This window comes from Mustela lutreola, chromosome 16, assembly GCF_030435805.1.
Source record: "Mustela lutreola isolate mMusLut2 chromosome 16, mMusLut2.pri, whole genome shotgun sequence".
Lineage (NCBI taxonomy): Eukaryota > Metazoa > Chordata > Mammalia > Carnivora > Mustelidae > Mustela > Mustela lutreola.
In genome coordinates, this window is record NC_081305.1 from 53,711,997 (window position 1) to 53,856,175 (window position 144,179).

The 144,179-nt window shown below is 42.2% G+C and overlaps 4 protein-coding genes, 2 long non-coding RNA genes and 1 pseudogene across 8 annotated transcripts; 3 read left to right on the forward strand and 4 right to left on the reverse strand.

The window, feature by feature from the left end:
• Nucleotides 1-3,025: 3,025 nt before the first annotated feature.
• On the forward strand, nucleotides 3,026-4,396 carry LOC131817394 (V-type proton ATPase subunit D-like). The gene has a single exon (XM_059150681.1). The coding sequence runs from the start codon at nucleotides 3,125-3,127 to the stop codon at nucleotides 3,866-3,868; it is 744 nt and encodes a 247-aa protein (XP_059006664.1). The 5' UTR covers nucleotides 3,026-3,124; the 3' UTR covers nucleotides 3,869-4,396.
• A 9,915-nt stretch (nucleotides 4,397-14,311) lies between these two features.
• On the reverse strand, nucleotides 14,312-49,984 carry LOC131817711 (zinc finger protein 615-like). Its single transcript, XM_059151237.1, has 9 exons — nucleotides 49,829-49,984; nucleotides 45,362-45,565; nucleotides 43,114-43,240; nucleotides 42,762-42,854; nucleotides 37,053-39,002; nucleotides 28,931-29,010; nucleotides 23,501-23,660; nucleotides 22,209-22,304; nucleotides 14,312-16,299 (listed from the first exon to the last, which is right to left on the reverse strand). The coding sequence occupies exons 2-9, from the start codon at nucleotides 45,377-45,379 to the stop codon at nucleotides 14,939-14,941; spliced, it is 3,885 nt and encodes a 1,294-aa protein (XP_059007220.1). The 5' UTR covers nucleotides 45,380-45,565; nucleotides 49,829-49,984; the 3' UTR covers nucleotides 14,312-14,938.
• A 2,356-nt stretch (nucleotides 49,985-52,340) lies between these two features.
• Nucleotides 52,341-86,735, reverse strand: LOC131817403 (zinc finger protein 432-like). Its single transcript, XM_059150687.1, is given in 7 exon segments — nucleotides 52,341-54,133; nucleotides 54,135-54,948; nucleotides 72,632-74,287; nucleotides 78,693-78,788; nucleotides 79,951-80,077; nucleotides 85,020-85,203; nucleotides 86,574-86,735. Coding segments are annotated over 6 exon segments (2,865 nt in total). The 5' UTR covers nucleotides 85,035-85,203; nucleotides 86,574-86,735; the 3' UTR covers nucleotides 52,341-53,976.
• On the reverse strand, nucleotides 55,918-65,828 carry LOC131817406 (uncharacterized). The gene is made up of 3 exons (XR_009348498.1): nucleotides 65,465-65,828; nucleotides 57,324-57,544; nucleotides 55,918-56,007 (listed from the first exon to the last, which is right to left on the reverse strand). It is a non-coding gene; the product is annotated as an uncharacterized LOC131817406 (long non-coding RNA).
• A 14,662-nt stretch (nucleotides 86,736-101,397) lies between the features above and the next one.
• On the reverse strand, nucleotides 101,398-115,741 carry ZNF613 (zinc finger protein 613). 2 transcript variants are annotated; one of them, XM_059150664.1, is made up of 8 exons: nucleotides 115,598-115,741; nucleotides 113,620-113,775; nucleotides 111,656-111,726; nucleotides 111,186-111,299; nucleotides 109,342-109,546; nucleotides 107,325-107,451; nucleotides 106,966-107,058; nucleotides 101,398-103,136 (listed from the first exon to the last, which is right to left on the reverse strand). In XM_059150664.1, the coding sequence occupies exons 5-8, from the start codon at nucleotides 109,354-109,356 to the stop codon at nucleotides 101,404-101,406; spliced, it is 1,968 nt and encodes a 655-aa protein (XP_059006647.1). In that variant the 5' UTR covers nucleotides 109,357-109,546; nucleotides 111,186-111,299; nucleotides 111,656-111,726; nucleotides 113,620-113,775; nucleotides 115,598-115,741; the 3' UTR covers nucleotides 101,398-101,403. The 2 variants fall into 2 exon arrangements, with proteins under 2 accessions (XP_059006647.1, XP_059006648.1); XM_059150665.1 differs by lacking the exon at nucleotides 115,598-115,741 and adding an exon at nucleotides 115,203-115,548.
• Nucleotides 115,742-130,712: 14,971 nt separating this feature from the next.
• On the forward strand, nucleotides 130,713-137,338 carry LOC131817410 (uncharacterized). Of its 2 annotated transcripts, none has more exons than XR_009348502.1 (4): nucleotides 130,713-130,780; nucleotides 132,673-132,850; nucleotides 136,826-136,952; nucleotides 137,252-137,338. It is a non-coding gene; the product is annotated as an uncharacterized LOC131817410 (long non-coding RNA). The 2 variants fall into 2 exon arrangements; XR_009348503.1 differs by lacking the exon at nucleotides 130,713-130,780 and adding an exon at nucleotides 132,050-132,079.
• Nucleotides 137,339-137,686: 348 nt separating this feature from the next.
• The window catches only part of LOC131817712 (zinc finger protein 84-like), a 13,087-nt pseudogene continuing 6,594 nt past the window's right edge, over nucleotides 137,687-144,179 (forward strand).

Below are 144,179 nucleotides of genomic sequence, written 5' to 3' on the forward strand. Positions count from 1 at the left end.
GGAGAAGGGGTTGGGATTATGGACATTGGGGAGGGCATGTGATTTGGTGAGTGCTGTGAAGTGTGTAAACCTGGTGATTCACAGACCTGTACCCCTGGGGATAAAAATATATGTTTATAAAAAATTTAAAAAAAAAATTATAAAAAAAAAAATTAAAAAAAAATAAAAAATAAAAAAAATAAATAAAAAAATAAATAAATAAAATAAAATAAGGAAAAAAAAAGATACAGAACTCACAGGTATCAAATATGTCACAGTGCCTTTTAGTAATAACAATTTCTAGTAACATTGGAGGGAAATAATGTATTAGTTAATAAACAAGCAATATACAGTTTTTTAATTTCATCCTCAATTATTCCTATGTTAAAACAAAGGAAACTAGAATAGAGAGTAGAAAGACTACCTAAAAGCAAGCCATTTTGCTAAATAAAATAACATAAACTCAAGAATATTTCTGAAAAACTTCAAGGGAATTTCCAAGATTATAAACAAGGTGATCTTCTAAATCACTGCATACAACAAAAGCTAAAATGCATAACCTATGCAGCAGGAATTATAAGGTAAAATAAACTAAAAGGAAACAAATGATTTTTTAAAAAGCAAGATTTAAAATGGAGTGAGAGACAGTACTGGGTTGAGACAGCAAACGCAAATAGGAAAGATGACCATTAAAAGGCAAAGCTGAGGGGAGGAAAGACAGTGGAAGAGTAGGGGCTCCTGTTTCTGAGTTCAGCTGGATTCCCTATCAAACCATTTTGAACACCCAATGAAATCAGCTTGAGATGTAAGAATACACATCTGGATTTCTACAAGCAGAAAAGCAACAGCTTTTTGCAAGGTAGGACATGGGGAGTCATGAATCTTTGGGGAGATACTGGAAAATAAACAAGGGGAGCAAGTCTCCATAAGCTGGCTACTAGAAACTGATATAACACCAGAGCACAGAATCGGAACCCTTGGAAATCTGCTCTAGTGAGAGACTCCCTCTCTGAAAGGGGCTCTGGAAATGAAAAGGCATAATTCTAGTAGGGCATTGGGGTCTTGGGAGACGAGGAGCCACAGAGTGAAAAAGGGGGTGCCTGAACCAGTAGTCTCCAAGCAGTGGAGCCAGGAAGCAGGTTATGGTCAATGGGCTTAGGAAGGGACTCTTAGTTGCCATCGTGCTAAGCCTGGGGGTTGATGATCACACACTCCCTGAGCAGTCTAAAAAAGTCTGGAACCTGTGCCCGACCAGGCAAAAACTCGCAAGGCGGCAGCGGCCTGGAAAGGACATCAGAGCAACAGCTAGACGTGATCCAGAAGCTTTGGGTGCACACAGGAGCCTGCCACCACTTGTAGTTTTAGTCACAGGGTATAGTGGCACTTCTGGGCCCCTGGGACTATCTTTGGAAAAGCTTCGGTGGGCATGCACCATGGGAGTCTGCAGTTTCCAGTGGCACCTAGAGAAGAGGAGACTGTCCTGGAGGGTTTATTGAAGAGGGCAGACCGTGAATTTTCTGCTCTGGGCCAGAGGTTTGGGTGAGGCCATTTTTGCTGATCCTTTGAAGAGGCACAAAAAGCCTCCAGGAAACAAAAGTCATGCAGAACATGGGCTTCCACTGATCCCACCCTCCTTACAGTGGGTGGGGAAACTGCACCAGCCATGTTACCTAAGAAACAGCGGCAGATCTCTCCCTTTTCATTCATAATTTTATGTATTTGAGCTTTCTCTCTTTTCTTTTGGATTAGTGTCACCAATGGTTTATCGATCTTCTTGATTCTTTCAAAAAACCAGCTTCTAGTTTCATTGATACGTTCTACTGTATCTCTGGTTTCTACCTCATCGATCTCAGCTCTAATCTTGATGGTTTCCCTTCTTATGTGTGGAGTTGGTTTGATTTGTTGTTGATTCTCCAGTTCTTTAAGGTGTAGAGACAGCTGCTATGTTCTGGATTTTTCTATTTTTTTGAGGGAGGCTTGGATGGCTATGTATTTCCCCCTTAGGACAGCCTTTGCTGTATCCCATAGGTTTTGAACTGAAGTGTCTTCATTCTCATTGGTTTCCATGAATTGTTTCAGTTCTTCCTTGATCTCCTGGTTGATCCAAGCATTCTTTTTTTTTTTTTTTTTTAAGACTCCATTCACTTATTTGACAGGCAGAGATCACAAGCAGGCAGAGAGGCAAGCAGAGAGAGAGAGAGAGAGAGCTGGAAGCAGGCTCCCTGCTGAGCAGAGAGCCCTATGCAGGGCTCAATCCCAGGACCCCGGGATCATGACCTGAGCTGAAAGAAGAGGCTTTAACCCACTGAGCTACCCAGGTGCCCCTGATCCAAGCATTCTTAAGTAAGGTGGTCTTTAGCTTCCAGGTGTTTGAGTTCCTTCTGAACTTTTTCTTGTGATTGAGCTCCAGTTTCAAAGCATTGTGATCTGAGAATGTGGGGAATAATCTCAGTCTTTTGGTACCGGTTGAATCCTGATTTGAGACCCAGTATGTGGTCTATTCTGGAGAAAGTTCCATGTGCACTTGAGAAGAATGAGTATTCTGTTGTTTTAGGGTGGAATGTTCTGTATATATCTATGAGGTCCATCTTGTCCAATGTGTCATTCAATGCTCTTGTTTCTTTATTGATTTTCTGCTTCGATGATCCGTCTATTTCTGAGAGAGGCCTGTTAAGATCTCCAACGATTAGTGTATTCATATCAATATGACTCTTTATCTTGATTAACAGTTTTCTTATGTAATTGGCTGCTCCCATATTGGGGGTATAGATATTTACAATGATTAGATCATCTTGGTGGATAGTCCCTTTAAGAATGATGTAGTGTGGGGCGCCTGGGTGGCTCAGTGGGTTAAGCCGCTGCCTTCGGCTCAGGTCATGATCTCAGGGTCCTGGGATCGAGTCCCTCATCGGGCTTTCTGCTCAGCAGGGAGCCTGCTTCCCTCTCTCTCTCTCTGCCTGCCTCTCCATCTACTTGTGATTTCTCTCTGTCAAATAAAAAAAAAATCAAAAAAAAAATGAATGATGTAGTGGGAGGAGATCAGGTGACACAACCAGCTGACTCCCATAGAGGAAGACCCTGTGGCTAGGGCTCTTGCAGCCACGGTTGCCCGGCCAGGGATTCGAGCCTTACTATCATCGTCAGAATGTCGGGCAAAGACCGAATTGAAATCTTTCCCTCGCGCATGGCACAGACCATCATGAAGGCTCGATTAAAAGGAGCACAGACAGGTCGAAACCTCCTGAAGAAAAAATCTGATGCCTTAACCCTTCGATTTCAACAGATCCTAAAGAAGATAATAGAGACTAAAATGTTGATGGGTGAAGTGATGAGAAAAGCTGCCTTCTCACTTGCTGAGGCCAAGTTCACAGCAGGGGACTTCAGCACCACAGTTATCCAGAATGTTAATAAAGCCCAAGTGAAGATCCGAGCTAAGAAAGATAACGTAGCAGATGTTACTTTGCCAGTGTTTGAACATTACCATGAAGGAACTGATAGTTACGAGCTGACTGGTTTAGCCAGAGGTGGGGAACAGTTGGCTAAATTAAAGAGGAATTACGCCAAAGCAGTGGAATTACTGGTGGAACTAGCTTCACTGCAGACTTCCTTTGTTACTTTGGATGAAGCCATTAAGATCACCAACAGGCGGGTAAATGCTATTGAACATGTCATCATTCCCCGGATTGAACGTACCCTTGCTTATATCATCACAGAGCTGGATGAGAGGGAGAGAGAAGAGTTCTATAGGTTAAAGAAAATACAGGAGAAGAAAAAGATTCTCAAGGAAAAATCGGAGAAAGACTTGGAGCAACGGAGGGCAGCTGGCGAGGTGATGGAGCCTGCTAATCTTTTGGCTGGAGAGAAGGATAAGGATCTTCTGTTTGAATAATCTTTCCTGCTCTGGTTATTTCACAAGCCCTAACATGGCACCATCTTAAATCACGATGTGTAGGTTTGGTATGTGTGGCTGTTTATTTTTTGGCCTAAGAATTCACTGGTGGTTAAATTTTCCTGGATGTTGGTTTTGGGACTACCTTTGCAAAATCCTAATCAGCAACCATTTATCACTTGAGATTTGTAGAATCTCAAAGGAACCTGTAGAATTTATTCGGCAGAAGCAGTACCCTGTTCCATGTGCATCTGTTCAAGTGATCTGCTTACCAAGCATATTAGGAAATTCCCCTTAGGAAATAGCAGTGGCCTCGGGCCAGCTGTTGCTGTAGCAGCCTGCTTCCTTCCTGCTCCGACACTGGGGCACTGTTGTCTGAGAGTGCTGCCGCCGTCCTGTGTAACCCTGATGCTTCCTCTCAAGCTTTATGAAACCTTCACTATTTTTCCTTGCATGACAGGTCTCTGTCCTATCTGTCATGGGAGTTCTGCCAATTTTAATGTGATTATGGTATAAACAGTAAAATGATAAAAAAAAATGATGTAGTGTCCTTCTGTATCTCTGACTACAGTCTTTAGTTTAAAATATAATTTGTCTGATAGGAGAATCACTACCCTGGCCTTCTTTTGAGGCCCATTGGCATGAAAGATGCTTCTCCATCCCTTCACTTTCAGTCTGGGTGTATCTTTAGGTTCAAAATGGGTCTCTTGTAGACAACATATAGATGGGTCCTGTCTTTTTATCCAGTCTGCAACCCTGTGCTGTTTTATGGGCGCATTTAGGCCATTCACATTGAGGATGATTATTGATAGATACGTTTTTATTGACATCGTGTTACCATTGAAGTCTTTCTTTCTGTAGATTGTCTCTATATTTCTGTTCAATGTTATTCTTGGGCTTTTTCTTCCTTTAAAGAAACCCCCTTAATATTTCCTGCAATATTGGCTTGGTGGTTGCATAGTCTTTTAAGCCTTGCTGGTCTTGGAAACTCTTTATCTCTCCATCCATTTTGAATGTCAGTCTTGCTGGATAAAGTATTCTTGGCTGCATGTTCTTCCCATTCAGTGCCCTGAATATATCTTTCCAGCCCTTTCTGGCTTGCCAGGTCTCTGTGGAAAGGTCTGACGTTATTCTGATGGGCTTTCCTCTGTACGTAAGGATCTTCTTTGTCCTAGCTGCTTTCAAGAGGTTCTGCCTACAATTATAATTCTTCATTCTTACTATTAGGTGTCTCAAGGACTTCCGAGATTCTGTAATCTTGGGGGGAAACCTTTCGGCCTCTAGTACATGAACGCTGGCTCAATTCATGAGATTCAGAAAATTTTCATGAAGAGCTTGTTCCACTATATCTTCTAGATTTCTTTCTTTCTCCTCCCCTTCAGGGATTCCAATAATTCTGATGTTGGAATGTTTCGTGGCATCATTTATTTCCCTGATTCTGTTTTCGTGGCTTCTAAGCTGTTTGTTCCAGTCTTCCTCCTGATCCTTTCTCTCTATCTGTTTGTCCTCCAGATCACTAATTCTATCTTCTGTCTCAGTTATTCTAGCGTTGAGAGAATTTAGATTAGTTTGGAACTCATTGAGAGCATTGTGAAGCTCATCCCTGGTAGCTTTCAGCTCTTCCCTAATATTGAAAACATGATCTCTCGTCGTTTTCAGTTCGGCCCTAATCAATACCATTTGGTCACCCATGGCTTTCTCCAACCTAGCTATTTCTTGGATAATTGTTAGCCTGAATTCTCTTTCCGACATATTGTCTATGTTGATAGCCGTTAGCTCTGTTGCAGAAGGTCCATCCTCTGTATTTTTCTTCTGTTGGGCATTCCTCCTCCTAGTCATTTTGGTGAGAGATGGCTGAACAGATGTAGCTGGATGTATCGACTATGGTGCAATCAAGGTGCACCCTGAAACGCTTCTGAGCAATCAGGGTTCCCCACCCAAATGAGAGGAAAAATAAAAGGAAAAGAAAAAAAGAGAGAGGGAGAGAAACAGGAACGAAAGGTGAGATAAAAGAGAAGGTTCAGCCCAAATGGGCCCCAAGGTAAGATTTATGAAGTATACAAACAAACACAGACAAACAAAAAGACTGATAAAATTATATGATAAGATAATATATATATGTATGTATATATATATATATTTGCATATATATGCAAATAAAGGAAGAAACTCGTCAAAAAGAATCCCGAGTATAAGACTTATATACTATCAGGACAAACACAAAAACACAGAAATACTGGTGGAAGAAAAAGATGGGAGAGTGGTTGTAAATTCTCAGTGTGGGTGAGGAAGGTTGTTCTGATTCTTCCTGGAAGTATCTTGATATCTTTGTTAAAGGACTCAACTTTCCTAAGATAAAGGGGGATTAGGAATTGGTTTACCTATAGGGGTAGCATTGATTGGGGAAAGGGGATTACCTTGAAGTTTAACTCTATATCAAACTATATGAATATTTGAAAATAAAAATTTAAAAAAGGAATAAACTAGACTAAACAGGAAAAATATACATTGGAAAAAAGACAGTCTCTTCAATAAATGGTGCTGGGAAAACTGGGCAGCTGTAGGTAGAAGAATGAAACTCGACCATTCTCCTACACCATACACAAAGATAAACTCAAAATGGATAAAAGGCCTCAACGTGAGACAGGAATCCATCAGAATCCTAGAGGAGAACATAGGCAGTAATCTCCTTGATATCAGCCACAGCAATTTCTTTCAAGATATGTCTCCAAAGGCAAAGGAAACAAAAGCGAAGATAAACTTTTGGGACTTCATCAAGATCAAAAGCTTCTGCACAGCAAAGGACACAGTCAAGAAAACAAAGAGGCAACCCATGGAATGGGAGAAGATATTTGCAAATGACAGTACAGACAAAAGGTTGATATCCAGGATCTATAATGAACTCCTCAAACTCAACACATACAAAACAGGCAATCATATCAAAAAATGGGCAGAAGATATGGACAGACACTTCTCCAATGAAGACATACAAATGGCTATCAGACACATGAAAAATGTTCATCATCACTAGCCATCAGGGAGATTCAAATTAAAGCTACATTGAAATATCACCTTACACCAGTTAGAATGGCCAAAGTTAGCAAGACAAGAAACAACATGTGTTGGAGGGGATGTTGAAGGGGAACCCTCTTCCACTGTTGGTGGGAATGCAAGTTGGTGCAGCCTCTTTGGAGAACAGTGTGGAGATTCCTCAGGAAATTAAAAATAGAACTTCCCTATGACCCTGCCATTGCACTCCTGGGTATTTACCCCAAAGATACAGATGTCGTGAAAAGAAGGGCCATCTGCACCCCAATGTTTATAGCAGCAATGGCCACGGTCGCCAAACTGTGGAAAGAACCAAGATGCCCTTCAATGGACAAATGGATAAGGAAGATGTGGTCCATATACACTATGGAGTATTATGCCTCCATCAGAAAGGATGAATACCCAACTTTTGTAGCAACATGGACGGGACTGGAAGAGATTATGCTGCATGAAATAAGTCAAGCAGAGAGAGTCAATTATCTTATAGTTTCACTTATTTGTGAAGCATAACAAATAGCATGGAGGATATGGGGAGTTAGAGAGGAGAAAGGAGTCGGGGAAATTGGAAGGGGAGGTGAACCATGAGAGACTATGGACTCTGAAAAACAATCTGAGGGTTTTGAAGGGGTGGGGGGTGGGAGGTCGGGGTACCAGGTGGTGGATATTATAGAGGGCACGGATTGCATGGAGCACTGGGTGTGGTGCAAAAATAATGAATACTGTTATGCTGAAAAGAAAAAATAAATTAAAAAAGAAACAGCGGCAGAGGACAGTCTGGAAGAACAGGTGGACCACAGCCCTATGGATCCTGTAATACCGTAATATCCCAATGTCAGGGGAAAATAGTATATTGAGCTCTAGGTGCTGCCTCACAACTTGTTTATTTTTCAGATAAAATTCTCCTTTTCTTTTTTTATCTTTTTCTTATGCTTTTTCTTTTTAGATAATATGCTTCATTTTACTCCTTTTTTCACTCTACTCAATATGTTATATATGGTTCACTTTCCTTGTAATTTGGGGATGTAGTATCCTCTAACACACAGACCAAAATTCATGAAGAACAACTGGAACACCCTGCTTTGTCCATCCTGAGTGAGTATAGTCTCCCCATTTTTTTCTTTTCTTTTTTACTTTTCAAATTTTTTTTAAAGATTTTATGTATTTATTTGACAGAGATCACACAAGTAGGCAGAGAGGTAGGCAGAGAGAGAGAGGAAGGTAAGCAGGTTCCCTGCTGAGCAGAGGGCCTGATGTGGGACTTGATCCCAGGACCCTGGGACCATGACCTAAGCCAAAGGCAGAGGCTTAACCCACTGAGCTACCCAGGCGCCCTTCCTTTTTTTAAATTTTATTCTTGGGTTTCATTTTGGCTTTATTTTTCAATGGTGACTTCCAACCGACTACTCCAGATGTGCCTAGGATGCACCTTGCTTGGGTTGTGGTTGATATTTTGGACTCTGTTCATTCACTCAACCATCCCTTGACAGAATGACTAAGAACTCCCAACAAAGAAAAGAACCAGAGACGCTAACAGCTGAGCAGGGTGACCTACCTTGGGCTCACCCCCGGGGTCCTGAGACCATGACCTGAGCCAAGGCGGACACTTAACCGACTGAGCCACCAGACCCCCTTTAAGTCTGAAATCTTGGCCAGAAACGCCTTCGCTAACACCCTGCATCCCAAGTTTCTCCATGTCCGAGCCCCGCAGGGAAACAAGAACCTGATAACACACCTGATACACACCTGATACACATCTCTACCATTCCAGCTCTTCCTCACCACGCCCCGCAAGTAGAATCACTCATGCCGACACAGACGCAGACAGTCGGGCCTTCGGCCATTAATTTCTTTAAACGCTTAAAAACACGGACCCCACCCTGGGTGGCTCAGTGGGTTAAGCCTCTGCCTTCACTCAGGTCATGATCTCAGGGTCCTGGGATCAAGCCCTGCGTTGGGCTCTCTGCTCAGCAGGGAGCCTGCTTCCTCCTTCTCTCTATGCCTGTCTCTCTGCCTATCTAGGAGCCTCACTCCGGAGAAACCCACCTGACGCTGAACTTCGGTAGACTCCACCTGCCGCTACCAGAGATTGAACTCACTTCCCAAATAACCCAGTCCCGGCGCCCCCCGCTGTTGCTAGAAACGCATCAGGTGTGTCCTCAACCTCGTTGGGTTCAGGCAGCCGGGTTCTGGCCCGGGATGCGGTTCTGTGACCTACGTGGCCACGCCCCCCACTGCGGTCTGGGTCCAAAAGACGGTAGCGGGGGCTGCCGCTTAGGGCCCAAAGACGACGCTGAAGTCGATTTGGGGTATCTCCTTGCCTTTTCCGCCTTCTCGTTGGCTACAGCTCTGTGATGAGTAAGTTTGCAGAGGCAGACCCTACTCAAGGCCCGCATCACCCTGTGGTTTTTCTGGTTAGCCTTTTGGAAGGATGGCGGCGCCTGTGAGCCCTTACAGAGGAGCACCGTGGGGGCGGCCATCTTTGCGGGGAGTGCGGTTCCGCTGGGTGGGGAAGACCCGGACAGCTAAGGACTAGAGGACACGAGGACTCTTCGACCGCCTACGGGCGGTGTGGGAGCCAAGGCCTTAAAGGGGTAGCGGTCAGACCATGGAGGAAGTATGGGAGACTTCTAGTCCTGGTGAGATTTGAGAATGGGGTGGAGTGGAGGTGAGAACAATAGTGCAGTTCTGTGTTAGGTGGGTCGGAGACCCTAGATAGGGCTGAGCGAATGGTGGAGGGCGGGGCTGCGGAAATAGATGCCCTCGGAGACCTGTCTAGGGCGCCCCATCCAGTAGGGAAAGGAGATGGGTGAGGCTTCAGATATATGCAAGTGTTTCCCCAAAATACCCAGCACGAGAGAGTGATCAGGTGATCAGATATGCTATTGCCTTGTTTGGCATCATTTCCAAGTAAAATAAACATACTTAAGAAATACTAGCCATTATTGTATGCAGGCAAAAGAGGTAGGGGGGAGTGGAGAGGGTATAATCCGTGTAGGGGCTTGGTTGGCCAGAGGGAGTCATTTTGTGTTCATGTAGTGAACTTTGATTTACCCTGCCCCTCCCAGAGGAACTTACTTGCAAAGCCTAGATACAAGGGCGGGTCAGGCCAGGTGAAGACATCCAATAAGTGGGGCGCGCATATATCTACAAGGGTAAATTGAAATTCAATTGGCCACCCGTGTGTTACCTAGCAGTTGCTTTTTTTTTTTTTTTCTGTGTGTGGCAGACCTAGCATGACTGTGCAGTTTTCCTGTGTATTGCAATCTCATTGGCCACCTGTGTGTGGGCCGGGCTCAACCACCCCTATAAAGGTTAGTTTGCTGAGACTGAGGAGGAGGAGTAGGAGAGCTCTCAGAGCTGCCAGCAGCCTCGCCACTACCGAGCCCCGGCCTTGCCACCCAGAACTGCGGCCCTCCACAGCGGCGCCGCGGGGAATGGTCTCGCCACCCCCAGCCACAGCCTCGGGGCCAAGCAGCCTCGCCACCACTGAGCCACGGCCCCACCGCAAACAGCCTCGCCACCCCCAGCGGCCTTGCTGCCCTGAACCTCGAGCCACCCCGAGCCACAAGCGATCTTGTTGCCCCCAGCCGCAGCCCCCGCTGCGAGGGGCCTCGCCAGAGCTGTCATTTCGGGAGCGGCTTCCTCAACGTGAGGCCTCCCCGGTGAGCGGCCTACTCAGGAGCAGCATTGTTTGGGGGAGAGGCCTCGTCTAGAGCAGCCCCATCAGAGAACGGCCTCCTCCAGAGCGGCCTTCGCTGGGGAGTGGCCCTGTCGGTGTACGACCTTGTCATCGAGCGGCCCTGTCCAGAGCGGCCTCATTGGCAAGCGGCCTCGTCTGGAGTGGTGGCCTCTTCTGGGGACCAGCCTTGTCAGAGTGGCGTCATGGGGAGTAGAGTCTGTGTCATCGGGGTTGTCCTCCTTGTCATTGTCGCTGTTGTCGTTGCCTCTTCGTTGTCGGGAGCGGCCTCCTCCGGGGAGCGGCTTCGTCCAGAGTGGCCTTTTCTTGGGAGCGGCCTCTTCCGGAGTGGCCTCATCCGGAGTGGCTTCATCTGGAGTGGCCTTCTTGGGAGTGACCTTGTCAGGGTCATCGTCGTTGTCTCTCCGTAAGAGATATCCCCTACCAGTCAGTTTGATTTTTGATGTTTGGCGCAAAATAAAGCTTTGTTTGATTTTTCGTTTTGTGTCAGTCTCGTTCCTTTGATCACGGACCCTAACAACCCGTACATCTTTTTTTCATGGTATTTTAGAACTATCTGTACAGTTTTAATTTGTCATTCTCCCTGACCTAAAACTTCTAATGGTAAGAATCCTTTAAAATTCTCTTTATAAGGAGTACCTGGGTGGCTCAGTCGGTTGAGCACTGACTGGATTTTGGCTCAGGTCCTGAGCTCAGGGTTGTGAGACTGAGCCCAGACTCCGCACTCAGTGGGGAATCACTTGAGATTCTCTCTTTCCCTCTGCCCCTCGCACTCTCGGTCACTTGGGCTCTCTAAAATAAATCTTTTTTTAAAAAATTAGGAAACATAGAAATTTTGGTAATGTTTTAATTTTTTTTGAAGATCTCTATTGTTTGAAAGAGAGCCAGGGGAAGGGTAGAGAGAATTTCAAGCAGACTCACCAAGGAGTAGGAGCTAGAGGCAGGGATAATCCTAAGAGCCTGAGATACTGACCTGAGCAGAAATCTAGAGTCTGCCACTTAACCAACTGAGCCACCCAGGCAGCCCAAGTAATTTTTGCTTACGAAAGCAATTTTTAAAGAACAGAAGATTCCCAGAAACTGGCAGCGCGTGAGGGGTGGCTATTACCCACCAGAGGGAAATAGCAGCTGGAACAACCCAAATTGGGATTGGAGACTTGGAAAAAAGCCAGCAAGGCCAACAAAATCAAAGTCTGGGCAAAAGGCCAAAAAAGCAACCAAAATCAAGGCCAACAAACCTAGAGCCAATGAGAAAGGCAGCACCTGAATCCTTCCAGATATACTGTGAGGGCGGTGGTGGGCAGTAATTGTTTTTAGGGTAAAGAGTACGGAAAATTAGGTGTTTGTCAGGCCGTTGTCCTAGACTCCGCCTCAGAGATTCTGGTTTAGGATGCATGGGGTGTGATTTGGGAGTTTGCATTCTAAGTTTCTCAGAGGATGTGAGACAAGAGGCCTGTCATAATCATTAGAAATAATTGTAAACTGTTCTGTGGTTACAAATATTAGGATGGGTGATTCCCCTCACTACTTCTGTCTTGGCTCAAATTATATCCAAATAGCCCATGGGTGTGTGGGTGGCAGGCAGAGAAGAGCCTGTCCTGTTGCAACCTATACATTACTGTCAATTAGTATTACTAGGCTTTTTCCTCACAGTATTTATCACTTCCTAAGATTAGGTAATCCACTGTCTCCCCCTCACTAGACTGTAAGGTCCATAAAGGCTGTGCTGTTGCCTATTTTGTTCAGTAATGTTTCCTCAGCGAGCTTCAGAATGTATCTGAAGGAACGAATACCAATAACCGGGCATTTCTGATTGAATGCTGAGACAGGCACAAGACAGGAAGTTTCTTTTCCTTTGAGAGAACTGATTGTAACTCAGGTAGGTGGATAACTATGTGGTATTTATGAGATTGAGGGAAAATATTCAGTAGTGAGAGGCCAAGACCCCCACTCCCAGAAGAGGGAGAAGGAATCCTAAGGAGAAACCACATGTCTCAACTCAGCAGCGACCAGTCCAGCTGGAATCCTTGATTCGGTGGCAGCTCTCAAGGGTGATGGTTCTGGGGACAAATAGAAAGGTTCTTCTCCATATACCTTAAGGACCTCATCTCCCATTTCCTAGATTCTCCAGTCTTAGAAACAAAGACTCTTGTCTTCTTTTTTATTCTGAGGACCTCTTTTTTATGTTCTTGCCTGGTTTATACTCAGTTACTGAGTCTCTAATCACACACGATTTGGAAGGAGACGTCTGTATTCTTTAGAACTGCTTTCGAATGACTTACTGCTTCCTTCAGTGACAAAACATTCTGACCAGTCCATTGGCTAATTTATTTACTTTCCAGACCAACATATTTGCCTTAATTTTTCTGTGCTCGGTAACATAAAGCCACGCAAACCAATACGCTCCAAGATAAATTTCTGGAGATGATGACAGATTTCTCTCAGTCTATGCTTTTCAGCCATATAGTGAAGCTACAAAATTTGCCTCATTGTGCTCTCCAAAGGAGTAGCCACTAGTCACAGATGCTACTGAGCACTTGAAATTTGGTTTCATGCAACTGAGGAACTGATTTTTTATTTTATTTTTAAAACTTTAGAATTTAAATAGCAAAAACAAAATGTCAAGGAATGTTTAACCTACTTCAGAAGATAAGGACATTAAAAAATAAAAACTTACTTATATCCTAGGGTGCTTTAAAATCCATTGAGTCCTTGCCCTCCACTGAAGTAATATACCCTTTGAGTAAGAAAATATCATAATCCCTAGAACCAAACAGTGTCACCCCTTATCTGTGGCTTCACTTTCAGGGGTTACTTGAGGTCAAAGGCAGTCTGGAAGCAGATGATCCTCCTAACAGCAGCAGTGCCCTAACCCTAAGTCACAAATCCTCCTGACAGCAGCACTGACCTAACCCTGAGTCACAAGTCCTCCACATCACTTCGTATGGCATGGGCCTTTTATCATCTCTCATACTCCCAGAAGGGCGAGTAAAGGACAGTAAAATGTTTTGAGAAAGACCACATTCACATAACTTTTATTACAGGGTATTGTTATACTTGTTCTATTTTATTATTGGTTTTGGTGTTAATTCTTACTATGATTAATTTATAAATTCGACTTCACCAGGGGTGTGCCTGTGTAAGAAAAAACATACTGTATATAGGATAGGGTTCAGTGCTTGCCTAGCTTCAGGCATCCACTGGGGGGTCTTAGAACATATACCCCACACATAAGGGGACTTCCATACTCCATTATCTTCTCTGGACTGTGTGTCCCCTCCCCCAAATTCATGTATTGACTCCTAATCCCAGATATGATGGTACTAAGAAGTGGGGCCTTGAGAGGTGATTAGGTCATGATAGTAGAACATACGCAAATGGGATTAGTACCCTGGTAGGACATCCCAGAGAATGGCTCTCCCCTTCCCCTGTGTGAGGACACAGTGAGATGATTGCCTTCCCTGAGCCAGGAAGCAGACCTTCAGCAGACACCAAATCTCCCACCACTTTTATCTTTGACTTTGCAGCTTCCAAAACAGAAATAACTCTTTTCTTTCATTACTTATTCAAGACTTCTTGCGTGTAATTTAGAACATTCTGAACCTTTCATTCTGTAGGAACTCTGCACTTCTTTTTCTTTTAAATAAATTTCTCTTTTTATAAGCCATCCAGGCTACAGAATGCTCTTACAGCCACCAGAATGAACCAAGACGGTATCTATTTCACGTAGAATAGATATTTACATCCTCTTTCTACATTAGCTGGTGTAAATGTACCACTGAAAAATAATCCAGGACCTCAGTGCTCTCTCCCAGGAGACCATGGCCTTTTTCTGTTTTGGTCACCTCTGAATCCTCACCTCCTCAAACAGGACCCAGTACAAAGGGAGTACTTAACAAGTACTCGGTAAATGAATGAGCTGACTCATTCTAAGGCTGCTGTTCCGTAAGTGCCTCTGTATAAAATAACCTTCTAAGAGTTCACAGCAGACATCCCAGTTTCCAATTACTCCTTCCCATTGGCCTGCAGAAACTGAATTGATATACACATGCCCCACATCCTACCCACCCAAGGTTAGTCCTGATTGAACTTATTTCCTGCACTTATTGAACTCGATATTCCTTCATTCCTTTGACAGACACGCACAGCAACTGAGGCGTATGTATTTGGGTTGACATCAGATAATGCCTCTGTTTCAAGGCATATTTTTAATAGGATGAGCTCAAACTTTCCCACCCTCAGGATTCATAACCGTCCCTCGCAGTATATACTTTTCAGATATAATATGACCTAGAAATTTTTGCTCAACCCTTCTCTGCTTTCTCCTACTGGTTTTCTGCGACATAAAATAAGACATAATTGACCACGGAAGGCATGACCACATTCACTGCATTCATGAGATTTCTATCCTGTGCAAATCCTCTGTTGTCTCCTGAGGGCGCACATCTGGCTGCAGGCTGTCCCACTATGACTACATTCCTATTTGCTAAGAGCCCACTGATGTTTAGTGACGTCTGAGAAGCCACAGAAGGCACCTGCACAGTCACGGTATTGACAAGGTCTTTCCCCTGCGTGGCACCACCAGTCTGTGATAAGCCGTGATTCCCTGAGGCAGGATTTTCCACTTTGACTGAGTCTCCACATTTCTCTCTTGTGTGTATTCTCTTATGTTTAACAAGGCAAGGCATGTAGGCAAAAGCTTTCCCACACTCACTGCAGATATAGGGTCTCTCGCCCGTGTGAGTTCTTTGATGGACCATGAGCTTTTGCTTTGTGGTAAAGGCTTTCCCACATTCACTGCATTCAAAGGGTTTCTCTCCTGTGTGGATTCTTTGATGTCTAATGAGACCTGACTTCTGGGAACAGGATTTTCCACATTCACTGCACACAAAGGGAGTCTTTCCTGTGTGAAATCTTTGATGCGCTATCAGGCATGTCTTCTGGATGAAGCCTTTCCCACACTCGCTGCATATGTAAGGTTTCTCTCCAGTATGGATGCGCTGATGTACAATGAGATTTCCCTTCTGGATGAAGCCTTTCCCACATTCACTGCATATATAGGGTTTCTCTCCTGTGTGTGTTTTCTGATGTATACTGAGCCGTGATTTCTTGAGAAAGGCTTTGCCACATTCAGAGCATTCATAAGGTTTTTCTCCTGTATGTATTCTCTGGTGTTCAGTGAGCATGAACTTTCTGGAGAACGCCTTCCCACACAGACTACACCTGTGGGGTTTCTCTCCTGTATGAATGATCTGGTGATTAGTGAGCCGGCACTTCTTGATGAAGGCTTTCCCACATTCACTGCATACATGAGGCTTGTCTGTTTTTTGTGTTTTCTGATGCTTGATTAACTGGGACTTAGTATTGATGAGTTTCCTACTCTCAGGGAATTTAGTTCTAGGATGAAATTGTTCATTGTTAGCATGCAGAAGGGATTTCCCATCTCCAATAAGATCTGCAGGGTTCTTTATCTCACACCTTCTGCTCTGGTGAAGTAAAGTTAAGTTTGGTTTTATAATTTTTCCATGTAAGTCATACATATCATGATTTTGCCTTAACACAAAATGAGCTGTTCTCTGACGAACATTACTTTCAAATGTTCTCTGTTTGTGCCATCGCTCTACGCTGTTCTCCATGATTTCAGTTTGTAAGTGCTCTGGCAAATAGTCATCAAGTTTCCAGATTCCTAGAAAGGAAAAGAATAAGGAATTCATTTATCATCTTGTTTTGGACAAAAGACAACTAAAAGACTCCCTTGATGTCCTATGTCTATTTAGTGATGGCTCTATGAAATTAGTATTAATACATGTTTAATGTTCCTTGCACATCTGATAAAACAATAATATAAATAACCCAAAAGATAGTTAGTGTAAAAACAAGGTTGGATCCTTCACAATAAATAAATACAATTTGACTGATTTCTAAACGAGGCCTTGAAATACACACAATTTCCCATGAGCAGCAGACCACAGGTTGGAGGGCCACCTCATCCAAACTGGCCAGAGACAGACTCAGTTACGTCACAAATCTGTACTGAGGACTACTGTGTGCAGGACACAGTACTCATGCTGGGGACACACTCTGAGTCCTCATGTTCAGGGGGCCTACACTGCAGTTTGGTTAAAGGACACAGGAAGCTGCACACTGTGAAAACTGATGTGAAGGAGCAATGGAGATGGAGAGAGATGCAGGAAATCAGGCGACACTGTGGAGGAAGACAAGCCTCCCTGGAGGATTCGCTGTTACCATCTGCCTTGGGGAGCAACAATAATGATACATGCTGGGCTCCAAACAACATGTAACCTACAACATCCAAAAGGGAACTCCTGATCTCCTGTCCTGAATCTCCTCCTCCACAAAGCCCCTCCGGCACAGCGAATGACGCCTCTACTCTTCCCTCTAACCAGGACAGGACTCAGCCTATCATCTGTGTCTCACTCACACATAGTTTCTCCCTCCGTGATCAGTCCCGCCTGCCCTTTTCATAATCATAACCGGAACTGGACCAACACCAATGCCTCCCACCTTCGTGGAAGCCAATCACTTTCTTGTTCTACAGCAGCAGCCTCCTGCTTGGCTTTCCTGTTCCTGCCCAGCCAGCTCCTATCAGCTTTCTAGACAATAACCAAGGTGATCCTTCCAAACATAAATTATATCGAGTCAAGCCTCCACTGCTCAAAACTCCCTAATGTTTTCTCATCTCATGAGGAATAAAATCAAGGTCTTACCATGTCCCTGAAAGGCTCTTATGCAACCTGCTATCCCAACCCCCACCCATGACCCCGTTGACCTTCTCTCCAGTCTTGCTCTGTCTACTCTTCCTAATTTCTGCAGACCACACTCCTGCCTCAGGAGCTTTCCAGCTTTCCAGTTTTACTTTGAGCTTTTTTTTTTTTTTTAATTTATTTTCAGAAAATCAGTATTCATTATTTTTTCACCACACCCAGTGCTCCATGCAATCCGTGCCCTCTATAATACCCACCACCTGGTACCCCAACCTCCCTCCCCCCCGCCACATCAAACCCCTCAGATTGTTTCTCAGAGTCCATAGTCTCTCATGATTCACTTCCCCTCCCAATTTCACCCAACTCCCTTCTCCTCTCTAACACCCCTTGTCCTTCATGATATTTGTTATGCTCCACAAATAAGTGAAACCATATGATAATTGACTCTCTCTGCTTGACTTATTTCACTCAGCATAATCTCTTCCAGTCCCGTCCATGTTGCTACGAAAGTTGGGTATTCATCCTTTCTGATGGACGCATAATACTCCATAGTGTATATGGACCACATCTTCCTTATCCATTCATCCATTGAAGGGCATCCTGGTTCTTTCCACAGTTTGGCGACCGTGGCCATGGCTGCTATAAACATTGGGGGTACAGATGGCCCTTCTTTTCACTACATCTATATCTTTGGAGTAAATACCCAGCAGTGCAATGGCAGGGTCATAGGGAAGTTCTATTTTTAATTTCTTGAGGGATCTCCACACTGTTCTCCACAGAGGCTGCACCAACTTGCATTCCCACCAACAGTGGAAGAGGGTTCCCCTTTCTCCACATCCTCTCCAACACATGTTGTTTCCTGTTTTGTTAATTTTGGCCATTCTAACTGGTGTTAAGGTGATATCTCAATGTGGTTTTAATTTGAATCTCCCTGAGGGCTAGTGATGATGAACATTTTTTCATGTGTCTGATAGCCATTTGTATGTCTTCATTGGAGAAGTCTCTGTTCATATCTTCTGCCCATTTTTGGATATGTTTGCCTGTTTCGTGTGTGTTGAGTTTGAGGAGTTCATTATAGATCCTGGATATCAACCTTTTGTCTATACTGTCATTTGCAAATATCTTCTCCAATTCCATGGGTTGCCTCTTTGTTTTCTTGACTGTGCCCTTTGCTGTGCAAAAGCTTTTGATTTTGATGAAGTCCCAAAAGTTTATTTTCACTTTTGTTTCCTTTGAGCTTTCCAGTTTTACTGTGGAACGCTCCTTACCCAGAGAGCCTACTCACATCCCTCATCTACCTGCTCAAATGTACCTTCACAAGGATTTCCCATACCTCAAATCACGGGCAAGGCCAAGCACTCATTGTTCAGTCACGCTGTTTTAATGTCCCTAATACCTGTTATCATGCCCAGAGCCTTACCTTCCACCTCCATCCATTCCTTCCTCTCACAAAGGCCACATTAATGTCGAATCTCACGTGTCCTCTGTAATCACTACATCCAGAACGTAACCAACACCTCCCCTCCACCCATGCTGAAGCCAGTGATCTGCCATCACGTGGTGCATGGCTCCTCTGCCTGCCACTGTCTACTGCCTGTACAACAACCAGAGGGATTCTCTGGAAACAGAATTAGTTCATGTCATCCCAGTACTCAAGAACTGCTCATGTTTTCTCATCTTTTTAGAAACAAAAGCACGATTCCTTGAAATGGATTACTTGGATGATCTTACTCTCCCTCCCCCCTGCTGTTATGGCCTCTTTGACCTTATTTCCATCATGTTCCCGACAGCACACTCCACTCGGCCCACACAGGTCCTTAATGTTTCTCAAACACATTCCTGCTTTGGGCTTTTAAGTTTGCTTTGCTCTCTGCTTGGAACACTCCCAATCCAGCAGCCTGCTAATCTCCCTCACCTCCTGGCCCTAAGGCACCTTGTAAGTTCCATTCCTAAAGAGGAGACCAAGCCCCTACTGTTCTGTTCTAATGACTAAATTTTATCATAGTACTTTTAACCCTCTGGACATATTATTTATTTTGATTAATTTCTTAAACCTCTTAGAATGAAAGCTCTTGGTGTACTTGTATGCATGTCCACTGGATCCTCAAGCATACAGTGCTATAACAAATGATTTTTAAAGGAATGAAGGAAGGAAGCAATCATATGTACAGAACACAGTTTTGAGAGTGTAAGAGAGATGACAAAACGCTGTATTTATGTAAGAAAGAAAATACATTATGGAGAACACAATTTCATATCCTATGACAGGTAACATGGTTAACTGGGACTTAATGTCAGCAGAATATGATGGAAAAGAATAAAAGTTTCAGAGAAATGAATACAACAGTTCAACACCTACAAGGAACGAGAAGTTGAAAATTAGTAAATAGATAGAGGAATTAAAGGAGGCCTGAATTATGATCTGGCTTAGGTTAGAATGGAGACTGGAGAAGTGTCTGTCCATATCTTCTGCCCATTTTTTGATATGATTGACTTCTCCAATGAAGACATACAAATGGCTATCAGACACATGAAAAAATGTTCATCATCACTAGCCCTCAGGGAGATTCAAATTAAAACCACATTGAGATATCACCTTACACCAGTTAGAATGGCCAAAATTAGCAAGACAGGAAACAACATGTGTTGGAGGGGATGTGGAGAAAGGGGAACCCTCTTCCACTGTTGGTGGGAATGCAAGTTGGTGCAGCCTCTGTGGAGAACAGTGTGGAGATTCCTCAAGAAATTAAAAATAGAACTTCCCTATGACCCTGCCATTGCACTGCTGGGTATTTACTCCAAAGATATAGATGTAGTGAAAAGAAGGGCCATCTGTACCCCCAATGGCTGTTTATAGCAGCCATGGCCACGGTCGCCAAACTGTGGAAAGAAACAAGATGCCCTTCAACGGACGAATGGATAAGAAAGACGTGGTCCATATACACTATGGAGTATTATGCGTCCATCAGAAAGGATGAATACCCAACTTTTGTAGCAACATGGACGGGACTGGAAGAGATTATGCTGAGTGAAATAAGTCAAGCAGACAGAGTCAATTATCATATGGTTTCACTTATTTGCGGAGCATAACAAACAGCATGGAGGACATGGGGAGTTAGAGAGGAGAAGGGAGTTGGGGGAAATTGGAAGGGGAGGTGAATCATGAGAGACTATGGACTTTGAAAAACAATCTGAGGGTTTCGAAGGGGTGGGGGGTGGGAAGATGGGGTACCAGGTGGTGGGTATTATAGAGGGCACGGATTGCATGGAGCACTGGGTGTGGTGCAAAAAACAATGAATACTGTTATGCTGAAAATAAAATATAAATTTAAAAAAAAACACAAAATACAAAAAACAAAAACAAAAAAAAATGGAGACTGGAGAATGCTAAAGTATTTTTTAAGCTCAAATTCATGAACAAGAGACTCCTTTAAAGATGAGAGCTCTGGGCGCCTGGGTGGCTCAGTGGGTTAAGCCGCTGCCTTCGGCTCAGGTCATGATCTCAGGGTCCTGGGATCGAGTCCCGCATCGGGCTCTCTGCTCAACAGGGGGCCTGCTTCCCTTCCTCTCTCTCTCTGCCTGCCTCTCTGCCTACTTGTGATCTCTGTCTGTCAAACAAATAAATAAAATCTTAAAAAAAAAAAAAAAAAGGCTCTGCCTTCGGCTCAGGTCATGATCCCAGCATCCTGGGATCAAGCCCCGCATCAGGCTCTCTGCTCAGCAGGGAGTCTGCTTCCTCTGCTTCCTCCTCTCTCTCTCTCTCTCTGCCTGCCTCTCTGCCTACTTGTAATCTCTGTCAAATAAAATAAAATCTTTAGGAAAAAAAAAAAAAAGATGACAGCCCTGCATATAGGGAACATCTGAGGTAATGTCTGCATGGCCAGGATGTAAGATGCACAGGAGTATAGAGAACCTAAGCTTATAGGGGTTTTTTGGGAGGGAAGATGATGAGAGTTCCTTGCACTTATTGGGAACTTGGGAAAGTTGCCAAGGGGTGAGTGAATGATACAGAACTGAGTCTGGCAAATCACTTTCACGACATGTCAGTTTGAGAGTCTCCTGCAGGGAACAGAAGAAGCTTAGCTTATTAAAATAAAGAAAGTTTGAGGTGCTTAGCTGGTTCAGTTAGAGAACTATGCGACTCCTGATCTCAGGCTCTGAGTGGGAGTCCCACAGAGATTGCTTAATTAAATAAAGCTTAATTAAATAAATTAAATAAAGCTTTGAAAAAGAGAGAGATTAAGAGAGAAAGAAAAACAAAGACAGAGAGGAAGGAAGAAAGGGAAAAAAAGAAAGAAAAGTTTGACAGTTAGGAGACCAGATGAGAAAATGGAAAACAGAAACTTTGGAGGACCTCAAAGTGAGGACAAGGGCCCAGTGAAGACCACTTTACTTTGGGGACACAGCATCCAGGATTTAGAGGAGGTCAGGAAGGAAAACCAACATTACCAGTGGGACAGAAAGGTACAGCAGTTAGAAGACAGTGAGGAATTCAAAGTTTTCTGTTGGGGAGGGGCCTCTGGGCAGTGGATGTTTTTGGCAAGGAAAGTAGAAGGGTATGAAGAAAGGAAAGATCAAAACAAATAAAAAGAAGAAGAAGAAGAGAAAGATCTGTGAATCCTAAGAAAAAGAGAACTATGAAAATAAGCAAAAAATTAAGATGTACAGAAAATAAAAATGGAAGAGATCCCCGAATAGGTAAAACATACATTTTTCTCTAAATTCCTATGAAGAAAAAGAGGTCACACATCAGGAGAGAGATGCATGAAGGCACTGGCTACCTCTCACAGCTGTGCCTCTTATCTGACCAATCAGAGTATGATTTCCACAGCCTGCCCCCTCCTGACCCCCTCCGGGTTCTCTGACTCACCTGAAAGGGTACGACAGGGGATGTCATCTTCTCCTGTCCATGTTGGGTCTCCTGGATCCAACTTGGAGAGCGCATCTGGTTTGCCAGAATGAAAACCTGTTCATGGGAATGACAAAAGATTAAAGACCAAGCTTCAGGCTTGGGGTCTGGGAAGACCACCGAATGTTACAGTTAAGAAAAAAACAATTTTCACATCATACAGGATAACCTTCCTGTACTATGCATCTCCTTTACTGCTGATACTCTTCTACAGTACTACTGACATCCGATACAGGAGGTTTTCGCACACTGAGGAATTCCATGACACCAAGGGACACTGACTGAGTGTCCAACAATTTAGCTCTGATGTTCTCCACCTCGTGATGCCTTCAGATCCACAGGGTAGGGGTTCACGCCCACAACACTGCACACCCACCCCCCACTTCCCTGAGACTTCCCCAGTCACAAGTCCAAATTATTTCCCGGGCTTCTGATAGAATATGTATGCATCAGAGGTTCCCATGACCCCTTTTCAGATTCAGTTAATTTTCTGGAGCAACTCACAGAACTCAGGAAGGTTCCTTATCACATTGCTGGTTTGCTATAAACTCAGGCACAGCCCAGTGTAAGAGGAACGCAGTACCAGGTATGTGGGAATGGGTAGGGGGCTTCCATGCCTTCTCTGAGCACCAATTCACCAATTCACCAATTCAAAAGGTCTCAAAAAACTGTCCTTTTGGGTTATTATGGAGACATTATTAAGTAGACATGATTAATGAAATCATTAGACTTTGGTGACTGACTCAAACTCCAACTCTTCTCTCCTCCCCAGAGGTGCAATGGAACTCAGAGTTCCAACCCTGTCATGGTGGTTGGTTCCCTTGGCAACCAGACTCTGGCCTTCGGTTAAACAGTTGCTTTCCAAAATCACCTCATTAACATAAACTCGAATGTGGTTGAAAGGGTCTTGTTATTTAAGTAACAAAAGACACCCATTTTATTATCCTCTTATAACTCAGGAAATCACAACTGTTATAGGAGCTCTGTGCCAAAATTTGGGATGAAGACCAAAAATACATTTGTTTCACAGACATGTATGTGCGATACATATATAGGTCATCGTAAATCACACATATGTACAAAGTAATGGCTTGCACTCAGGAGAAGGGAGAATAGACCCCTGTGTCTGGAGCTAGGGAGGGGACTAAGAATCTCACTTCAGAGCAATACAGATACCACAGAGCTTTAAGAAGCTGAGAAAGGAGAGGTCACTGATGGGGACCCTCCAAGTGACACTGGGGGGCTGTCCTCACCCACTGACACCAGGTTCCTATAGTTCTCCAACATCACGTCCCGGTACAGGTCCTTCTGGGCAGGGGCCAGGAGCTGCCACTCATCCCAGGTGAAGTCCACGGCCACATCATCAAATGTCAGGGATTCCTTAACAACAGTGTTCTCTAATGAAGTGATGTCCTTTTGATGATAGAGAAGAAATGTTAAAACTTGTCTGCTTATTTCCACTCCATAGACTATATCTAAATATCTAGTGGGGGTGGGTATTTTGAAACATTGCAGAAGAAGCAGATGCCTAATTAAATATTCTGTAATTGTGCACAGTCATCCATCCATTCATCCAATGAGAAGTTTCTATAACATATAAAAGTTCAATCTTCTTCTTAACCTAGAAACACCATCCATATGTATATGATAGGCAGAAGAAATATGTATGCTTTTCAGATCAATGCATCTGATTTTTTACAGGCCTCTACAATTCTATTAGGGAACAAAGGAAAGAATAAAACAAACCAAAAGTCACCTGGACCTGGATCATTTTTTCTGGCCTCTGAAACAGCTGGCAGTGGGAAAACTCAGCTTTGTGTCTCCTGAATCTACTTCTAGTTTCCTTCAGAAATCTCAGTCTCCGTCACATGCACCCCAATAAAAACTGACACCACATCTTGTAACTTCTTCCTCCTTCACATGATCCTTTTGCTCCTGGGGCATCAGGACCTGTGGGCTGAGGAGACAAGGGAGTCTGAGGGGCGCATTTCCTCTGGTCCAGACCCTTTCACAGCTCCTGAGCACACAGCACTGCTAAGGATCCCTTTATTTGCTGGCCCAGAAGATTCTTTTTTCTGACCATTAACGCCCGAGGTTTTAAATGCACGAAGTTTTCCTTTGTTCTGTGACATGTAAATTGGGAGAGTGTGACACTGAAGAGGAAAATGAGATCTACCCCAGCACCATGCCTCAGGAGAAAGGGAATCTCACGCAAATCACTTTTGTAAAACAGAGCACACAGGAGACAATCGAGGCACTGTTTTCTTTTAAACCATGTGTGTTCAGGTACCTCTCTACAGCTTTTGTACAGTCGGTGAGTACAAGCACTTCTTTCAAGCACACTGGTTTGAAAACCAGTGTACTGGGCAAACCAGAGGCACTGTCTTGCAAGTTAAGTATTATTACTTCATAATATCTCAGGAAGTTTTAAATAGATAAAGATATAAGTACAGAATACTGTAAATAAACTGGAGAGTAGTAAATAAAGTTGAAGTTTTCTCAGATCCTGTCTCACTGGAGAAGAGTGTAAAAGTACTAATTAATAAAAAGAATTTGAAAAAGGAAGGCTCCATGCTGTATATTATCTCTAGTGTCCTGATGAAAACTAACAATTGTCTTAATGTATGTAATTTTCGTGCTAACAGAAGGGGGAATATAATGACAAATTCATCCAAAACAAGGCAAAAAAAGGGGGGGGGACTAAGAACAAGTGGGGTACTACAGCACACTTAGATGACTGTTCTTAAACAAAACATACTAAGAATTATATGAAGTATAAATAAAACAAGGATTTCAGTAAATTAAACACATGTCTCAAAATAGTCTGGATTAAAATATAAAATTTAACAGTATGCTATTATAGGTTACATGTCTGAAACAATGGCTTGGAAAATTCAAGAGCAAAGGATTAGAAAAAGATACACCATGGGAAGAATAACCATACATCATCTGGTGTAACTATATTCTCAGACAAAATGGACCAAAAAGCCCAAATATCACTACAGAGAAAGAGAACACTCACTGGTTAAGAGATTCAATTCACCACATTATAAAAATTTGCAACTTCTATCCACTTAACAACACTTGAAATATATACAGCAAAAGTGGACCAAAAAACAAGAACAAACGAATCATTCTAATAGAAGACTTCATCACACCTCTCCCAGTAACCGACGGAACAAACAGCCCATCAACAAACAAAACAAAATCCATCAACAGCACTCTGTTGAAGAATACCAAAAATATCTGATAAGTAGAGAGAAGTACTGAAATTTTAAGACTTAAATAAAGAGTAAGACATTGACTATGACAGTGACCCAGAAAACCAAGCATTTTAAAGATGCCATGTCTCTGGGGCACCTGGGTGACTCAGTCAGTTAAGCCTCTGCCTTCAGCTCAGGTCATGATCTTGGGGTCCTGAGCCGAAGTCAGACACTTAACCGACTGAGCCACACAGGCACCCCTAAGGTTGTCTTTTTAAAAAATGATGCAGGGACAATGAGATATCTGTTCTGGAGTTGAGGGGACAAGGAGATGGCTGAACCCCACCCCACATCATACACAAAAATCACAGTAGAGGACAGCTATCAATGTTAATGAAAGATGCAAATTTTTAAAAAAGATTTTATTTATTTGACAGAAAGAGACACAGCAAGAGAGGGAAACAAGCAGGGGCAGAGGGAGAGGGAGAAGCAGGCTTCCCACCAAGCAGGGAGCCCAGGACCCTGGGATCATGACCTGAGCCAAAGGTAGATGCTTAACGACTGAGCCACCCAGGCGCCCCTCTAACCAATATATTTTTAAGAATATAAGAAAATCTCTCACCAATATTAGGGTATGGAAAGATATTTAAAGAGGCTACATAAACTATAGTATAAATCAAATGATATTCTACTGGAAGAACTATAAATGGTACAACCGCTCTGTAAAATATTCTGGCATCGCCTGTTTCAGATGAAGTTAAACACACCCTGAGACACAGCAATTTCACTCTGAGATACACATCTAAGCTACACCACCCTTCACACTGAAATAAGGGCACACGTGAACCAGCAAACAGACAAGAATTTTCACAGCAGCATTCTTCCTAACAATCCAAACTGCAGAGAATACGTTTAATTAATAGTAGGAAAACCTGCCATATACTCAAAATATGTAATGCTGTGTAGAAACTACAACTACTACACAATTTGAAGCTAAGAATGATTGTTCCTACATCATTTCCATGTTTTTAAAGACTATACTACAAAAACAAAGAAGTGTATGAGACAAACTTCTTATGGTAGCAACTCCTAAAATATTTATTGTGTATTCACAGAATATGCCTGGTTCTTGTTGCAGAGCAAACACAGATACATCTATTTGCAAAAACATGAATCATTCTTAAAAATACTGAGCAAAAGCAGCCTCACATTTAAAGATGCATGAAGTATAATTACACTGACACAGAAACAGACACAACTAAATAAAATATGATTAGGAATGACTTGATAATATGATAAAACTTTACGGGGCACCTAGGTGACTCAGTGGGTTAAGCCTCTGCCTTCTGCTCAGGTCATGCATGACCTCAGGGTCCTGGGATCGAGCCCCACATTGGGCTCTCTGCTTGGCATGGAGCCTGCTTCCTCCTCTCTCTCTCTCTCTGCCTACTTGTGATCTCTCTCTGTCAAATAAAAAAATAAAATCTAAAAAAAAAAAAAAAAAAACTATATAAAGAAAAACCTTAAAGGGCTTGATACTGACAGCAGGATGGTAATTACCTTTAGGTGTGAGAATGCAATATAGTTAGGAGGAGACTCAGAGCGCACCACTGGATGCTGGCAACATTCTGTTTCTTGACATGGGCAGTGATGGCCTTATATAAATATACATTACTTTTATACAGATCAACTGGTAGATTTTTTACACAAATAAATAGAAGTACTCAACAACACCAAAAGCCTGTTCTTTAAAAAAAAAAAAACAAAAAAAACAAACAATAAGGGGCGGCTGGGTGGCTCAGTGGATTAAGCCGCTGCCTTTAGCTCAGATCATGATCCCAGGGTCCTGGGATCGAGCCCCGCATCAGGCTCTCTGCTCTGCGGGGAGCCTGCTTCCTCCTCTCTCTCTACCTGCCTCTTGCCGACTTGTGATCTCTGTCAAATAAATAAATAAAATAAATCTTTTTAAAAAAACACAATAAAACATGCCCATTTGTAGTGAAACGGATAACTCAGGTAAAATAGACTGTTTTTTTTTTTGTCTTGAAAAAAATACTAGGAACATTTTTCGGTCCTAAGTTTGAAATCCTGGATAAATTCATAAATTTTATTGTCTAACCCTCCTGGAAACATGTTAACTCCAGACAATATAGCAGATGAATTTTATGGGTAAGCAACTGGACACATAGGTATGTCCACTACCACCTGATTGCTGAGTAGACCCGATACACTGAGATAAGAATAAATTATAAACACTGTTAACTGGAATGAATATTAAGGTTATACTCAGACAATATCATCGTGGACATGGAAAAAGAGATTCAAGGAATTGCTTATATAAAAGAGAAAAGGCTCCCCCAGAAACCACTAAGCAGATTTTCACATACTTGGCTAGAACTGCACTATAAAATATACCAAGCTTGTTTCACAGAAATCCAGTCATTAGCAATCGGAACTGGAAGCACCATGCCTGAATAAGACCAAACAGTACTTACTAATAAACCGAGATGTGGGTCACCTTGCAAGAAGGACGGATACTAAACAAAATGGACAGTCTTCCAGCAAAGAGTGAAGTGTGAATGTACGTCGGGAAAGGAAGCAACAGTGCTCGCCGCTGTTAGTTATTAAGAGGTGAGTGCAGGCATTGACAAACCTTTTCTGCAAAGGGATGGAAATTACACATTTTCAACTTTAAAATCCCTGGCACAAGGACTCAATTCTTCCTTTACCGCGGGAAAGCAGCCATTGACGGCTCCTAACAGACAGAAGAGAAGGGTGGTGGGTGAATCCCTCCGTCTGAAGTCAGTCAACCTCTGAACAAAAGACTTTTAAAAACAAATAAACAAAAAAACAGAGGGTTTCCAACTACTCTTCTGAGCTCTGCAACCTTCTGTTTCAGCAGTCGAGGTTGGAACCTCAATCGAAACTCCAGCCCCGGGTCCTTGGTGTCCAAAGCTACGGCCCTCACATGCATCTCTCTGTACCAGACACTCATTACACACCCCCTTACTAATCCAAAACCCAGGCCAGACACCCCGATGTTACGAGCATCCACCTGGGCCCCAAAATTACTGAGCCCCAAATTAAACCCCCAACTGGAACGAGACACTGCGATCATCGTCAATGATCCGCATCGCCTGCACCACCGACAAGCGGACGGATCTGCAGAACCCCAAGCTCTGGACAGCCCGGAACAGCCCGGACACAGAGGTTGAGCTCTACAGACCCTGAGCCGACTTACTGACCCCAAAAGTACCCTAACCACGGACAGGTGAGTCACAGACTCCCAGCTCGTTCCTCTCAAATGCCTCCACTTTCGTGCTCGGCCCAATCGATCCCCGCCAATAATTCCACGGGCTCACCCTACTCCACTTCTACCCTGGGGACGTCACGTCATTCTGTGAGAAACTAACCTCCTAATGGAACAAAAATAGAAAACAAAGACCAGAGAATCTTCAAGGAATAAAAACACACACTGACCTGATTTTCTCCAGACCAAAAAGGAAGTCTAAACGTAACACTTCCGCGAACTGCTTTTACTCCTGGGAACGTCGCCCAAACTGCTCGTCAGCCTATGGCGGCCGAGGAGGACCTGAAGCCGTTGAAGAACGGCGAACAACTGCTTGGCGTTAGTTCCAGGGAGCCAATATGTCCGCGCCCGCTCGTTGTGGCTGTGGGGGCGGCCATGTTTGGACGCCTGACAAACACGAATCAAAGGGACGGGTTTGCTGCCACTAGCCGGGCTTGGCGAGGTCCTGAAAAGCCATTCATACCTCGTCGTAAACTTTGGCTGGTGCGGGAAACGGGTAGATTCCTAGAGACTCAAGCTCTTGGAAGCAAAAATGGTGTGGGCTAAATCGTGTTCGTGGACTGGACAGGAAGTAACAAGGTCAGGGTGTATATTATCCACTTTGTATTTTTAAAAAAGGAAGTTAAAAAAAAAAAAAAAAAAAAAGGAAGTTTCAAAACAGTCAGTGGAACTTCAGGTGTGGATACCGCAGCAGAGAAGGACCTTCTGGAGAGAAAAAGTAATACACCCGGGGGCGCCTGGGTGGCTCAGTGGGTTGAAGCCTCAGGCTTCAGCTGGGGTCATGGTCCCTGGGTCCTGGGATCAAGCCCCGCATCAGGCTCTCTGCTCAGCATGGATCCTGCTTCCTCCTCTCTCTGCCTCCCTCTCTGCCTACTTGTGATCTCTGTCAAATAAATAAATAAAATCTTTAAAAAAAAAAAAAGGTAATACATCCGGTAAGCAGACATCCATGGAAAGCTTTTGGTGAAAAATTGCTTGCAGGAAGCGGTTTTTAAGAACAGAAAGATTTGGGGCAACTAGAACAGTGTCGTTGCGGGACTGTTGATCACAGCAGTCAGGAAAGAATTCTTGAGAGGTACTGTGGTGCAACTTAGTAAGTTTATTTAAGTAGCTCGATGACTGGACCCCTCCGCAGAAAGAACTGCATTTTTGCTGTATGAGATTGCTGGTTATATGCTTAGTGCTCAAGGATGAGGGTACATGCCAGGAGTGTTAGATCACTAAGGTTTTCTTCGAATTTCTACTTCTAAAACTACATTTGCAAGATTTCGCTGGTTTGTCTTTCAATTTGATATTAACTATGGGTGAGATTTACAGGCAGTCATGAGGCCCTGTAAGAATGTAGCAGCCAGCATATACTTGATTCTTTTTTTTTTTTTTAAGATTTTATTTATTTATTTGACAGACAGAGATCCCAAGTAGGCTGAGAGGCTGGCAGAGAGAGAGGGGGAAGCAGGCTTCCCGTGAAGCAGAGAGCCTGATGTGGGACTCTATTCCAGGATCCTGGGACCCTGGGACCCTGGGACCACAACCCCAGCCGAAGGCAGAGGCTTTAACCCACTGAGCCACCCAGGAGGCCCCATACTTGATTCTTACTGAAATGGTGGAGGTCACCTTCTGGGCTACAGGTGAATTGCCACTTCCAGTCGGCGAACGGGAAAAGAATTAGGCACAAACAAGTCAGCTGCAAGAGATTGGGAGCAGGGGACAGAAGTCGAAAAGACCGATGCCCCAGCAACTCCACAGTCTCGCTTTTATTAGATAGAAACAGTAACCAACAGAAGAGTCGATGAAAGTCAAACATTAGTCATATGCCTTGTAGATAAACAAGATGGAGGGCAAAATATGTCTGGACAAACAGTATAAAGTATATAGTTGAACAAGCACATTCAAAGGACTTATCTAAGTAGCCACAGGTGCTCTCCGGTGGGGGAAGGGGAGATAACAGAAAAATGAAGCAGGTGGCATTCCGCCCTGAGCGAGGCAGGCATCCCCAGCTGCTCGGCTTCAAGGCCATATATTGTCCTCTCCAGCAGATGCCTGTTGCAGTATCTGTTTTTCTTAAGGCTGTATCTAAATGTGCTTGGTAACTAGTAAAATTTCCCAGGGGTTATATTTTAAGTAATACATTGTTCTCAGGGGCAGTTGCAGTGAATGATTTTGTGCTTCTTTCCCTCGTGGGTATGAGACTGGCCATCACCAACTAAAGGAAAGAGCACCTGAGAGGAAACTGCATTGGGGCTGGGATTGGGGCCTCAGGGAAAGGCCACTAAAGGGAGGCGAACAAGGGTCTGGATCCAATGAGAAAGAGAGAACCACAACTGACAGTCCAAAACTATTAGGGTCAATAGCTTTTCTCCCAAAGTACCAAGATGATTCCAAATGATTAGTTTTTTCAACAAACAATGCTGGGATAATTGTATTTCTATTTACAGAAAAATAAATTAGGACTTTTACCTCTAACCATATACAAAAATTAACTAAAGATATTTCCCAGACCTAAATGTAAGGGTTAACAGTATGAAATTTAGAAAGGCAAACTGAAGATAATGTACATAAATCAACTAAGTTAGCCATAAGTTCTGAGACAAGACAGTAATGGATGAGCCATAAAAGAAAAAGTATTAAGTTGGACATAGTTAAAATAATAAATATATATATATACATATAATACAAAATAAATACAAATAAAATGCAAAAAAACCTTGTATTTCGGATCTCTGGCTGGCTCAGTCTGTAGAGCATGTGACTCTCTTGATCTTGCAGTCATGAGTTCAGGCCCTACACTGGGCACGGAGCCTACTTAAAAAGTAATAATGGGGGGGAACCAGGTGGTGGGTATTAGAGAGGGCACGGACTGCATGGAGTACTGGGTGTGGTGCAAAAACAATGAATACTGTTATGCTGAAAAGAAATAATAAGCCACTGGGTGGCTTAGTGGGTTAAGGCCTCTGCCTTCGGCTCAGGTCATGGTTTCAGGGTCCTGGGATTGAGCCCCGCATCAGGCTCTCTACTCAGTGGGGAGCGTGCTTCCTCCTCTCTCTCTTTGCCTGCCTCTCTGACTACCTGTGGTCTGTCAAATAAATAAATAAAAATCTTTTTTAAAAAATAATAAATAAAAATTATAAATAAATAAAAATTAAAATTAAAACATCTGTACTTTTTCTTTTAAACATTTGCACTTTCTAAGCACAGTATTTAAGAAGTGAAAAGTAGAGCAAGAGATTAGGAGAAATATTTCCACATTATACATCTCATAAAGGACTTGTATTCAGAATATATAAAGAAGTGTCAGGATGTCAGGTTAAGCCTCTGCCTTCAGCTTAGGCTGTGATCTTAGGGTCCTGGGATTGAGTCTGGCATCAGGTTCCTTGCTCAGTGAGGAGCCTGCTTCTCGCTCTACCTGCTATTACCCCTGCTTGTGCACTCTTTGTATGACAAATAAAATATTTTTTAAAAATTGACAAAATTTTTGGCAAATAACAATAATGACAATAACAAAACAACCATCCAGTTACTTTTGGTAATCATGAAAATTTCTAAAAATTGGATTGTGGTGATGGTGGCACAAGTCTCTAAACTTAGTAAATGTCATCGAGTTGTACACTCACTAATGGTAAATGTTATATGTACATTTTGACAATAAACCTGTTGAAATGAATTGCTGTACCATACTACAAAATGTATAGGGTATGATTTTTTTTTAAAGACACCACATAGAATTGCAATATATAAACTACCTAGGAGTAAAAGTAAATGGAGATATCCGGAACATATAAGAAAAAAGTTACAACAAATCTTGCAGTAAGAATGTGAGAATCTGAGGGGCGCCTGGGTGGCTCAGTGGGTTGGGCCTCTGCCTTTGGCTCAGGTCATGATCCCAGGGTCCTGGGATTGAACCCCGCATCAGGCTCTCTGGGAGCCTGCTTCCCTCTCTCTCTGCCTGCCTCTCTGTCTACTTGTGATCTTTCTCTCTCTCAAATAAATAAATAAAATTTTTTAAAAAGAATGTGAGAATTTGAATAAAGAGGATCAAAATAGAAACTGAACATAAACCTTACTTTAATGCATACATTTTATGTGACTCTAGTTACCGCCCTACAAATTCATCTATATTACTACAGCTGTTTGATAATAATATCATATATAGATATGCATAAACATTTTATAATATGGAACTATGTTTTCAATGAGATATTGTGATAAAATTAGGTTACACCTATTTTTCCCAGTTGTACTAAGATATAATTGACACAGGTTATATCTATTTTTAATAAATGTTTTGTTTTCAGAAAAGCTTAGATTTACATAAAAGTCACAAAATACTACAAAGAGTTCACATATGCTTTATTCAGCTTCCTCTCGTGTGACTACTCTATATAATTATGGTACATTTGTCAAATTAAGAAAACAACATTGTATAAATGGAATATTATGGAGCCATCAAAAATGAAATCTTGCCATTGCAATGATGTGGATGGAACTAGAGGGTATTATGCTATGTGAAATAAGTCGGTAAGAGAAAGACAATTATCATGTGATCTCACTGATATGAGGGATTTGAGAAACAAGACAAAGGCTCATAGGGGAAGGGAGGGAAAAATGAAACAAGACAAAACCAGAGTGGGACAAACCATAAGAGACTCTTAATCTCAGGAAACAAACTGAGGGTTGCTGGAGTGGAGGGGGGTGGGAGGGATGGGGTGGCTGGGTGATGGACACTGGGCAGAGTATGTGCTATGGTGAGTGCTGTGAATTGTGTAAGACTGATGAATCACAGACCTATACCCCTGAAACAAATAATACATTATATGTTAATTTTTAAAATTGTGTAATACTCAACTATATTACAGATTTTATTCATATTTCATAAGTTTTTCCACTACTATCTTTTTTCTGTCCAGGAATATAATAATGCATTCAGAAATCATGTATCCTTGATTTTCTCATATAAAATGTATAATAAAACTCTGTTAAAAATGGGCAAAGACCTTGAACAGGTGCTTATCAAAGACAAACGGATGGCAAACAAGCATATGAAAAGATGATCAACATCATTCAGTATTAGGAAATCACAAATTAAAACCGCTGTGTGATACAAGGACTCAGATATTGGAGTCGCCAAAATCCAAAAAATTTTGAGTAGAAAATGCTGCTGATAAGGGGGAGCAACAGGAATTTTTGATATTTTCTAGAGACCGTACAAAAGCATACAGGAGTGTTAGAAGCTAGGCAGAGTCTTGAATGTAGATGACCCCAATTTTTTGAAACGTGATCTAAAAAATCTCTTTTAACAAAATAGCTCTCACTGAGGAGGAGCATTTAGGACAATGGTTGCTTTTACTTGTGTCAAACCTGAGAGGAAATATCAGAGTAAATTTGGTCTTAAGTTAAAAATCCCCTCTTTAGTCATGGACACACCACTTGATCATGGTGAACTACTCCCATTTCTGTGGGGACAGTGGGAAGAGTGGGTGTAGGAGACAAATTTTTCTTCCCATTTTTCTAGGAAACTTGAGAAGCGACTCAAAAGACTAAAAGGAAATGTTTCCATCTGAAGGTTGAGCCTCAAAACACCCACTAGCCCAGGGCTATGGGTCTCTAAACTCCCAAACTCCAATGCTCCCAAACACAGACAAACCCTGCACTCCCCAAACACACTGACCTCAAATTCAATCTCAAGTTCACCCCAGGAGCTCTGGTCCATGGAAACTCCCGCCCCCTACCGCAGCAGGCTGCTCCCTGTCAGGACCCCTGGGTGACATCCCTAAGGTAGCCTAAGGGCAGTGATCACGGGTCCGCACCTGCCACCTAGTTTTCAGTCACTGAGCCTGAGTTAACACACAGGCCCTGGGCCCTGACCATCGTCCTTTCATCATCAGTCCCTGAAGACTACGCCTTAACTCATGCTCACATTCCTTGGTGACTGGCCCCAAATAAAACCCCAAATATGGCACATGTCCCGACACACGTTCTTGCTTCACCGGCTAGGCCCCTCACGCGGAACCCACACCCAGTCAGGCGCACCAGACCCCCAGCCTGCGAGGGCTCCCCGGAGGGTGACCACGACGGAGTGCGGTGCTCTCCGTGCTCTCCCCACACTCTCCACCAGCGCTGGGGACGTGGAGGGCTGTGTTCACCCACCTAGAAATTCACCTGCCATTGGTGTTTTATGGAGGCATCCTCAGGTAGAATTGATCAGTTATTAATTCAATTTCCAGCTCTCTTTTCTGAAGGATTGGGGGTAGGGAGGGAAGGGGAGAGGAGACAAGGCTGAAGTCCTAAGCTTCTGACTATGGCTTTGTCTCTCTCTGGGGACCTGTCCCAATCCAGAAGCCATAAAGGAGCCCACCCAGTGCTGCCTCATTAGAATAAAAAATGCCCCTTCGGACTCTCTGCTCAGCAGGGAGCCTGCTTTCCTCTCTCTCTCTCTCTCTTTCCCTCTCTGCCCGCCTCTCTGCCTACTTTTTTTTTTTTTTAAAGATTTTATTTATTAATTTGACAGAGAGAAATCACAAGTAGATGGAGAGGCAGCCAGAGAGAGAGAGAGAGGGAAGCAGGCTCTTTGCCGAGCAGAGAGCCCGATGCGGGACTCGATCCCAGGACTCTGAGATCATGACCTGAGCCGAAGGCAGCGGCCCAACCCACTGAGCCACCCAGGCGCCCACTCTCTGCCTACTTTTGATCTCTGTCAAATCACTAAATAAAATCTTAAAAAAAGAATTCCCCTAGTGCACTCCTCACTTAGTAATTTACAAGGATTTTAGGAATGTGTGCCAGGAAACAAGGGATACAGACCAATGTATATATTTTCTATTATCTCATAAGGCCAAAGAGTAAGTGCTAAATGATCCTACTTTCCTCATAGTCTATAAATGACAAACTTACAGAATCTCTGATGTCAGGGGTCAGGGTCACAGAAAATTTGACTATGAAAGAGTAGCATGAAGAGGTTTGTGTTGACAAAACATTCTGTGGTGTTGGTTACACAAACCTACGCATGTGATAAAGTTTCTTAAAACTATATAAAAAAGGAAAGAAAGAAAGAAAGATGAGTACATGTTACAACTGGTGAGATCAGGGCACCTGGGGGGCTCAGTCGATTAAGTGTCTGTTCAGCTCAGGTCATGATCCCAGGGATCAAGTCCCGCATGAGGCTCCCTGCTCAGTGGGCAGTCTGCTTCTCCCTCTACCTTCCCTCCTGCTCATGCTGTCTCTCTCAAATAAATAAACAAAATCTTAAAAAAAAAAAAAAAAAAAAACTGGTGAGACCCAAGTAAATCCTGTGTTTAAAAGCATTATAATTTCACTTTCCTCTATTTGATAATTAACTCTGGTTATATAAAATGTTACCTTTGGAAATAGCTGGCTGAAGGACATTTAGGAAATTTCTGAAATATTCCAGTGTTTGTGATTCTAAACTTATTTCAAATTTAAAACTGATGGTACTTATAACTTGGTTAAACATATCCAAATATATTTTTATACTATGAAATTAACATATTGCTTCATTTTGAAATACTTCAAGTATTCTATAATAACAAACTTGGAACTAAAGAAATTCTAAAGTTAATTATATAATGACACAGGCATAGAACACTTCTGCACTGTACATATTAAAATTTGATTCATGGTGAGAGTAACGGCCACTATTTAAAATTTATAAAATCAATTACAAGGCAATCAAATATAGCTTAAGTATCCTGTTCTGGATGCTTGTGCAGCGTGCTATCCGTTATGTTTAGATGTGACAGAATGCTCTCATTCATCATTTCCCCAAGGCTTCAAGGCTTCTTTCCTCTAAGTTGCCTGATATTTTGCTGAAGTCCACCACATCGAATGTGTTCCTAAGTTATTTCTGTATAGATTTCCTAGCAAATATATTACTTTAAGCACTACTATATTAATTGCCATAGGAAGTACTTGTCTAGTGTGAACTGACATCTATTGAGGTCTTACTTCCGGGCAAAGTTTTCCCCACAGTTACATTTCTGCCAACTGGAAATACTCATTATCTGTGATGATCACATCATAGGGTCTACTTCCCACTTAAGGCTTTCCTCATCTTTCACATTCATAGAATCTACTTCAATCTACACTTTTTAGATGTATGATGTCCTAAAACATTTTCATCAAGGACAATTGTGAGTTGTTTTGTAAATTTTTTCCTCAGCATAAAATATGACACAATTGATTACTCAAGATGATACCATTCTTTGCACTGTTATTTTCATTACATACTATTATCTTGAGGGCCTACAACTGGCAACAGGTTATCCCAAAGTGACTAACTATGAATTCTCTTATGTTTAACAAGGATTGACAAGTGGGCAAAAGCTTTCCCACAATCACTGCATCCATAGGGCCTCTCTCCTGTATGTTTCCTTTGATGAACATTGAGCCCTGACTTTGTAGTGAAGGCTTTCCCACACTCGCTGCATTCATACGGTTTCTCTCCTGTGTGAATTCTCTGATGGGTAATGAGGTCATTTTTACGCAAAGAATATTTTCCACATTCAGGACACGCAAAGGAAGTTTTTCCTGTGTGAAATCTCTGATGTTGTACGAGGCAGGTTTTCTTCCTGAAAGCTTTATCACATTCATTGCATTTGTATGGTTTCTCCCCAGTGTGAGTTTGCTGATGTATACCCAGAGTACTCTTCATGGTGAAGCCCTTTCCACATTCATTACATATATACGGTTTCTCCCCAGTATGAGTTCGCAAATGGGCAATGAGCATGCTTTTCCCAGTTAAGCCTTTGCCACATTCGTTACATATATAGGGTTTCTCTCCTGTATGAGTGCGCCTATGTACATTGAGATGACTCTTCTCTGTGAAGCCTTTTCCACATTCATTGCATATATAGGGCTTCTCTCCTGTATGAGTTCGTTGATGTCCAATCAGCCGTATCTTTGCTGGAAAGCCTTTCCCACATTCACTGCATATATAAGGTTTCTCTCCTGTGTGAGTGCGTTGATGTACAATCAGACGGTTCTTCACGGTGAAGCCTTTCCCACAATCATTGCATATATATGGCTTCTCTGCAGTATGAGTTCGCTGGTGTACAATGAGATCACTCTTCATGGTAAACCCTTTTCCACATACGCTGCACACATAGGGCTTTTCTCCTGTATGCGTTCGCTGATGTCTGATGAGAGGACTCTTCAAGGTGAAGCCTTTTCCACACTCACTGCATGTGTAGGGTTTCTCTCCTGTATGAGATCGCTGATGTACGATGAGACAGTGCTTCACTGAAAAGCCTTTTCCACATTCACTGCACATATACAATTTCTGTTCTGTATGAGTTTGCTGATGTGTGATAAGACTGTTCTTCAAGGTGAAACCTTTCCCACATTCATTGCATATAAAAGGTTTCTCACCAGTATGAGTTCGCTGATGTGCAACAAGACGCCTCTTCTCGATGAAGCCTTTTCCACAGTCACAGCATATATAAGGTTTCTCTCCTGTATGAGTTTTCTGATGTGTAGTGAGACTGAACTTTGTAGAGAAGGCTTTCTCACATAGACTGCATGCATGGGGCTTCTCTCCTGTATGAGTTCGCTGATGATAAATAAGCTGACACTTCTTGATGAACACTTTCCCACATTCGTTACATGTATAAGGCTTCTGTCCCGTATGAGTTCTCTGGTGTAAAATGAACTGTGATTTCTTGAAGAATGTTTTGTCACATTCAGTACATTCGTGTTTCAGTCCTGTATGAGTTCTCTGATGTTCAGTTAGCCTGGATTTTCTAGAGAATGCCTTCCCACACAGACTGCATCCATGAGGTTTCTCTTGAGTATGAACTCTCTGATGATCAATGAGCTGAGACACCTTGACAAAGGCTTTCCCACAGTCACCACATACATGGGCTTTCTGCATGTTGTGAATTCTCTGCTGTTTAATGACCTGGGAATTACTGTTGATGGGTTTTACACTTACAGGAAATTTTATTACACTATAAAATTGTTCATGGTTAGTATGAAGACAGGATTTCACATCTTCATTAAACTCAGAGTGCTTTGAATTATAGTTTATACTCCTGCTTTCAAAACTTAAATTTGATTTTGAAGGCTTTTCACATAAGTCAAATATATCATACTTTTGCTTTAACAGGAAATGACTTTCACTCTGATTAAGAATATTTGCAAATGTATTATGTTCACACCATTGTTCCACACTCTTCTGATTGCTTCGATTTTCCAAGTGACGTTGCAGAGAATCATCAACGTTCCTGATTTCTAAGAGAGAAAAGAACAATGAATCACTCTGTAATCTCTCATAATCTTAGCTTGGAATAAAACTGTTTTAAAAATGCCTTCACATTGGGCACCTGGGTGGCTCAGTGGGTTAAAGCCTCTGCCTTCCACTTGGGTGTGATCCCAGGGTCCTGGAATTGAGCCCTGCATTGGGCTCTCTGCTCAGTGGGGAGCCTGCTTCCCTCTGTCTCTGCCTGCCTCTCTGCCTCCTTGTGATCTCTGTTAAATAAATAAATAAAATCTTTTTTTAAAAAATTAAAGAATAAAAAATAAATAAAAATGCCTTCACCTGGGGGTGCCTGTGTGGGTCAGACCATTAAGTGTCTGCCTTCGGCTCAGGTCATGATCTCAGGGTCCTGGGATTGAGCCCCACTTTGGGCTCCACACTCAGTGGGAAGTCTGCTTATCTCTCTTCCTCTGCCCCTCTCCCATTCAAGCTCATTCTCTCAAATAAATAAAATCTTTTTTAAAAATAAATGTTAAAAATAGAAATACCCTAGGGCACCTGGGTGGCTCAGTCGGTTAAGTGGTTGCTTTCGGCTCAGGTCATGATCCCAGGATCCTGGGATCGAGCCCTGCATCAGGCTCCCTGCTTGATGGGCAGCCTGCGTCTCCCTCTCCACCACTAGTGCTCTCTCACCTGCTCTCTCAAATAAATAAAATCTTAAAAAAAAAAAAATAGAACTACCTTATGATACAACAATTGAACTACTAGGTATTTACCCAAAGGATACAAAAATACAGATTTGAAGGGGCACATGCACCCTGATGTTTATAGCAGCATTATTAACAACAGCTAACATATGGAAAGAGCCCACATGTCCACCAACTGATGAATGGATAGAGAAGACGTGATATGCAGACATACACACAATGGAGTACTACGCAGCCAACAAAAAGAATGAAATCTTGCCTTTTGCAATGAAATGGATGAAGCTACAGTGTATTACGCTAAGTGAAATAATTCAGTCAGAAAAACAAATATCATAAAATTTCACTCATATGTGGAATTTAAGAAACAAATGAACATACAGGAAGATACATGGAACATATAGGAAGGAAAAAAAAAGAGAAGCAAACCATAAGCCTCTTACCTACAGAGAACAAACTGAGGGTTTCTGGAGGGAGGGAGGTGGGGGATGGCCTAAATGGGATGGGTACTAAGGAGGACACTTGTGATGAGCACTGGGTGCTGTATGTAAGTGATGAATCACTAAATTCTACTCCTGAAACCAATATTAAACTATATGTTAACTAACTAGAATTTAAATAAAAATTTGGGGAAAAAAAGATGAAGAAGATATGGTATACGCATACAATGGTATATTGCTAAACCATAAAAAAGAAGGAAATCTTGCCATTTGCAACAAAATGAATGGATCTAGAGGATACAATACTAAGTTAAATATGTCAGCCAGAGAAAGACAAACACCTTGTGATTTTACCCATATGTGGAATTTAAGGAAAAAAACAAGTGAACAAAGCGGTAAGAGACAAACAAAAAAGCAGACTCTTAGAGAGAAGAAACTGATAATTGCCAGAAAGAAGGTGGATAGGAGGATGGGTTAAATAGATAAGGGAGTTAAGAGCAACTTATCTTGATGAGCAGAGAAATACATAGAATTGTTGAATCACTATATTGTGTACCCAAAATGAATATAACACTGTATGTTAATTACACTTCAATAGGAAAAAAAAAAGAATCAGAGTCAAGGTCTTAAAAAATTAGGGGATATTCCATTTTGCCATCACTTTAGAAACTGGAAAGTAATAATAAATGGCCACAGCCAGTGTCAGTGATTGACTGGATTACCCAAAAAAAAAAAAAAAATGAAAACAAAAGCTTTAGGAAAATAAACGCAGTGATAGTAACTAGTAACTAAAGAAAAATATGAATTAGCAAAACCATGAAGGAAATTACTTGAAGCAGACTTAAGTTATGACCTGGTTTGGGTTGGAAATCATGTAGCATGTTAAAAAAGACATTTTCTTGTTAATCAAATGACCTTTAAGAAGGGAGCTCAGGGGCACCTGGATGGCTCCGTCAGTTAACCATCCAACTCTTGATGTTTGCTCAGGTCATGATCTCAGGTTGTGATATTAAGCCTTGTGTCAGGCTGTGGAGCCTACTTAAAATTCTCTCTCTACCCCACTCCCCTTCAAAAACGAAGAAACCTCAGCAAGTAGAAAACATGCCAGGATAGGGAGAAATTTAAAATGTGTAGTTGTGTTGAGCTGAAAAAGAACCTAAATTTTTTAAAAAGATGGAGAGAAGATGATTCCTGTTCTCACACACAAAACGTGAAGTCATAGGCTGCTACCACGAAGAAGATAAAATACATCGAAAGAAAGCAGACTGTATTAAGAGAGAAGCCAATTAGGATGTATGAGAGAAAGGAAAGAGATTAATTCGGAATAGAGGAAGCTTTTCAGTTATGAGAACTGAGAAGAAAATGAAAACAGAAGTAGGGAGAGAGAACCTCCAGGGTTCTGGTGGGAAAGTGGGGGAGGGGAGCCACGGAACAACATAAGTGCACAGAAAAACCAGGTTATCATGGAGACAAAGCATCCAAGGTGGGGTTAGATATTATGGAAGGAAATTATTATTTCCTAGTAAGGCAGGTAAGGAAAGTAGTAAGAAGAAAGTAATGAACTTAAAGTTGTTTTCTTCCAGAGAGGCCTGGAAAGTGGAATTTCATTGCAGGAGGGGTGGTAACACAAGCAACAACACTGTGACAGTGGGTGAAGATGAGGAAGGTTAGAAAATCCTAGGAGGGAGAGCCTGGCTCAGTCACTGGAGCATGCGACTCTTGATCTCAGTGTTACAAGTTCAAGGCCCATGCTGGGTGTTTAAAATACCCATGCTGGATATTGAAAAACAAAAATCCTTAAAAAAAAACTCAAAAAGGGGAGCCTGGGTTGATCAGTAGGTTGAGCATCCGACTCTTGATTTTGGCTCAGGTCATGATCTTAGGTTGTGGGATCGAAACCTGCGTTAAGATCCTGTTTTCAGCAGGGAGTCTGCTTGACAATTCTCTCTGCCTCTGCCTCTTCCTGCTCATGCACACTTTCTCTCTAAAAATAAAGAAATAAATCTTTCTAAAAAATAATAAGAGGAACGCCTGGGTGGCTCAGTGGGTTAAGACTCTGCCTTTGGCTTGGGTCATGATCTCAGGGTCCTGGTATCAAGCCCTGCATTGGGCTCTCTGCTCGGCAGGGAGCCTGCTTCCCCCTCTCTCTCTTCCTGCCTCTCTGCCTACGCGTGATCTCTCTCTCTGTCAAATAAATAAACAAAATCTTTTAAAAAAATAAATAAATAAACAGGGATCCAAACTCAAAAGAAAAAAAAAGAGCATATTTTCCTCTAAACTTGAACAATGCTAAAGAATTCTCATATGAGAAGAGACATACAGTGACGGCTGCTGATGTTTCCTGACACAGTCACAGTCTTTTTTTTTTTTTTTTTTTTTTTTTAAGATTTTTTTTTTTATTTATTTATTTGACAGAGAGAGATCACAAGTAGATGGAGAGGCAGGTAGAGAGAGAGAGGGGAAAGCAGGCTCCCCGCCGAGCAGAGAGCCCGATGCGGGACTCGATCCCAGGACCCTGAGATCATGACCTGAGCCGAAGGCAGTGGCTTAACCCACTGAGCCACCCAGGCGCCCCCACAGTCACAGTCTTGATGCCTTCTCTGAATGACCTAACATTACTGAGCAGCCCACCTTGCCAGTTCTCACTCACCTGGGCAGATCTGACTGTGCATTTCATCTTCTCTTGTCCAAAATTCTCCTCGCTCCAACTTGGAGAGTGCATCTGGTTTGCTGGCGTGATACCCTGTTCGTGAGAAAAGACAGAAGACTCAGGGGACTGGGGTACATCAAGAAGGGATAATGTTATATTTTAGGAACTAAACAGGTTTCATATCTGTAACATCAAGGCCTTTCTCTCAGAAGATGGGACATTATACAGTCTTGTCTAAGGCAAGAGAAGGATCTGAGGATCTCCCATCTCAGAGTATTAAAGAGTTAAGTAGCTGAGAAAGAAAGAGCCACTGGCAGAGCGCCTGTGAGTCTCACAGGGGAGCTGTCCTCACCCACTGACACCAGGTTCCTATAATTTTCCAACATCATGTCCCGGTACAGGTCCTTCTGAGCAGGGGCCAGGAGCTGCCACTCCTCCCAGGTGAAGTCCACGGCCACATCATCAAAAGTCAGGAATTCCTGTTATAACACAGTTATGTTTAATGAAGTGATATTCTTGTGGTGATATGGAAAAAACAGATAAAGGAAGTTATTCCGCTCATTTCACTATATAGGAAATGGTGGTTTTTATTCTTTAATACATTGTGATAGAAAAAATCTTGTATATTATGTCATGTACAATCTTCTTTCATTCAATGAACTTGAAAATTTAAGGAAATTTCTATAGTATGTATCACAAAATCCTCTTGCTAGTATAGGAATCTATAATCTATATATATTTGAGAGCCTCTTTGCCAATACTGAACTACATAACACTTATAAGCAGACAAATAGTACAGATTTCTAAATGCACCATAAGCATTCGAGCTAACACCAAAACCAGCAATGAAGAGACTACAGATAAGACAATACATACTTATTTCAGTGGTTAATAAACAAAAGAAACTGTATAAAACATGTACAAAGCAAAAGGATTAACAGATGACTAAGCAAAATTTTTTTTGAAAAACTATAAAGAACATATTTATGGACACATATGTAAAAAGACAAACATGTATGTATGTGTGCATATCATTAGGCAGGGTTAATACCGGAACAGATACAATGAAGAAACAGCTGTAGGAAACACATTTTTACATTTATAAGTAGTAGGGGCAGTTAAGGACCTCACCGACAACAATACCTCTCTGAAAAACCATCAGAGACCCATGTCAACTTCAGACCTACCTGACATGAAATATTAACATCCCTCAAGGAACCAGTCTGTTTTCTCCTCACACTTGATGCCTGTGATATTGTGATATAAGAAGTTTGTATTTCGTATTCATCTCTGGTTCTTTGCACAAGGTCTCCTAAAGCCCTGGAATTTCCTAAGTGGTTGAGGTGGGAAGGGCATCTTGCATTACGTATAATAAGCTCCTTTCAACCATACCTGAATATATATTAATGAGGTAACACTAGTGGGACCCTAGATACCCTAAGGATATGGCTGGTTGCTAGGGAAACCAACCTACTGATTACAGGGCTGGAACATTCAGCCCCACCCCAGCTGTCCAGGGAGGGAGAGGGACTGGAGATTGAGATAATCATTAATGGCCAGTGATTTAATCAATTGCCCCTAAATGATGAAACCTCCATAAAAAAACCAACATTCCAAGGGACACTTGGGTGGCTCAGTGGGCTAGGCATCTGACTTTGGCTCAGATCATGATCTCAGGGTTCTGGTATGAGCCCCGCATCGGGTCCACTCAGTGGGGAGTCTGTTTTTCCCTCTCCCTCTGTACCCCCTACCTTGTGTACATATGCACATGCTCTCTCTCTCTCTCAAATAAATATTTAAAAACAACAACAACAACAACACTGACTCATACTACACTACAGGGCTCAGAGAAGTTCTAGGTTGGTGAGCATATAAAGGTGCTGGGAGGGTGGCTTATTTCAAGAAGGCATGAAAGGTCCTTGCTCCTTCTCCCATACTTTGCTCTGGGCTTCTCTTCCATTTGCCTGTTTCAACCTTCTATCCTTTATAATAAATTGGTAAATGTGAGGTAAAGTATTTTCCTGAATTATGTGAGTCACTGTAGTGAATTATCAAAACCAACAAAGGGATTGTGGGAACGGCCTATTTGTAGTCAAGTCAGAAGTACGAGTACTCTGGGCACCGAATTCTTGGCATCTGACATGAGGGCACACTTGTGGAGTAGGACAGGAAATCCATGCAGTTAGTGTCAAAATTGAATCAAACTGTAGACAGGTGGTATCTGGAGAGTTGGAGAACTGGTCATTTGTGCACAAAAACACATGTTTGGTGTCAGAAGTATTGGCAATAGACATATGACAGTAATGCCTACCATGTAACTTACCAAGATTCTCTTGTGATGATTGTCAGAGATATTTGCAGCAAACTGACAGCTCATGTGATCTATAGGGTCTTACACAGTCACATTTATTCATTCCAAATGAATCACAAAGTATGAATCCTATGAAAAATAGGTTCCTGATCCTACTTTGCCCAGTTTTCTCCAGATCCTGCTATTCTCAATTTAAACTTTTCTTTTTAATTGCACTGATCTTTTTTTTAGTCAATTTCTACAAATCCATTAGGAAATAAAGGAAAGAATAAAAGAGCTCAAAAGTCACCTGGGCCTGGATCATCATCTTTTGATTTGGGGAAATGGCTGCTAGCTCGGATCCTCTGTCTTTAGCTCTTCCAGATCAGCTCTAAATTTCTGTTCAAAAATCTCAGTCTCCAGTCAATGGTTTCCCCAGAAATTATGTCATCTAAGTCTTGGAGTCTTCTCCTCCCTTTTCCCTTGATTTGTCTAGTTCCTGGAGAGCCAGCACCTAGAGGTTGAAAAACAAATTACTCTGAGTGGCACATTCTCTTTAGACCCAGATGTTGTCACTGTTGCTGTGTATTCGCCTTATACCAAGGCCCCAAAAGATCTGTCTTTTTATTAAGCACTCTGGGCCAAGAAAACATAAAATTCAGAATGTTTGGGAAGCACCTTTCTTCTGTAGAGTGGAAGCACTACGACTATCAGAGGGAATGTGGGACAGAGACCCAAAAGAGTGTGATACCCAGTGGCAGAGAACTCCTTAGGTGGATTCATTTTAATACAGACAGTTAAGGTGTACACATTTTAATTTTTAAATTAATTTATTTATTTACTTATAGAAAAAGAGGGAGCAACTGTGAGCACAAGAGGGGCAGAGGGAGAGGGAGAGAGAGAATCCCAAGCAGGATCCATGCACAGAACCGAACCCAACAGAGGACTCAGTCTCATTACCCTGAGATCACAACCTGAGCCAAAACCAAGAGTTGGATGCTTAACCAACTGAGCCACCCAGGCGCCCCATTATCTTTTAAATCAGGCATGTCCATCCCCCTCTTCAAAAGTCTTCTTACATCCCAGGCTGCATACATTTTGATTTTGAGAACATCGTGCTAAGCAAATATTAAGCAGGGTCTTATTTAATTTCTCATTACCATCCACTTCTTGATACTTTGTAGAGAATTATAAGTATAAACCTATATAGGATGGTCAGCAAAAATATTCTTTAGAAATAGAACTGAAATAAAGACATTTTCAGGCAAAAGCAGAGAGAATTGTTCATCAGAAAACTTGTGTCACAGCAAACATGAATGTTCTTCAAGCAAAAGGAAAGGATCCACCAACATAAGCAGAGGAGCAAGCGGTCAAGAGAAACAAAACTGGTAAGAGTTTAAGTCTAACTTAGTACCACATGGGGATGCCTGGGTGGCTCAGTCGGTTAAGTGACTGCCTTTGGCTCAGGTCTCGATCCCGGGATCAAGTCCTGCAGTAGGGGGGGGCGGGGTTCCTTGTTCAGCGGGAAGCTTGCTTCTCCCTCTGCCTGCCACTGCCCCTGCTTTTGCTCTATCTATCTCGGTCTCTGACAAATAAATAAGTAAAATCTTTTTTTAAAAAAAGGCCAGGGACGCCTGGGTGGCTCAGTTGGCTGGACGACTGCCTTCGGCTCAGGTCATGATCCTGGAGTCCTGGGATCGAGTCCCACATCGGGCTCCCAGCTCCACGGAGAGTCTGCTTCTCTCTCTGACCTTCTCCTCGTTCATGCTCTCTCTCACTGTCTCTCTCTCAAGTAAATAAATAAAATCTTTTAAAAAAAATAAAAAAAATTTAAAAAGGCCAATTATAAATATTCACCTAATAGGTCTATATACCTCTTTAGTCAGATGACTGGTTACAACATTTAAATAGAAAAAGTATATATCATCATTTTTTAAAAATTTTTAAGGATTTTATTTATTTATTTGTCAGAGAGAGAGTGCCAGCACAAGCAGGGGGAGCAGCAGGCAGCAGTCAGAGGGAGAAGTAGGCTCTTCGCTGAGCAAGGAGCCTGATGCTGGACTTGATCACTGGGATCATGACTTGAGCTGAACGCAGACGCTTAACCAACTAAGCCACCCAGCTGTCCTTTTACCATCATAAACCACACAGAGGTCAAGGTCAGAGTTAAAGAACAGGACATTTCATGGGAATAATCTAACATTCAATTTAACATTCAAAGTATTGCTAGTAAACTAAAAATCTATTAAGAATTTCTGAAAAGGAAATACTGGCAATAGTGTAGTATTTGATAGGACATTTAGTTTCTTCATTATAGATTCCATAAGAGCACTTACGTTTTAAATCAGAAAATTATCAGCATTCTATAATTAAAATTGTGTTGCTAGATCATTAATGTAAGCTCATAGCTTTAAAAGTTTTCATATTTCCTGTACCCCTGAAGCAAATAACACATTATATGTTAATACAAAAAATAAAAAATAAATAAATAAAATAACGAGGAAAAAAAGTTTTCATACTTAAAAGAATAAAGACAGAGCAACAAGGGGGAGGCAGGGAGAGAGCAAATTAAATTTTACAAAGCACAAAACCATAAATATGGGGAAATCATCAGCCTTCTTATTCAAATATACTAGATTCCTGCCATCACAGATCACCATTTTAGGTATTTTACTTCACTGCATCTTCAAAACAACCCGAGGGAGATTTTGACTTCTTTTTGCTATCAGGGAAGCAGACATAGGTCACATCAATCACACAGTGGACTGAAAAATCAGATTCATTTCAGGAGTGCCTGGGTGGTTCAGTCAGTTAAGTGTCTGTCTTCGGTTCAGGTCATGATCCTGGAGTTCTGGAATTGAGCCTCTTGTCAGGCTCCCAGCTCAGTGGGGAGTCTGCTTCTCCCTCTCTTTTTGTCCCCACTCCCAGCTTGTGCTCTCTCTCACCGTCTCTCTCAAATAAATGAATAAAATCTTTAAAAAATTAATAAAAACAAGATTCATTCATTCCAAAATGCACTTTCATTCCACTTCATAGCAGGTCAAGACTATCTGTAAATAAGAAATCTGTCCATTAAGTAAACAAAGGAAACAAGTAAAAAGCTATTAGAACTCTATTAGTCATGTAATTCCAGAGGCATTTAGAGTAACCATACAGGACGGCAGCTGTCTTTAGAATGCACCGAAACCAACAGAAGGCTGACTCACGATGTGTCCCGGTGGCTCAGGCGGTTAGGCTTCTAACTCTTGATTTTAGCTCAGGTCATGATCTCAGGGTTGTGAGATGGAACCAGTCTCAGGCTCTGTGCTGGTCATAGAGCCTGCGTGGAATTCTCTCTCTCTCCCTCCACCTCTCCCTACCTATAACAAAAAAGACTGCTTCATGAACTGGAGTTCTGGAATTGAGGATGGACAGAGAGTTAGATAACTGGTAGAGCTAGTCTAGTAGGACATTAATGGTAGAATCTAGGTGGTAGGTGTATGGATGGATACTTTAACATTCTTCTGATATTTCTGTATGTTTGAAAATTTTCCATGCTAAAATATTAGGTGGAGAGAAAGATACTGCAATAAGAATTTAGTAGCATGGCTAAGTAGCAAGTAGATATTTAAAGTTAATTGATCTTTTATATTCTAGAAAATTATAAGGAAAAGGGAGTCAGATAGGAATAACACGCTTACAACTGCAATTAAAAAAAAAAAAAAGTCCACATTGGAGATGAAAGGCAGGGGAACAAATCCATGAGTAAATGCATAATCGTGAAATGTCCCCAAAATGATACCTAAACATTTCAAACATTGCACCTTTATACAAATATACGCAAACACTGACTACAAATCCTGCATTAAATTAATCCTGCATTAAAATCATTTGTAAATGTTTATTACATGAAATAAGGGAACAGAGAAAATCATTTTACCATTTACATAATTTATCTGGATTATCAATATTAAGCACATAACATGGAAGCCTCAAACTGGAATGTACTAAAATTTAGACAAGGGTTATCCCTTGGGAATACAACTTAATGACAAGAGATGTTATTTTGCTTGTGTCAGACGGAGTCTGAAAAGAAATATCCCAGAGGAATGTGCAGAAATCTTGCAGGACAAAGGAGAAAAGGCTGCATCTTAAACAGGAAACCGCTATGAGGTACGCGGCATCATTCATCTCGCCAGAAACTTTGAAGTTCGACAGTAAGGGATGATGTTGGGGGCCAAAACTAGAGCTTAAGACCTGGGGCTACGGGGCAGAAGGTGGAGGCAAAGGCATCTCGCGTCAGTGGCAGCAGCCAAGCCCCAGGCCTCCAGGCGCAGCCCATTCTCCAGCAGCGGCGCGGACGCTCGGGGCAGCATCCCCGAACCCCGTGAACCCCACAGATCCCTGCACGTGAACCCCTAAACAGGCTTCATCTTCGAGCCCCGAACCAAATGCGCACCACATGCAGCCGTCCCGGACAGTCACCACCCTCCGGCTAGCCATCTCCGAGCCCCAGAGAGTAAACGGCCCCCAGATGGGCCCTCGGCCCCAGGTCGCTTTTCCCCAGAGATCTTCAACCACGAGCCGCGAGAGCGACTCCGGACTGGGGCGAGGGGCGCCACAAGCGCACACGACACACAGCGGTACACCCACCCACGCCCTCCTCCAGCTGGAATCCCCGCTGCGTCATCCCAGGCGGACGCCGACCGCCACTCCTCAGCCATCGCCCACGAACAGCCCCAGACACTGACTTGATTTTCGCCACACACCACCACGACCGGCCGGGGCCTGAACTTACTTCGCCGAACTTCGCCCGCGTGGCTCGGCACTGCCGGACGGTGGCCAACACGGGTCTGAGGCATTTGTTAGAGAAAACGCAACTGGATCCCGGCTTTTCCGCTGCGGCAACATGGCCGCGCCCGGGCCGTCTCCCCCATGGGAGCGGCCATCTTAGATCACGGTCGTACGGGCCGCCGAGGGGCCCCTTCAGTGCCCGCGAGCAGAGACCGTTGGGAAAGTGGAAGGGCTGGTGGGTCCCGGCGGAAGCGCACTGGTGTCTCTAGGCTGAAGCTTAAACCGGGCAAAAACGGCGCGGCGGAAATCCCTTTCAGTGAGCCGACCGGAAAATTAAACTTAGCTGGCTCGTTGGCACTACCCCGTTAAAAGAAAGTGGAGGTATCTGTCCAGCACAGAACTCACTTGGGGAACCCATCTACGGAAGCCTCCACCGAGTTTCTAGCAAATATGGGTTTGAAGAGACTTTTGTACAAAGCAGAAGTTCTGGGCGCACAGGGATGGTGGCCACTGGGAAATAAAAGCGTCGGAACGAGCCAGTTAGGCTTGGGGGCAAGTAATGGGGGGAAAAGGCCACGGCAAGTCATAAAAGGTCAGTGCCCAGGGCGAAAGCTAACCCGAGGACGCAGGCGGATCTTTCCGTGGGTCCAGAGAGGAAGACAGGCTTTGAGGACCAAAGGCCAGAAATAGGGAAGATTGGAGGGAAAGGCCTATGCATGTGAAATTGCCAACTATATTCCAGTTAATGTATCAACCCATTCCACCATCCATGTATGAGAGCCACTCTCCACGTCCTATTATAAGAGGAATAGGAAAAAGACCAACTAATTTTTTAAATAGCTCAATAACAAGCCGCTTATTTTTAAAAATTGCAAATATCCGATTTTTTTAAAGTGCATCTAATATTCAAATAAGTGCAAAATGAACAGGAAGCAAAAATATGTTAAGCCTTAATATTCATAAAGACTGAACGATGAATAACATTCAGAGTGGGGAGGCCATGCAATAAAGACACTCTTGTGCTAAGTCTTATTTTTCTCATCTGCATTGGTAAATTGTCCACCACACATGGCTTTGAGTGAACTGAGATGTTACTATCTTGCTTATCATAGTTGGAAGTTTAAAATGCACATGTTTAATATTAGGTATTTGATGTGTTTAGTCAGGATTCAGACGAGCATATCAATCAATAAAATGTTTCTGGAGTACAATCCTGCAATTATCCAACTTAAAACTTTTCATTTCTTTGAGCCAGCAATTAATTTCAGGGATTCAGTAGAAATTTATTTTTTTGAGAAAATGTACAAGATTATGGCACCAATTTTAAGGAAATAACAAATACAAATTTGTTATGCAAATATACTTCTCTTCCATCTCTATATGCACTTTGGGATAGCATTCCTTCCTAGTGACTCTCACCAGTGTTTCCAATAGGACAAATAACAGGATAGAACTAGACTTGCTCTGTGAGGTATAGTCTGTCTATCTCCTGGAGCTCTTCTAACACATTAGAATAGAGCCCAGGCTAGCCTGTTGCAGCATGAGAGGCTGTGAAAGACCCCATCAATTCCATCGGAGGCTTAGAGGTATTTAAAAAAAAAAAAAAAAAAAAGCCATCTCATTCATACAGGCTCTGTCCAAACAGCCCTACGAGACAATCCAACCCTAGACCCACACAGAAGAATTAGTAAATGTTTGTCTTTAGACATTAACTTTTAGGAAAGTAATTTTGTAATGCAAAAGTAACTAATACCAATATGAATGTGCCTCAGTAGGTAATTCGTTAAATAAATCATAAATGAACATGCAGACATAGAAAGAATGAAGGACACGGTAAGTTTGGTGCAGCCACTATGGAAAACAGTATGGAGTTTCCTCAAAAAATTAAAAATAAAACCACCGTATGATTCAATAATTCTGCTTGAACGTACCCAAAGGAAATGAAATCACTATCTCAAAAAGACAGTTGTTCTCCCATGCTCATTGCAGCATTATTTACAATACCCATGGCATCAAAAAACTGTGTCCTATACAAATGAATGGGGCTTGATCCCATGACCCATGAGATCATGATCTGAGCCAAACCAAGAGTCAGATGCTTAACTGACAGCCATCTGGGTCCCCAGAAGAAGACTTTCTTTATAATATTTTCTTTTTCCTAACTTACTTTAAGAAGATAGTATATAACACATATACAAACTATGCGTTAATGGACTGTTCATGTTAGCGGTAAGGCTTCCAGTCAACAGCAGGCTATTAGTAGTTACCTTAAGTGCACTAAACAAGTATTTCACACACCACCTGTGAGAATATAAAACAGCACAGCCACACTGGAAGAGAGTAGTTTCTTTTAAAGCTATACACAACTTACCATACATCCCAACAATCATACACCTGAATTTATTGTAGCGAAACGAAAATTTATGCTCACACAAAACCGTGTATGCGGATTTCATACCATCTTTACAATAGCTGAAACCAGGAGATCTCTTCCAAGAATGAAGTGAAAAACAAACTGGTCATCTAGTATGTTTATTACTCACTAATAAAAATAAAACAACCATCCATTAACTCATGTAAGTCTTCAGAGCAATTTGCCAAATGACAAAAACATGAAAAGTTTACATATGTTCTACTAATAAAAAATTATAAATTTGTATATAGTCAATAATGTAATAACTTTTATGAAAAATATAAAATTATGTCAATAAATATAACATATAAAATATTTTAAATCCAGTTGTAAAAATGATTTTTGTAACATAAAATTATACAACTATCTTGATGGAGAACAGAAGTGGTTGTGAGAGGTAGGTATGGATAAAGGGTATAAGCATAAAAAGGCTCAATAAGGGAATCTGTATTGGTTATAGTTTTACATGATGGTTGTGGTAGTAGTACATGAATCTGTGTATGTAATAAAACTTCTTAGAATTAAAACATTAAAAAAAAAAACATGAAAATCTAATGAAATCCAAAAAAGGTTAAGGGCTTAGCTAACAGTATACTACCAAATCATTTTCCTGGATTCAATAACAAGACGTGGCTTACGTAAATGTTTTTACTGGGAGACGTGAGGTAAAGGATACTAGGGAACTCTCTGGACTATTTTGCAAATTCTTATAAGTTAAAATGATTTCAAATTAAACATTTTACAAAAATAACTCGGAAGGTGGTTTTATAAAATATTTGGTCATATTTATAAACTCAGTTAAGCAAGTACAAATACTTGTTATTTTATAAATGTAAAACATTATTTCCTTTTAAACTACTTCAATTTGCTATATTTACAATTAAGTTTAGAGCCCAAGAGAGGTAAAAACAAATCATATAATACAGGATAGTCCTAGAATACTCCCTAGGACACTCTGCATTATATATAACAATAAATATTCATCAGTAATGAGGAAAGCAGATGACTTTTTGAAACTATGAAATTAAGGCCACCAAAAAAGGGTTTCAAAGTATCATCTGAAAATGTACATCAGATGAATTATCTGATGTATAATTAGGTCAGACTTGACATTTAAAACATTTAAAAAGTCAGACTTAACATTTAAAACATTAAAAACATTTAAAAGCATTCCGACATCACTTTCACAGGACGTCATTCCTTCATGAGTTCTGGTATTTGACTAGAGGTGCTCCACATTTAGCATGCTCATGAAGTTTTCATTTCTATATGATCTCCTGACAAAATGAAGCCAACTGTGTCACTGATATCCTGCCATATATATACTGTCCTCCAGTGTGGACTCTGACCCTCAGTGAGGTCTTCTTTCTGGGTGAAAGCTTTCCCATGATTATCATACAATTTTTTAAAATTGTATTTCTATGAACAATAAGCTCACTGATGCTTTATGATGATCCCTGATAATAAAATCTACCTTCCCCCTGAAGGCCCTCCTATTCTCTGCCTACACATAATTTGCCTCAGTGTATACTTTTCAGAATATAATGAAGCTAAAAGTTTTGCCCAAGGTATCGTCACATTGAATGTATCGGAGTTTTCTCAACATGTTTTCACTGACAGAAAATATGAGGTAAGGATCACTGAAGGCACAACAAATTCACCGTAGCCACCAGATTTACCTCCTGGACAAGTTCTTTAATCTCCTCAGGGCACATATCTAAAAACTGGCAGTACCATGGTTACATTCCAATCTGCTGGAAACACTGATGTTTAATGAAGTCTTGGTTGCCAAAGAAGGCATTTTCATAGTCATCACATTCATAGGGCTTCAGGAGTTCACTCATAAGTAATGAGCTGTGATTCTGTGTTAAAAGGATTTCCAACTTGACTGAATCTACCCATTTCTCTTGTGTGCATTTTCTTATGTTTAACAAGGTTTGACAAGTGGGAGAAGGCTTTCTCACAATCGCTGCATCCATAGGGTCTCTCTCCTGTATGAGTTCTTTGATGGACGTTAAGTACTGACTTTGTGGTGAAGGCTTTTCCACATTCACGGCACTCATAGGGTTTCTCTCCTGTGTGAATTCTCTGATGGGTAATGAGACCGTATTTGTGAGAATAGGATTTTCCACACTCAGTACACACAAAGGGAGTCTTTCCAGTATGACACCGCTCATGTTGTATGAGGCATATCTTCTGGCTGAAGGCTTTCCCACACTCACTGCATTCGTAGGGTTTCTCTCCCGTGTGAGTCCGCTGATGTATAATGAGGGTGCGCTTTGTAGTGAAGCCTTTTCCACATTCATTACATAAGTAAGATTTCTCTCCTGTGTGAGTTCGCTGATGTATAATGAGGGTGCGCTTGGTGGTGAAGCCTTTTCCACATTCGCCACACATGTAAGATTTTTCCCCAGTATGAGATCGCTGATGTACGATGAGGTTACTCCTCACTGTGAAACCTTTTCCACATTCATTGCATATATAAGGTTTCTCTCCAGTATGAGTTCGCTGATGGACAACAAGATAGCGCTTCATGGTGAAGCCTTTTCCACATTCAGTACATATATAGGGTTTCTCCCCCGTATGAGTTCGCTGATGCACGATGAGATTGCTCTTCACCGTGAAGCCTTTTCCACATTCACTGCATACATAAGGTTTCTCTCCACTATGAGTTCGCTGATGTGCAATCAGATAGCGCTTCATGGTGAAGCCTTTTCTACACTCACTGCATGTGTAAGCTTTCTCTGCCGTTTGGGTTTGCTGAGGCAAAGTGAGACTGCTCTTCCCGTTAGAGCCTTTTCTGTATTCACTGATGATACAGACTTTGTCTTGTGTATGAGTTTTTGGATGTTTAGCAAACATGACATTTCTGAAGACGAGTTTTCCACGTGGATCACACCCATTGGGTTTCTCTCCTCTACGACCACTCTCATGGTAAATGAGGGGAGACGTCCTGTTGCAGGCTTTCCCACCTTCGATGCATGCGTGGGGTTTCTCTATTCTAGGAGTCCTCTGATGCTTAAAGTCTTGGAATTCAGTGCTGCTATGTTTTGTGCTTTCGGGGAATTCAATTCCAGAATACAAATGTTCATGATTAGCGGGCAGAAAAGGTTCCTCTTCTCCATTAAACTCAACAGCCTTCCTTATTTCACATCTTCTCTTCTCGTTCACTAAACTTAAACTCGAGTTCAAAGCTTTTCTACATAAGTCAAACATGTGATTTTGCTTTATGGCAAAATGTATTTTGCTCGGATGAACAGTATGTCTAAATGCACTCTGCTCCCCGTACTGTTGTGCGCTCTTCAGAAACCTCCAGTTTTGAGAGAGCTCTGGCAGGTGACTATCAAACTCCCCGAATCCTAGGAAAACAAGACAGTAACAAATTCTCATGAGGACAGTATGGAACAAAAGTGTTTTAAAGATGCTGTGGTGGGGGTGGCTCTTTATTGTTGACGATTTTAAAAGAAAATTATAAAGATTAAGACGAAATAAATATCAGATCCAAGAAGAGATAAGGAGCATATTCGGAGCTAAATGCCCACAAAAGATAAAGAGTTCTCATCTGGGGAAAGGAATATGTGGGGGAGCTGATTAGGTATCCTCAGACACCTGTGACACCTTGTGTTAAAGACTAGAAGATCACTTCACCACTCCCCTTCACGGTACTCACTCACCTAGATGGGTTCTATCCCGGATTTCATCCTCTGTTATCGATGGTTCACCTCTGGTTTCCAGCTTGGACAATGCATGTGGTTTGGTAGCCTGACCCCCTGTTCGTGAGAAATGACAAAAGACTTAGATGCAGTGACTTGGGGTAAAGTAGGTTGAGACGAGAAAACATTACAAACAAAGTAAAGTAAAAGTAAAAGCTCTCTTTCAGGATAGAAAAGATTATACTCCTCTGTTTAGGGTCAAGAGAAGGGACTCTTCTGAAGACCGTAATGACTGCAAAGCTACTTTTTTTTTTTTTTTAAAGATTTTATTTATTTATTTGACAGAGAGAGATCACAAGTAGGCAGAGAGGCAGGCAGAGAGAGGAGGAAGCAGGCTTCCCTGCTGAGCAGAGAGCCCGATGCGGGACTCAATCCCAGAACCCTGAGATCATGACCTGAGCCGAAGGCAGCGGCTTAACCCACTGAGCCACCCAGGCGCCCATGACTGCAAAGCTATCTTTGAGGGATAGAGGAAAAGCCAGTGACTGAGCACATCTAAATGACACAGAAAGCTGTCCTCACCCACTGACAACAGGTTGCTGTAATTCTCCAACATCACGTCCCGATACAGGTCCTTCTGAGCGGGGCCCAGGAGCTGCCACTCCTCCCAGGTGAAGTCCACGGCCACATCCTCCAGTGTCAGTGATTCCTGTAATAACACGCTCCTGTTTAATATGATGTGAATTACTTTTGTTAATATGGAAGAAGTATGAGGAAGGCTATTCTAATCACCATATAGCCTCAACTATATATGTTTTTTTCTTTTTAGGGCACCTGGGTGGCTCAGTGGGTTAAGCCGCTGCCTTCGGCTCAGGTCATGATCTCAGGGTCCTGGGATCAAGTCCCGCATCGGGGCTCTCTGCTCAGCAGAGAGCCTGCTTCCCCCTCTCTCTCTGCCTATCTCTCGGCCGACTTGTGATCTCTCTCTGTCAAATAAATAAATAAAATCTTTAAAAAAAAAAAAAAAAAGAAAAGAAAAAGAAAGAAAAGAAATTTCAGGAGACCCAAGTGGCATAAAATCTTGAATCCCCCAAGAAACTGGCCTGCCTTCCCCACAGAGTCAGTGCACATCATGCAGCTTTTCATGTCTCTCTGGTTATGATGTCTCTTAGAGATATCAGACTCAAAGTGACTGCTACCGTAACCCACAGGATGCACCAGTCACACCCGTGTTCTAACAGTAGTCCTTCAGAATGACCCCTGTGAGTAAAACATTCCTGATTTCACTTTGCCCTGCCTTTGAATTTAGAGTCTAAGTTAATTTCTCCCCAGAATCCAATAATCCCAATTTATACTAAAAGGCTGAACTGATTTTTCTCAGGTCACCAGAAACCTGTGAAAAACATACGAAAAACGTAACAAACGAAAATCACCTGGGCCTTCGTCATTTTCTTCTGTGCTCACTAAACAGTAACATGGATTCTTCTGTCTTTCATCTCTCCTGCATCTGCCACGAAGTTCTTAAGAGTCAGAAAGCTCGGTGTCTGCTTGAAGTTGTCTCTAGGAGCAATGATATCCAAGTCTAAGCACCTCTTCTTTCTTCCTTCATTCCTTCACTTGATCACTCTTGCTCTTGGGGACCTGAGACCTGTGGCTGAAGAACAAACTGACTTTGAGTGTCCATTTCCTCTGGGCCAACGTGTGATCACTGCTGCTACACACTTACCTTAAAGGACCTCGATATTTCCAACTCTGCCTCTATTTGGTGCCCCCGAGGCTTTCACACTCTAGGGCAGTAAAGAAGGGTCCTAAATGAGTGAGAGGTGTGCCTCTCCTTTGTGAAGTAGAAGCTGCATGGCTATTAAAGGCGAGGTGGGAAAGCAAAAGCAATAAAGCACGATGCCTCAGAGGCTGGTAGATTATGAATAACAACCACTTGGAACATATGGAAGGTTCCGAAGATCTGGACATTGTGTCTTTAAAAAGCATGCGTGCTCATGCCCTGCTCTGAAAGTCTTTATATGCCCCATGGGTACACACACTTCAGTGTGAAGACTGGTGTACCAAGCAAATCACAGCCTGTCTGTCTTATCCCACTTTGTGCGCTAAATGATTAACCTTGCCCAACAGAGGCTTGGCTTTTGCCCTTAGTTTCTAGGAGGAAACTTCTAAGTCCTTGGGATATCCTGCATGATAAGAGTGTCTCTGCTCGGGGCACCTGGGTGGCTCAGTGGGTTAAGGCCTCTGCCTGCAGCTCAGGTCATGATCTCAGGGTCCTGGGATCGAGCCCCGCATCGGGCTCTCTGCTCAGCAGGGAGCCTGCTTCCTCCTCTCTCTCTGCCTGCCTCTCTGCTTACTTGTGATCTGTCTATCAAATAAATAAATAAAATCTTTAAAAAAAAAAAAAAAAAAAAAAAAAAAAAAAAAAAAAGAGTGTCTCTGCTCACATGTGAGGCTTGGGCCATGCAGGGCAGTCTATTCTAATAAAATGATTTATGGGGAATGGCCATGGACCATGTGGTATTAGCCGGGCCTCTGGAGGGGCTGGAGGAGACTAAGGTCAGCCACACAAGCAGTCAGTCATAAGTGCTCATTAACTCCAATAAAAACTCTGATGCCAAGGCTTGTGTGAGTTTTCTCTGGTGGGCAATAATGATAGCAAAGGTAAATGAGGAACCTATAAATTATTAATCTATATACACCTAATGGCAGAATCACAAAATACAAATAAAAACTGACAAAATTAAAGAGAGAAATAGAAAATTCAATAATAATAGTTGAAAGCTTCAAAATTCCACTGTCAATAATTAAAACAAAACAAAACAAAAAACAACAGAAAACCAGGGGCGCCTGGGTGGCTTAGTGGATTGTGTCTGCCTTTGGCTCAGGTCAAGATCTCAGGGTCCTGGGATCGAGCCCCACCTCGGGCTTCCTACTCAGCAGAGAATCTGCTTCTCTCTCTCTCCTTCTGTGCTCTCTTTCTCTCACTCTCACTCTTGTCTTACACTCAATCTCAAATAAATATTTTAAAAAACCTAAAAAGAAAAAAAAAAAAACAGAAAACCAGCAGAGATATTTAAAACTTGAACACCATAATCAACTGACAATTATTTGATGCCATACTCAATAGCAACAAAATATATATTCTCTTCAAAGGTACAAAAAACATTCTCCAGGAAAGATCATAATTTAAGATACAAAACAAATGTCAATAAATTTACAATATATTTTCCAACCAGAACAGAACTGAATTAGATATCTGCTTCAGAATGAAATTCAGAAATACACAAACATTTGGAAATTAACTAGTATACTTCTGAGTAATCATGAATTAAAAATAAATATTAATTAGATGAAATGAACAAATGCCTGGAAAGAGACAAATAACAAAACGGACAGAAGAACAGTTCTAAAAAAAAAAGCCAAATAGACATAAAACAAGAAATTGAATTAGTAATTAAAAACTGTCTCCTGGGGCACCAGCATGGCTCAGTTGGTTAAGCAATCAACCCTTGATCTCCAATCAGGACTTGATCTCAGGGATCAAGCCGCACTTTGGGCTCCATGCTGGGCACAGAGCCTACTTAAAAACAACTACCTCACAAATTAATGCTTATGCCCAGATGTATTCCTTCTATGGTGTCACTATTATCAAAATACCAAAGCCAGACAAAGGCACCACAGGAGAGGAAAATTACAGACTAATCTCTTTCATGAAATACATGAAAAATCATTAACATATTACCAAAACAATAAGTGAAATAAGAGAAAGACAAATACAGTGTGATTTCTTTCATATGTGGAATCTAAGAAAACAAAATGGATGAACCCATGGTGGGGGGAAGAACAGAGGAAAACAAATCATGAGAGCCTCTTAACTACAGAGAAAAAACAAGTTGATGGAGGAAGGTGGGTGGGGGATGGGATAGACGGGTGATGGTATCAAGGAGGGCACTTGTTATTATAAGCACTGGTGTATATGTAAAGGATGAATCCTTGAACTCTACTCCCAAAACCGATATTGAACTGTTATGTCAATAAACAAGAATTTAAAGGAAAGAAACACATATTAGCAAAAAAAAAATCTAGGATACTATAAATAGGAATTACAGACAGTGACTAAGGGTAAAGGATTTAGCCCAAGAATGCCAGTTTGGTTGGCTGGCTGGCTCAGTGAGTTAAGTGTCCAACAATTAATTTCAGCTCAGGCTGTGATCTCAGAGTTGAGCGATCAAGTCCTGCATGGGGCTCCAGGCTGGGTGTGGAGCCCACTTAAGACTCTCTCTCCCTCTCCCTTTGTCCTCTTCCAACCCCTCGTATACTTATGTGCCCACTGTGTCTCAAAAAAAAGGTAGATGATAAATTTCAATGTAACAGCTAGAAATATAAACTATCTCAAGAGAATGAGAAGATAAGCTACAGACTAGATAAAACATTTGCAAAAGACATATCTGATAAAGGACTGTTACCGAAAATATACAAAGAACTCCTAAAACTCAACGATAAGAAAAGACAACCCAGTTTTAAAATGGGCAAAAGCCCCAAACGGACATCTTACCAAGGAAGATACAAGGATAGCAAATAAGCATATGAAAGGCTGCTCAACATCATAATTAAAGAATTACAAATTAAAACAACTCTGAGATACCATTACACACTTGTTAGAACAGCCAAAATTCAAAACACCAATTACACCAAATGCTGGCAAGGATATGGAGCAAAAGGAACTCTCATTTATTGCTATTGGGAATGCAAAATGATATAACCACTTTAGAAAATAGTTTAGCAGCTTTTTTTTAAAGATTTTATTTATTCAGCCCCACTACTCGAACTACCATCAACACCCAGTGGGTCACTTGGGACCTTGGCTATTGTCATGAAACTCATCATGCCCCATTTCTATCATTTCCAACATAAAGTCGGGTTCTGAATCCCCAATTTACCGTACATCCTGGTTGCTGACCTCAAGCCATGTGATGAACCCACATGGCAACTTTCTCTTAGAGAAGGCCAACCCTGCACCTCCTAGAAAATGTTTTGAATGGAGTACAAGTCCATTAGGACTACAGCGTGAATGGTGGTACACAGCCTGCATGGTAGTAGTCAGTAATTCTAACATGGGTTGACCATCCCCACCAGACTCACAAAACCTTATTCTGTCCCCATAGAACTTGTGGTCTGCCCTCAGAAAATACCCCAGGAAACTAACCTTTAATCTGAATGCTCCCTTCACCCTCTGGTCCAAATCTTGTCCAACCACAATGGTATGAAAGTAGAAATCAGTCACAAAAAGAAAGTGGGACAGTCAAAAATATGTGGAGATTTAACAACATGCTAGTAAACAACCAAGGGCCAAAGAAGAAATCAAAAGAAATTTTAAAAGTACCTTGCGACAAATGAAAAAGAGAACCTATGAAAAGTTATTGAATGCAGCAAAAATGTCTCTAAGGGAGAAGTTCATAGAAATTCAGGTCCTTGTCAATCCACTTGAAAGCTCTCTAATAAACAACCTAATTTTACATGGGAAAGAAGTGGGGGGGGGGGACAAGCAAAGCCCCAAATTAGTAAATGTAAGGAAATAACAAAATGGAATGTGGAAATAAATCCAATGGAAACTAAAAAGACAAAAGATCAATGAAAATACAAGCTGCCTTCTTGGAAAGATAAACAAAAAACGGACAAACTTTTAGCTAGACTGACGAAGAAAGAGAGAGGACTCAAATACAATCAGGAAAGAAAATAACTGGTCCCTGTCTCACATCAAAATCCTAAAGGGGAACACAGGCAACAACCTCTAACATTGGCCATAGCAACTTCTTACTAGACATATCTCTGGAGACAAGGGAAACAAAAGCAAAAATGAACTTGGGACTTCGTCAAGATAAAAAGCTTTTACCCAGCAAAGGAAACAACTAAAAAAACTAAAAAGCAACCTATGTAATGGGAGAAAATATTTGCAAATGACATATCTGATAAAGGATTAATGTCCAAAAATCTATAAAGAACTTACCAAACTCAACACCAAAACAAACAAACAAACAACAACAAAAAAAAAACCAACTAAATAATCCACTTAAGAAATGGGCAAAAGACACAAATAGCCATTTTTCCAAAGAAGACCTACAAATGACTAGCAGACACATGAAAAGATGCTCAACAGCACTCATCATCAGGGAAATACAAATCAAAAACACAATGACATATTACCTCACAACTTTTTAGAAGGACGAAAATTAACAACACAGGTAACCACATATGTTGGCAAGGAAGCAGAGAAAGGGGAACTCTCTTACACTGTTGGTGGGAATGAAAGCTGGTGTAGCCCCTCAGGAAAATAGTTTGGACATCCCTCAAAAAGTTAAAAATAGAACCACCCTACAATCTAGCAATTGTACTACTAGGTATTTACCCAAAGGATACAAAAATACTGATTTGAAGGGACACATGCACCCCAATGTTAACAGCAGTGGTATCAAAAATAGCCGAATAATGGGAAAAGCCCAAATGTCCATCAACTGATGAGTGGATAAAAATGTGGTGTATAATATATACACACACATACATACATATATACAATGGAGTATTACTCAGCCATCAAAAAGAAATGAAATCTTGCGTTTTGCAATGACATGGATGGAGCTAGAGTATATTACACTAAGTGAAACAAGTCAAAGAAAGACAAATGCCATAGGGTTTCACTCACGTGTAATTTAAGAAACAAAAAAAATGAACATAGGGGAAGGGGGGGAAAAAAGAGAGGAAGACAAACCATAAGAGACCCTTTTAACTATAGAGAACAAACTGAGGGTTGATGGGGGGAGGAGGAGATGGGCTCAATGAGTGACGGGCATTAAGGAGAGCACTTGTTGTAATGAGTGCTAGATATTAATATGTAAGTGATGAATCACTAAATTCTACTCCTGAAACCAATATTACACTATATGTTAATGACCCAGAATCTAAATAAAAACTTGAAACAAAAAAGATAAGCAAATAAAATGATGATTTTTTTTAAAAAGGTGAAAATGATTAAAAAAGGTGAAATACTCAGGGAAAAAAATTACCAAAAATTTAAAACACCTTTTGAAAACTGTATCAGAGGGGGCGCCTGGGTGCCTCAGTGGGTTAAAGCCTCTGCCTTCAGTTCAGGTCATGATCCCTGGGATCGAGCCCCGCATCAGGCTTTCTGCTCAGAAAGGAGCCTGCTTCCCCTTCTCTCTCTGCCTGCCTCTCTGACTACTTGTGATCTCTGTCTGTCAGATAAATAAATAAGATCTTTAAAAAAAAAAAAGAAGAAGAAAAGAAAACTGTATCAGAGAAATTGTGACAACTTAAATAAATGGAAAGATACACTTTGTCCATGTCAGAAAATGGTCCTTTTTTTTTAAATGAACTGAACAGACTATTCTCCAGAACTGGCCTAGAGTCACAAATCTCAACCATAATCCCAGGAGGCTTTTCTGTATAAACTGACAACCTGATTCTTAAATTCACATACAAATGCAAAAGGTCTAGAATAGCTAAAACAACTGTAAAAAAAGAACAGGATTGGGTGCATGGGTGTGGCTCAGTTGATTTACTAACTCTTGGTTCCAGCTCAGATTGTAAACTCCGAGTCCTAGGATCACGTCCGGTGTCGTGCTCCACACTCAGCTTGGAGTCTGCTTCAGATATGCATACTCCCTCTCCCTTTGCCCCTCCCCCTACTCTCTAAAATAAATAAGATTTTATTGGTGAGTCTGTACCACCTGACTACAAGAATTTTTATCAAAACTACAGTAATCTAGACAGGGTAATATCCGTGTCAGAACAGATGAATGAATAGAATAGAGTACAGAATAAGACCCACACATATATAGTCAACTGACATTTTACAAAGGTGCAAAGGCAGTACAGTAGAGAAAGGACAACCTTTCAACAAATGTTGATGGAACAAGTAGACATGCTATACAAAAAAAAAAAAAAAAGAACTTGGATCCATACATCGGATCATGTATCTTGCTCAAAATAAAAAAAAGTAAGTGAAAACCCTAAAAAAAAAAAAAAAAAAAAAAAAAAAACCAGAGCACCCTAAACCTTTGAGAAGAAAAAATTGGAGAAAATCCTCTGCTCTTGCAACAAAGCATATTTCTTAGGCACATCAAAAGAATAACTCATTAAGAAAAGTTCATGTGTTGGACTTCATAAAAACTAAATCCTTCTGCTCTCCAAAACACACTGTTAAGAGAATGTTGGAAGGCAAGTCAAAGACTAGGAGAAAATCTTTGCAAAGCATATAACTGGTAAAGGAAAAGTCTTGTATCCAGAATATAGAATGAATTCTCAAAAATTAACAAGAAAAGACAACACAGAAGTGTAAAAGACTTGAACAAGTACTTCACCAAGGAAGATATCTGAATGCCAAATAAGCATATGAGAAGATGTTTAACTAACATCATTAGTCATTACTAGGTAAATACAAATTAAGACCACAAGGTAAAAAATAATAATAAAAATAAATAAAACCACAAGATACTGCTCCATACCCATCAGAATACCTAAAATCAAAAAGAATGCCAAAGTGTCACCAAAATGTAAATACTTATGCCTGGTGAATTTTATGGTATGTAAATTAAACCTCAGTAAAACTACTAAAATTATAATTGAATACTTTTGAATATAGTTATTATATTAATGTTTCACTCAGACACCATGGCATTGGCTCACCAACCGTGTTGATACTCACTGCAGTGATTAAGAATGTATAAATATCATCTCCTACACAAATATGTTGAGGATGAGCAATTACATGATACAATTAATTTTTCTTTGTGTTTATACAGATGATCCTAAATGGGGGGGGGGGGGGGAACAAGGTTTTCACTATGAAACAGAAGATAGGGTAAAAGAGATGCTTTTACTTAGAATGACTCTAAAAGGAAATATCCAAAAGTGCAGTGAACTTGAAGGCAAGAAAAACAAAAGCTACATCTTTAATAGTCAATATATCACAGGCTCACTCCGAACCCATTTAATCTTGTGGGAATGTTAGAAGAGTGGTGATGTTGGGAGACGAACTTTTCACTGAAGCAGTGAACTGGGTTCGGATTAACTGGAGAAAATGCACCTTTCAGGTCTGTCTCCCGCATTCATGGTTTGATCCTGAACCTTCCAATTCTCTGGGGGCCCTGGACCTCCTCAAACACTGACAGCTCCACATGGCGTCTCCAGGAGGAAGTCCTGTATCAAAGGCCCTACTAACCCACAAGCAAGCCCAAGGAGCCAACAGGGACATCTCCAAACCAGGCTTCTCTGACGCGGAAGCCAGACGAGACAGGCGTTCACGGACATACTCCCTACCCCACTTCTCAACCACTGAGTCCCACAGACAGTGAGATCCACGTGGACCTCAAACCCTAACACAGTAGGCCGCTCGGCCGAGACTTCTTCAGACTCTTAAGCACCGACTTTCCAAAGGCCCCATCACTCCCCTCAGATTCCTCAGGGACTGAATCCCAATAAAATCCCAGCCGCGGTTCTTCACACACGCTCCCGTTTCACTGACCCCGAGAGCTAAGCCCAGAACCCGACTCACCTGAACCCGAACCGCTACAGACGCTGCTGGCAGCCACGAAAGGCCACCCACTTTCAAAGCCACCCCTCTCCGCGTGCGCTTCCTCGCGGTACCTAGGGACTCGGGTCCTCCTGGGCCGACGCCTCCCGCGAGGACCTGGGAGCGCTACGGGATTTCGGAGCGCCGAGTACTGGCCCGGCTCTGTGACATACGGCCACGCCCACCCCGGCCCGTCTGATGGGAGGGGGCATAGAGGCTGTGTGAGGAGATCGAAATTATGACGGGCCACATCAGTGTTTTTACCTCCTGCTGGGAGGGATGGTCAACAGAGTTATGCTAACCGGGTAAGACTCAGAGGTTGGTGTCTACCCAAAGCCACCAGGCATGTTTATCCGCCGAGAGAAGAAAGATGGCGGCGCCCTCTGTGCACTGCCGAGTGCAGTCGTTAGGCGGTAGCACCGTGGACGCGGCCATCTTAGAGGAAGGCAGGTGTCCGTACGGCTGGGATGGGCTCAGACCAAGGCCGACTTGGGGAAGAAAGTTTGAAGAAGCTGGGACGTCGCTGGAGAGGCCTCGGTCATAGAGTTGATAAAACCAGTGGTCGCTTAACCTCTTGGGTTTAGGGAGAGGGCGGTTGTGTATAGACTGGATAAGGCCCTAGTCGTTTAGAAGGAAGACCGCTTTTGACGGGCGAAGCTAAGAGGGTGGGCTTCCTAAAGAAATGCTAATCTCCCGGTGGGAGTGGATACACAGCTACTACCTGCAGTAAGGAAAGGGATGAAGTGAAGGTGCAAATGTTTGTTTGCCTTACAAAAATAAATGAAGATGACCCTGGGGTATTGAATATGAAATTACGAGATAAAGTAATTATTATACTTTGCATAGTGCCCAGATTTTTAAGAGCGCACACTTTAAAGTTTTTATTATTTAGGCATGGGAGGTTTAATCGTAGAGGATTTAGTTACTCCCTCTTTAGAAAGCAACCTGAGGGGCACCTGGGTGGCTCAGTGGATTAAACCTCTGCCTTCAGCTCAGGTCATGATATGGTCCCGGGATCGAGCCCCACATGGGGCTCTTTGCTTGGCAGGGAGCCTGCTTCTCTCTCTCTCTCTCTGCCTGTCTCTTTGCCTACTTGTGATCTCTGTCTGTCAAATAAATAAATAAAATTTTAGAAAGCAACCTGAATCAATTTACATTTTTCATTATCTTTGATGTAGAAATTCTAACTGCAACAGTTTACTTACTAAGAAAATTTTTTTTTAAGATTTTTTTTTAAAAGATTGTATTTATTTATTTGACAGAGAGATTACAAGTAGGCAGAGAGGCAGGCAGAGAGGGGTGGGGGGGGAAGCAGGCTCCCAGCTGACCAGAGAGCCCGATGCAGGGCTCAATCCCAAGTCCCTGAGATCATGACCTGAGCTGAAGGCAGTGGCTTAATCCACTGAGCCACCCAGGCGCCCCTAAAGATTCTTATTTATTTATTTGACAGAGCACAAGCAGGCAGAGCGGCAGGCAGAGAGAGAGGGGGAAGCAGGATCTCCACTGAGCAGGGAGCCCGGTGAGGGCCTGGATCCCAAGATGCTGGGATCATGACCAGGAGCGGCAGGCAGACACTTACCCAACTGAGCGATGCAGGTGCCCCCCAAATTTTCTTAACATTAACAACATTGGCTTTTGCAATTAAAAAGGAAAAAAATCTAAATGTACGATGATAGACAATTACTTTGGTAAATTATGAAACATCCACTAAGCCAAACAGTACATAGGAACTGAAAAGAATATACTAAAATTGTCAGGATAAATAAGGAAAGATAACTGTATTCTCAAGAAGAAAAAAATATATCTTCAGAATAATATAAATCTTATGACCCCCATTATGGGAACAAATTGTAAGCATTTGCCTGTTTACTTGTGGTTGGTTAAGTAAACATTTAGTTTGAATTACTTCTGGCTTTGTACTTAAGTGTATTTCAGAAGTTTTCACATTCCCAATTTTTGCAATTCTCCATTGTTTACATATCTTTGTGTCATAATTCCATATTACTTTATTATGAAAATGTCAATTTTAGAAGTTTTAGAGTATTTAATGATGTAGATGCTCATAACGTTATAAATATTAAAAAACTAGCCTCAATTTTTTTTCATGAAATATACTTACATATGTTTGAAAATTTGGGGACAATATATTATAAACAATGCTAGACTCAGGTACAATTATGAGTTATTTAAAATGTTTTCAATGGTTTATACATGTTTTCTAATTTTTTAAAAACCTTCTTTAAAATTTTAGGGGTGCCTGGATGGCTCAGTGGGTTAAAGCCTCTGCCTTTGACTCGGGTCATGATCCCAGGGTTCTGGGATGGAGCCCCCCATCAGACTCTCTGCTCAGCGGGGAGCCTGCTTCCCTTCTTCTCTCTGCCTGCCTCTCTGCCTACTTGTGATCTCCGTCTGTCAAATAAATAAATAAAATCTTTTAAAAACTTCTTTAAAATTTTAAGTATTGGGCGCCTGTGTGGCTCAGTCATTAAGTGCCTGCCTTCTGCTGAATGTCCTGGGATCCAGCCACATATCTGGCTCCCTGCTCAGCGGGGAGCCTGCTTCTTCCCACTCCAGCTCTCCCGTGCTTGCGTTCCCTCTCTTGCTATCTCTCTGTGTCATAAATAAAATCTTAAAAAAAATTTTTTTTAATAAAATAAATTATTTAAGTAGGCTCCATGCCCAACATGGGGCTTGAACTCATGACCCTGAGATCAAGAGTCACATGTTTTACCAATTGAGCGAGCCAAGCACCCCATGTTTTCTAATTTCCATACATTAAGAATTTATTGTCAGTATAATTTCTTAATTGTAAGAGTATTTTATTCTCTTCAGGAATTAAATGGGTCACCCCATTCACCTGGGATGTCAAGCTCTGAAAAGTGAGTTCAGCCTCTGGTCCAGAGAGCTCAGGGTAGCCTGGGCAGCCCATTCTGGGACACTGTCTGATCGATTTCAGGAATGAGCTGATCTGACCTTGCCATGGCAGGATGTGTAGCTCTACAAAAGGGTAAGAACTGGAAGGGATCAGAGGGCCTGGTTGGTAGAACACTCATATCTGATTCTTTACTGTAGAGAGTGTCTACCCGGAATTCATCCTGTTACAGTGTAGTGGTGGTAACAGGTGCACCGATCCAGGATTTAGGGCAAAGATGTTAAAATTTAAGTATAGATCACAAAGATTATTTTACAAATACAGGGTCTTGGGCCGAAGACTAGAGGTTCTGGTTTAGGAGGTCTGGGGTTTGACTTAAAAATTTGCATATTTTACAAACTTCTCAGAGAATATTGAGGCAGGAAGCCCAGAGAAAACACTTATAAACAGGTCTGGAGTGTTCCCGGCTTACAAGTATTATGCTTGCTGGTTACCCTCAGTATACTTAGGTCTTAGGACAAATTACATTGTTCAGAACAGCTGTCCTTGAAAACCCATACCACAGCGGTGCCTGGGTGGCTCAGTGAGTTAAGCATCTGCCTTTGGCTCAGGTGGTGATCCCAGGGTTCTGGGACTGAGGCCCTTGTCTGGCTTCTGCTCAGCCTGGAGCCTGCTTCTCCCTCTGCCTGCTGCTGCCCTGCTTGTGCTCTCTGTCAAATAAATAATTGAAAAACAAAATAGCTCCTCCATTATAAGCTATGTACTTGCCTTCTTATTTCTCCATAGCACTTAACTGACATTCTATTATGTACTTATTTTACTCAGTCACCTTCACTAAAGGCCATGACTTTGCCTGTTTTGTTTATTAACATGTCCCTAGTGACAATGGTGCTTGGCACAGTGCAAATGCTAAAAATAAAAATAAATTCCTTAAAGGAATGAGTTACTCAACACTGCCATAACACTGCCATAACACTTAAGTAGGCATGGAGCCTACTTAAAATTTTTTATTTTATTTTTTTAAATATGGCAAATTTGGGGGGGGGGTGCCACAAGTAGGATTTATAAGCTAGATTGCATATCTTTTTTAAAAAAAATTTATTTGAGAGAGAGAGAACGTATGCATACACACATGTGAGTGGAGGGAAGGGGGAGGGAGAGAATCTGGAGTAGACTCTGCACCGAGCACAGAGCCTGATGTGGGGCTTGATCCCACAACACTAAGATCATGACCGAGCCAAAACCAAGAGTCGGAGGCTTAAATGACTGAACCACCCAGGCATCCCACATGTTCTTATATCAAGGAAATAACTGGATAAAGAAGAACAAGGGAAAAAATAAATAAAAAATAAAAATAAATAAATTTTTTAAATGTAAAAAAACAACAACAACAACAAGGGAAAAAAGGGGAGAGCAAGAGGCTTTTTTCTAGGAAAACTAAGATTTTTTTTACCAGCAGACCTCCTCAAAAAGAATTGATAAAGGAAGCTCTAACAAAAAGGGAATGACAGAAGGAATGAAGAATGACACCAGGAATGAAGAAAATGAAATGAAAAAGGTAAATATATCATCAGATGTAATAAGCTTTTTTTTTTTTAAGATTTTATTTATTTATTTGACAGAGAGAGATCACAAGTAGGCAGAGAGGCAGGCAGAGAGAGAGGAGGAAGCAGGCTCCCCGCTGAGCAGAGAGCCCGATGTGGGACTCGATCCCAGCACCCTGAGATCATGACCTGAGCTGAAGGCAGCAGCTCAACCCACTGAGCCACCCAGGCGCCCCAAATGTAATAAGCTTTTAAAGTTATGTTTGACAACTGAAAGCAAAAATGACAACTTTACCTGCTCAGTGTATGAGCAGGTTTGGGAAAGATCAGTTAAGACCACTATTATAGGGGCACCTGGGTGGCTCAATGGGTTGGGCCTCTGCCTTCGGCTCAGGCCATTATCTCAGGGTCCTGAGATCAAGCCCTGCATGGGGCTCTCTGCTCAGCGGGGAGCCTGCTTTTCCCCTCTCCCTCTGCCTGCCTCTCTGCCTCCTTGTGATCTCTCTGTCAAATAAATAAAAATCGTAAAAAAAAAAAAAAAAAAAAAAGACCACCATTATATGCTACACACATCTGACAGGAAGTCTAGGATCAAATATGACTGTGCCAAGTGCAGGACAAGATCAAGATACAACTGGGGCACTGATACACTTAAGGTGGGAATATAAATTAGTATAGCTACTATGGAAAAGTTTGTCAGTTTCTTATAAAGTTAAAAACACAAACTTAACATGGGCATTTATCCCAAAGAAATGAAAACTTATGTTCATACCAAACTGGATTCATAGTATCTTTATTCATAATAATGAAACACTAGAAACAACCCAAAGTCCACTAATATTGAACAAATAAACTATGGTGTATTCATAGCAAAAGAATACTACTCAGTAAGAAAAAGTAAAACTATATGCCCAACAAATTGGATGAATCTTAAGGGAAATTTGCTGTGTGAAATAGAGCCTATCCTGAAGGTCACACTGTGTCATTCCATTTTAACAGCATCCTTGAAATGACAAGATCAGAGTGATGGAGTACTGGTCAGTGGTCGCCATGGATCAGGGTTGTGGGGAGAGTGTCACTATAAAGGGGCAGCACATGGATGTTTCTCTGTGGGCACAACAATTCTGCATCCTGACTGTGTGAGATTTACGGGAGTCTATATATGTGATCAGGTTTCTTGTAACGCTACACTAAAAGACAAAGCACATAAATTAATGCATGCAAACACTAGTGAAAACCAAATAAGGCCTATAGTTTACTTAGTGCACTGTACCCCTGTCATTTTATTGGTTTTGATTATGTGTTATAGTTATGTAAGATACTGTCACTGAAGAACCCAAGTACAAGTACTCAGGAACTTTGTACACTTTATAATTTTATGTGAGTCTAAAATTATTTCCAAAAACTTAGAAAGATCATATATAAGGTTATTTTCATAAACTACTTTCAAACTTGAATAAATACACCCGAATTTGTTAAATTACATTTATAAATATATTCCTTTTTCTTTTGCCTGAAAGAGATGACTTTAGAACCTAAGAAATCTAAGAGCTAATGATAACAATGATGCAAATAGGGCACAGAACACCCCTGCATTTTGTACATTAAAATTTAATCAGTATTGAGGATAGCCTACTTTAAAATGATGGCCTCACTGAGAATATGGTTCAAGGTTTCCTGCCCCAAAATGGACATCAGATGTAGATTAGACTTCTAATGGAAAACTCAGGTATGCATCGTTTTCGTGAGGCGGCTTTCCTTCAAAATTTCTCTGCTAGCTACTCCACATTTAGTGTGTTCATGAGTTTTATGTCTGTAATGAATTTATCAGAAATAAGGCAGAATGTAGCACTAAAATTCATACTTACTGCCATTTTCCTTCAACATGAATGTCACACAATTATTGAGCTTTCAATTCCAGGCAAAGGCTTTTGCACAATCATATCATTGCTACTGTGTGTAAGCTCGCTGGTAGGATCTATTATGATCACTGATGGGACAGGGTCTTTATTCCCATAGGAGGCTTTCCTATTCTCTCCATTCATAAGCTTTATCTTAATATATACTTTTCATATATGTAATTACCTAGAAATGTTTCCTCAGAACTTTTCTGCATTGAAGTATCAGGTTTTTTTCCTGTTGTGACGTATGATATGAGGTAATTGATCGCTGAAGGCACTAGCACATTCTCTGCATTCATTGAACTTCACTCCTGTGCAAATTCAGTATTTCCCAAGGGTGAAAATCTAGCAACAGGCTAATTGATCTATACTGACTATATTCAGGTATGCTAGGAGCACACTGATGTTTAATGAGGTCACTGAACTATCACAGTTTACCCCCTGCGAGAGTTCACTTGTAGGTAATGAGTTCAGATTCTCTGCAAAGGCTTATGTACCTTGACTTACACATTTCTTGTGTGTATTGACAAGGCTTAACAAATGAAAGGTGTGAAATCCATAGAGTCTTTCTATGAATTCTTTGATGTACGATGGCTGCTGACTTGGTATTGAAGACTTTCTTCCATTAACAGTCTACAGAGTTTGCTGCATAAATTCCCTGGGAATAGGATTACCACAGTCAGTACACATGAAGTTAATTATGCGTGAAATCTCTGATGTCATACAAGGCGTATTTTCCTCCTGAGGGTGTGACCGTATTCATTGTGTCACTGGGGTTTGTTTCCATTATGAGTTCTCTGATGTACAATAAGATTTCTCTTTGAGGAGAAGCCTTTTCCACAGTCACTACATATAAAGGGTTTCTCTCCTGTATGAGTTCGCTGATGAACGATTAGTCGGCTTTTCACAGTGAAGCCTTTACCACATTCATTGCATGCATAAGGTTTCTCTCCAGTATGAATTTGCTGATGTAAAATGAGCTCAGCTTCCATAGCAAAGCCTTTCCCACATTCACTGCATACGTAGGATTTCTCTCCTGTATGGATTTGTTGATGTACAATGAGATAGCGTTTCATGGTGAAGCCTTTTCCACATTCACTGCACGTGAAGGGTTTCTCTCCAGTATGAGTTCGCTGATGTACCACAAGATTGCTCTTAAAGGCAAAACCTTTTCCACATTTATTGCATATATAGGGTTTCTCTCCAGTGTGAGTTCGCTGATGTAACATCAGTCCACTATTCACAATGAAACCTTTCCCACATTCACTGCATCTGTAAGGTTTCTCGCCAGTATGTGTTCGCTGATGGACGACCAGCCGACTCTTCAGGGGGAAGCCTTTCCCACATTCATTGCAGATGTAGGGTTTCTCTCCAGTATGAGTTCGCTGGTGTATGATAAGCATGCTCTTCACGGTGAAACCTTTTCCACATTCGCTGCATACATAGGATTTCTCTACTGTATGATTTCGCTGATGTACAATGAGATTACTCTTCCTGGGAAAGCCTTTGCCACATTCGTCGCATACATAGGGTTTCTCACCTGTGTGGGTTCGCTGATGTTCAATTAGTCGACTCTTCATCGTGAAACCTTTCCCACATTCATTGCATATATAGGGTTTCTCTCCTGTGTGATTTCGTTGATGTACGATGACATAGTGCTTCGTGGTGAAGCCTTTCCCACATTCACTGCAGATGTAGGGCTTCTCTCCAGTATGAGTTCGCTGGTGTATGATAAGCATGCTCTTCCCAGTGAAGCCTTTTCCACATTCGCTGCATACATAGCATTTCTCTCCAGTATGATTTCGCTGATGCACAATGAGATTCCGCTTCCCTGGGAAACCTTTTCCACATTCGCTGCATACGTAGGGTTTCTCTCCAGTGTGAGTTCGCTGGTGTTCAATTAGACGACTTTTCATGGTGAAGACTTTTCCACAATCATTGCATAGAAAGGATTTCTCTCTTTTATGAATTCTCTGATGTTCATTGAGCCTGGACTTTCTGGAGAACACTTTTGCACAAATATTGCATCCATAAGGTTTCTCTCCTGTATGAACTCTGTGATGATCTGTGAGCTGAGACTTCTTAATGAAGGCTTTTCCACATTCACTGCATATATGGGGTTTTTCTATTTCATGAGTTCTCTGATGCGTAATGACTTGGGACTTACTGCTAATAGGTTTTGCACTTACAGGGAGTTTAACAGCTGAATGAAAATATTCATGCTTATCACACAGAAATAACTTCACATCTCCACTGAATTTAGTAGAGTTTTTAATTTCATAGCTTTTTCTCTGGTTGACTAAACTTAAATTTGATTTCAAAGTTTTTATATAGAACTCAAGCATATGATTTTGCCTGGAAGGAAAATGATTTTTGCTTTGAGGAACAGTATTTCCAAATGCATCATTTTTGTGATTTTGTTCCATCCCTTTCAGCATTCTTGGATTTTCCCAGTGACCTTGCAGGTGGTTATGAACTTTGCTAGGTTCTAGAAGAGAAGAGAACAATGAATCCTTTCATAATCTTGTTTTGAATATAACTTTAAAAAATTCTTTCATGTTTCTTAACAAATGGCACATTACTGACAACCCTATGATAACAGTATAAAATAAATGCCATAGGGTGCCTGGGTGGCGCAGTGGGTTGAAGCCTCTGCCTTCAGCTCGGGTCATGATCCCAGGGTCCTGGGATCGGGCCCCGCATCGGGTTCTCTGCTCAGCGGGGAGCCCTCTTCCCCTTCTCTCTCTGCCTGCCTCTCTGCCTACTTGTGATCTCTGTCAAATAAATAAATGAAATTTTTTTTAAATGCCATATATAAATTTTCCTTATCTCTTATACATTGGTAAATGTACATTTCCCCAAAAGGGAAAAGCAGTAAGTATAAATAAGGTTATGCATCTGACAATGTATGTAGATTTGCTGCTTTCTAACTAGGAACTCTCAAAACATGCAGAAATAGTAAAAACAGAAGCAAGTCATTGTTGGCAGCAAACGACAGGGTTAGAGGAACACCATTCCAGAGAACCTGGAAAAACACCAGATCATAAAGGGAGAAGAGACCACTATCCTGAACTATGAGGGTTGCATTTGTTCACTCCAAACTGTTTCCTGAATGGCTCCTGTGTACAAGGCACTATGCTGGTGTTTGGAATATATAAAATATGCCTCACTTTCACTGATCATAAATCTAGTTAGGGAAAACCAAATGACGAAGAAAAGAAAAAAGAAGGGAGTTGGATATTGTGAGATGTGATTGTGATTGAAGAAGCAACGGAGACTGGAAAGTGGAGGGAATCAGGATATACCTCCATAAAGACAAGACATTTGAATGATGAGTTCAGTGGAGAGTGGTTAGTGACAGTGAGGAATCTAGGATTTCTCTGATAACCATATGGCCTGGGTACCTACCACTAGGTAGGTAAAGGCATGTCAAATGGAGATGAGGAATACTGCTGAAATTCAGAATGTATAGGGGAAAAGCTGTGTTGTAGAACACAAGCTTTGTGAGGATTACTGGGCAATGTAGTACAGACATCGAGGTCTGGTTGGAGGAGTAGATGGAGATAGCAGTGTTGAAATGATAACATACCTGTCCTCAAGAAAAGAAGACTGGGTGAAAAGTTGTGAGAACACAGACAATGAAAGATGGTTGAAGGCACAGGAGGTTTTAGACATTTCAACACTTGGACTGGGAATTCTTTAAGTTCACCTAGAGAACCCAAAATCTGACTAGGGACATTGGGGAACCATGCAAATGGAGGTGTATGAATAAATGCATTTGTTACCTAGCAAGTAATCAAGTAAGGTCTTCAGAATTGAAAGTGACCCAAGATACTCTTGCATAGTAATCCTGTTCCTCAATTGGCCTTTCTGTAGACCACAACCAGACTAACTTTCTACAGACATCAGTCAGATTTAGTGAACACCACCCTTAGCCTGGCTCTCATGTTATCATACGTTCCATCTACACTGAATAGGCTGATCATGACTGTAGGAAATCTGGAAGCCAGACAGTGTATTGGGTAGCCATTTTCAGAAGCTGACATGCTCCTGCACAGGATATAGAAACTGTCAAGCTAGTGACATTCTGCGTTCAGTATGGAAATCATACCCAAGCTTTTCCCATTTCAGAGTCCCCGATATGCTGTTCCCTCACTTGCCAGCAGCAGCATCTAGTTCAGTAGCTCTACATTTGTGTCTTGGTTGGCAACAGGTTGTACAAGAGGAGCAACTTCCTCCTCTAAAACCAAGGTGTGTCAGCTTTACCTTCAGTTTTTCTTATAACAGTTAGTTGTTCCTTATTGTTACTCCACTACCACTGTCCAGGTGAAAGGTCATAGAACCTAGAGCTACAAAAAATACAAAACCGGGGCACCTGGGTGGCTCAGTGGATTAAAGCCTCTGCCTTCGGCTCAGGTCATGATCCTGGGGTCCTGGGATCCAGCCCCGCATCAGGCTCTCTGCTTGGCAGGGAGCCTGCTTCGCTTCCCCTCTCTCTGCCTGCCTCTCTGCCTCCTTGTAACCTCTATCAAATAAATAAATAAAATCTTTAAAATAAAAATGCAAAACCAAGCACAGCCCTCCACCATGCTACCTCAAGTACTCACATATCAAATCTAGTCATTCAGGCAACAAAAGTACACACCCTTGCGAATACTCCCATTTATCCATGTGTCCACTCCACTGATTCTCCCATCAACACCTTCTAATGCTGCTTTCGTGCAGCCAACTTCAAGCCATTCCGAGTAGTCAATACCATGCCTTGCAGTTTCCTATTTCATGCCTTCATTCCTAATTCCCAGTGGCATCTTCCTAATTCAAAATGTAGATGTCCTTTGTATATATCATGCTGTCGTTCAATTCTGACGATACAACCACAAGCCCTATTTCCTTTTTATTTCTAAATTAGTCCCTTTATTATTTTTATAGTTACCTTCAGTTAAGATTTAATTTCACCCAAAGAGAGGTCTGGCCCTTGCCATTGGCTCCAGGGAAGTGATCTCTAGGCCCTCACAATGTCCTACCTGATAGGAGTTCCTTTGTTTGCCTGGGGCCTTTGGACACTGGATACTCTAACAGTGTGGTTTATGAAGGAGACTTTGAGCCATGCCATGTCAGTTTCAACCTCTGGACACTCAGAGGAACTGGAGACTATAGGAATTAGTCTGATTTCTGGTGGGGCTAAAAACTAAAGTTCAGCCATGTGTGAGTGAGCCCCAGTAAAACCACTGGATGCCAAAGGTTCAAGTGAGCTTCCCTGGTTGACAATACTCTTTGCATATCCTCACACACCATGGCTGGGAGGAGGTAATGCTGGCCACGAGTCTAGAAGCACTATGTGCTTCTAGAATTCCACTGCTGGGTGTATGCCTAAGAAAATGAATGTTCATAGCATAATTCATAAAAACCAAAAAGTGGAAGAACCCAATGTCCATGAACAGATGAATGAGTAAATAAAATTGTGGTATATCCATACAGTGGGAATAGTATTTGGCAATAAAAAGGAATGAAGTACTGACACATGTTAAAGCATGGAAGAACTTTAGAAACTTTAGGCTAAATGCAAGAACCCAGACACAAAAGACCAAATATTTTATGATTATATAAAATATCCAAAACAGTCACATCTCTAGAGGTAGAAAGTCGATCAGTGGCTGCCCAGAGCCTGGAAAGAAAAGTTTCTTTTTAATTTTTACTTTATTTTTTTAATTTTATTTTTAAGTAATTTCTATAACCCCCAGATCAAGAGTCACATGCTCTACTGAGTGAGCCAACCAGGCGCCCTGGAAATGATTCTTTTCAAAGTGATGAAAATCTTCCAAAATTGCTTAAGGGGATGGTTACATAACCCTGTCAATGTACTACAATGCACTGAATTGTATGTGCTAAGTTGGCAAATTATAGGTTATGCGAATTATTTCAAAGCTGCTTTTAAAAATAGGGAAAACAAATGATTTAGAGAAATGGGAAGACCTTGGACAAACCAAGGGAAAATCGGAAATATTAACCATACAAAGGAAGCCATCAAGGCAGGCATAAGCTGATTAGAAGTGATGTAGAATGTAAAACCATCTTTTCTAGTGAAACACTGAACAGCAAGAGCAGAGACCTTTAAGACAAGAATGCTATAGCTGAGAGCAGTGTGGATGGGGTAAGGTGTACAGTACAAAAGGCGAATCTGATGCTCAGATGAGATAGAAGGGGATTGTCAGTGGAGGGAAGGGGATTAATTCTCCTCATGCAGGGACTCAGAAATCTTGGGCAGGTAAAATACCCACAATGCTACACAGTATGTATGAGACACCAATTTGGAGTCTCTTCCAGACAACAGAAGAGCTTAATTCATGAGCCAGAAGGAAAGCCTCAAGTATTAGGAATTCAGCAGAGAAAATGGAAAAGAGTTGGAAGAATCTCGAGTGGAAGGGAAAGCTAGAAAGGACTAGCTAGAGACCAGGTTACTGTGATGGCACAACATGGGCTGGAGCCGGCCGTTGGGAGGGCAGCTGGCATTTCCCAAGAGCCAGGCGGGAAGGTACCATAGTCAGAAACAGTGTGAATTCATACAGCTCTTTTGGAGTAAGGCCTGGGGATGGGGGGTACGGATTTCACAGCCAGGGTGGCGGAAGGAATAGGGACACACACTCTGACAGGGTACAAAGAAAGGGTAAGCCACAGACTCCATGGAAGAAAACTAGGCAAACCAACAAAAATCAAGATGTAAAATGAAAAAAAGCTAGGGTCAGATATCAGAAGAGAAAAAAAGAGTTCAACTTCCCTCTAAAGACCTAAAGGGAAAGTTCTGCTATGGGAGAAAGATACAAGGAGCACTGCTGCCAGCCTTCTCTCGATGACGAGGGCGACTTCCGGTTACCAGGGTCCCGGTTCTCACTCACCCTGCCGAGTTCCACTGGGGACTTCCTCCTGTTTCGCCCACGGTTCCTCCCCTCGTTCCAGCCTGGAGAGTGCATCTGGCTTGCTGGCTTGATACCCTGCTCATGGGAAAGAGAACACTTGGACTCACCAAATCTGGCTGGGGTCCGTGAAGATGGGGGAATGCTACATTTGAGGGCCTGAGACAGTTTTCACATCTGCAAAGCAGAGGCTTGTCTCTCAGGAGAGGGCACATATGACTCTGTGAAATAATGATGTGGATTTGGTCTTTGTACCCAGTTCCTGACACATAGCTCCTAAGGCCCTTGTAATTTCCTAAGTGACAGCCATGATAGGAGCATCTTCTGTTAGAGCATTTGGTCTAAGTTCCCGTTCCCGACATAAGAACTTCTAACATCCCTAGACTCTCTAAAGTGATGTGTGTCTTTCTGTGAACTAATGACTGGTGGCAGGGACCCCTGTAGAGTTAGAGCGTGGTGGCTGGTTGCCACAAAAACCCTGGCAGGATGAGAAGATTAGAACCTTCAGCTCCCATCCCCTGCCCCTGCCACTGGTAGACTGAGTTAATCATGATTTAAGCAATCATGCCCACAGAATAAAACCTCCATAAAAAGCCCTAAACCACCAAGTTGGGAGTTTCCAGGTTGGTGAACACACCTGAAGGGCTGGGAGGGTGGGCAGACCTGGAGTGGTCATGGAAGGTCCACACCCCTCCCTCCATACCACACCTTACACAACTATTCCTTTGGGCTGTTCCCAAGTTTTATCCTTTATAATAAAATAGTAATCTTAAGTAAAGTGCTTTCCAGTTCTGTCAGCTGTTCCAGAAAATTGCCAGGTCTGAAGGGGGTTGCAGGATTGCCCAATTTATTGCTGGACTGGGTAACCTAGGTAGTGAGCACCCAGCAGTGGCCACTGGCATCTGAAGTGAGAGCAGTCCTGTGGAACTGAGTCCTTAAGCCTGTGGAGTCTGAGGCTAACTCTGGGTAGTGGCAGAACTGAAATGAATGGCAGGACACCAGCTGGTCCCTGGAGAGTTGGAGAACTGGCTGTTGGTGTAGAAAAACCCCACAGGTTTAGCACCGTTTGTGCTGGTAGTAAGAGCAGGTCGTAGTACATCAGACCCTTGTATCATGTGCCCAAGGAGGCACTGAGACTCTGCCAAATAGAGCAAAGCAGTGGCTCTGGAGTGTAAGCAGCTGAGAATGGAAAGGCCACTAACTGGGCACCCTCTGAGTGACACAGGGGAGCTGTCCTCACCCACTGACACCAGGTTGCTGTAGTTCTCCAATATCACATCCCGGTACAGGCCCTTCTGGGCGGGGGCCAGCAGCTGCCACTCCTCCCAGGTAAAGTCCACGGCCACGTCCTCCAGTGTCAGCGGTTCCTGTAACAACATGTTCCTGTTTCATATGAGTGTTTCTCTTTCATTGATTCATAAGAAGTACACAGGAAGTTGTTCTGCTAATAGTAACTACAAAGCTACAAAGCTGAGACCAAGTCTGATGTATATGTTGTGGTCTGCACGTTTTTAAAGAAATTCTCTGACACTGGCTGGGTAGCCTAAAATTCAACTCAGTTCTAACAAGAGCTACCTGGAGATAGTGTCACATTTCATGAGGTCAGTCCCACAAGGCCACCTCTGCCCCCACCTCTGCCCCCTCTGCCCACCTCTGCCCCCACCTCTGCCCCCACTTCAGACACCACCAATCCAAGTTCATGTTGTCACCCAGGTTTCAGATTAACCGGCTATAGATGACTCCCTCCTTGGGTTGAATTTGCTTGAGTGGCTCAGAGAACTCAGTTTACTTACTGCATACTAGTTTATTGTAAGAGAATATTATAAAGGATACAGATTTCATCCAGATCAAAGGGCCCCACAGGGCAAGGTATGAGGGGAGGGGTGTGTCACGCAGCACCCATGTCCCAGCACCCATGTCCACCAAACGGAGAGCGCTCCAACTCACATACCTTTGGAATCTTATGGAGGTTCCATCACACAGGAATGACTCGTCATGAACTCAATTTCAAGCCCCTCTCCCCTCTCTGGATGATGGGGTATCACTGAAAATCCCACACTTCTAACCATGGGTTGGTCTTTCTGGTGACACCCCACACCCAGGAATCCACCCAGAGTCATGCCATTAGAACAAGAGATGCTTCTATCACCCAGGAAATTCCAAGGGATTTAGGAACTCTGTCGCAGATGAGGTCAAAGATCAAATATTTGAACAAAAGATGCCAATGGTGGGGCGCCTGGGTGGCTCAGTGGATTAAGCTTGGGTCATGATCCCAGGGGCCTGGGATAGGGCTCTCTGCTCAGCAGGGAGCCTGCTTCTCCTCATCTCTCTCTCTGTCTGTCTCTCTGCCTATTTGTGATCTCTCTCTCTGTCAAATAAATAAATAAAATCTTTAAAAAAAAAAAATGCCAATGGTACTCTTTCACTTAGGGAATTACAAGGATTTTAGGAGCCTTGTGTCAGAACTAGGGGCAGAGACCAGTGTATGTTTTTTGTTCTTTCATAAAAGGTTAGCATCACAGGTACACTTATGAGATAATCGGTGTACTGGAATATTCATTTAAAAAAATAACCAAAAAATTGGGGTGCCTGGGTGGCTCAATGGGTTAAAGTCTCTGCCTTCGGCTCAGGTCATGATCTCAGGGTCCTGGGATGGAGCCCTGCATCGGGCTTTCTGCTCCGCAGGGAGCCTGCTTCCTCCTCTCTCTCTGCCTGCCTCTCTGCCTACTTGTGATCTCTGTCAAATAAATAAAGCTTTAAAAAAAATAACCAAAAAATGAAGCAGACACACAAAATGATAGAAAATGTAAAGGAGAATTAATAGAGACTGAGGATAGAGTGAGGCCTATACATAGTTTTTGGGAGCAATTACAGAGAATCGGAGAAGCAATGCGAAGATCTCAGGACTGAGAAAACTTCAGAACTGACCGAACATCCTGCAACACAGACTTAATCAGCAAGCAAAACCCAGCAGGAAATCCAAGTCTAGACTCATCAATCTGACCGCATAGAACACCAGCAGCAAAAGTCAAACTATGAAAACAACCAGAAAGAAAAGACTCATTACCAACTAAAGAGAGATAAAATTTAGTGAAATAAAAACAATAGAAGCAGGGGAAATGTTGTGATAAATCTGTATTTGGTCTTTCCCTGGTTCCCAGCACAGTTTCTTAAAACTGTTGGACTCTCTGGAGTCCTAAGTGTTTTCTGCATCCTGACATGATGACTAATGGCTGGGGGCCCCCTGCAGAGCTTCAGGATAAGAGACCTGAAAGACCCTCAGCAGCCAGGGAGGAAAGACAGACTGGACGACCAGCGATTTAATCAATTGTGCCTGTATAAGAAAACCATCATAAAACCCCCTACACAACAGACGTGGGGAGCTCCCAGGGTGGTGAACACATTGAGGTGGGGGCAGGGTGGTTCCCTGAGGGAGGACCTCCTCACCCCTTCTCCCTTCCCTGGCCCTGTGCATCTCTTCCATTTGGCTATTCCTGAATTGTAGCCTTTACAGTAAATCAGTAAATGTTTGTAAAGTGCTTTCCTGAGTTCTATGAATTGTTCTAGCATATTACCAACCCTGAAAGAGGAGTTGTGGGAACCATCAAATTTACAGCTGGTCACCACAAATATAGGTAACAATCTGGGACTTTTGACTGGCTCCTAAAGTGGGGGCAGTCTCATGGAACCAAGCCTTTGGCCTGTGGGATCTGATGTGAACCCCAGGTAGTGAGTATCAGAATTAAGTTGAATTGTAGGACACCCAACTGGGTGGGTAGGACACCCAACAGATTTGGAGAATTAGTAGGTCTGACTAAAATAGCCACATTTGGTGTCAGAGCTTCTGTGAATAAAAAAACAGATCAAGAGTGTGGAATGTCTTCAATGTCCTGTCCTGTGGTCATAAAGGTTATACCTGAATGCCACCAGGGAATGAACTGAGACCTGCCTGTCAATGGACCTGCCATATCAGGGAAAAATTGATGGGAATCTATCCCCACATCATTGAGAGATTACACAGAGATGAGAACAGACTTGGTAAAGCCTGCATATTCTTAACACTGTTGATATTATCACATTCTGATTATTTTATGTGACATGGAGACTCATTTGGAAAAATGAAAATTTAGGTTCATACCTAATATCACACTTGAAAATACCTTTTTCCTGTTTCAAGTTAACCATAAAACAAAGGAACCTATGATGTTCATGTCATAATCCAAAATCCATAGAAAAATAATAAATTTTATGAAAGGAAAGAATTAAAACATCTGTGTTGAAAAAGATATCATGGACAGAGTGAAAAGAAAAGTGACAAGCTGGGAGATGTTTTTTATAAACAAAATAAAGGACCAATACACAGTGGTTAATTCTCATTAACTGGTAAGAAAAAAATGTTTTTCTAAATGTAAAAGGCATTTTGCAAGAGAAAAAAATCCAACCGGCCAACAAGTAAATAAGGATTCCAATCTCAAAAGAAGGCAAAAGAATATTGGACCATTCCGACTGTTGAAAATTATGCAATCTTGGGGCACCTGGGTGGCTCAGTCAAGTTTCTGCCCTCAGCTCAGGTCATTATCTCAGGGTCCTGGGATCATGTCCCATGTTGGGCTCTCTGCTCAGTGGGGAGTCTGCTTCTCCCTCTCCCTCTCCCTCTGTGCTCTCCCGCTCTCAAATAAATAAATAAAATCTTTTAAAAAAGAGAAAATTTAGCAATCTGATCCTGTCCTATTAGCACCGGGAAAGATTTCAGGCGTGGATCATGCACATACCACTTAGGAGGCACTCACTAAATGCTTTACATCGTTTAACTCCTTTTGCGGAGTATGATTACAGGCAAATGAATTTTGTAGTTAATAGTCACCAATCCGTTGCAGTTATTATTCCTTCAGATGCTTGAATTATAGCATCTTAAATCAACAGATTATGTCCTTTGGAGTATGATTCCACTGATACACAAAATGTCGTGATAGTTGTGTTCACAAACACAAATATACATAAATCTAAATACATTTCTACATGGGCACATGTATACAGATGCACACACAGGTTCAGTGACAGCAGGAACACACCAAGTTTCTACTGAAGTGGCACGAAGCAATGCGGAAAGGGGACAGAAAGAGGGCATTTATTTTTTTGCCCATGTATACTCCATCATGAGGATGTTTTTCCTTTAAAAGGTCCTCATGAGAAAAAAATAAGAAAAGGTATTCATGGGGGGCTTCTGGGTGGCTCCATCACTTGGGCATCCAGCTCCTGATTTCGGCTCAGGCTGTGACCTCAGAGTGGTGGGATGGAACCCTGCATAAGCTCCAGGCTACCTGCTCAGAGGCTGGGATTCTCCCTCTCCCTCTGCCCCGCCCCACACTTGTGTGTTTTCTCTCTCTAAAATAAATAAGTAAATAAATAAACAAACAAATCTTTTTTAAAAAATGATACTCATGAGTCATTTGTACAAATACAGGAAACAAAAGCAATAAAGGAAGAATACGTAAAAATTAGATCTTAAAATGGAAAAGGATAACACATTTTCTGGGATAACATGAAGTTATACAGCAAACACTCCAGAACGTTATAACTCAAGCTCTTACCAAAAAAAATTTTCCTGCAACTATCTAAAGCCAAATATGTAATTTAATGCCAGTTCAGCCATCTGTTCATGAAGCCTTGCATTGGTTCCCTGCAAAAATTGTGGTCACTGAGTTTCCTTGGCCTATTCCCACAGAAGACTCTGAGGAACTCTGTAATAACAGTAGGAAGTCTGCTGCTGCCTTTATTGGAAAGCTACTGCTCACAACACTGTCCACTCCATCAACTCTAAGAATATAACATTTTCCTTGAGTCCTGAGTGCCAGAGGAACCATTCTGCTTTCTCCTCATGGTCACTGCATATCACATAACATGATTCTCTCATGTGGGTTTCACACACAAGAGATGCAGTGTGACGGCTAATGTAAGCCAGAGGATTCAGTTACACGTGGTGTTCCAACATTCATCATTTACTAGGAATCATAAGAACACTATGGTCTTTTCTATTTTTTTTTTTTTTTAAGTAGGCTCCATGCATGGAACCCAGTCCAGGCCTTGAACTCATGACCTCAGATTAAGACCTGAGCTGAGATCAAGAGCCGGACAGTTAACCAACTGCACCACCCAGGCGCCCCTGAACCCTATATTCTTCCTTCTGCTTTGTGACAATGTTGGAGTTAGATTCAAACCTTCATTCTCTGTAGATACTGAACGGATTTTTACAAGCCTCTACACATCCATTAGGGAACAAAAGAGAGAATAAAACAAGACAAAAATCACCTGGGCATTGATCATTTTCTTCTGTTTTGAGAAATAGCCAGCAACTGCAATATTCTGTCTTTGTCTCTTCTGGATATGCTCTAAATTTCTAGTTAGAAATCTAGTCACCAGTCAAAAGTGGCCCAGAGATGACACTATCTAGGTCCTGGGGCCTCCTTTTTCTTCATTCATTTCTTGTCAGGATCTGTGGGCCAAAGAACAAAATTACTTTCAGCGTTGCATTCTCTCTTGCTATGCACTCACCTTAACACATGGTCCCAGTATTTCTGTCTCTTTATTCATTCCCCAGAATTCGTGCCTTAGGCATAAGACTCTGAATGTGTAGAAATAACAAGGATGGGGAAAGTGGCAAAGGAGAATCAGAACAGAACTATGCCTCCCTGGCAGGTAATTTTCAGATCAATTTCAGAAATGAGGCCATATGGACAGTGAGGAACAGCGAATTTTTCCTTTAAACTATGATGTTTTTACATCATAGTTTACATAGTCTTTACATACCCTATCTACATACACTTCAATGTGAGGAACAATGAGCACACCAAAAAAGGGGGGAAGGAACAAATTAAAAAAAAAAAAAAAACCTCAAAAATATAAATACTGGGAAAACAGCAGTCTTTACATACATAGGTAACCTGAGAGGAAATATCCAAAAGAATACACAAAAATTACAGAAGGGTAGACACAGAATCTTAAATAAAAGGCTAATTAGGGATGCCTGGTTGCCTTAGTCGGTTAAGTGGCTGCCTTGGGCTCAGGTCATAATCTCCGCAGTTCTATAATCCAGTTCTGCATCAGGCTACTTGCCCAGCGGGGAGCCTGCTTCTCCCTCTCCCTCTGCTGCTCGCTCTGCTTGTACTCTCTCTCCAATAAATAAATTAATCTGGTGGGAAAAAAGGCTAATTAATTTAAAATCTGAATCCTTCATCTCCCCCAAATCTTTCATTTCTGCAGGTTCAAAGGGATGGGCTCATGCGGGGGAGCCAAAAGAAATTAAGAAATTATATGGAGGACAGATTTGGGGTTGAAGCTTTTGAGGAGGGCTAACGTTCAACAACTCTGTTCCAGGAGCGAATATGAGCCCAAAGCACCAAGCAACCAGTGTTCCTGAACCTGCACGCCTGTTGTCACACAATCCTGCACAAAAGACAGATGATAGCAAACCCAGACCAGCGATACACATACATGGACCTCCCTTAATGTTTTCCCGATCACTGAGCTCCAAATTATTCCAGATCCGCGCCAAACGCCGCCTTCACTGACAAACACCACCCCGCCAGCTGTCAATCACCTACAAGGAGAGTGACCCGCGACGACTCTAAACCCTGACTTCAGGACTCTCGGTAGTTGATCTGTTTAGACATTCCATCACTGACCACCAAGGCCCCCCACGACTGACCCCAAAGACATCTCGATTACATACAGTACAGACTCCTCCGTGCTCACCTCCAAAAACGCACCCGCCCCTCGCTACCTTCACGAACTTAAGGGATCAACAACTGACCCAGAGGCCGTTAGGTCGCCCCTCTCCTCCCCTACCCTTCTCCACAGACTGACCTACACGCGGACAGGAGTCTCTCCTGAGCCTGCAGCGACCTCTTCAGGGCCCAACTTACTTCCCTAAACTTCCTTCGCTCTAGTTCCCTCACCCAGCCTCTTTTCCTGGGAACACCTGACTGGGGTCAGCGGCGTTTCTGGCGCGTTTCTATAGAAAACGGATTACGGGTTTCCGGCGCTTCCTAATGAGGTCATACAGCCGTGCGCCCGTCGCCTGGACGCCCTGTGGGCCGCCATCTTGGCACACCTGACGTACTGGAGGCACGGCGGCCGCGTTTTCGCGGTGACAGGATGGTGAGCGTGCCGAATCCCTCGTGCTTTCTGGCCCCTCAGCTCTTACGGGAAAATGGGGAGATGTTTAGAGGCTCGAGTTCACTCAAGGCAGACATTACATGGGGATCATCTTTGAAGGGGCAGGGCTTCTCGTGGTAAGGGACGGGGAACGGCGCCAAGTATTCAAAAACCGGGATCCCTACCCCGTCTAAGGGGCGTGGCTCCTACGGCCGGACGTCTCAGCAAGTTGGGAAATTGAAATAACCTCCGGGCCCCGCAGTCTCGAGTCTCATTGAGAAGAGGTTCAGAAGCCGTATCAATATTTAAGCAGGGTGACAAGAAAGCAGTCTCGATTCTCATTGAGAAGAGGCTCAGAAGCCGTGTCAAAATTTAAGCAGGGTGACAAGAAAGCAGGCAGTGCGCTGTGGCCGGGGAGGGTTGCGCCCGGAGAGGGTGCGCGTCAGCCCGGACGGAGTTAGGTGTCTGGGCGGCGGAGCACTGGCTGCCTGGGAGCTGGGCAAGGGTGCTTCAGGATGCAGGGGTGCACGGTTTGGAAAAGTGAGATGATATGGGGTATGCGGCGGTCGCAAAGAAGTCTGAAGCCACGGACGTCGAGTCTGTTGCCAGACTCATCCCAATCATGTCCCTTATCCACTCTAGGCAGCCGCTTGTCACTAAAGATTAGTCTGCGACGTATTCATGAAATGAGTCGTGGTTGTACTCCTCCCCCACGCCCCCGCCGCTTCTTTCGCACAGCATAATTGCCTTTGGGCTGTTTCCAGTGTTTTGAATATTGCAACTGGACATCTTACGAACATTCATGTGTAGAAAATAAAATGACCACAGAGAACTGATTTAGCACAGTACTGTGCCTCTGCAGCACCAAGCCGCCTTTGCCAGCCATTTGCAGGCCTGCTACCCGTTTCTAGCCCTGCTCCAGTTCATATTCGCCTCACTCCCCTGAGGAACCAGAGATCTCTAGGACACAGGTTGTGGCACAGACGCCAGGTTAACCTGTTTGCTCCCACTGTGTTCAACCCGGTAGGCCATCATCATGTTCAGAACCCACCTGATAAAGTCATGTAACCACAGGTCAAAGCATGAAGTCAGTACTTCATCGTTACCATGCAGGCCTAGTCTCCTACCTGATACTAAGTCTGTACCATCTCGTTTTCATAAGGCAGGCAAGGTGATCCTAGCAAAACACAAATAAATCATGAAAATTTTCCTGTTCTCAGTTATCTAATGACTGCATTACAGCATCAAATCTCAAGTGTTGACATAACCAAATTTAGGTGCTTAAAAATATGTGTTGAATCCCTCCCCCCAATAATCCAGGGGTGTGTGATGAAAGATAAGACAACTCCTGCATAGCAAATATCCATTTCTTCTTCTCTAACCAGGATTCAAGGTTTTTTTTTTTTTTTTTTTTAGTAAGATACCTTTATTGCATCAAGAGAAAGACTGGGTAGAGGAGAGAGGACAAGAGCCCCAGTCATAAGAGGAAGAAAGAAAAGAAAAGGAAGATCACACGTGCAATGAAGTGGGTTATGGAGGAAATGGGAACTATGAAATTATGGCAACGTTCAGAGGTGATAGGGCTGTGAACAACGTAAAGGTTCTCCAGTACACTCAAGAGGAATCTTGCCTCCTTTCATATGCTAGCTTTCTTCCATCTTTAAAAGGAATGAGGTTCTCATTCCTTTTATTTATCCTGGGCCTCCCATTCCTCTTCTGCTCCCCCCTTTTATAGTAAACATTTATTCTAATAATGCACATGTACACAAAACGTTTTTTTGAACAATTCTGTTCTTTTAAAACTGCCTTACAATTGCTCATTCTTTGCAAAGATAGAGCTTTTTCTTTATAATCCACTCATCTTCATCTTCCAAGTCAATATATAATTATTTTTCTATACCACACAGGATATGTGACTCTATAAAGCAGCACCATGCAACAGACTCTTCTGCGATAATGAAATGTTCTACATCTATACCGTCCAACAGGGTAGTCACTAGCCACAAAAAACTATTGAACTCTTGAAATGTGAACGCTTAATACTGATCAAACACATTTTCAATTTAATTTTGATTAATTTACATTTAAATTTCCACATGTAGCTAATGGGTACTGAAATTAGTACAAAACTGTCAAGGAATATATAATCAATGTGGGGAGATAAGACATGGGCATTTTTTAAAAAGCATTTGAATCTTGGATTATTTATACATCTTTTTTCTTTCCAAGTTTTTATTTAAATTCCAGTTAGTTAGACTTTGTGGTGTGTGCCTTCCTATATGTACTACAGCCATGGAGTTTCTCTCCCCAGTGAATTCTCTCGTCTTTAGTGAGCTGAGATTTCCTGATGAAGGATTCCCCACCTTCACTGTATACGTGCATTTCTCCATTTTGTGAGTTCTCTGATGCTTAACAAATGGGAGCCTTAGTGCTGATGGGTTTTCCAATTTCAGGCATTTTCGTATGAATTTGCTCGTATTTTGTAAGGAGAAAGGATTTCCCATCTCCACAGTGCTCACCAAGGCTCTTTATTACACAGCTTCTGTTTTAACTGACTGAATTTAAATTTGATTTCAGAATTTTTCCATGATTTTGCCTTAAAGGAAAGTGATCTTGGTCCAAATGAACAGTACTTTCAAAGACATTATGTTAACACATTGTTCAATATTTAGTCGTCTTTAGAAATCTCTGGGTATGCAAGTATCACTGCAGATGATCATCAATTTCCTTGACTTCTAGGAAAGAAGAGAACAATGAATGCCCAGGTGTGGACTGGCCAGTCTCTAGTATTGAATGTATGACCTCAGGATGAAAGAATCTTTAATAATTTTTCTTATTTCTTGAACACTGGTTAAAAACACAATACACAAAACTCGAGTGGCAAAGGCAAAAAGCATATAAATGAGCTTAGATGATTCACAATGAATAAATATAGAGTCAGCTGCTTTCTAAATAGCATCTTGTAAAAACATGCAGAGAGTAGAAAATAAGAAAGCCACTGTTAGAAGAGAAAATAGAGGTAGAAGGAAAACGTCATCCAAAATTCCAAGGGCTGCATTCAGTCATTCCACAAATCCTGATAAAATGCCCGTTAGGTACAGGCCACAGTGCTGGTATTGGGGACACACAGACATATTATTCTCACTGAGCTTATATTCTAGTTAGGGAAAATAAGCAAAGAAGAAAAGGAGGAAGCTTTAAATTATAAGAAGTGGTTTGAATTAGTAAAGGAGATGAAGAGGGGTGGAGAAAATTAAGATACACTACGGGGTAAGGCAAGTCTCAACCAGTTAGTTCAAAATGGGGAATGGGGGGATAAGGAACGTGAGGAATTAAGGTTTACTCCTAAATATTTTGCTTCAGTCAAGAGGTAAATGGAAACTGCCTTCAAGAGGGTGAATGTTACTGAGGTTCAGAATGTGGGGGAAATAAGTGGACTTTTAGAAGCACATAAACATTTAGATTTTTATTAGACCATAAAGTGCCAGGACCCAGTTGGATATATCAATGTTGAGTATTGGCTTGTATGGACAGAGCAGTGTGAAAAACATCAGTATATAAATATTTAAAAATAAAGGATGAGCTGAGATCATGTTCAGAGAATGCACAGATTGAAAGAAAGTTGAGGGCCAAGATGTTAATCACTCAAATATTTAGACTTCTGGTTGGGAAGATCCCACCAAAGGAAACAAACTGATTATGCTGGTCAAGGATAGAAGCAGATGCTTATTATGAACAAATAGTTCAGCGAGGCAATTCAGAAGGTTGAATCCTCAGTGTTTGATTTCAGCATATCTATGGTACTCCTAGGTAGTTGTCCTGTTTCTAAAATTTACTCTTTTCTTCATTCTGCATAGTACCATCACACTGGTCACATGTTTAGAGAGTAACTCTTTTTTTTTTTTTTAAGATTTTATTCATTCATTTGACAGAGATCACAAGTAGACAGAGAGGCAGGCAGAGAGAGAAAGAGGGGGAGGAAGCAGGCTCCCCACCAAGCAGAGAGCCCGATGTGGGGCTCGATTCCAGGACCCTGGGATCATGACCTGAGCTGAAGGTAGAGGCTTTAACCCACTGAGCCACCCAGGCGCCCCTAGGAAGTAACTCTTACCTCAACACTCCAACTTTCAGTCTATCAGAGGTATGTTCCTGAATAAAGGGGCAAAGATGAGAGATGATGACCACCCAGGAATTTCCAACAGACTGGATGGACACACAGAGTTCTCCAAAGGCAGATATCCTTCTAAAGATTTTATTTTATTTCTTTGAGAAAGAGTGCAAGCTAGAGAGAGCTCAAATGGTAGGGAGGGGCAGAGAGAGAGGGAGAAGCAGACTCGTCCCTGAGTAGGCTTGATCCCAGAATGCTGAGATCATGACCCAAGCCGAAGGCAGACACTTAACCAACTGAGCCACTCAGGTGCTCCGCACATGTGTTCCTAAACATGGTAAGAAAAACACACTCTGCATGCTGTACCCATACAGATGTCACAACTGACCTTCTCCCACTTTGAAATCCCTAATGCACCGATCCCTCATCCTGCATCGGACTGCATCTTCTTCCATAATCCTACATTTCTGTCTCCACGCTGGTATCAGTTAAGCAGCCGGAAGGACCACTTGCCTCCTTTGGAACCAAGATTCAAGCCAGCTATACGTTGTTTTTCCTAACCCCTGGCTATTCCTTATTATTGCCATACAGTTACTACAAGGTAGAAATTAAGAGGATCCAGAGCTAGAAAAAAACAAAGTAAAAGACCCTACAATAATGCTATCTCAAAGAACTCAATTACTAATGTATAAAATCTAAACATTCAATGTGGCAATAAAAGTTAACATTACCTTGACTACCCCATTTACCCATTTCCATTCCACTACTTCCCCCACAAATAGCCTCTGACACTGGCCTTCAGATGGCTAGCTTCAGACCAATCTGTGGCAGTCTTGGCCATGGCTTTGCACATTTCCTATTATTTATGCCTCCATCCTTTGTCCTTCATTATATATATATATATATATATATATATATATATATATATATTTTTTAAGATTTTATTTATTTATTTATTTAGAGAAAGAACATGCACAAGCAAGGGAAGGGGCAGAGTGGGGAGAGAGAGAATCTCAATCAGACTCCGTGCTGAGCATGAAGCTCAATGCAGGGCTCCACTGCATGTCCCTGAGATCATGACCTGAGCTGAAATCAAGAGTTGGATGCTTAACTGACCAAGCCATCCAAGTGCCCCACATGACCTTTATTTAAAACCTAGATATGCTCCCAAATATCATGCCATCATTCCCCATGCTCTCTATATAACTATAGGTTCTATTTCCTCTGGATTTCCACAAGATCACATCTTTACTAACCATTTTGACACGTAACCTCAACCTTGAAATCTAGCAGAAATACCTTGGGTTCAAAATCTACGTTGCAGGGGTGCCTGCGTGGCTCAGTTGATTAAGGCTCTGCCTTCAGCTCAGGTCAGGATCTCAGGGTCCTGGGATCGAGCCCCACATCGGGCTCCCTGCTCAGTGGGGAGTCTGTTTCTCCCTTTCCCTTGGCCCCTCCACCTGCTTGGTCTCTCCCTATCAAATAAATAAATAAAATCTTTAAAAGAAAAAAGTGTAGGGGGAGCCTGGGTGGCTCAATTGTTAAGCATCTGCCTTCAGCTGAGGTCATGATCCCAGGGTCCTGGGATGAAGATCCACATCAGCAACTCAATGAGGAGTCTGCTTCTCCCTTTCCCACTGCCTGCCGCTCCCCATGCTTATGTGTACACACTCTCTCTCTCAAGTAAATAAAATCTTTAAAAAAAAAAAAAACCTATACTGCATACAGATTTTCATGTATCCATGTCATATATTTACCACAAAAATCTTTGCCTCTAGAGAGTATTTTTTGCTTCTGTTGAAATTCAGCATTTAAGCTGTGAGTCACCAAGTAAATTGCCACAACAGCATCCTCTAGAGAACTTTAAATACTGACATCCCCAGACTTGCACCCAAAATCTAACCGAGAGGGAGAGGCCTGGATACATGCATTATGTACACAGTCTCCCAACAAGAGCCTAGGCTTTAAGAAATACTTGAAAAATAGATGAATACAGTGTTTTCAAGGCTGCGTTTCAATGGTCTGGACACAGAGTACAATGAGAATTCATAGAAGGAAGACACAAGGGTGTGGTCAAAGACCACGTCATGAAAAGAGAATTTAAAGTGAAAAAAGTATACATATACGCAACTGTATGAACGGGAAGACAACAGTAAGATCACCTTCCTGTCCCTTACTTGATCTCTTACTTGATGAATCAGCAATTCCAGATAATGTTTATGGATTACTTCCTCTTTTTTTTTTTTTTAAAGATTTTATTTATTTCAAAGAGACAAAACACGAGAGAGAGAGCACAAGCAGCAAGGAGGGGCAGAGGGAGAGGAAGAAGCAAGCCGACTCCCCAAGCCTGACACAGGACTTAATCCCAGGATGCAGGGATCATGGCCCAAACTGAAGGCAGATGCCCAACCAACTAAGCCACCCAGATGCCCCAGCACTTACTTTCTAGAAAATTAGGCTCTCTGAGATCTTCCAACCTCACCACCTCTTTCTTAACTCCCACGATTCTTTCTTTCTTTCTTTGTTTAAGATTTTATTTATCTATTTGACAGAGAGAGAGATCACAAGTAGGCAGAGAGGCAGGTGGTGAGGTGGGTAGAGGAAGCAGGCTCCCCACTGAGCAGAGAGCCCGATGTGGGGCTCGATCCCAGGACCCTGAGACCATGACCTGAGCCAAAAGCAGAGGCTTAACCCACTGAGCCACCCAGGCGCCCTACCCCCCACTATTCTTTCTTAACTACTTTAGTAGATACTTGTTTTTCTAAACTTTTAGAGGACCCTAAACTTAAAAAGAAGATGATGAAGAAGAAGCAGGTGGAAGAGAAAGTGATTTTAGTTCCTCAAGAAAATTTCTGAATTCACTTAGGAGTTTCTGTGAACTTAGGAGCCTTTATAGAGAATAAGAGCTTAACTCATCAAAGTGAAGGCAAGCTTTAATGAAATTAGAACAGAGCAAGAGACAGAAAATAGAACCTTTGGTCAATTTCAGAGTGGAGAAAGAGAAGTATCTTAATTCACCCAGGTTGCTATAACAAAAAATAATAGAAATTTATTTCTCATATTTCTGGGGGCTGGGAAGTCCCAGATCAGGGTACCAAGAAATGTGGTGTCTGGGAGACCTCCGTTTTCATAGGCAGTGCCTCCCAGCTACAACCTCCTATGGCAGAAGAGGCAGGACCTTACCTTCATAACCTAATCACTTATCAAAGGCCTCACCTCTTAACACCATCCCCTTGGGGATTAGGATTTCAACATCCCATCCTAACCTTGAGAGAACACATTTAGTCTAGAATAAGTTAAGAACCCACGGAAACACACAGATCAGATGACGCTGTGGGCACAGCATCTAAAGTGAGGTTGAACGCTAGGAAGGAAAATCACTAGTTTGCAATGGAATGGGAAGATAAACTAGTTGGAAGACTATGTTGAATTCAAAAGTCTACCTTTGGAGTAATGCCCGGAAGGTGAGATTTCATAGTAAGGGAGGTAGGAGGTAGAAGAAGTAGGTAGAGACACTGTTATAATGAATTTAAAAAGGAGATTTGAGTTGGGGTGCTCGGGTGGCATGGTCAGTTAAGCATCTGACTCTTGGTTTCAGCTCAGGTCATGATCTTGGGGTCTTGAGACCAAGCCTGCATTGGTCTCCTCACTCAGCACAGAGTCTGTTTAAGATTCTCTCTCCCTCTGCCCCTTGCCATCACTCACACACACTCTTTCTCTAAAATAAATAAATAAATCTTTAAAAAGAGGAGATCTTAGAAATGTAGGAAGAAGAGAACCAAACAACAACAACAAAAAATCAAGATGTACATAATACAAACAGGGATCCGCTCTCTGAAGAACAAAAGGGCCGTAGTTTCCTTGACTCCTACACAGAAGCTCTCGTGAGGGAAAAAGGTTATGAGCGGCAGTTGTTTAGACATCCTCAGACACTGTCACCGCTCTGGAGCCTTCCCTGACTGATGGGAACGTGACTTCCTCAGCCATCTACCTTGCTGTTCTCACCCACTTACCTGAATGGGTTCAACTGTGGACTTCCTCTTTTTCTTTTTTTTTTTTTTTAAGTTTTTATTTATTTCTTTATTTATTTGTTGGGGAGAGAGAGAGAGAGAGAGAGAGAGAGAGAGAGAGAACGCATGCACAAGCAGGCAGAGTGGCAGGCAGAGGCAGAGAGAGAAGCAGGCTCCCTTCCAAGCAAGGAGACCAATGTGGGACTCGATCCCAAAACCCTGGATCATGACCCCAGCCAAAGGCAGCAGCCTAATCGACTGAGCCACCCAGGTGTCCAGGTGGACTTCCTCTTCTATCACCTACAGTTCTTGCCCTCATTCCAGCTAGGAGAGCACATCTGGTTTGCTAGCTTGATAAACTGCTTGTGCAAAAGAGAACGTTTTGAAATGGGCTGGGGTCTGTCAAGATGGAGGAATGCTACATTTGAAGGACGGAGACAGTTTTCACATCTGCAACCCAGAGGCTTTTCTCTCAGGAGACAAGTCATTATATACTCTTGTCTGAAACGAGAGAAGGATCTGAGAATCTACCACTTGGGAGCGCTGCAGATACTCAAAAGCATTAAGTGGCTGACAGAGGAAAGACCACTGATGGGTCCCTCTGAGTGACACAGGGGAGCTGTCCTCACCCACTGACACCAGGTTCCTATAATTCTCCAACATCACGTCCTGGTGCAGGTCGTGGAGGGTAGCCAGGAGCTGCCACTCTTCCCAGGTGAAGTCCATGGCCACATCCTCCAGTGTCAGCAATTCCTGTAACAATAGGTCCTCTTTAACATGACTGTTTCCCATTTATTTTTTTAAAGATTTTTTTATGTAATCTCTACACCCAGTGCAGGCCTTGAACTCACAACCTTGAGATCAAGGGTCGCATACTCTATATACTGAACCAGCCAGGCACACCTCCCTTTTACTGATACAGAGGTTATGTAAAGGAAGTTATTCTGTTATTTTCACCATATATGCTGCATTAATATAAGCAGTTTAGAAAAAAAACACTTTGTAGGGGCATCTGGGTGTCTCAGTTGGTTGAATGCCCAACTCTTGATTTCGGCTCAGGTCATGATCTCAGGTCCTGAGATTGGCCCCTTTCTGGGCTCTCTGCTCCATCTCCCTCTTTTCCTCCCCCGACCCTTCATCTTCCTCTTTAAAGACGACACAGTTAAAGAACTAGTTAAAGAACAGGAACTATAAAGAGACAAGTGGGCAGATTTGAGGAAGAGTATTTCTGAAAATGGAAACACACATATTTTAAAAGCATATGAGAGGCATTGAAGGGGCAGTTAATGGATTAGAAATTACCCAAATTGTAGCATGGAGCTAGGGAAACTAGGGAGAATATTCTCTAAGGGCATGATAGTTTGCTGAGAACTCACTGAAAACTGTTATACTCAGTTACCGTTTATGATAGTTAAACGATACAGATTAACATCAGCCAAGAAAAGTGGCACAAAAGGCAGAGTACAGAAAAGTTCCAAACAAGGAGCTTCCAGCTGTCCTCCCACAATGGAGTTATGGGCAGTGTCACTTCCTTGGCACAAACTTGTGACCATAGGCAGGGGGAACTGCCAACAGAGAAAGCTCACCTGAGCCTTATCTCCACTCTCTATCAGGGATCAATCATGTCAACTGGGCAGGACACACACATGGCTGACTTCAGTCTCCTGCTTCTCCACAGACCCAGACACTCCTTGATACACAGCCCCACCCCAAAATCACACTGTGCCTTTTCCTTTGCTGTCTTAATCTCTAGCCTTTCTATAATAAATGTAACCTTGAGTATAACAAGTGTTCTGAGTTCTGAGTCTTCTTAGCAAATTATCAAACCTAAAGATGGTCTTGGGGACCCCCAACATAAAAAGGAACTTGTTTGCTAAATATATATATAATATACGCATAGATATTAACCATTTAAATATATATACATATTTTACTTTTTAAAGAAAACTACCTACTTGAATCATGTATGCATTTTAAAGATAAAAGTTTCAAATGATTGATAGATAGATAGACAGGAAGAAATAAAAGAAAGTAAGAAAGGAAAAGAAAAGAAGGAAGGAATGAAGGAATGAAGGAAGGAATGACTATTAACCTAATCTCTGGGCCTAATCTTTAGGAACTTCCCTTAAAGTTCCAAGCTTCTAGTTAAGGGTAAATAGTCCCGATCCAGCAGACATCCAGGAGCCCACCAAGAGTCACTTTATTAGAACTAAAGATACCTCTATCACCAGAAGTTCCAAGGGATTTAACAGTTCTGTGTAAGATACTCCTATTACCCCTATAACTCAGGAAATTAAAAGGGTTTTAGCAGCTCTGAGTCAGGAACTAGGAGCAGAGACCAAATATGTATTTCTTATTATGTCAAACTAAGCCTTTGGAATCAAAGATCTCGCTCAGGAACCAGCCTAACCTTAACCACTTTCTACAGATTTTCTCAGGGGCCCTTATCACCCAGCCTGCATCTCAGATAGCAAGGCAATTTGGTTCAAGGCCCAGAAACTTCCTGACTCTCTAACATCATCAGAGGAAAAGGTTCAAAGACCAAAGGCAGGGATACTGTGGGCAGAAATCAGTAAATACAACTTTTAGAGACATTCAAGGTACATCCCTCCAAAATCAACTCTCCTTTTCACTTGAACCTCCATGGTCCTACATGAGGAACAGCTGAAGAGCTTCCACTTCCATTTTCCAGCCTAAAGCACTTTCAATACAATGGAATCTGGGGAGCCTGGGTGGCTCAGTCAGCTAAGCGTCCAACTCTTGATTTTGGCTCAGGTTATGATCTCAAGAGTTCTAAGATCAAGCCCTGTGTCGGGCTCTGTGCTCGGCATGGAGTCGGCAGCTTGGGATTCTCTTTCCCTCTGCCCCTCCCCCCACTCACATGCTCTCTCAAATAAAAAAATCTTTTAAAAAATTAAAAAAAAAAAAACAGTGAAATCTCTCCCGTTACCTATAGTGCCTATGTCTATCATTGCCCCCAGGGACAAACTGCTTTTCCATAAAATGCATGTGTTTGTATGTATCTGATGCATGTATGTGTGTATATACATATATAACACTTATAACATATATAAATGTGTATATACATATATATTTTATATATATATAAAACAAAATCCCTTAAGAGGGATTTTGAAGGACTGAGGGGAAAGTAGCATTTGTCAGGTCTATACCACAGCCCAGAGTTCCTGGGACTCCAAAGCTTCAGCCTCTCAACCAGATACATAGGGGCCTTACCAGATACTGACATATGGCCCTGTATTAATCCTCAAACCTGGAAAAGGCACTATCATTTACTGATGGCTGCCAGCACTATCATTAGCCCAATATGAATTTCCAAATTTGAAATGGCATTCATGGACAAATGCCAGCATCCCTCCCCTGTCCACATCAATCCTTATGTTCAAATAATAATCTCCAATACCTCAGAAAGTGACTGTATTTGGAGACAGGGTCTTTGAAGAGATAATTCATTGGAAATAAGGTCACACAGGCCGGACCCTAATCCAGTGTAAGTGGTCTCCTTATGAGAAGAAATTCGGACACAGACACACACAAAGGGAAGACTGTGTCTTGAAAGTGGTCATCAACAAGCAAGGGGAGACTTCTGAAGGAACCAGCCCTGTGGACCTTGATCTCACACTTTAGCCTCCAGAACTGTGAGCAAGAAAAGTCCGCTGTTTTAAACACCCAGTCCGTGTTTTGTTATGATAGCCCAAGCAGACTAATATACCCACCCGCACTAGGCCAGACAAGGCAGAGTGAGCCCAGCAGACCCCGAACCCTGACCTCACTCACACCATGTGCAACAGTTGAGAACATGGTACACGGACCAAGGACAAAGTGATGAGCCCTCAAATGTACAAGAGCATTTCCCTAAAATGCACCAAGATGGAAATGGAACATTTCGGAATTCTAACAAAACAATGTGGTTATCATTTGGCAAACAGCGAGCTTAGTGCTAGTTAGAACTAATTTTTATGAAGGTGAGGGAGTGGAGCAGTAGAGGATGCAAGATGAGATGGCCTTCTTAAAGAGGATAACAGACTCTATCCCACTACAATGTTTTATTTACCTGGGAGCAAACCTTGGAAAGGTGAGTTCAGCACCTGGTCAGGTTCAGGGTAGGCCACGCAGCCCATTCAGGGACCTGACTGCAGATTTAAGTAGGAGGACGCTGACCACCATGATACAATGTGTAGATCCACAAGACAAGGAGCGGAGAAGACCTGGAGACCAAGTCGAAGAGGAATCCATTTCTGATTAAAGAGCATCTGTCTTGTTAGAGGTCATTAGTTTGCATGTTTTGTTCACCAGAGTATCCCATGTCTACAACAGTGCCTGGCACAGAGCAGATGCTCAAAAAATGTTATTTGTAGTAGTGAATTGAGTAATTGACTCAAGAGTTTGGAACACACCAAATTTCCACTTTTTTCCCTTGTAAGCAGGACTCATGGTTTTTAAGCTGGATAGATCTTTATTGAACCAAGAGAAAGAACCCGGAGTACAGAAGAGATGACACGGGCCCCATTCCCCTGATGATGATGCCACATCATGTCTCCATTCATCACAACACAGAGGAGCTGGGATCCCTGAGATGTTGGCAACTCTTGAGTTGCCATGGCAGTGGCAGACCATGGACCAGAGTCAGGGCTCTTCTCCATGACATGACGGAATTCTCACCTCCACCCATCTAACACAATGTCCTCAATATTTAAAGTGACATCTCTTTCTTCCATTAATTGGGCTTGTTCTGCAGATCCTATTCCTTCACTGGTCTGCCCCTTCTATATTGCCAGAGGCCTCTATTCAGGATTCTTTTTTTTTTTTTTTAATGTTTCTTGGATAGCACTGATCTTTGAAGTTTTATTCCCATAGCTCCTTTATTTCCCATAGCTCCTTGATTGATTAGTCTGTTAGGTCATTCATTTAAGTCAAGCATTCACTTCAATCACCTTTCAAAGCTATGTAATTCTTTCCTATTTTTATATGTGCTGGGGAATATACGACTGTCTAAACTAACCAGATAGGCATTTATAATCCAAATGGAGAGTTAAGATACGAACCTTTAAAAAAGTTTCCATATCCCATTTTACATGTGTAAAACTAAGTGAATCCTTTCCTGCTCCCTCTCCAAATAATAATGTGCCCTTGAACAAGAAGTTACCAGGATACTCTGGACCTTCTAGAGTATGTCCTTTTCAACTAATGTAGGTATATACATCCTTTGATTACATTTGTTGGAGGGTCAAATTGCTACACACATATAATCCAGCTTTAAAAAAAAAAAAAAAGCCAGGTTAGGGGAACCTGAGTGGCTCAGTTGGTTAAGCATCTGCCTTCAGCTCAGGTCATGATCCCAGGGTACTGGGATCAAGCCCCACATCAGGCTCCCTGCTTCTCCCTTTCCTTCTGCCTTCTACTTCCCCTGCTTGTGCTCAGCTAAATAAATAAAATCTTTTTTAAAAATGCCAGCTTGAAGTCAGCAGGGACTTTTATTCAGTTCACTGACATCATATGTGGGTTCTAGAACATCACTAGGTAAAGGAAACAGCTGATCAACATTTTTTCTGAGCGGTGTGTGTACCAGATGTCTAGGAAAAGAACCTGGCTGATAGGTTATTCATGGGTCCTGGAGAGTTGTTCCTTTGGGTGAGATTTACAAAGTAAAACACATCCAAACACATGACAGTACGCTACTGAATCCAATGTATTCACTTTCCTTTTGAAGGCTGAAGGATGGACTTTGGTAGCCTAAAATAAACTGAATAAATTCAGAACCAGAGAAACACCAGAGCTAACCCTATAATGATGGTGGGTAGAAATGAAAGATTCATGTCCCCCCAAAAGGGAGGGGGTGCACTGTTAGAGCTCTAACCATTGATGTGCAATATATACCACCTGCTTTGAAGAGTGACCATTGTACCAATGAGGAGTTTGATTCAAGGTATACGGTCCTAAAATATACACTACGTACATTATCTGAAGTAAAATGATGTCAGACTTGTGGCAGAAATCTCTAAAATATTCATCTTCACAGGGCTTATTTGCTTTATGTGTTTTCTGGTACTTTGCCGAAGATATTCTGTATGATTTCCTCTGCCAAGGGATGAGGCAGAGTGCTCCACTGACCACCGGGCCACATGCACTGCCTTCAGGGTTCTTCCAACTGTTGTTCTCCTGTGTGAACTCTCTGACGCCTACTGGTCTTACTTCTGGGGAAGGCCTTTTTCCAGCGTCATTCTATTTCTACCAGCTATGAGCTCGCTGATGATACGGGACCTATGAAGCCCCCGGTAAGGTCTACCTTTCCACAAAGGCTTTTCCGATCTTTATACTACGTCTTTGCACTATGCCTGGTCTTTATACTGTTTGTCACTGTACACACTTATTGGTCGCAAAATGAACAAGGAGGTTTTAGTCAAGGGTTTTCCACCTTGATCGTATCACATTTTATTTCAGCGTGCTTTTCGTGACATAAAATATGACACAACTGATCAGTGAGGGCACTACCGCATTCACTGCATTCAAAAGGTTTCTCTGTGTAAATTCTGTTATCTGCTGACGGTGCGCATCTGGCACCTGGATGTCCCACAGTGGCCATGTTCCCATCTGTTAGGAGTCCACGAAGATGCAAGGAAGTCTGAGCTGCTACAGTAGGCATTTGCACGGACACTGTGTTAACAGGGTCCTTCTCCTGCCTGCTGTCATTTGAAAGCGATGAGCTGTGGCTCTCTGCGAAGGGATTCTCCAGTGCGACTGAACGTGTACCTTTCTCCCTTGCATGCAGCATTCCCTTATGGTAAACCAGGCAGGACAGGTGAGAGAAAGCCTTCCCACAGTCAGCACATCCATAGGGCCTCTCTCCTGTATGAGTTCTCCGGTGTCGATTAAGGCACGACTTATCTCTAAAAGCCTTCCCACAGTCACTGCAGGTATAGGGTTTCTCTCCCGTGTGAATTCTCTGGTGGTTAATGAGACCAGACTTGTGTGAACAGGATTTTCCACACTCAGTACACACAAAGGGAGTCTTTCCAGTATGAAATCGCTGATGTGATATGAGGCATGTCTTCTGGCTAAAGCCTTTCCCACATTCGGTACACACGTAGGGTTTCTCTCCAGTGTGAGTTCGCTGATGTATAAGGAGATTGCCCTTCTGAATGAAACCTTTCCCACATTCACTGCATATATAAGGCTTCTCCCCAGTATGCGTTCGCTGATGCACAATGAGATTGCCCTTCTGAATGAAGCCTTTTCCGCAATCACTGCATATATACGATTTCTCTCCTGTATGAGTCTTCTGATGGGCATTGAGCTGTGACTTCCAGCGGAATGTTTTGTCACACTCAGTGCATTCATAAGGCTTTTCTCCCGTGTGAGTTCTTTGGTGTTCAATGAGCCTGGACTTTCTGGAGAATGCTTTGTCACACAGACTGCATCCGTGAGGCTTCTCTCCTGTGTGAACTCTCTGATGGTTTATGAGCCGAGACTTCTTGACGAAGCCTTTTCCACACTCACTGCACACATAGGGTTTCTCTCCTGTATGAGTTTTCTGATGCATGATTAGCCGGGATTTCTTGGGGAAGGCTTTGTCACATTCAGAGCATTCATACCGCGTCTCACCTACATGAGTTTTCTGATGTTCGGTGAGTCTGGACTTTCTGGAAAAGGCTTTTCCGCATATGCTGCACCCATGAGGCTTCTCTCCCGTGTGAACTCTCTGATGATCCATGAGCCGAGATCTCTTGAAGAAGCCTTTTCCACATTCACTGCATACATGGGGTTTCTCTACCTTGTCAGTTCTTTGATGCTTGATGAATTGGGAATTTTTATTCATAGAATTCCCACATTCAGGAAATTTAATTTCAGTACAATACTGGTCATGCTTTGTATGGGAGAAGGATTTTGTATCTCCACTAACCTCAACGAGATTCTTTACTTCATAGACTCTGTTCTGGTTGACTAAACTTACATTTGATTTCAGTGTTTTCTCATCTAAGCCAATGATATCATGATTTTGCCTTAAGGGAAAATTACTTTTACTCTGATGAATGATGTTTCCGAATGCATTATGTTCATGGCATTGTTCCATTCTCTTTGGACATCTTTGATTTTGCAAGTGCCCCTGTAGATGACCATCATCTTTCTTGATCTCTAAGAAAGAAAAGAAGAATAATTCTTTCCATGAGTTTGGTATACAATAAAACTATTTCACAAATGGCTTTTGTGACTTGAGCTGAAGACAGAAGCTTAACCAACTGAGCCATCCAGGTGCCCCAGCCTTGGGCTTTTGAACTCACCATTTGGTCTACTTGGAGCTCAGTTCATCCAAGGACTCACATCCCTCATGCAGCTGCTCAAAGGCATCTTACCAAAGAGTTACTCCCATTCGCCGGAGAGGCCCCAGCTAGACTCCCAGGTGCTATAGCAGCTCCTGGGCTTCACACACTATCCCACTGCTGTCCCACTGATCTTCCTGGCACTTTTCACCATAAGACATATTCGTTTATTTAGATTAGTTTTGTTTCTCCTCGTACAAACTCATCTCTGTAAAGAGTTTTGTTGTTGCTGCTGCTATTGTTCACATCTGTTGGGGCCCATGTGTAACATGCTACACACACACACATAAACACACACCCCAATTAAAATAATCAAAAATATTTAACACAATGAAACAAGGAAAGAGCCTCATGTATGGAACACATTAAGGAGACTCCTTCAAATATAGCTGACCTTGACCGTAGGAAAAGGGAAGCCAACTCTATATAAGCAAGAGCTCTATCATGGAAATTACTGATCAAAGAGAAATTTCCGGGCGCCTGGGTGGCTCAGTGGGTTAAGCCGCTGCCTTCGGCTCAGGTCATGATCTCAGAGTCCTGGGATCAAGTCCCACATTGGGCTCTGTGCTCAGCAGGGGGCCTTCCCTCTCTCTCTCTTTCTCTCTCTGCCTGCCTCTCCGTCTACTTGTGATCTCTCTCTGTCAAATAAATAAATAAAATCTTTTAAATAAATAAATAAATAAATAAGAGAAATTTCCTTCCTATTAGCCTGGTAAATAGGGCGCCAAGATGGCTCAGTTGGTTGAGCATTTGCCTTTGGCTCAGGTCATAATCTAGGGCCCTGGTATTGAACTCCACATTGGGCTTCCTGCTCAGCAGGAAGTCTGCTTCTCCCTTTGCCCCCGCCCACCACTCATGTTCTCTCAAATAAATGAATAAAATCTTAAAAAAAAAAAAAAAAAGACCAGTAATATGATTAGTTGGGACTTAATGTTACTGATTATCATAAGGAAAAGGAAAGATTCAAGAGAATGCATCCAGCAGTCTCATTTAAGATGGACTAAACTAATGATCAGAACGAATAACTATACAAGGAAATTAAAGCAAAGCAGGCATGGGGTTTAATGATGTGGTCTAGGCTGGGAACAAAGAATGACAAATTTTAAGAAATCAACAGGAATAGCCAAGACTTTACATAAGGGAGCTGAGAAGGTAAGGAAGGGTCCAACACTTCACTACCCCTAGTTCCCACAAAGAGCCCCTACAACTTATACCATTTCCTAAGTGATAAGAGTACTCAGAGCAACTTTTGTTCTCATGTTTAGTTTCTGACCTTGGCTCTTGACCCAGGGCTCATAAATCCCTTGGAATTTCCTGGGTGATAAGAGTGCCTTTTGGGGGCACCTGGCTGGCTCAGTGGGTTGAGCCTCTGCCTTCGGCTTAGGTCGTGATCTCAGGGTCCTGGGATTGAGCCCTGCATCGGGCTTCTACTCAGTGGGGAGCCTGCTTCCCCCCTGTCTCTCTGCCTGCCTCTCTGCCTACTTGTGATCTCTGCCCATCAAATAAATAAATTTAAAAAAGAAAAAAGGAGTGCCTTTTGTTCTAATAAGATGACTCTAGGTGGGCTGCTGGATGGGGGCTGGTCAGCAGAAAGACCAAGCTATCATTAGAATCTTGGAACATTCAGCCCCACCCTCCAATCTCCAGAAAGGGGAGAGGGTTGGAGACAGAGTTAATGACTGATTTGGCCTACGTGAGGAAGCCTCCAGAAAATTCTAGGAGTATGGGGTTCGGGGAGCTTCCAGGTTACTGAACACATGGAAGTGCTAGGAGACAGGGGCCTGGAGAGGGGATGGAAGCTCCCTGCCCTTTCCCACATACCTCACCTATGCATCTCTTCCTCTGGATGTTCATCCATGTCCTTTATCATATCCTTTTCTAATAAACTGGTAGACAACAAGTATTTCCCTGAGTTCTCTGAGTTGTTGTTGCAAGTAAGCAAATCTAAGGGAGAGGAGTTCATGAAAACCTCTGATTTATAGCCATGAGACAAATTTGAAACTGGGGACCTACTAAGTGTGACTGATATCTAAAGTGGGGGGCAAAAAAAGAACACCCTTTTCCTCAATCAATAAGTGTGATAATTCTTTCCAGAAAAATAAAAAATATGGGTGCCTGGGTGGCTCAGTTTGTTAAGCGCCTGCATTTGGCTTGGAACATGATCCCAGGGTCCTGGGATCAAGCCCTGAGTCAGATTCCCTGTTCAGCAGGGAGCCTGCTTCTCCCTCTCCCTCTGCCTGCCACTCCCCCTGCTTGTGCTCTCTCTCTCGGTTTTACATATATATATATATATATATAAAATGTGGAAGGAAGGAAGGAGTGGGGGGCAGTCTCATGTGACAGAGCCCTTAACTTGTGGGTTCTGAAGCTACCTCCAGATAGATAATGTCGAAATTGAGTTAAATGGTAGAAGACCTGGCTGGTGTCACAAAGAACCACTTGGTGTGAGGAAAACTGCCAACACATGGTGTGAGAAGTCCTGTGTATGTGGTCGTGATGTCAGGGTAAAGAAGATACGAGAGGTTTTCCTGCATGGCCAGACATTTAAGACATAAAGAACAGCAGCTACTGCGGAATGTTTATGTCCCCGCTTGCCAAAGTCACACTGTTGAAATTCTAACTCCCAAAAATGGAGGTGAATGTTAAGACGGGGCGCCTGGGTGGCTCGGTGTGTTGGGCCGCTGCCTTCGGCTCGGGTCATGGTCTCGGGGTCCTGGGATTGAGTCCCGCGTCGGGCTCTCTGCTCAGCGGGGAGCCTGCTTCTCTTCCTCTCTCTCTGCCTGCCTCTCTACCTACTTGTGATCTCTCTCTGTCAAATAAATAAATAAAATCTTTAAAAAAAAAGAAGGGAAGCTGACATTGTCCAAAGGGGAGGGAAGTGCAGCAGCCAGCAGCCAATGCTCAAAGCAAACATTTCCCTCTGGAGAGAGGTGTGGAAGACAGACTTCTGTAGCAAGAGAAGCAGAAGGAACAGGTAGTGACACAGTCCTGGGAGATAAAGGGTGGTAAGATTTGGGAATTCTAAAAAGATATCTAGAGAGAAAATTAATGGAGGGGCGCCTAGGTGGCTCCATCGTTAAGCGTCTGCCTTAGGCTCCAGTCACGATCCCAGGGTCCTGGAATCGAGCCCTGAATCCGGCTCCCTGCTCAGTGGGAAGCCTGCTTTTCCTTCTCCCACTCCCTATGCTTGTGTTCCCTCTCTTGCTGTGTCTCTCTCTGTCAAATAAATGAAATCTCTAAAAAAAAGAATTAATGGAGGGGCGCCTGGGTGGCTTAGTGGGTTGGGGCCTCTGCCTGCAGCTCGGGTCATGATCCCAGCGTTCTGGGATTGAGCCCCGAGTTGGGCTCTCTGCTCGGCGGGGAGCCTGCTTCCTCCTCTCTTTCTCTGCCTACTTGTGATCTCTGTCAAAAAAATAAATAAATAAAATCTTAAAAAAAAAAAAAATTAATGGAGACCTGTAAGAAACAAACAGGGATTGAACCCAAGAAGTGGTAAGTGCTCTAAGCACTTCAAAGAAAAAGAGCCCTTCTCAGGGAGGTTCCTGGAGCTCTGTTCATATGGCCTTAGACACCCTTGCAGCTGGGACAGGTCTGAGTGACTAAATACGACTTCCTCACCACCTTCCTTGTTGGTTTTCTCTCACCTGGACAGATTCGACTGCGGATTTCATCTTCTGTTGTCCATAGTGCCCCTTGTTCCCATCTGGAGAGTGCATCCGGCTTGCTGGCCTTATACCCTGTGCGTGGGAAATGAAAGAAGAGGTAGGCTCTGTGAACTGGCTGGTGTCTGCCAACACAGAACAAAGTCATATTTCAGGAGTCACTCAATTTGCAGGTTGGCCAAGTTAAAGGTCTTCTCTCAGGATGGGCACATTATACCCTCGAATCTGGGGCCAGAGAACTCACCCTGCTGAGCAGCATAGACATGCCAGAGCTCTCAGAAGCTGCAAGAGGAAAGACCACTGATGCATTCCTCTGAGTGACCCAGGGGAGCTGTCCTCACCTACTGACACCAGGTTCCTATAATTCTCCAACATCACGTCCCGATACAGGTTCTTCTGGGCAGGGGCCAGGAGCTGCCACTCCTCCCATGTGAAGTCTACGGCCACATCCTCCAGTGTCAGAGTTACCTGTAAGAACACAGTCCTGTGTCATGGGAGTGTTCCTCTAGTTACTGAAATGGAAGGAATATAAAGGAAGTTGCTGTGCTTGTGTTCACCACAAGGCTACATCTATACATTTAGGTGTTTTGATTCTTTGTTAAAGGTTTATCTATTTATTTTAGAGGGAGAGCAAGCATGTAAGCGGGGGGGTGTGGGCACAGGGAAAGGAAGAGAATCTCAAGGAGACTCTAGGCTGAGTGCGGAGCCCTACACAGGGCTTGGTCCCAGGAGGCCAAGGTCATGACCTAAGCCAAAATCAAGCATTGGCCACTTAACAGACTGAGCCATCCCAGCTGCCCCAGGTGTCTTGATTTTTTTAAAAACTACATTGTTGGGGGACACCTGGGTGGCTCAGTGGGTTAAAGCCTCTGTCTTCAGCTCAGGTCATGATCTCTGGGTCCTGGGATCGAGTCCCACATCGGGCTCTCTGCTCAGCGGGGAGCCTGCTTACTCCTCTCTCTGCCTGCCTCTCTGCCTACTTGTGATCTCTGTCTGTCAAATAAATGAATAAAATCTTAAAAAAACAAAACAAAACAAAAAAAAACACTACATTTTTGGGATGCCTGGATGGCTCAGTCGGTTAAGCCGATGCCTTCAGCTCAAGTCATGATCCCAGGGTCCTGGGATCGAGTCCTGAATCTGGCATCTTGCTCGGCAGGGAGCCTGCTTCTCTCTCTGCCTCTGTCTGTCATTCTGCCTGCCTGTGCGCGCGCTCTCTCTCTCTGTGACAAATACATAAATAAATAAAATCTTAAAAAAAACCCTACATTGTTATAGAAGGAAAAAATACATCCACAGCCAATCCTATATATAGCAAAATATTCTCTAATCATTCAGTAGCAATCAAGTTTCTGTAATAAGTAGCCATTAAATTCTGCTAAATTATAAACATTTCCAATATATGTATTTGAACCATTAGCTCTATACAGATAAAAAGGAACTTTACTTCTGCTATAGGACTTTGTAATCATTGGAATTTTTTTTAATCTTTAAATATGTTCAGGGACTTCTACAGGATTAAATTTTAAAAGGTAATAAAAGAGGAGACAGTATAAATTGGCTTTGAACATGAGCAAGGAGCATATACTATCTTACATAAAGGCAAGTTCAAAAGCAAACCCTCTGGATCCCAACAACCTTGCCAGACAACAGTACCTTCAACACTTTACAGCCGTAACTGAACTCAAACACCAACTTAGTCACCTGTTAATACAGGACCTCTGAAAGTCATGCAACTCTCCCATTTTCTTAGGTCACCTAGGTTTTATTTCTAGATTAACCCTGACAGCCACAAGGCTGGGTCCATGGGTCACCTTGTTATGATCCCAGGAAGAAATGCGCCCACTGAATTCTCCTGGTCTAGCCTCGAAGAGCTCTTCCAGAAACCTTCTTTTGCACTTAGGAGAAAGTTGAAGCTTAGGACACTGTCTACCATATAACGTCTAGGAAGCACCATTAAACAAAAGTCCCAACAACTGAGTGCCACGAAATATATAGCGACATCCTTGTGGAACCAGGCTGCTTTCTCCTCTGTCATTGCAAATGCTGTGATCACCGTGATTCTCTAATTGTGATGGCCGCCAGAGCTAGCAGACATAAGCTGACAGCAAGCATAGCCTGTAGGATGCCCAGTCACCTGTGATGCTCTAACACTGGTCCCTCAGTGTGGATCCTATGAATATATTCCTGATCCTATCTGCCTTGATATTGAAAGTTGGAATCTAAATCTATTTCTGTACAGTCTGTTTCTACGCAAGTCCTACTTTACCAATTTAGTCTTTTCCATGTAATTCGACTGAGTTTGAAAGTTCTCCAGAAATCAATGACAGAATGAAGGAAGGAATAAAACAAAGTCACCTGGTCCTTAATCATTTTCTTCTGTTACTGGAAAACAGTCAGTAAAGGGGACTTGTGTGTTCAGTTTCTTCTTGAATTCATTCCCCTCAATTTCTGAAATTTTGGTGTCTGGTCAGTGGTGTCCCCACAAATGACCATACGCAGGTCCTGAGCCCACCTCTTCGCTTTACTTGTTGGATCTTGCTCCTACAGTAGAACCTAAGGGCTGAAAAGTAAATTCACTTTGAGTACACAGTTCCTCTGGACCAAGAAGTTATCGCTGCTCCTCCCCTCACAGGGTTTCAAGGCTATCTGTCCCTTTGTTTGGAATCCCAGAGTCTACTGCACTCTGGGGCGATGAAACACCAGACTGTGACTTTGTGAGCACCTTCTACTATGGACTGGAAGTGGCGTCTGTGAAAAGGAGCCCAGAAAGGAGAACCAGCATGCAAGATACCCCACAGCAGAGGGGCTTCTCACACAGGTCAGTTTTGGAAGAACCACACCTCAAAAGGTGAAGATTTGGACCTCTATTCCTTTAAGATCGAGAGTGCTCATGTACGAAAGTTTTTGTACACACCTCAGTTTGAAGACAAACAAGCTCAGCAAAGCATTATTCAACAAACCATTTTAATCATCATGTGAAACGAAACAAAAGCAAACCAAGAGAAAAAAAATTAAAGCCTATGAACAAGACTATTCTTTCTGACTATATATACATTGAGTGAAGTATAAAAACGTGCATTACAAAGAACAAGTTCAAGAAAGCCATTATGTCTGGGGAGGGAAGGGAAGGGGAATCAGAGGTCATCACTGAAGTTGCATTCACAGTCAGTTTATGTCTTTAAAAAAGTACCACGACCAAAAAGACAAAACAAAATTAATCATTATTATGTACATCATGGAGGAAAATCCCACTGAATGAAAATGGCAGAGTGGGAAGTTCCAAGGCCGTGTACCTCCACAGAAACACTGAAACAACAAGAAGAAGTGTCAGAATAAAGAATAAAACAACACCTTTATCCTAACTCTGAAAATAGTCACAGGTTTATAGCCCCAGAGTGATCACCCAGTCAAGAAAGAGGCAACTTGGGACGCCTGGGTGGCTCAGTTGGTTAAGCAGCTGCCTTCGGCTCAGGTCATGATCCCAGCGTCCTGGGATCGAGTCCCACATAGAGCTCCTTGCTCAGCAGGGAGCCTGCTTCTCCCTCTGCCTCTGCTGCCACTTGGCCTGCCTGTGCTCGCTCTTGCTCTCGCATGCTCTCTCTCTCTCTCTCTCTCTGGCAAATAAATAAATAAAATCTTTAAAAAAAAAAAAAGAAAGAAAGAAAGAAAGAGGCAACTTAAAAATGATAGGAAAGCTCTGTGCCATTGTTATTTGCCCCTACTTCACTGCCTCCTCAGTTTGGTAGTCGTCCTAGAGACGGGAGCCAGCCTTCCCAGTGGGGGAGTCTGGTTCCTGGTCCTGGAATGAGTAGAGCAAACTGGATTTGCAAAGAATTGTGTTCACTTGTTCCAGCCTGCGTGAGGCCTACCTGAAGGGCTAATGCAATGTGCCCATCCCTCTAATTTGAACCTCACACAAGACAGAAAAGCAATGTAAGGTGGAGGCACCTGGGTGGGTCAGTTGGTTAAGTGACTGACTCTCGATTTCAGCTCAGGTCATGACCTCAGGGTTGTGGGATCAAGCCTCAAGTCTGGCTCTGCACTTAGCATGCAATCTGCTTGAAATTCTCTCTCCCTCTTGCTCTGCCTGTCCCCCAACACATGTGCACTCTCTAAATAAATAAATAAACAAATAAATAAAATCTAAAAAAGAAAAAAGCCACACACACACACACACAAACAATATAAGGTGTACAAACCTTATAGTCAGATGGCTGATTATAGAATTTCATCTAAAAGTTGATCTCATTTTGGGGTCCCTGGTGGGCTGAGTGAGAACTTGTGACTCTTGATCTTGGGGTCATGAGTTCAAGCTGCACATTGGGTGTAGAAATTACTTAAATAAGTAAGTCCAAAACACACATTTCTTATAGCAGTGTTACATGACTGGCTACTTTAGGGGAAAGGTTTTAACAGTTTGTATTGAATACTTTCAATAGAGATCTTGCTAAAATCCAAGAAATCCACTTCTAGGAATCTTTGCAAAGGGAATAATGGAACAAGCATCCAAAACTGATATACAAGTATTATTAGGTCTGCTAACAGAGAATTCATTGAATGAATAAAAATTCACATATCCAGTGAAATATTATGCAGCTATTAGAAATGCTAACAAATGTCCGAAAAGAGGAAAAAATGCCTTAAGTAGAAAACGAGGGAGAGTCCAAACCTTGTGGGAGGGAGAAGCGGGGCGGGCTCGCTCTCCTGCAGCCGTGAATCGTGCCTACGCCTGACCTGTGTCTTAAAAATAAAGAACGTTAAATGTCTAAAAATAAAGAAGGTTAGTTAGATTTTTTTTTAATGTCTTAGGAAATTAGCAGGGAGGATGCCTTTGGTCTCTCTCTCTCTCTCTCTCTTTTTAAGCTTTTTTGCATATGTTTTGCAAGCAACAATTTTGTATAAAAAAAAATATATATATCTCAATTTATGCATAGTATAAGCACATGAAAAAGATGCTCAGTATCATTCTTCAGAAAAATACAAATCAAAACCACAACCAAGATACCACTCACTCTCACTAGGATGGATATAGTTAAAAAAAGGGGGGGGGGCACCTGGGTGGCTCAGTTGGTTAAGCAGCTGCCTTCGGCTCAGGTCATGATCCCAGCGTCTTGGGATTGAGTCCCACATTGGGCTCCTTGCTCCGCAGGGAGCCTGCTTCTCCCTCTGACTCTGCCTGCCACTCTCTCTGCCTGTGCTTGCGCGCGCTCTCTCTCTCTCTCTCTGACAAATAAAATCTTTAAAAAAAAAAAAAAACACAACCAAGATACCACTCACTCTCACTAGGATGGATATAGTTAAAAAAAGGGGGGGGGGCACCTGGGTGGCTCAGTGGGTTAAGCCTCTGCCTTTGGCTCAGGTCATGATCTCAGGATCCTGAGATCATTGAGTTCCACATCAGGCTCTCTGCTCAGCAGGGAGACTGCTTTCCCCTCTCTATCTCTGCCTGCCTCTCTGCCTACTTGTGATCTCTGTCAAATAAATAAATAAAATCTTAAAAAAAAAAAAAAAAAAGGAAATAACAGTGTTTGTAAGTATCTGGAAGAAACGGAACCCGCATAACTGCTAATGGAAATCCAAAATGATGCAGCCACTTTGGAGAATAATCTGGTAGTTCTTCCAACAGTTAAACATATTTACCATGTGACCCAGCAATTCAGCAATTTCATACCAGGATTATATCCAGGAGAATTAAAAGCATGTCCACCCAAAAGTCTTTATACACAAAACCCAATGAGAAATCATGTCACACCTGTCAGGATAATAAAAATCAAAAACACAAGAAACAAGTATTGGCGGGAATGTGGAAAAATAGGAACCCTCATGCAATGATGGAAGGAATGCAAATTGGTATAGCCACCATGGAAAACATTATGGAGATTCCTTAAAAGACTAAAAATAGAACCTTATGATCTAGCAATTACACTCCGGGGTACTTACCCAAAGAATATGAAAACACTAATTCAAAGGGCTATGTGCATCCCAGGTTTACTGCAGCATGATTTACAACAGCCAAATTACAGAAGCAAACTAAATGTCCATTGACAGATGAATGGATAAAGAAAATGTGGTGTGTTATATATGTGTGTGCGTGTATGTGCATGTGTGTATAAAACACATTTATTATAACTAATATATAGATTATATATGTAATATATAATACATAATGCAATATTATTGGTATATATGGCATATATTAGTATTATATGATATATAACATATATAATGGAATATTATTCAGCCATAAAACAAGAATGAAATCTTGCCATTTGCAACAATATGGATGGGTCTACAGAGTATAATGCTAAGTGAAATAAGCCTGTCAGAGAAAGACAAATACCATATGATTTCGTTCATCTGTGGAATTTAAGAAACAAAACAAACGAACAAAAAAACACAGAGAGAGGCAAACAGGAGCACCTGGCTGACTCAGTCGAAAAAACTTGCAACTCTTGATGTTTGGGTCATGAGTTCAAGCCCCACGTTGGGTGCAGAGATTACTTAAATAAATAGAGAGAGAGAGAAACCAAAAAAAAAAAGACTCTTAACTATTGAGAACAAACTGATGGCTACCAGAGAGGTGGTAGGAGGGGCACTAGTGAAATAGATGAAGGTGGTTAAGAGTATACTTACCTTGGGGCGCCTGGGTGGCTCAGTAGATTAAAGCCTCTGCCTTCAGCTCAGGTCATGATCCCAGGGTCCTGGGATCCAGCCCCGCATCAGGTTCTCTGCTCAGCAGGGAGCCTGTTTCCCCCTCTCTCTCTGCCTCCCTCTCTGCCTACTTGTGATCTGTCAAATAAATAAATAAAATCTTTAAAAAAATTTTTTTCAAAAAAAAAAAAAAAAAGAGTATACTTACCTTGATCATCACTGAGTAATATATGGAACTGCTGAATTACCATATTGTACAAATTAAATAACACTAGATTAATTACACTGTAATTTTTTTAAAAAGTTTGTAAACAAATGTTTATAGGAGCATTATTTATAACAGCCAAAATGCAGAAACAACCCAAAACAACCCAAATATTCTTCAGCTGATGAAAGGACAACCAAAATGTGCTATCTCCACACAATGGGGTATTATTCAGGTATAAAAAAGGAATGAAGTACATATACATGTTACCACATGGATAACCCTCTTACATTAAATGAAAGAAACCAATCACAAAAGTGCACATAGCATATGACTGCATTTGCATCGTTTATATGAAATGTCCAGGACAGGCAAATCTATAGAGACAGAAGGATTAGTAGTTGCTACAGGTAGAACTCTAATTATATGCTTGCTGAAACATTCAGGGAGAAATATATAAATGCCTGCTATTTACTTTGAAATACATGTTAAAAATTGTAAAAAGGTAGATTAATGATTGAGAAGTGACATATGGATAGATATAGAAGGAAGGAAACAAAATCATGATGACAATCTAAGTGTTAGGTATAAGAGGTGTTCAAATGTAAAACTCTTTAAACTATGTTTGAACATTCTAATAAAAATGATAGGGAATGGGAAGCTCATAATACTAAGAATTCAGTGAAGTAAGCAGAAACAAAATAAGTACTTTTGATGTAATTGCTCTTCTAAGAGATAGTAATCAAAAGAGAACAAAAAATTGAAAGACACCATTCACAATGGCAAAAAAATTAAAGATCACGATGGGCAGGAGGGACAGGAAACCACATGTATGGGTAAATGGAGAATCATAATCTGCTTTCAAAGGTAATAACTGAATATTTAAGTATTTAAATTCTATCTAGGGGCACCTGGCTGGCTTAGTCGGTGAAGCATGCTACTCTTGCTATCAATGTTATGAGTTTGAGCCCCATAAGGGGTGTAGAGATTACTTAAACATAAACATCTTTAATCCTACCTAGATGAATGGAGAGATTGATTCCAGTCAAAATGGCACAGATTTGCTTCCTGACAGCATATACTGTAACAGAAGTTTTTTAAAGAAACATTTCCAAGTGGGTGTGCAAACACGTCCAGAGTAAATCTGCAGAAAGGGCAAAACCCTCATCTTTAGTAGAAACCACTTGCGTAATCTTTAATCCTCTCTCTCCAACAAAGCTCTCATAACTGCGGGGTCGAGAGAAGATGTGTAAACTCAAAAGCAAACTAGGGGCTTGGACTGGAGGGAAAGAAACCTTGGGACCTCAACCCACCCACCAACCTGCCTCAGCCTTCACAAACCTCTCAGGAGCCAACACACCTGGACCTCTCCGACCATCGGAATAATCCCGACACACCAGGGATCGCTGACCGTGCGCCCCAGCTCGTCTTTGAGCCGCAGGGTAAAACCCGAATCCGAAGCAGAAAGCACTTTCACTGACAAAACACACCCCTCCCTAGTCTTCAGTCACCGGGCGCTACAGACAGAAACCAAACCCTGACCACGAACGCGGAAACCGGGATCTCCACACACCTGTAATCACTGACCCCCACAATCCTTCAGCACCGACTCCAAAGCCACCGCACCCACAGACAGCCCCTCACGGGCTCCCACTTGCTTCCGCTCCCCAACGGACCCCGCGCCTCCAACCACCCGGGAAGCCACAGACACCTCGGTCCTCTCATCCCGCTCCACAAACCGAAACATACACACACCTGATTTTCTAGGGACCCCACCGCAACATCCCACAGGCTGCACTTCCGCGAATACTCCCGCCGCGCCCCTGCCCGGACTCCACGCCAGCGACGGCGGCTGACGAGGGCCAGAGACGTTTCTGCAGAGCCTGGACTTCCGGCTTTTCCTGGAGTCAGTATGTCTGCGCTCATCTGGCCACCGGTCCTCCAGGCGGCCATCCTTCAGTAATCGACGTAAACAAGGCGAAGTGGCCGTTTTGGCCGGAAAAGCCAGGTAAGGCTCGGAACAGTAAAAACCTACCGAAAATACCCATTTCTCGCACCTAAAATCCTACGAGGCAAACTGCACTGATTTTCAGAAGCTTGAATTTACACAAGGTAAACATGGGGTAGGCTAGTCCGCCTCAGCGGGCTGGCGAGAAAAGTAAATCCCTACGCACGAAGAATAATTAGGAAAACACACAGGGCGCAGCCATCTTAGAAGTTAGGTATCCGTACAAAAATTAGAAAGTCTTTCAGCAGAGGAAAAAGAGCAAACATAAAGGCTAAAGGACAAATACCCTGGGAACGCTACAGACTGGATATGGAGGCCAAGAGGAAGATTGTTGAGGACAACAAAATATCTGGAGAAGCTCTCACGGTACAGTGAGAGTGATAATGCCATCCAAGGAAGTGAAAAACAAGGACTGGGAGAAACTAAGCTTCCCTTAGGAGAGGTGGCGGGGAGACACACTGCCCAGCAAGGTGAGGAAAGCAGTCCCAAGCCGATGTCCAGGTGGCAAGTTACTCACACGTGGTAGCGGGCTCCCATCTGGATCCAGTGCCAAGGGCAGGGCTTTCTGAGAACCAAGTGCCAGAATTTCTGGGAGGAATAAATAAGAAAACTCCAGGGAGAATTAAAAATTGTACAAGAAATGAAAAATAATCATAGTACACTACATGGCTAAACTACAAATGGTATTTACATAGTCATCATAATGTAAACACCAAATCTAATCCAACCGAAATTAACATATAACTCCTGGAAGATGAGGAAAAATAAATCCCTGCGTGTAGAGAACTGTATTTGCAGGAAAAGTTGTTCTGAAGTTTCCTTTATGATAAATTTATGGATAAAGCCCCCAAGTTAAAAATCCACTGTTAGTATACCCATATTAAACTATCAAAATCTTTAAAAAAAGTAACTCTTAAGCTTAAGAGAACTGCAAAATAAAACAGAACCATGGGGGTGCCTGGCTGGCTCAGTCAGAAGAGCGTGCGACCTGATCTCTGGGTTGTGTGTTCAATCCCCATGTTGTGTGTACAGATAACGTAAATAAATTAATTAAAACCACCCTATGGTTTACTCAAAAACACTGAGGGGTACCTGGGTGGCTCAGTTGGTCCTGGTCATGATCGCAGGTGGGATCAAGCCCTGCATCAGACTCCCTGCTCAGCAGAGAGCCTGCTTCTTACTTTCCCTCTGCCTGCTTGTGCTCTCAGTCAAATAAAATCTTTAAAACAAAACAAACAAAAAACGCACCGAAATGATATGTCTTTGATGAGGGAGCACGAGGCTGGCTGAAGACAAAGCAAAAGCTGGCACCTTGCACCCCCCTCTCCATCCGCTCCCCCTCTATCATATGTGTAGCATCCCTCAGGCAGCCCTGACTGCCACGAACAATAAGCAAATAGTTAACTTGCAGAGCTCACAATCCTGCTAGACAGGAGTCTCCCTTGGCTTACAAATGTCCTAAATCTCACTAACAAAGACGATTGATAGCAGGATTGTGACACCCCACCAAAAAGTCTCCCAACTATCTTAATGTTAATGGCTGGTCTAAAGACAACATTGATCCAGCCGTCAGAGCAAGGCCTCCGTAGGCCTGGGACATCCTGACACCTTGTAGGCCCTCTTTAACATATGAAAACTCCACTGCAACCTCCCTTCCCCTCACCTTCCCCCAACCTCAGGGTACATAACCTGCCATCCCTCACAACCCCGGGGCAGCAGCTCTTCGTGCCCATGGATCCTGTCCCCGTGCTTTAACAAACCACCATTTTGCACCAAAGAGGTCTCAAGAAATCTTTCCTGGTCATCGGCTCTGGACCTCCGCCCACCGAACCTCACCTAGGTTCTAGAACTTCATCATATGGCGCCCGAACGTGGGGCTGTGAGTCTTTACATTTGGACTCTGAGCTTCGGTGCAGAATTGGTGAGTACTTTCTCTCCTTTTCCTTTACTCTCATTTCAGGGCTTTTCAAGGAGTATGGTTTTATTGGAACACTTGCATGTCAGTTGCTCAGGCTGTAATTCTCTAGCCCGTGGCTACTCTATGGGGAGGAGAGCGTCTGCCTTTTGGCTGTAAGTTAGTACCCTGGCCAGAATGGCAATAAGACCCAGAAACTGAATGGGCTCTCTTTATTCCTGTTCTTATATAAAGTAGTCTCTCTTGGGCACGGGACAGCCACCTAAGTCACCAGGACGGCTGCCAATCTTAAGACTCCCGTGTGAGGTTTCCTCCTGATTGATCTAATGTGATCCCCTCCACATCCCTGGTCTAGCCACTTCCGGCCACGAGACCGCCCCTGGGAGCCGGCCGAAACCAGTACCCGATTGAATTAAAACGCAACCGGGGACAGTTTCCTAGAGAAGTTGGTTGTAAGGACCACATGTGTTGGAAAGTCGCATAGACCATGATGGATTTCAGTCTTTACTGTTTCTTGTCAGTGTCTTCTACAAACTGCCTAAAGTTATGAAATTGGGTAATTTCCCCTTGCCAAACTTTTCTAGTATTTCCATGGGTTAGTATGGCAAAATAGTATGCAGTCTTCAGGATAGACAATGGCATGGCATGGCACAGTTTCCTAGTCCATTCACCAGGCACCCATCCGTAGCCTAGGATGCGATGGGGAAGTGGAGGGACGCCGGCACCCCTCCAGGGCCTTTTATGGCAGAGATGCCTTCCTGGGGAAGGCAGGATGGTGATCAATAGCGATATCTTGAGAGACGCCTCTGGTCGCTTTTGACACACGGGAACCTCTGACATATCCTGCTTGGGACGCCACCCAGGAGTCAGGGGGGATTTGGTAATGGACCTTCTTTACATTTCTGGGAGCATGGCCTCAGTAGGCTTCTTCAGTTCCCAACTACCTTGGGGTGCCTTTTAACCCACTGGAAATAATTTGGATTGCAAAACTTGAGAAAGGACTGAGGTCCTGTAACACTGCATGGCCTCAGTGGGATCTATCAGTTAGATGTCCTCTGCAGGAAACAGGGCAAATGGACCTAGGATACCTTCATTGCTCATACCTAGGCCTTTATTGCTCTGCACCAGGACCCTGAACTAAGGGGCTTTTGCAGAATGTGTTTGCCCAAATGAGTCCGTTAGTTAGTAAACCCAGGTTGCTGGGCCATCCCTAGCAAAGGGGACTCTGACTTTATTTCTCTCTGTTTCTCCTAATAGATGTGGGGGCTTCTCCCTCACTCACTTCCCCATGTTAACGGCTATAAATGGAGCCAACTGGGGTTAATCTAACTCGAGACAGACCGTAAGGAATAGACCCAAGCAGTTGCTGAAACTCTCTTTGTTTCGGGGAAGTTTCCCTGTCTTCTCTGGCTTGACTTGGACTGCTTAACCCCTCCCCCCTTGCTGGTGGGAAAGCCCAGCATCTGCTCCTCTGTTGGGGCTGATGAGCTCTAAAACTGGGAATCCATTTTCTGCCTCCTGGCAGCACTTTGTTTCTTCTGTTTCGCTCTTCTGTTTCTTTACCAACGTGTGTGCAGCCTGCATAACTAGCCTCTAGATCACGCACCATGGCTCCTTCTCTCTTCACTGTCAAGGAGCAAGAAGAGCAGCCCGTGGACATAACACCCCCCACTCCAGATCTTCCCACTTGTGTCTCAGCTAAACATTCAAAGTGGAGTGGGTCCAGGTGAAATGTAAATCAGTATTGGAGCTAAGTTAAGTTTGTTGGTTTAATTAAGATAAAACGTGGTAACTTTTAAGTTACCAGCAGTAAAATGAAACTTCAAAGTTTACTAAAGGTCAAATAAGCCGTGTTATTTGTTAAAATTCATTAGCAAAGAAATGACTAAACTGATGGTTAATTGTCTGTCTCAAAGTTCGAATGGGTAATTGCTGAAGTAACTTTCAAAGTCTTTGGTAACCTGAAAATTTAAAGTTTTGGTTGGATGACAAATGGAACTAAATTGTGGACATCTAGGTCTTAACAGGATAAAATGCTAAGTCGTTAATTACTGGATGTAGGTTTGTGCTTTTGACTTCTTACTGCAAAGAAACTAAGAGTATTCAAATCTGTTGGTAAACGTGTTTTGCACTTTTCATAAATTTGCACTGTTTCATAAATTTGTCATCTAAAGGATTTTGTTGTAACAGTTCACAATTGGTTAATACTTACTCTTCACTAGAGATTAAGGGGTTTCTAAGAGTATCAAATTCTGCTTAGTGTAACTAAGACTGATCGAAATAAGGGAAACTCTGCAGGAAAGTAGATGATATGTAAGAAAGATTTAAAGAAGGGAAATGCATTTTATTAAAGATAAAAGGTAATTTTGTCCTAAATGAGATGGTTGGTTGGAAGGAAATGGCTTGGGACAAAACCTGAATGCAGGGCGCCTGGGTGGCTCAGTGGGTTAAGCCGCTGCCTTCGGCTCAGGTCATGATCTCAGGGTCCTGGGATCGAGTCCCACATCGGGCTCTCTGCTCAGCAGGGAGCCTGCTTCCTCCTCTCTCTCTCTGCCTACTTGTAATCTCTCTCTCTGTCAAATAAATAAATAAAATCTTTAAAAAAAAAAAAAAAAAAAAAAAAGATTGAAATGAATGGGTTTTAAAGGTACATTGGTACAAGACTGAAATTCTCTGTTCAAAGGACAAAGTTTTATTAGATTAATTGATCTGCTGTTAAGAAAATGTAAATGGTTTTCTTTTTGCCGGCCCAGAAAGCCCAGTTTCTATGTTTTGTTTTATCACGTGTTTAATATCCCTAATTGTATTTAGGCATGTGCTTTAAAACTTTATACGATTTTAGCAAATGTTGACAAGATTTAAGTTGTAAATCTCTAACTCCGGCTTTTCCTTGATATGCGAAGTTGCTCATGAAGTACTACTGAACCAGTGACAAACATTGGGTTACATTTGGGAAAATGCTATAAATATTCTAGAGATTCTATGCACTTCCTAAAGAGTTAATGTTTTGAGAGATCATTGCTTGATATTGTAATTATGGGAATGTTATGTGTCACAGAAATTGTAACCTGATTTCCTTGCAGCTAAATTGTAAACTCTCCTCATCAACTCTAACCATATCCATTCTGAGTTTTTGTCGTTTATAATTGTTTTAATGCTCTTGTAAAATTATCTTCAAGGAGATTCCTATAAAGGACTTTCAGGACAAATACAGATATTTGATATACTTGAAAATCCTAAAACTGAAATGGGTAAGAATTTCCAGAACTAACTGCATTCACCAGATTTAGTAACATGGGACTAAATGAACTAAAAGATTATAGTGTGTCTCTTAATGTTTTGTCTTATTTTAGACATTGCTGGTTCTCTAATGTTTGCTCTTCCAGACTAAAGATACTTTTTCTTAAGTTATCTACAGAGATGTAAAAGTATTGATTTGTAAGCGAATCAAGGCATTCAACTTTTCTCTCTATCTGAACCCTCTGAAACCAAAAGGTCTCCATAAGTATTCTTTCTTCCATGGCAATCAGTCATTTGCATAAGTTCAATAAGAATCTGTTCTCCTTGTAACAGGACAGCATTGGAAATGGGTTATCTTACCAAGGCTTTGACTGAGATGTCATATTTGAAAAGACTCAGATATGACCAGACAGCTTTAAGGAACTAAGGTTGACTTTATGAAACTTGGAGCCATAAAGCTCCTTGGGACTGTTGGCCTGATACATTGCTTACAGAGTTCCCAGCAGCCTCACCAGGTGAGTAAAGAATGTCACTCCTTGGTAGGTGCAGTCTCGGGAAGAGGAATTCGCCCAAAGGTATTGCAGGCATGCCTGATGGCAAGTACGTGGCTTGGCTTCTGGCCCAGAGAGGCTACTAAAAGTTCAGCCTAGAGATTCCTTATAAGAAGTTCCAGCAAAGCAGATTCTATATGATCACACTCATAAGCTGAGCTTATGTAAATAATGAGCCAAGTTTGTTAAAACTGGACCTATTTCACAAGTGAATTTAGTCCTGATTTGGCTATCTCTGTAAATGAGGGTTATTTTAGAGAGGAAAATTATGTTTTAATAATACACCTTTATGGATGTTAAATTCTAGATTTGATTGTCTTTAAATGTTTACCTAAGCTAAACATTTTTTTTTTCAGTCTCGTTTCGTTTAATAACTGACCTAACAGCAGAATAATTTGTTTGGTTGGGTTTTTTTTTAAGTTTTATTTTTTATGAACATGTTTTTATCCCCAGGGGTATAGGTCTGTGAATCGCCACGTTTACACACTTCACAGCACTCACCAAAGCACATACCCTCCCCAATGTCCATAACCCCACCCCCCTTCTCCCAACCTCCCTCCCCCCAGCAACTCTCAGTTTGTTTTGTGAGATTAAGAGTCACTTATGGTTTGTCTCCCTCCCAATCCCATCTTGTTTCATTGATTCTTCTCCTACCCACTTAAGACCCCATGTTGATCACCACTTCATCATATCAGGGAGATCGTATGATAGTTGTCTTTCTCTGCTTCACTTACTTCGCTAAGCATGATACGTTCTAGTTCCATCCATGTTGTCGCAAATGGAAAGATTTCATTTCTTTTGATAACTGCATAGTATTCCATTGTGTATATATACCACATCTTCTTGATCCATTCATCTGTTGATGGACATCTAGGTTCTTTCCATAGTTTGGCTATTGTGGACATTGCTGCTATAAACATTCGGGTGCACGTGCCCCTTTGGATCACTACGTTTGTATCTTTAGGGTAAATACCCAGTAGTGCAATTGCTGGGTCATAGGGCAGTTCTATTTTCAACATTTTGAGGAACCTACATGCTGTTTTCCAGAGTGGTTGCGCCAGCTTGCATTCCCACCAACAGTGTAGGAGGGTTCCCCTTTTTCCACATCCTCGCCAGTATCTGTCATTTCCTGACTTGTTGATTTTAGCCATTCTGACTGGTGTGAGGTGATATCTCATTGTAGTTTTGATTTGTATTTCCCTGATGCCGAGTGATATGGAGCACTTTTTCATGTGTCTGTTGGCCATCTGGATGTCTTCTTTGCAGAAATGTCTGTTCATGACCTCTGCCCATTTCTTGATTGGATTATTTGTTCTTTGGGTGTTGAGTTTGCTAAGTTCTTTATAGATTTTGGATACCAGTTCTTTATCTGATATGTCGTTTGCAAATACCTTCTCCCATTCTGTCAGTTGTCTTTTGATTTTGTTAACTGTTTCCTTTGCTGTGCAAAAGCTTTTGATCTTGATGAAATCACAGTAGTTCATTTTTGCCCTTGCTTCCCTTGCCTTTGGCGATGTTCCTAGGAAGATGTTGCTGTGGCTGAGGTCGAAGAGGTTGCTGCCTGTGTTCTCCTCAAGGATTTTGATGGATTCCTTTCGCACATTGAGGTCCTTCATCCATTTTGAGTCTATTTTCATGTGTGGTGTAAGGAAATGGTCCAATTTCATTTTTCTGCATGTGGCTGTCCAATTTTCCCAACACCATTTATTGAAGAGGCTGTCTTTTTTCCATTGGACATTCTTTCCTGCTTTGTTGAAGATTAGTTGACCATAGAGTTGAGGGTCTATTTCTGGGCTCTCTATTCTGTTCCATTGATCTATGGGTCTGTTTTTGTGCCAGTACCATGCTGTCTTGATGATGACAGCTTTGTAATAGAGCTTGAAGTCCGGAATTGTGATGCCACCAACTTTGGCTTTCTTTTTCAATATCCCTTTGGCTATTCGAGGTCTTTTCTGGTTCCATATAAATTTTAGAATTATTTGTTCCATTTCTTTGAAAAAGATGGATGGTACTTTGATAGGAATTGCATTAAATGTGTAGATTGCTTTAGGTAGCATAGACATTTTCACAATATTTATTCTTCCAATCCAGGAGCATGGAACATTTTTCCATTTCTTTGTGTCTTCCTCAATTTCTTTCATGAGTACTTTATAGTTTTCTGAGTATAGATTCTGTGCCTCTTTGGTTAGGTTTATTCCTAATTATCTTATGGTTTGGGGTGCAATTGTAAATGGGATGGACTCCTTAATTTCTCTTTCTTCTGTCTTGTTGTTGGTGTAGAGAAATGCAACTGATTTGTGTGCATTGATTTTATATCCTGACACTTTACTGAATTCCTGTACAAGTTCTAGCAGTTTTGGAGTGGAGTCTTTTGGGTTTTCCACATATAGTATCATATCATCTGCAAAGAGTGATAATTTGACTTCTTCTTTGCCAATTTGGATGCCTTTAATTTCCTTTTGTTGTCTGATTGCTGAGGCTAGGACTTCTAGTACTATGTTGAATAGCAGTGGTGATAATGGACATCACAGTCGTGTTCCTGACCTTAGCAGAAAAGCTTTCAGTTTTTCTTCATTGAGAAAGATATTTGCGGTGGGTTTTTCATAGATGGCTTTGATGATGTTGAGGTATGTGCCCTCTATCCCTGCACTTTGGAGAGTTTTGATCAGGAAGGGATGCTGTACTTTGTCAAATGCTTTTTCAGCATCTATTGAGAGTATCATATGGTTCTTGTTCTTTCTTTTATTGATGTGTTGTATCACATTGATTTGCGGATGTTGAACCAACCTTGCAGCCCTGGAATAAATCCCACTTGGTCGTGGTGAATAATCCTTTTAATGTACTGTTGAATCCTATTGGCTAGTATTTTGGTGAGAATTTTCACATCTGTGTTCATCAAGGATATTGGTCTGTAGTTCTCTTTTTTGATGGGATCCTTGTCTCGTTTTGGGATCAAGGTGATGCTGGCCTCATAAAATGAGTTTGGAAGTTTTCCTTCCATTTCTATTTTTTGGAACAGTTTCAGGAGAATAGGAATTAGTTCTTCTTTAAATATTTGGTAGAATTCCCCTGGGAAGCCCTCTGGCCCTGGGCTTTTTTTTGGAGATTTTACTGACTGTTTCAATCTCCTTACTGGTTATGGGTCTGTTCAGGCTTTCTATTTCTTCCTGGTTCAGTTGTGGTAGTTTTTAGGAATGCATCCATTTCTTCCAGATTGTCAAATTTGTTGGCGTAGAGTTGCTCATAGTATGTTCTTATAATAATTTGTATTTCTTTGGTGTTAGTTGTGATCTCTCCTCTTTCATTCATGATTTTATTTATTTGGGTCCTTTCTCTTTTCTTTTTGATAAGTCTGGCCAGGGGTTTATCAATTTTATTAATTCTTTCAAAGAACCAGCTCCTAGTTTCGTTGATTTGCTCTATTGTTTTTTTTTGGTTTCTATTTCATTGATTTCTGCTCTGATCTTTACGATTTCTCTTCTCCTGCTGGTCTTAGAGTTACTTTCTTATTCTTTCTCCAGCTCCTTTAGGTGTGGAGGGTTAGGTTGTGTACCTGAGACCTTTCTTGTTTCTTGAGGAAGGCTTGTACCGCTATATATTTTCCTCTCAGGACTGCATTTGTTGTGTCCCACAGATTTTGAACCGTTGTATTTTCATTATCATTTGTTTCCATGATTTTTTTCAAGCCCGGCTAGAACCTTGAGAATTTTCATTCTGAACTCTAGATCTGACATATTACCAATGTCTGTATTGATTAGGTCCCTAGCCTTCGGTACTGCCTCTTGTTCTTTTTTTTGTGGTGAGTTTTTCCGCCTTGTCATTTTGTCCAGATAAGAGTATATGAAGGAGCAACAACAACCCCAGGAAACTATGCTTTAACCAAATCAGAAGAGATCCCAAATCGTGAGGGGGGAGAAAGGGGATAAAAAGAGGTTCAAGAAGAAAGAAAAAAAAAAGAAAAGAATTTAAAAAAAGAAAATGAATAAAGAAAAATATAAAAGAAAAAATATATATATATTGGATAAACTAGTTAAAAAAGAAAAGGGTAAAAGTTTAAAAAACTTCTAGCAGAAGAAGAGAAAAAAATGAAAAAGAAAAAAATTAAATTAACTGCAAAACTAAAAAAATCACAGGGAGAAAGCCATGAGTTCCGTGATTTGCTTTCTCCTCCTCTGGAATTCTGCTGCTCTCCTTGGTATTGAAACCGCACTCCTTGGTAGGTGAACTTGGTCTTGGCTGGATTTCTTGTTGATCTTCTGGGGGAGGGGCCTGCTGTAGTGATTCTCAAGTGTCTTTGCCCCAGGCGGAATTGCACCGCTCTTACCTGGGGCAGGCTGAATAATCCGCTCAGGTTTGCTTTCAGGAGCTTTTGTTATGTGAGCACTTTCCGTAGAGTTCTGGAGGACAGGGATACAAATGGCGGCCTCCTGGTCTCCGGCCCGGAGGAGCCGAGAGCCCAGGCCCCACTACTCAGTTCGCCCTCAGATAACAGCGCCCAGTTACTCCCGTCAGCCTGACCTCCGGCCGAGCTCCGAGCTCACCAACCCTGCGACTGGTTCAAGGTAACCCCCGAGCTGGGAGCTTAATGTCGGCTCTGTCTCTGTAGCCAGCTTTCCCGTTCCAATCCCTGCAAGCTCTGTGACACTCAGACACCCCCTATACTTCTGTGACCCTGCGGGACCTGAGGCCACGCTGACTCCGCGTGGGCTTCGCCCCAGTTTAGCCTCTGGAGCGATGTCCTTCAGCGGAACAGACTTTTAAAAGTCCCGATTTTGTGCTCTGTTGCTCCGCTGCTTGCCGGGAGCTGGCCCCTCCCCCCGTGGTCTATCTTCCCGTCGCTTTGGATTCACTTCTCCAGTCCTACCTTTCAGAAAGTGGTGGTTTTTCTGTTTCCAGAATTACAGTTCTTCTTCTCTTCCATCTGCGATGAATTTGCAGGTGTTTGCAATCTTTAGATAAGCTATCTAGCTGATCTCCTGCTAGCTGAAGTAGTCTCAGCCTGTTACTTCTCCGCCATCTTGACTCCTGTAAGCTAAACAATTTGAGGTAAACTTCAGAGAAGTTACACAGTAGCTTCTTTCATCGATCTTATTATTTTGTGGGTATATTAGCAAGACCCCACGGCACATGATTAAACAACTGGAAAATGGGATTGATTCCCCTACAATTGTATAACTTAACTAACACCTTGTTTGTGGCTGGGATAATGAAATTGCCTAAAAGCCAGCCTCTCGCACTCCATAGGATTAACTATGGACTTGTGGAGATAATGGATGACCCCACTTTCTTTATGATTGGATGGGATGATGCATGGGGAACTCCCCTTATCTCGAACAAGTTTTCTCCCACTTGCCAGTGATCCTCTATAATCAGGATATTGTTAAGGCTGGAACACTCAAAGGGCTACTTAATGGTTTCATCCCTTAGTGATATTTATCCTAGAAGCCACCTCTGTTGAGGTGCAATTGCAAACAGATGCTTTAGCTAAGTATAGAACAGTCCTCATAAAAGGAGCCTTAAAGCTCACTATGGAACAGCCCCTAACTAATGAGTTCACATCAGGTCCAGATTTGTCTTAGAATTCAAAGGCCACCAATGAATGATGAAGGCCGACTAAATAAACACTGGGCTACACTAACAGATATGCCAGAAATAATACTTAAGTTTTAACTTTAAACCTACTTACCTGTATGCCTGAACCTGACCACTGTACTTCTTTCTCTATAGAGCAAAACCGTTCAGAGGTTATTGATCTTGCTTACTCTATTTGGCCAGATTTTAGATGCCCCTGTTAAAAATACGAATGACAGTTTACTGATGACAGTAGTTTTCATAGAAAGAATAAGAAAAGCTAGGTATACTATAGTGCTCACTAGCACTTTTCAATTGCCAAAGCCTAAAAACATTAACACTGACTCCAAATATGCCTTCCTGGTACTACATGCCCATGGAGCTACTTGGAAGGAAAGGGGATTGCTGTCAAGCCATAACTCCCCAATCAAATATGGGTCTAAATTACAAGACCCTCCATATGGCTGTACTAAGGATGGCGTATATCAAATCTAGGATACATATTTGTGTTTCATACCCTCATCCATTGGACAGCTCACTCAAAAGGCAGTTTTATGCTGGGAACAAAAGAATCATACGTATGATACTTGGGCAAATAACACACGGTATCGAGGATTGCTATCATTAGAAATGTGTTCCCAAATAATAGTACTCCAGGCTACTGAAGGTTTTGCTACTGATTGGGTAAGGTGACCTGGCATGAGATGGTCAGCTCCAAACAGAACCCACTGGATATGAGGAACCAACCTGTGGCCCTGGCTTCCTCCAGGGTGGATTCGCTGTACTTTAGGATTTGCCTGGATTCATGGGTGCATTACTAAAACCATTACCACTCCAGTTAATCTCCCCAATTTAAAACAAAGATAGACACGATTGGGTTTTAAATGGTATGATCACTTAACATCCATTTTTGTTCCATCTGCAGGACTAGAGGATGTCATGTGGCATGTAGAAGCCCTTAGTAAATATACTACAAAGGCACTCAGTGATTCACTAAATAGCCTCTCCCTACTTAATACCGAAGTCTCAGATACGCAAGGCAGTCCTACAAAATAGGATGTCCTGACAGCAGCACAGGGTGGCACATGCACAGTTATCAAAGCAGAATGTTGTGTGTACATCCCAGACTACCACAAAACTGTCACAGAACTAATAAAGTATATGAATGCCCAGATTAAGGCTCTACAAGATCCTTCTCTTAGTGATTGGTTAAGTTCCTGGTTTGGAGGAGGACTATGGCCAACAATTAAATCTCCTTTTCAGACTTCTCATTTTCATTGCCTTATTAATCTTAGTTATGTTGCTTTGTTCATTGTTTCTCTACCTGGTACCAAGACTCCATTGCTGCAATGACTTCAGCGACAGAAGATCCTGACCACGCAGAGACACACTTCTTCACTGTCAGCGCTGGATTCAGCTGCCTCTGCTTGTCATAACTCCTTATACATCCCTCAACTGATCAATGTTGACCCGAGTAGGTAGAGACAGCTCTATGCCCCTATTCAGCAGGAAGTAGTTAAAGAAGATGAGATCTTCAACCACCTTAAAGATTTAAGGGTCAAAATTGTTCAGGGGGGAATGATGAGGGAGCACCGGGCTGGCCGAAGACAAAGCAAAAGCTGGCGCCTTGCACCCCCCTCTCCATCCGCTCCCCCTCTGTCATATGTGTAGCATCCCTCAGGCAGCCCTGACTGCCACGAACAATAAGCAAATAGTTAACTTAGTCCATTGAGCATCTACCTTCAGCTTGGGTCTTGATTCCAGGGTCCTGGGATTGAGTCTGCAGGATTGAGCCTGCTTCTACCTCTCCCTCTGCCTGCTGCTGCCCATGCTCATGCGTGCACTCTCTGTCAAATAAATAAATAAAATCTTTTTAAAAACAAGATTTTATTTATTTAAGAGGAGAGGGCCAGAGGAAGAGGGAAAGCGTATCTGAAACCAAGAGTTGGACAACTGACCAACTGTGCCACCCAGGTGCACATGACATAAGATTTCTGTTCACCCCTAATATGGGCAAAGATTAAAAGATTCATGAGATAGTGAAGAAATAGGCATTCTGAAAGAGTTGGCCTTTTTTCCCCCATGGGAAAAAAAAAGCTGTTAGGGTCGAGAAGACCTCAACCTAGGGAGGCGCAAAGGAACGACACCAAGGCAGCTCTTTCTACAACAGCACGGGCTTTATTGTTCCAGCATGCTGGGGCTCTGCAACATACCCGAAGATCAGGCAGAGGCTGAGAGTCCTGATCAAGGGGAGCATATGGTTTTTATGCATTTTTTAGACAAAGGCTTGTCACAAAGCCACGATCACAGTGACCTCTTTACACAGTTACGGTTCCTGGTATGCTCTGCACAGTTTACATTTTTCAGTTAGCCATATCTTACCGTCCGGGTACTGCTGGGGTCAGGCTGCTGTGAAACTAGGACAAAACAGTTCTCTTCTTTGTTAACCACAAGCATAATTCAAGGACACAGCAGAGCAGTTACAGAAAAGCAAGTTAGAAGAAGCCCCACACAATTTAACTCTTTCAACTCTGGATCTCTTCAAAGCCAGAGTAATATTTAGGTCCATCAATAATTTTTGATATGGGTCACAAAGGCAAAAGAAAAAAATTAAATTTCCTTAAATCTTACATCCACTGATAAGTCCTTGAAACAGGCAGAGTGACCTTCCTCCAGGAACTCAACTGCCTCAATGTTAATACGTTGGTAAGAGCAAACTTAGCTCAACAGTATCCCAACCTCCAGGACCCTGTAAGTCTCCTTTAACTTCTAAAAACTTTGGAAACTTCCTTTACCTCTACCCTCCAAGATGTGTATTAGCAGTCATCTGCCAAGCATATGGCCTGCTGATATACAACTGAAGGGCCTCGCTGAAGCAGGAGAATGAAGTTCTTGTCTCACAGGGTCGAAGAATGAATCTCACAAAGGAACGTGAGTAAAATGATTAAAAGTGTTATTAAGTAAAGATATAGGGAAAGCTCTCAAGAGTGAGAGGGGTCCTGATTTGCCAATGTGGGCCTCCACCAACAATTTTTCTTTAGAACTGACCAGGAGCTTGTGGTCTTATCATTCTTGTAATGCCTTGTTTTGAGTAAGGACTGGTGATAACATCTTTAATGGCTTATTTCTTCTTTGGCATCTGGTTATTCTTTGTTGGTCACAATGTGAATATAATAAAAAGATGTCACCTAACCACCACCACCAAGCCTAGCAAGAAGACAACTTTTCCTTAAACTAAATTAGTTTACTCTGTGCCTACTGCCTTTGTCGTACTACATCGGCTCTTCGAAACTCTATACCGTTCTCTATGAGCACTCCCTAAGGTTGCTCCAATGGTTTCCACTCCTTGAAGGACGACTCCCTTTCGTGTACGGACATGTCCCCCTATTTCAAGATGGCCACGCCCGCTGTAAAATTTCGCTGCTTGGTATGCACCGCCGGCAAAGCAGAGGCAACCCGCCGTTGGCCTTGGCGCGCCTTCGGCATCCATAGAAACGGGAGCATGCGCACCGCCCTTTGTGTCGCTCACAACTGACGTAAGCGGACTAGTACTGTTCTCCCGGGCAGAAAAACCAGTTGTATAACCGGTCTCCCAATATGGCGGCTCCCTTATGAATTGGCCAACTGGGAGCCGCCATAATCTGTTTCACAAGGTCTTTGTCTAAAAGACCGGAAGCGGAGCGGAATCATTGTCTGTAGAACGCCCCCGAGGTGGTGGTTTGGCCCGCAGACGTTAAACTTAACTTTGTGAGGTGGAACAATAGCTGAATTGATGGGCCGTGGCTCTTTCCACTCACCCAACTATTGCACGAAGGCTCTATTAAGAGGTCTCAGTTTCGCCTTCTGGCAGCAGAATGAGGTTGAGTGAGGTTTGTGGAGATTTGGAGTTAACGATAGGGGAGGCTTGGGTTGTCTGTGCAAGAAGTAAGCCGTTATGGGATGGGAGATGCATTCTGTGATTGAGGGAGCAGGGCAGTCAGAATGGTGTGCAGGCCTGGGGATGGTCAGGGAGATATTAGGGCTTGGGGAATTGCTTTGTAGAAAAGTTCAGTGACTGGGACGGTCTTGGAGGCAAATCAGATAGTGGCATTACCGAGACAGTGGGTCAGTGATTTGGATGCGCTTGGGAAAGATCATTGATAGGGGCATCTTTCAGGTTAAGGTCACTGATTGAGGACGAATGATGGGAGGTCAGTGTTTGGGGTGTTCATGAAGGAACTCAGGAATGTGGGTGTCTTTGAGGGTGTCAGTGCCTGAAAAGGAATTATGGGGAAGATTAGTACTTAGGAGGGCCTTGAGGGGCATGTCAGCAATTTGAGCATTCTTGGAGGTCAGTGACTGAAGAATCCTTGGAACATGTCACTTATCGGGATGTTCCTGGAAAGGTTTTACTAATGCCAGTGTCCATGGTGGGAATATTCATGGTGTTTGGAAGCTGGGGTTCAGTGATTGAGACATCTTTTGGTATAGTTTAGTGTGTGGGTTGTTTTGGTTTTGTTTTTTTGTTTTGTTTTTTTTTTTTTTTTAAAGAGATTTGAGCGCAATTAGATCACAAAGGGAGAGGTAGAAGCAGTTTTTGGGTTGAGAGCCCAACTTGGTGCTTGATTCCAGGACCCACTTAACCCACTGAGCCACCCAGGTGCCCCTAGTTGCCTGCTTTTGATGTCCTTTGCTTAAGTTGGTGTTTGGGATGTACTTGGAGTGAGGGATCAGTGATTGATCTTTGGGGGTGGTCAGTGAATGGGGTAGCTTCTAGGGAGTTCAGTGCTTGGGGCAGCTTCCTTTCTTGTCTTTGAGGGTCTCCAATAATAGGTTATTTTATTTTCTATTTTCAGGTAAATATAAAAGCTAATTTTAAAAAATCTTTCCTTTCTTTACTGAACTCTTATTTCTAATGTAATTACTAATTGATTCTAGTAGGTTTTCTAGGTAAGCAGTTAGAACACCTGCAGGTAAGTTTAACTCAGAGAAAAGAACATGGAGTTTGGATTTGAGCAGACCTAAGATTTTTATCCATATTCTGCCACTTTACCATGTGAACTTGAGCAAGTTTCTCACCCTGAGACTCTTTTCCCTTTGTTAAACAAAAACAAAAAATAAACTGCCCTAAGTGCTTATACACTTAAAGATCACACAGTATATACCCAAGACAGGTTAGCAAGCAGTATCCCAGTATTTATACCTGTTTCTCTGGATTTTTTAGGCTTTTAAAAATTTCTCTCACTGGACATTTCCCCCCTATTTCTTTGTAATGGTCTTTCTCTAAGTGCAGATTTAGTTTTGAGTACAGTTTTGGTAAAATTACATAATTTAATGACAGCTTTGTTTCTTCTTATAATCATGTTTATTGAAAAATAAGTCATCAGGTAATACACATTACTTTTTTCCTTAAACTATCATATTAACCTACCACCTAAGGAAAACATAATTTTAGATGTATATATATATGCATTTGTGTGTATCTAAAATACACATAGACATACAAATAAGGACTCAAACAACTCATAAAAATCTGTTAGACTCATGCAATTTCTGTAATCTCCAGGTCCTGGCTTCCTGGGATAAAATAGTTCTATGAGGAAAAAAGTGAAGGTACGAAGATCAGCACTGCATCCTTATCCAGAGACCTTGAACTAGAGATTCAGAATAGAGCCCAGAATCAACAACAGAGCAGATATTAGATTTTCTGATGGTATATATAAGGACTCCAGAAAATGTCTCAAGTGAGTTTATTTGTATATTTGTTTTCTACTAGGACTTCACGTGGGTTTGAGAAGGCTTAATAATACACATATTTTAAAAATCTATTTATTCAATATTTATGAGGACTACTTTATACCAGATACAGCATAGAGAGATGTCAGAATTTAGGGGGAAAAATTAACAAAGGATCAACTTCACAGCCAAATTGCAATGAGAATATGTAAATCATATGTTTATACAAATTATTTTAAGTAGAACATAAATTATAACCCAAAAGATTTTTTTTTTAAGATTTTATTTATTTGACAGAGAGATCACAGGTAGGCAGAGAGGGAGAAGCAGGCTCCCTGCTGAGCAGAGAGTCCAGTGTGGGGCTCCAGGACCCTGAGACCATGACCTGAGCCAAAGGCAGAGGCTTAACCCACTAAGCCACCCAGGTGCCCTAACCCACAAGGTTCTAAATAGTTAATAAAATTGAGCAACAAACTTGTGTTTACTGTTCCACATCCCACTTACCTATTGCTGCCTATCAGATCACCCTGAGGTTGGTGGTATGCATTTATTTTTATTTTTTTAAAGATTTTATTAATTTTTTTGACAGACACAGTGAGAGGGAACACAAGCAGGGGAAGTGGGAGAGGGCAAGAGACTTATTGCTGACCAGGGAGCCCAATGTGGGGCTCGATCCCAGGACCCTGGGATCATGACCCGAGCAGAAGGCAGAAACAACAGCTGAGCTGCCCAGGTATCCCTGCATTTATTTTTTGTCATTCTCATGGAGATTGAGTGGGTCAGGAAGTAAGACAGGGCCCTAAGGTGGTATCTTACATATTCGTGGGTTCCCAAGACCACCCTCGGGTTCAGTGATTTGGTAGAACTCCTCAAGAGTACTCAGAAACATTGTTACACTCACAATTAGAGTTTATTAAGCAAAAGCAAAAAGGTACATAAGGCCCAATCCAGGAGATACCAGGCAGAAACTTTCACTTATTCTTTCTGGATGGAGTCATTGTGAACAGTGTTGGATTTTCCCAGCAGTGACTTGTAACAACACATTTTCAGTATTGCTAATCAGGGAAGCTCACTCAACTCTTTGTTTATAGGGTTTTTATTTGGGTTGGAGACATAGGCAACACTGACTATATGAATGGCTGATTTAAGTCACCAGCCCTTTCAGAAGTAAAGCTGCCATGGTATGCCCCAAGTCTCCCACCATAAGCCACACTGATAGTACGAATTATCTGGTGTAGCCCAAGGCTCTCAGGTAAAGCTATTTCTAGGGCTTAGAGGTTAGTTCCTATCAACAGGTAAGCACCAAACCTTGCTTTGGCTTGTGCAGGGTGTGGACAATGCACATTGCTGTGTTAATCCTTTTTGCACAGTTTTTCTCCTCACCATGTCTGAAACCTCAGCTGGGAAGACTCAAAGGTTGGGGAATGGAATCATCTGAAGGCTTCTTTTTTCCTATTTCTGTTTTCCAAGATGACGTGACTCAAAAACTAGACAGCTGAGGCGCCTGACGAGTATTTATGCATGGCTTCCCTTTGTGGCTTGGGCTTCTCACAGCATGATGCTAGATTCTAAGAGAACCAGACTGAAATTACAGGCCTTTTCTGCCTTAGCTTCAGACATTATTCTACTGCATCATTTTTGTTACAAGCAAGTCCCTAAGACAAACTAGATTCAAGGGGAGGGGAACAGGCTCCACCTCTTGATGGGAGAGTGACAAGATCACATTGCAGAAGGTTTTGGAATGGGACATACTGTTGTGGTCATCCTTGGGAAATAACAATCATCTCCCACCTGGCCGTCAATAAAAACTCGTTGGCGATTTGCCTTAAGGAGAAAGCTCCTCAGAAAAGTAGATCATTCCTATCATGTAAGTAGGAAGAAATGTTTCTGGTAGGTTATTAGTGAGACTGTTCAATGCTCAGTTCCCTCTATAGCAAACCACCAAAAAAGTGGTTTATTCCCAGAAAAGCCCGTGGTGTTATATCAAAGCCAAACTCAGTGATCAGAGTGCTTTAGAGTTTCAAAACCGTGTAGCTCAAGTCCCAGGCTCCTGGAGCTCTGACTTTATCCGGGGATAACACCTAGATTATCAAGAAAAAGGGATGGATTCTAAGACCATCATCATTTGTTCTTCCACCAACAGCCCTCAAAATTGTTATTTTTTTAAATCAGTGGTTTTCCATTCGGATGATTTTTATCTGCCCAGGGGACATTCAACAGGGTCCAGAGGTATTTTTTATTATCAGAACTGCTAACAGTATCTTCTAGTAAATAGAGGCCAGGGATGCTGCTAAACATCCCACAACACACAATACAGGCCTCCACTGTGGAAAGTTATCCAGCCCAAAATATCAGTAGGGTTGAGGTTGAGAAACCCCAATTTATATTAGTGAGCACTTCCAAGTTACATCTATTAGCAAAGTCTTAGAATATTTCCTTCATAATCTCAGTTCATAATCCATTTCTTCTATTTTAAAAAAATTCCCCCCAAATTAAAAAATTTTATATTCTAATTGCATTAGTAAAGCTTAAAGTATTCTGTGTCGAAATTTCAAATAGTACAGAAGTTTCTAGAGCTAAGCACTTAAGTTCCCCATTAATCCTTTTCACCATCCTCAGGATAAACTATACAAAAACTTAGGTGTAGCCTTTTGACTTCCTCTGTCAGCATTTACATACGTGTCTATGAATTTGTATATATTTGTGTTGTGGATCCTTGGGCCACCCTCAGTTTCAATGATTCTCTAAAAGAACTCAAAAAAAGCTTTTACAGTTACAGATGATTATACTGAAAAGATACATATTAAAATCAACAAAGGCAAAAGACACAGAGTAGAGTCAGGAGAGACCAGGCATGTTTCCAGTTGTCCTCACCCAGCAGAGTGGCTTGAATAGCATTTCATTCTCCCAGCGATAAGTGTGTAACAAGGTGGCAACACAGGTGGGAAGTGTTGCCATCCAGGGAAGTTCACATGCACCTTGGTGTCCAGGGCTTTATTGGGAGTCAGTCAACACAGGCATTCAGCATACATGACTGACCTCAGCTATTCAGTCTCCAAAATTCAAACTGGAAGAGCACCCAAGGCCTCGGGAATGTGAAAACACCTGTAGCAGGCTGGATGTTACAGTGCTTCAGAGGTTATCTCCAGGACCAAATCAAGGGCCGGTTCTCCTGAAGACAGGCCTTTCCTTGGAGTGTGCAGAGCTTGGGCAACCCAGGCCTGCTAAGTCAACCCTTTACCACACAGAACCTAATACTCACAGTCATAATTTATGGACTTTTCTATAACTTACTAAGTACACTTAACCCAGTACCTTGGAAGTCTATCCCTATCAACATTTAAGTAACAAAAATAGTAAGTGAAAAAATGTTTGAGTGCTTATTCGTGCACTCTACCTGCTCTAAATTCAGTCATGATTTCACAACTTCGGAAGAAACCTATTTGCAGTGTTTTAAATGCTCATGGCTTTTATTGTGCAATCATTCAAGTTACTTCTTTCTTGAATTCCATTTCCCTCTCTGAAGTTCAGCTGTTGTGTTTTTTCTCCTCCCCACTGGTGCCCACATGGTATATGTTTGTTTCCTGCCCTATGTAAATGTATGTAAATGTACTCTCATGTACTTACATTCTTCTCTCTGCAAGCTAGTATGTTCCTTCAAGGTAGGAGAGAATCATATAAAAAGGAGTATCTAGTCCAGTGTCTGACTATAGGTGCATTCACACAGATTGTAGATGGTTCCTGGATTGTGAAATTTGAGGATGTTCTGTTTCTCTTTTGTGAAAGAGTGAACATGTACACAATGAATGATTAGAAGCACAAAGGATATTTTAATTAAAAAAATTAGTTTTTCCTTCAAAGTATAATGCAACACTAATTATACAGAAAGCAGTCAAATGACTGACCATAGGAAAATTATATTATATTTCAAGTATTAACCAGTGATAATCCCTTTAGGAATGAATAGGAATGTTCTGTTTCAGGGATCACTGTCATTCAAGGATGTGGCTATGGTTTTCACGTGGGAGGAGTGGCAGCTACTGGACCGTGTTCAGAAAATCCTGTATCAAGATGTGATGTTGGAAAATTATAGCAACCTAGTATCAGTGGGTAAGCAGAGCTTTCCCAGGGTAATGTAGGCAATCAGTTGCCTTTCCTTTCTCAGTGATGAAATGTGTGCAGCCTTTTAAGTACCTTACTGTTTTGAACTTGAGTTTCATACATCATAGATTTTAGTACCTTTTGGTACTAAACTCCAACAGAGTGCTTTTCTTTCACTCCCAGTTAAAGGTCTTTATTTGGCTAAGATCCAATTGTTCAGGCCCTTCAATATAACTTTCCCCATTTTTCAGAGGTACTATTGTCTAAGTATTTGGTTCCATGGATCCACTATAATTTTCCTTGAGTAGGGTATCAAGTTACCAAAGCAGATGCATTCTACCAGTTGGAACGTGGAACACAATGGATAACAGAGGAAGAAATCCAGAGTCAGACTCATCCAGGTGAGTGAAAAACCAACCCTGTGGCATAAATAGAAGTAAACTCCTGTTTGGTCAGAAACAGGGAGGCATCTAAGCTCTGAGTGTGACAGCATGGGGGACATAAGTTCCCACATATATTAATACTGTTTCTACTTTTTTTTTTAAATTTTTTTAAATAGTAGGCTCCATGCCCAGGGTAGAACCCAACACAGGGCTTCCATTCACAACCCTGAGATCAAGATTTGCGCTGAGATCAAGAGTCGGACACAACCAACTGAGCCACCTAGGCTCTGCTTGATTCCACTTTTTAATCTCTCCATATTGGGATTCTTTTGTTTCATCTTTAAAAGAACACATTTCGGGGAGTACGTGGCTGACTCATTCGGTAGATTGTGTTTAGGGCTGTGAGTTCAAGCCCCATGTTGGGCATGGAGCCTACTTAAGGAAAAAAAAAAAAAAAGGAGTTCTCAAAAAAATAAAATACATTTCTTTTTTATGTATATGAATCTAATCCCATTCTATTAATCTTGGAATTTGTTCTCCTAATCTTTCTCCCTGGCATCCTCAGTTTATCTGCCTTCTCCTATCCATCCCCATGGTTATAGCTCTCTTTTCTAACACACTCAGCATTCATAAATTGTCCCTCGTCTCCACATTCTATAGTTTCTTCCATTTTTTTCCTCTTGCCACTTAGAAATATCTCAGACTTTCACTGTATCCCCACCCTCATTTACTCTTCATCCTTTGTTATGGAATCCCATTCCTTCTAGTTCATGGTCATTGTGGCTCTCCTTTATAGAAGACACCTGGCAAGTTGATTGTCATACAGACAGGCACCAAGAAAATCAAGTCAACCTTAGAACTATGGAGAGTCACCACAAAAATAATGCATTTAGAAAAGTATTGTCTCTGAGGCTATACTTTGATGTCCCTTTAGCACAAAGATCCCGTACATTTGACATACTTGGGAAACATTTGAAATCTAATATAGAGTACATTATTCAGAATACAAGCTATGCAAGAAATGAAGTTGAATTTAATGGATATGATGGCTATGATGAAATATTTCTTTATGCTAAGCATGAGAAAATTCATACTGGAGAAAAATACAATGAATATAATAAGCACTTAAAGGTTTTCAGCCATAAGCCACAGCTTATTAAACACTGGAAAACTCAAACAGGAGAGAAACAGTGTAACTGCTGTGACTGTGGGAAAGCCTTTTCCCAGAAGTCAAACCTCATTAAGCATCAGTGAACACACACCAGAGAGAAACCCTATGGTTGCAGCAGGTATGAGAAAGCCTTCAGTCGGAAATCCCATCTCATTTTACACCAGAGAACCCATACAGGAGAGAAACGTATGGATGCAATAAATGTGGGAAAGCTTTTACTGATAAGTCATGCCTTAATAAACATCAGAGAACTCACACAGGAGAGAGACGGTTTGAATGTTGTATATGTCAAAAGCTTCAGCGATAAGTCACAACACATTGCACATCAAAGGACTCATACAGGAGAGAAGCCCTACAGATGTGGTGAGTGTGAGAAAAGCTTCAGCAACAAGTTACAGCTCATTATTCATCAGAGATCTCACACAGGAGAGAAACCCTATGGCTGTGATGAATGTGGGAAAACATTCCCCCTTAAGTTTAGCCTCATTTTACATAAAAAATCTCACACGGGAAAAACCTTAAGGATGCAATGAATGTGGAAAAGCCTTCATCCAGATATCTGAGCTCATTAGACATCAGAGAACACACACAGGAGAGAAACCTTATCATTGCAGTGAATGCGGGAAGGGCGTTAGTGTAAAGTCACTCCTCAGTACTCACTGGAGAACACATACGGGAGAGAAACCCTACGGGTGCAGTGAATGTGGAAAAACGTTCTCCATCAAGTTTAGCCTCATCCTACACCAAAGAACACATACAGGTGAGAAACATTATGAATGCAGTCAGTGTCAGAAAGCTTTCACCCAAAAGTCACACTTCAGTATTCATCAGAGGTATCACACCGGAGAGAAGCCTTATGAATGCAGTGAATGCCACAAAGCCTTCAGCCGGAAATCCTATCTCCTTATTCATCAGAGAATTCACTCAGGAGAGAAACCTTATGAATGCCTCCAGTGTGGGAAAACTTTCACAAGTTTAGCCTTATTATTCATCAGAGAATCCATACAGGAGAGAAACTCTATGGATGCAGTGAATGTGGGAAAACATTTCCTATCAAGTTTAGCCTTGTTTTGCATCAGAAGACACATACAGGAGAGCAACCCCATGAATGCAGTGAAATGTCAGAAATCTTTCACCCAGAAGTCACATCTTACTATACATCAGAGAACTCACACAGGAGAGAAAGCTTATGAATGCAGTCAGTGTTGGAAAACTTTCTCCCACAAATTCAGCCTCATTTTACATCAGAAAACTCACAGGGGAGAGAAATCATGAATGAAGTAAATATCCAGAAGCTGTCATTGAAAGTGAATAACTGATTATACCAGAGTTTACATACCTTAAGACTACAGATGGGGACACAACTCCCCCAACCCCAGACTCACACCTCATTGCTTATAAGGGAATGGTACTGGGGGGAGCCTGGGAGGCTCATTAAGTGTCTGCCTTTGGCTCAGGTCATGATCCCGAGGTCCTGGGGTTGAGCCCTGTATCAAGCGCCATGCTTCTCCCTCTCCCACTTCCCCTGCTTGTGTTCCCTCTCTCACTGCCTTTCTGTCAAATAAATTTTAAAGAGAGAGAGAGAGAAAATGGTACTGGGTAGAATTTCAAACAGGAGAAAATACCTTCCTCCATATATGTCAACTGAATGTAGCCAGAGGGAATGAATAGGAGAGAACATCTGTGTGTGTCTGAATTGACGGTGAGGATGTTGTTGGCATGAAATCCAGCTACACTGATAACAGAGACTTGACACTGAGGAAAAAATTCTATACTTGAATGAATCTGAGGTATCATCTTATGGTTATCATTTTATGAGGGTTGTCATTTCCTGTAGCTGTGACATAGTAAGCAGCATTATGACAAATTTTAAGTATGTAAATAAATATACTTGCAGAAAACAAAGCAAATATTTTATCAGAACTATGTAATATGTGTTTTCTTCTATTTTTATTATTAAAATGATTGTTCATAATTGGGAATTGCATGTGTTAGCATAGCAATTGTGACTCCGTAGTACCCGTACTTCAGAGTACACAACACTTGCCAATAGAAGAATCTGTATTGAATCTTTATATCATTACAGTGCTATATAAGTTGTAGTTGAACTACAAGGTTCATTATTTTAGCAAGAAATCTTAATAACATACTGAATATCTCCTGTCACCCATTTCCTGGTATTCGTAAATGGGCCTGGAACGTTCCTTGAGTAAAATGTTTTTTCATCGATTCCAAGATAGAATTTTCTTTCCCCACAGAATTAACAGTGAAGTTAGAATGCAACACACAGTTGGTGACTTGACAGGTTTAAATGGAGAATTCAGTACATAAAATAATGGTGTATCACACAATCAAAGGTATCGTGGGTTGGATGAAATACAGTGGAAATATCTGTAATAAAGAATTTTTTTCTTTTAAATCGATCAGATATTTAGGGTTTGAAGAGAAAGAGTATTCACAAGTTTTATACCCTTTTGAATTCTTAACAGTTTCCAAGATTATCCCTGATATCAGAGGACAGAAATTAAATACTAGCTTTGGTTCTGGTACTGCTTGATTGGACAATGTAACTTGTTCCGATAGTCAAATAAAGTAGGCTTCTATTTCCCCTATACTGTACAAGGTATGCTTCCCTCTCAAAGAGCTTATGTGAAACTTTAGAGCTGTTTTTATGAATCCCTCTCTGGAATATGGCCGCAAAATCTCATAAATTATTTTTCTTAAATGGGGATTAAACTCTTAAGATACAATGAGCTTGGTTTTATTTTTGCAAAAGTAGGTTTCCTTTTCAAGCACATTGGTTTACATTAACATGGGGAAATTGCAACTCTAGCAGGCACCCAGTTTAAGGTGGTTCAATGTATTGGACATGACTCCATGACTTATAGTAACATGAGACTCTGGTAAAGACAAAAGCTACAATATAGCCTGAGAAACAATAAAACACAGGTAAACGTTAAGGTGTTCTGTAACATGCAGGCACAGATTCCAGGGACCTTTTTTAGTCACAGAACACCATCTGTCTCCAAATCATAAGCCACCAACATGTATGTGTGAAATATCTCAGTTTCAGAGAACTCAAGGCACGAGATTACTCAGGGGTCTTTTATACTTACAAGTCACATAGCCAAAACCAGGCTTTGTGAAGAGGGGCAAATCATCCATCTCCATGTTTTCAATAAGCAATGTAGATTAGCTGGTATTGTCCTACATTAAGCAATACAAAACTGCATGAGAGGGGAAAAACAAAACAAGAAGGGCTAAGAATAATCCCAAGGACACTGAGAGACTTCCTATCCCAAACCCAGAGTTTTGAAAGTCTTGGGGGTTTGAAGGGTGATAGTGAAATGTCACCTACAGTATGATGTAATGGTTAGCAAAATGAATGCTACTGTTCTACTGTCTGCATTTTCAAAGGATTTGTTCAAGAATGAGTGGAAACTCCATTGTAAAGCCTGAATGTAAAGCCTGGGAAGTTGACAAGAGCACTGCTCTTTTGAAGACAAGATTCTTACCTATGAACAGTAAAAGCATATTTTTGAATGAGTTTTCACTGACCTTGACCCTCATGAGCTCCCACCCCAAACCACTTTCCAACAAGAAAGTCACTGTGCCTATAGGGGTTAAGTTCTCCCCCCCCCCCCCTTTGTCGCTCTCGGCCTGCAAGAACGACACGGAGACACGCGTGGAGGCAAACTTCTTTAATGGCTTCTTTTTATCTTCTTCCCCCTCTGGCGCAGCACAACACGCAGCTCCCGCCGCCCCGCTCGGGTGCCGCCGCCCCTCGGCGCCCGCCGCCACCGCTGCCACCGCCGCCGCCGCCGCCTAACCGGAACTGCGCCGCCGCCATGGTCCGGGCTGCGGCCCCCTCCGGCCAGCGCAGCTCGGCGTGGCCTGGCTCCCGCAGGCCCGCCCCTCTACAAGTCCATTCAAGCATATATACACCGGCAGCTTAGCCCGCCTAGCCAATCACCGCAGTGCTCATGCACCTCCCACGTGAGTGGACCTAAATGAACAGCCAATCATATTCAGTCCCTTACAGCTCTTATTGTAGGCCTCCTGTACTGGCTCCCGACATCTCCCCCTTTTTTATTTATTTATAATGGCTGAGATCGTGCCTGTCTTAGGTTGCCAATCCTCAGCACACATGCTTACCCGTCATCGGGTACTCTCCCTGGTCGAAGAGCCCCTGTCTTAGGTTGCTATGGTGTGGGATCAGTCTTACCCGTCTTTGACTACCGATCTAGCATACTTAGCCATATCTGGGGGGAGGTACCAGCTTCAAGAGCCATCATGGCTTGAACCATGAGGTGTTATTGTCGTTGATTGCGACGGACACGGCCACACACCCAACGTAACATTAGTATGTTAGCTGTGATTAAGAGAACAGCCATGGCACCAAGTCCGGCCCACTGTTTGAGGAACGAAACAGATTGCTGTAACATTTTTTTTCCACTCACTAACAGGTGCAATAGTTACTTTGGTAGAATATATGGATTTAATTTGAGCTCGTAATTGCCTAGTTAAATTTTGAAATTGACGGTTCCAGGTACCATTAAGCATTCTTCCCAATTGTCTAGAGAGGTTAGCTGCTAAGGATAAGTTGTTATGAGCTATAGGGGTGATAAAAGTCCAGCCATATTATGTATGCATCCTATTGACACAATTGACTCTAGGATATCAAGTTGTTCCTGTACAAAATCAACCCTTTGGTTCACAATAAGGATCCCAGCATGCAAATGTCCGTTAATTTGTTCTTGCGTACCCAATGCTTCAGCGACCATTCCTGTGACGTTGTTGAGCGTGGCGGCTGTCTGTACCGAGGTTGTCAACGCTACCGTGGCAGCAGTAGCAGTGGCGGCGGATGCTGCGATAGCTGCAATAATGGCTGCTGTTATTCCAAAGTCTCGTTTATGTCGAAGCAGCACCGGCAGGTTGTCGGGGTTCACCTGTACTGGCATCGGGATATACGTCGGTATCTTGGCTATTACTGCCGAGTCTCCCACTGTGGCGTTCCAACATTCTGATAGCAGACAATTCTGGGACTCACAAGAGAGACTAGATGACTTGTTAATAGTAGAAGCATTAAAAACTATGAAGAGAAAGGGAGCTCTAACACAGACGGGCGTTCATGAGTAACTTATGTGCTTAGCTGAGGTGCAATTGCAAGTAACATTTGTTTCAAATTGAGAGCCTACGTGATAGTTGTACGTACAGTTACGCCATGTAGACCCATTAATAAAGTGAAGGCTTTCCAAGCCTGTACATGCCTGTGCAGCGTTGCAGAGCAGCCACCTATCTAGAAGGTGAGCTGACGCGCCTTGCCCCAGGTCTTGGTAGGTATAATTATAGCCAAAAAAGGTGGAGTTCCCACCCAAACTCCTGAGAGGCTACTATGGCAGCCACTGGAGCGGTGCAGCTCGCACAATAGCAGGCCTTGGTGCAGCAAGGTTTATACAGAGGAGGCCCCTCGTAAGGTGGCGCTGTTGGGGCTGGGCGCATGGGCACAGGATCTAAGTTATCTACCACTTCCGTCTCTGTTTGTAACTGCGCCATAGCTCCTTCTTTCACTTTTAATTTCAGCTGCGCCATAACTTTCCCCTGCATTTTGAGCTGCGCCATAGCCTTCTTTAGCTTTTCCTCCTTTTTTGCAAGCTCCTTTTGCATCTTGCTCACCTTTTG

Bases quoted from the DNA above. Each gene is read 5' to 3' on its own strand.
- LOC131817394 (XM_059150681.1), top strand. From the start codon at position 3,125: ATGTCGGGCAAAGACCGAATTGAAATCTTTCCCTCGCGCATGGCACAG.
- LOC131817711 (XM_059151237.1), bottom strand. The intron at 29,011-37,052 runs GTTAGTCACTTT...GCTGACGAGCAG, and splicing joins TAAACATAAGAGAATTCATA to TTTGGGCGACGTTCCCAGGA. The intron at 16,300-22,208 runs GTGAGTCAGAGA...TTTCCTTTCTAG, and splicing joins CCCCTGTCGTACCCTTTCAG to GAATCTGGAAACTTGATGAC.
- ZNF613 (XM_059150664.1), bottom strand. The intron at 107,059-107,324 runs GTGAGGACAGCT...TCCCACGCACAG, and splicing joins TAGGAACCTGGTGTCAGTAG to GGTATAAGGCCAGCAAGCCG. The intron at 103,137-106,965 runs GTGAGAGAAAAC...TTTCTTTCTTAG, and splicing joins CCGCAGTCGAATCTGTCCAG to AGATCAAGAAAGATGATGGT.